General features: G+C 39.0%; 2 protein-coding genes and 2 non-coding genes across 4 annotated transcripts; 2 read left to right on the top strand and 2 right to left on the bottom strand.

Annotated features, from left to right (window-relative positions):
* The first annotated feature begins 31,923 nt into the window (after positions 1-31,923).
* Positions 31,924-44,035, top strand: EPCAM (epithelial cell adhesion molecule). Its single transcript, XM_043918078.1, has 9 exons — positions 31,924-32,263; positions 34,702-34,809; positions 35,087-35,327; positions 36,186-36,251; positions 37,310-37,373; positions 38,537-38,638; positions 39,484-39,684; positions 41,316-41,360; positions 42,069-44,035. Exons 1-9 carry the CDS (start codon positions 32,188-32,190, stop codon positions 42,108-42,110), a joined length of 945 nt encoding a protein of 314 aa, XP_043774013.1. The 5' UTR covers positions 31,924-32,187; the 3' UTR covers positions 42,111-44,035.
* A 2,840-nt stretch (positions 44,036-46,875) lies between these two features.
* On the bottom strand, positions 46,876-46,982 carry LOC122704225. Its single transcript, XR_006343826.1, has one exon. It is a non-coding gene; the product is annotated as a U6 spliceosomal RNA (small nuclear RNA).
* Positions 46,983-52,879: 5,897 nt separating this feature from the next.
* MSH2 (mutS homolog 2) lies at positions 52,880-129,659 on the top strand. The gene is made up of 16 exons (XM_043918077.1): positions 52,880-53,171; positions 59,508-59,662; positions 62,316-62,594; positions 63,437-63,583; positions 66,003-66,152; positions 66,769-66,902; positions 76,659-76,858; positions 97,223-97,332; positions 114,077-114,200; positions 115,886-116,036; positions 118,666-118,763; positions 122,389-122,634; positions 123,914-124,118; positions 125,373-125,620; positions 127,225-127,400; positions 129,206-129,659. The coding sequence occupies exons 1-16, from the start codon at positions 52,961-52,963 to the stop codon at positions 129,374-129,376; spliced, it is 2,805 nt and encodes a 934-aa protein (XP_043774012.1). The 5' UTR covers positions 52,880-52,960; the 3' UTR covers positions 129,377-129,659.
* On the bottom strand, positions 81,263-81,369 carry LOC122704101. The gene has a single exon (XR_006343732.1). It is a non-coding gene; the product is annotated as a U6 spliceosomal RNA (small nuclear RNA).
* Positions 129,660-144,179: the final 14,520 nt, after the last annotated feature.

Raw genomic sequence — 144,179 nt, 5'->3', positions numbered from 1 at the left:
AGAAAAAAAGATTACTGAACTTGAGATGCAGCCAGAGAAACCAGCCAAAGTGGGGCAGAGGGGGGAAAAAAGACTTTAAAAACTGAACAAACCTTCAGTGATCTGTGGGACAATATCAAGTGATCGAACATAATGGAAGCCACTCCAAAATAAGGGAAGGCAGAAAATATTAAAGGAAGAATCACCGCTGTAAATCAACTATACTCTAATACAAAATAAAGTGTAAAAATAACAAACTATGATATATAAAACAAATAATCAACAAAGACCTACTGTATAGCATGCGGAACTCCACTCAATAGTCTATGATACCTATTTGGGAAAAGAACCTGAAGAAGAATGGAAATATGTGTAACTGAACTACTTTGTTGTACACCTGAAGCTAACACAACATTGTAAGTCAACTATATTCCAGTATAAAACAAAATTTAAAATAAAGATTTACCAAAATTTTCCCAAGTTTTATATTATTTGAAGTAAAAAATAATAACGATGTCTTATGAAGTTTATAACATATATCATCAAAGTACAATAAAATGTGTGATTGCAATATCTTAAAGGCTTCCCAGTACTGTTCTCAGACAGTAAAGAATCCACCTGCAATGTGGAAGAATTGGGTTCTATCGCTGGGTTAGGAAGATCCCCTGGAGAAGGGAAAGTATTCCAGTATTCTGGCCTGGAGAATTCCATGGACTGTATAGTCCATGGGATCTCAGAGTCAGACAGGACTGAGCAACTTTCACTTTCACTTTTCCTATTCCCCTAATTAGGGTTTGGGTTCAAGTCCTAATCCTCTGTACCTGTTAATGTGACCTTACTTGAAAGTTAAAACGAGGTCAGACTGGATTAGGTGGGCCATAAATCCAATGACTAGTGTCCTTATAAAAAGAGGGAAATTTGAATACATATAAAGAAGACACACTGGGAAAACACCATGTGATAATGGAGGCAGAGAATGGAGAAATCACATCTGTAAGCCAAGGAACAGTAAGGTTTGCCATAACAACCAGAAGCTGGAAGACGGAAGGAAGGACCATCCACTGTAATCCTCACAGGGAGCGTGGCCCTGCCCACACCTTGATTTTGGACTTCTAACCTCCAGAACCATGAGAGAATACATTTCTATTTTTTTTCTTTTTTTTAATTGATGTACAGCTGATTTGTAATGTTTCAGTTGTAGAACAAAGTGATTCAGTTATAATACTGTATATGTATTATTTTTCAGATTCTTTTTCATTACAGGTTATTATAAGATATGGAATATAGTTCCCTCTGCTGTACAGAAGGTCCTTGTTGATTATTTTATATATAGTAGTATGTATCTGCTAATCCCAAATTCCCAATTTTCCCTCCCCCCTGTTTTTCCTTGGGAACCATGAGTTTCTATGTCTGAGTTTTCTATGAGACGAGTTTTCTATGCCTGAGTCTACTTCTGTTTTGTAAATAAGTTCATTTGTATCATTTTTTTTAGATTCCACCTATCAGTGATATGATATATTTGTCTTTCTCTGCATTTCTATTATTTTAAGCCTCCAAGTTTGTGGTACTTTGTATAGCAGTCCTAGGAAACTAATATAACCCCTAAAACTTTCTTTTCCCTGATATCTCCAGTCTTTACAAGGTTAAAAAGCTCTGGGGGCCCAGTTGTGAAGTGAATGTTGAAAGAAGGGATCTAAGTTGGCAAAATAAACCAGGCTCAGGATCTAAGAGCCATGAAGGAGGAAACTGGTTGGACTGGTTTTCTCATAAAACTCAGTGACTTTAAAAAAAAAACAAAAAAAACTCAGTGACTTTAATCCCAACCAGGTCGACTTTTAAAGTTAATTGATTCAGTGAGTGGGCCTGAGCAGCTGAGAGGTGCATGTACCAGGCCCACTGGGGAAAAGCTGGAGGAGTCAGCTGTCCTCTGTCTTTGAGGAGTGCTTTCTACTAGGACTCACCTGAGTGCAAGGTGTAATGGAATACATGAGTGCTTAGTCAGGGTGTGACTAACAGGCCGTAGGGACTCAAAATCAAGAGAGTGATTCATTCCACCTGGAGGAGGATCAGCCAGACTGCTTCTCAGAGGAAGGGGCCGGGGGTGGAGGAGAGACCGGCAAGCAAATAATGCCTGACTGTGGAGTCCACAGCCCAGAGGAGAAACCCGTTTTATGAGTTGATGAGAGACAAACAGAGGAAAGCAACTCTGCCAAGAATGCTGGTGTTTTTCTGGGGAGTGTGTCACCAACAATTCGGTAGTGCTCTCCGCCCAGGGGAGAGTATAAAGCTTGAGCAGGCGGGCCGTTCTCTGGGCTCTTGGAATCTCCTCTTCTTTTTCCTCTTGATTTTCCACTTAAAGCCAGTGTTCCTCACCACTTTGCGCAGACAGTGTGGAGAAAGTGCGGGGTGGGGTGGCAGGATGTGGAACTGCTCATGATTTTCGATCAACTACAATCTGTTTCTGGGCTGGTGGTGTAAGGAGGGGGCAGGCCCTCATCTGACATTTGAAGTTTCCAGGTGAAGAATACAGCCTGCTTGTCCAAGTTCCATCCACACAGTCAATAAGTGGTGACATTCCTTGGCCCCACTTGGGCCTCTTCAGTGGCATGGCCCACAGGTCTGGAAAAGGGACCCAGAGAAGTGACTACGTCAGCTTTGAAAGCAGACGTGACCCTTTAGAGAAAGGAATTTTGATGTGATATAGTGTGGTCCAGAAGGGAAGCAATGGGTCCAGTGGGCACCTTCTCTTGGCCCTTTTGATCCCTGCCACCATGGGAAGGGACATGACTAGAGTAGAACCCTCTAAAGCCTGGGACCCCCAAGCTGACTGACCCTTAGATTTATTCAAGTCTAAGGCAGAAGTGACAGTGAGTAAACTCCACATGAACTGACATTAAGTTTCTCAGTTTTGTTCTGGCAACTGAATGAATTAATACGAGTCATCACAATAGCCTATATGAAGAATTTCACTGAAGGTAACTTGTCTGAGGCAGTGGCTCTCAGCTGGGGACGATTTCGCCATTGAGGGACATTTGGTGATGTCTGGAGACATTTGGATTGTCACAGTTGGACAAGGCCAGGATGCTGCAAAGTATCCTAGTACCCTACAATCCTGGGCTTCCTGGTGGCTCAGGCCGTAAAGAATCTGCCTACAACATGGGAGACCAGGATTCCATCTCTGGGTTGGGAAGATCCTCTGGAGAAGGTAATGGCAACCTACTCCAGTATTCTTGCAAGGAGAATTACATGGACAGGGGAGCCTGGTGCGTTGCAGTCCATGGGGTGGCAAAGAGTTGGACATGACTAACCAACTAGTGACTGACTGATGAACTCAAAGAACAGCCTTCCCAGAACAATGATCCAGCCCCAAATATCAGTACTGCTGAGTATTTGATACGTGAATTTTAACATCTCGAACATGTGCCCTTAGACCTGCCTGATGCAGGATGCTGAACCAGGAAAGTATAAAGTCCCAGGCAGTCAGGGCTTCTAAACAAGGACCCAGAGTGACTGCTTCCAGAAAAACATGCATCAGTACCAGCAGAAAAACAAATTGATGGCGAACTTGGGACTGTAGTATCAGCCTCAACAAGTGGACTTGAGGCCCAGCCATTAGCCATGGCAAGCTCCCCTAAGACCAACCAGTTCTGAACCACAGGTCCCACTTTCCTGTGCAATTTTGCCACCACCCCCACATTCTCCCTGTCTTTCATCTTCACAGGAGGAGCTATCATTCAACTGCATCTCCAAGACTGAAACTAACTGGCCGAGTTTTCTTTAGAGCTCAACGCCGTGCCTCACAGTATCTACATTTCTTTTATCAGACTACGTACCTCAGGACACAGACAGAATTTGAACTTAGGTCTGTGAGATCAACAGAGCAACAGTACTATTTCCCCAAAGCAGCCAGGAGTCTAGGAGAGATGCTTTGGGCAACATTTTACCAAATGTTTCTGTCTTCCCTCTTGCTCAGAGCAGAAACTTGCAGTCAGGACTGATTGGATTCTAAACACTCCTCTACCCCTTTCCCAGGTTGATGACAACATTTTAAACTGAGAATACTGCAGCCACTTAATTAATTCTTCTGGACATAAAATGGTCACCGTGTCCATTCTGAGCCTGTGAGATGGATGGACCAAGTTCAACATCACATCCTTGTCTGCACTGTCTGCATTGTAAGGCCTGGGATCCCAGAAGTTCTGGAGTCTAAAGGTTTTTCAGGTTCCTAAAACTTCCTCTACTTCCAGTAACAATTTTCTCTGAAAACTCCCCCAGTAATTAATTAAGCAAAAAGGAAAGGTGTACCTTTTCTTTGACACAGTTAATTCTTGATTATTCTAGGAGGAATCCTCCCATTTTAGGTATCACCAGCTTCCTCTTTTGTCCCACTGTTCTTTATTCATTCATAAATATTTATCTGACATCTACCAGGCCGCTTAGCACAGGAAAGTACAGTGGTAAAGGGCAATTTTCCTATATAATATTACCCAGGCTGACTCCAAGATTTGACACCTCAGTCATGAAAAAGAGAAAAAGTGTTAATGAATTACGTGCTGTGCAATTTCACCCTTGTAAAAACAACATCCCAGGGAAACAATTCTTTATACTTCAGTTATTTGGGTGATATTTGATGCGTGTATAGTTGCTTAGTCATGTCCAACTGTCTATGACACCATGGACTGCAGCCTGCCAGGCTCCTCTGCCCATTGGATTTTATAGGCGAGAATACTGGAATGAGTTGCCGTCCAGGTGATCTTCCCAACCCGGGAATCAAACCTGTGTCTCTTAAGTCTCATGCATTGGCAGGTGGGTTCTTTACCACTAGCGCCTCCTAAAAATAATGCTATCATCCTAGAAAGGGAAGGATCCTGAGTGACTGGTTGTTTTGAAAATACCTGACCTGGTGCATTTTCTACAGGTAAATAGTGTGTCTATCTTTCAAGATCTGAAAACTCCTACTGAGTGTCAGGTTTATGGAAAAATAAAACAAAGCTTCCTTTCTGCAGTAAGAATACATTAGCTTGATGTTTCTTTTTTAAAAATTTCCACTGACCTTAAAAACATTGAAATCTTAGAAATTGGATACTGGAGTTTGAGAATGAGGGAATCCCAAGGTTGTGGACACACTGCCACATTGACAACAGAAACAAAAAATGAGAAAACGAGGCTGTCGCCTGAAAGACTGGGAAGCCTGGTCTCTGCAGGGAGCCCAGGGGACTGCCAGGCACAGGGCCCCATTTGTGCCCACGTGACCCTTCTCTCAGCCTCCCCGGTGCCTGGAGACAAAGGAGACGGAAGGAGACTTGAGGACAAAGAGCTGTAGAACCAGCCCTGGAGTGAGGGCGTCTGCCTTTGTTTTTGATCTCACCCCAAGGAAGTTAAAAATTAACCCAAGCCTGTTAGAGGACTTAAGTCTGTAAAGGCTGTGAGGACCTTTCAGGCCCCTGCTCCTCCAGTCTCCACAGTGCTGTGACCGGAGAACACAGAAGAAAGGCTTTCCCGATAAGCTCAAGCCCCCAGCCCCTCCTTTCAGGTCTCTCCTCCCCTCAGGGTCTCCCTCCCAGCTGCCCGGCATCTCTGGGCAAAGCTCTCTCTGCCTCCAGCTGAGCGTTCATGCCTAAAGTTGCCTGTGCACAGGCTGACTGCGTTACCAAAGAGAAACTGCGTAAAATGTGTCACCAAACCGCCAAGTGCTGGAAAAGGAGACCTTTTTTTGTTATTTGATGCTGTTTAGAAAAACGAAAACATCATGATAATGAGGCAGACTAGAACCCCTGTGGAAAGTCGGACAGAGAGGCAGGTTCCCCGCATGGCTATGGAATGTTTCCTCTGGATACAGTGAAATTGTGTCATCTAGTTTCAAATTTGTGATGATTCTCAGTATTTGGAGGGTTTGTGTGTTTCTCCTTCTCACTCTTTTCTTCCCCAGCCCCTTCCCCAACACACTGAGAAATCAGATCTCTACTGAACAGTCGACGAATTTATACTTTGGAGAAAAGAAATAAAAATCCCAGTTCTTCAGCTTGATGTTGAATTTATCTGCCTAGTATTTTTATTAGTTGTTCTGTCTTGGGCTCCCACCTGCTCTCTTACCCTCTGATTTCTCTTCTGACTGAAGGAGAGGAATCTTGGAGTTTCAGGCTCTTCTGATTCTTTTCCAACCTTAGAGTGAGGGTGTCCCTTGCTGAGACATAAGCTGCCCAGTAAGCAGACATAAGAAAACAACATGTCATATATTTTCTTTCTCATAAGCTGCCCAGTAAGCAGACATAAGAAAACAACATATCATATATTTTCTTTGGTGGCTTAGTGGTGGCCAACTCTTTGTGACCTGGACTGTATGTAGCCTCCCAGTTTCCACTGTCCATGGAATTTTCAAGGCAAGAATACTGGAGTAGGTTACCATTTCCTACTCCAGGGTAACCTTGCAACCTAGGGATCGAACCTCCATCTCCTACATCTCCTGCATTGGCGGCAGATTCTTTACCACTACGTACCTTAGTGGCCTATTAGTCTGTGATTAGCTCTAAGGATACCATTTTTGTTTACTTTCCATTTTTTTGAAACTGAGATAAAATTTACAAACAATAAAATACACACATCTAAGGGGTAAGGTTCAAAGAATTTTGAAAAATGCATATACTAGTATAACTCATACTCTTATCAAAATAAAGATATTTTTTTATTATCTCCCCCACCCCACCCCCCAAATTTCCTCTCCCAGTCACTCCCCTCCCAACTCCACCCCTGTCCAAGGCAACTTTCTTCTGATTTCTGTCATTTTAGATAGATTGTGCCTGTTCTAGAATTCCACATAAAGGGAATCATATAGCATGTCCTCTTTTTATCTGACTTTTGTTGCTTAGCATAATATTCTTGAGGGATTCTTTACCATATGGGTCACCAGGGAAGCCCCAAAATACTCGAGTGGGTAGCCTATCCCTTCTCCAGCAGATCTTCCTGACCCAGGAATCAAACCAGGGTCTCCTGCATTGCAGACAGATTCTTTACCAACCGAACTACCAGGGAAGCCCAGGCTGGTGACCCATAAAGACTGAAGGGAAAACACTAGGTGTACTGGCAACAGCTTTGCTGTCTTCCACCAATTTCCACAATTGTGTACGTCTATATAATCCTTACGATACATCCTCTATTCTGTATCATTCATAAAATTTCAACTTCTCTGCTCAAATCCTAACTGATTCAGGAAGAACTAGAAGTCAATATCCATGTAGGCAGTGCATCCAACATAAAACCTATCCCTCTGCATTGAGAGCATGGAGTCTTAGTCTCTGGACCATCAGAGAAGTCCCTCTTCACAGTAACTTTTGAAGAACTCTGGTTCTTTCATCTGTCCCTCAAATTGGCGTTCCCAGAGATCCAGTCTCAGTTTTCTTTTCTTCTCTTCCTGACTGGTAAATTCATCAGTTCAGTTCAGTCTCTCAGTCATGACTGACTCTTTGCGACACCATGAACTGCAACATGCCAGGCCCCCCTGTCCATCACCAAATCCCAGAGTTTACCCAAACTCATGTCCATTGAGTCGGTGATGCCATCCAACCATCTCATCCTCTGTCGTCCCCTTCTCCTCCTGCCCTCAATCTTTCCCAGCATCAGGGTCTTTTCAAATGAGTCAGCTTTTCGTATCAGGTGGCCAAAGTATTAGAGTTTCAGCTTCAACATCAGTCCTTCCAATGAATACCCAGGACTGATCTCCTTTAGGATGGACTGGTTGGATCTCCCTGCAGTCCAAGGGACTCTCAAGAGTCTTCTCCAACACCACAGTTCAAAAGCATCAATTCTTTGGCGCTCAGCTTTCTCTATAGTCCAACTCTCACAATTCATACACATGTACAATTTCAATTCTGACCTTAGATATTGATGACTCTAATATCCATCCACATATACATTCAAAAACTTTCTTCTTAGTTCCATACATGTGTTGTCAACGGTGCTCTAAATAGGTGTACCTAGATGTACAACAAGCACCTCAGATTCAAATATGAACTCAGCCTCTCCTAGAACCCACCTCCAAACCTATTTCCAACCATTCACTCTTTGTCTCTGCAAATGACAACCTTGCAACCTTGTCAACAAGTCTAGGAAACTAGACTCATCCTAAATTGCTTTCTTTTTCTTATCTCCTACATCCTGTTGACTTTAGCTCCCACGCACCTCATAGGTCTGTGCCATCTTCTTTGGGACTTTCTCCCCATCAGTGTCAGTTCAAGCCCTTGTTTGCACTCTCCTTTTTATGGTCTCCCTACCTTAGTCCTCTGTCCCTCCAATCAATCTTCTGTATCACCACCAAAGGAATTTACATGCATCTGACCTCATCACTCTCTGGATTAGTCATCACTTAGATAAAATCAAATTTCCTTAACACCTGGCCTTTATTTCATCCATCTCCCGTCATTTTCCTGTGTGCACCCTTTACTCACTTCAGTTCAGTTCAGTCGCTCAGTCATGTCCAACTCTTTGCGATCCCATGAACTGCAGCACACCAGGCCTCCCTGTCCATCACCAAATCCCAGAGTTTACCCAAACTCATGCGCATTGAGTTGGTGATGCCATCTAACCATCTCATCCTCTGTCATTCCCTTCTCCTCCCACCTTCAATCTTTCCCAGCATCAGGGTCTTTTCAAATGAGTCAGTTCTTTGCATCAGGTGGCCAAGGTATTGGAGTTTCAGCTTCAGCATCAGTCCTTCCAATGAACACCCAGGACTTATCTCTTTTAGGATGGACTGGTTGGATCTCCTTGCAGTCCAAGGGCCTCTCAAGAGTCTTCTCCAACACCACAGTTCAAAAGCATCAATTCTTTGGCACTCAGCTTTCTTCACAGTCCAACTCTCACATCCATTCATGACTACTGGAAAAACCATAGCCTTAACTAGACAGACCTTTGTTGACAAAGTAATGTCTCTGCTTTTTAATATGCTATCTAGGTTGGTCATAACTTTCCTTCCAAGGAGTAAGCATCTTCTAATTTCATGGCTGCACTCACCATCTGCAGTGATTTTGGAGCCCCCCAAAGTAAAGTCAGCCACTGTTTCCCCATCTATTTGTCATGAAGTGATGGGACCAGATGCCATGATCTCAGCTATGTTCAACTACTTTTAGCTTCCCAAACTTGTCACACAGTTTGCCCATCTTTAGATCTTTGTAAAGCTGTTTCTTCTATTCTGAAGGCACTTTCCCCACTTGTTGACCTGACAAATTCCTATTCATCCTCAGCACAGCTTGAGCGTCTTCTCCTCTGTGCTGTCATAGCACCTTGACACCCTGACGTTTGTAAATGACACTACTTACCCTCTACTGTAGTTATCTTGACCTGCCTGAGTTCTAGCTATGAATTCCCTGAGCAGGCTGACCCTGTCTGGTCCATCTTAAGATCCTCAGTTCCCAGCATTGTGGATTAACCGGTAAATGTTGATTGGAGAAACAGATGATTATGTGAAATGATAGCCTCTTTAGTGAAAGATTTTACTAACAGGTAAATAAAGATACTATATAAATGAAAATACAAAAGGAATGTAGAGTTATATTCAGTATTCAAGTGAATAGAAATTAGTAAAATGCGGCCTTCCCTGGTAGTCCAATGGTTAAGAATCCACCTAGCAATGCAGGGTACACAGGTTCGATTCCTGGTCTGGGAAGATCCCACATGCTACAGAGCAACTAAGCCCATGTTCCACCACTATAGAGTCCATGTGCTGTTTTCCCATGATGCAACTAAGACCTGATGAAGCTAAATAAAAAAGTAAAGAAATATTTAAAAATCAGAAACAACAACAACAAAAAAGAAATTAGTAAAACACCATTTGACTAGGACCAGAACTTACTCTAAGCAAGCAATCATGAGTCTACCAGAATGAAATGGGTAATCCATTGAAGAGATTGGGGAAATGTGTTAATTTTTAAATGTATTAAAGTCTTGACTTCTTGTCATGTCCCAAGATTAAGTCCATAGGAGTTAAAGAATTACTGCAGGGTTTCCCTGGTGGCTCAGTGGTGGAGAGTCTGCCTGCCAATACATGCCATGAGGCAAAGAAGCCAGTGCACCAAAATGATTGAGCCTCTGCTCTAGAGCCCAGGAACTGCAACTACTAAAGCCTGCATACCCTGTGCTCTCGAACAAGAGGAGCTACCACAGTGAGAAACCCGCACACAACTAGAGAGTAGGCCCTGCTCTCTTCAACTAGAGCCAAGCCTGAGCAGTAGTGAAGACCCAGCATGGCCAACAATAATAAAGAAAGAAAAATTATTTTTAAAAAATATTTATGGAAGAAAATAATTTTAAAAAGATTTACTGCAAATAACATAATCATTTTTTAAAACTAGGAAAAAAATCCATCAACTAGTTTTTTGTTTACTGAATGGGAAATCCCTTTCTAAGCACAACAGTAATAGAAGAAAAAGAATCTGAAAAGGTTGACAGATTTGACCACATGAAAATATAAATCTTCGGGGGGAGGAGCCAAGATGGCAGAGGATTAGGACAGGGAGACCACTTTCTCCCCTACAAATTCATTGAAAGAACATTTGAACGCTGAGCAAACTTCACAAAACAACTTCTGACCGCTAGCAGAAGAGATCAGGCGCCCAGAAAAGCAGCCCATCATCTTCGAAAGGAGGTAGGACAAAATATAAAAGATAAAAAGAGAGACAAAAGAGCTGGGGACGGAGACCCATCCTGGGAAGGGAGTCGAAGTGGAGGAAGTTTCCAAACACCAGGAAACACTCTCGCTGGCGGATCTGGGGGAAGTTTTCGAATCTCAGAGGGCAACCTAACTGGGAGGAAAAATAAATAAAACCCACAGATTACATGCCTAAAAGCAACTCCCAGCAGAAAAGTACCCCAGACACCCGCATCCGCCACCAGCAAGTAGGGGCGGAAAGGAGAGGAGCGGGCGGCATTGCTTAGGGTAAGGACTGGGGCCGAATGCCCTGAGGGCAATCGGAGGGAGCTAACGTGAGATAGCAACTTAAACTGTGGGATAGCGAGAGAGGGAGAGAAAATTAACCGGCCTGTTCACAGAACAAAGGCACTGAGCAATTCCAGAGAAGAGCTAGCCGGCGGCGGACCAGCCCATCCCCCACCGGAGGCAGGGGGCAGGGGGGAGGGGAAAGGGGCAAACTCGGCCCCAGAGATGGCATCCCCTACCACACTGAAAACAGGCCTCCAGTTTCTAACCTAAGACTTCCTGAGATTCTGGATGGTCAACATCCGCCGGGAGGGTCATGGCTAGAGGCCAGCTCCCGAGAACAGACACAAGCTGCATGCACCCGACTGGTGTGAGCGCTCGTAGAAACTGAGGCGGGGACCACAGAGGGGAGAAGGCACACTGCACCCAGGGAGAGTGCGCCCGTCAAGCTCCTGGCTGCCTGAGCTGCTCCGGCCTGGGAAGGCACAAAACGCAGGCCCAACCGAGTCCGTGCTTTTGTGGAATACCCGAAAATTGGAACCACACGCAACGCAGGGCCTGCTCCATATAGAGCAGCCGGGAGCGTGAGCAGTGTAGACGTGGAAAGCACACATCCGTGAGCGGGGAAAACCCAGTGTGGCCAGAACACTGTGAGTGCTCCCCACACACAGCGATATCTGTCTGCAGCGCCCCTCCCTCCCCGCAGTACGACTGAACCAGTGAACCTAGACAAGAGACCACCTCCGCCCGCCTGTGTCAGGGTGGAAATTAGACACTGAAGAGACCGGCAAACAGAAGCCAAATAAACAAAGGGAACTGCTTCAGAAGTGACTGGTGCAACAGATTAAAATCCCTGTAGGTAACACCGACTACACTGGAAGGGGCCTATAGATATCGAGAAGTGTAAGCTGGAACGAGGAGCTATCTGAAACTGAACCGAACCCACACTGACCGCAACATCTCCAGAGAAATTCCTAGATATATTTTTACTTTTTTTTTTTAATTAAAAAAAAAAACTTCTTTCTTTTCTTTTTTTATTTTTTCTCTTTTATTTTCTTTTAAAATTCCCTATTACTCCTCCATTACTCCTTAACTTTCATTTTCATATGTTTTTACTATTTTTTTTAATTAGGAAAAATTTTTTTTCTTGTTTTATTTTTTCTCTTATTTTCTTTTAAAGTCCTCTATTACTCCTTAATTTTCATTTTCATTTCACTATAACCTTGCAAAAAAAAAAAAAAAAGGAGAAGCCCTATTTTTAAACCGAACTTCATATATATTTCTAAAATTTTTTGTGTTTTTGATTTTGTCTTTACTATTATATTTTTAAGAGTCTAACATCTACTCTAAATTTTTAATCTTTGTTTTTCAGTATTTGGTATCCATTTTGGACATTTAAGAATCCAATATTTAGTACCCATTTTTACTCAGGAGTGTGTTGATTGCTCTCTCCCACTTTTGACTCTCCATTTTCTACCTCAGAACACCTCCATTTCCTCCCTCTGCCCTCTCTTCCCAATCCAATTCTGTGAATCTCTGTGGGTGTCTGGGCTACGGAGAACACTTTGGGAACAGAGAACTGCATAGATCTGTCTCTCTCCTCTTGAGTCCCCCTTTTTTCTCCTCCTGCTCAGCTCTATCTCCCTCCTCCCTCTCCTCTTCTTCATGTAACTCTATGAACTCTTTGGGTGTCCCTCACGGTGGAGAATCTTTTCACCATTAACCTAGAAGTTTTATTATCAGTGCTGTATTGTTGGAGAAGTCTTGAGACTACTGGAAGAATAAAATTGAAACTCAGAGGCAGGAGACTTAAGCCCAAAACCTGAGAACACCACAAAACTCCTGACTACAGGGAACATTAAGTAATAAGAGACCATCCAAAAGCCTCCATTCCTACACTGAAACCAACCACCACCCAAGAGCCAATAAGTTCCAGAGCAAGACATACCACACAAATTCTCCAGCAACGCAGGAACATAGCCCTGAGCGTCAACATACAGGCTGCCCAAAGTCACACCTAACACATAGACCCATCTCAAAACTCATTACTGGACACTCCATTGCACTCCAGAGAGAAGAAATCCAGTTCCACGCACCAGAACACTGACACAAGCTTCCCTAAACAGGAAACCTTGGCAAACCAATCGTCCAGCCCCACCCACTGGGTGAAACCTCCACAATAAAAAGGAACCACAGACCACCAGAATACAGAAAGCCCACTTCAGAAACAGCAATCTAAACAAGATGAAAAGTCAGAGAAATAACCAACAGGTAAAGGAACATGAAAAATGCCCACCAAGTCAAACAAAAGAGGAGGAGACAGGGAATCTACCTGAAAAAGAATTTAGAATAATGATAATAAAAATTATCCAAAATCTTGAAAACAAAATGGATTACAGATAAATAGCCTGGAGACAAAGACTGAGAAGATGCAAGAAATGTTTAATAAGGACCTAGAAGAAATAAAAAAGAGTCAATTAAAAATGAATAATGCAATAAATGAGATCAAAAACACTCTGGAGGGAACCAAGAGTAGAATAACGGAGACAGAAGATAGGATAAATGAGGTAGAAGATAAAATGGTGGAAATAAATGAAGCAGAGAGGAAAAAAGAAAAAAGAATCAAAAGAAATGAGGACAACCTCAGGGACCTCTGGGACAATGTGAAATGCCCCAACATTCGAATCATAGGAGTCCCAGAAGAAGAAGACAAAAAGAAAGGCCATGAGAAAATACTCAAGGAGATAGTAGCTGAAAACTTCCCTAAAATGGGGAAGGAAATAGTTACACAGGTCCAAGAAACCCAGAGAGTCCCAAACAGGATAAACCCAAGGCGAAACACCCCAAGACATATATTAATCAAAGTAACAAAGATCAAACACAAAGAACAAATATTAAAAGCAGCAAGCGAGAAACAACAAATAACACACAAAGGGATTCCCATAAGGATAACAGTTGATCTATCAATAGAAACCCTTCAGGCCAGAAGGGAATGGCAGGACATACTTAGAGTAATGAAAGAGAATAACCTACAACCTAGATTACTGTACCCAGCAAGGATCTCATTCAGATATGAAGGAGAATTCTAAAGCTTTACAGACAAGCAAAAGCTGAGAGAATTCAGCACCACCAAACCAGCTCTTTAACAAATGCCAAAGGATCTTCTCTAGACAGGAAATACAGAAAGGTTGTATGGACGCAAACCCAAAACAACAAAGTAAATGGCAACGGGACCATTCTTATCAATAATTACCTTAAATGTAAATGGGTTGAATGCCCCAACCAAAAGACGAAGACTGGCTGAATGGATACAAAAGCAAGACCCCTATATATGCTGTCTACAAGAGACCCACCTCAAAAAAAGGGACACATACAGACTGAAAGTGAAGGGCTGGAAAAAAACATTTCACACAAACGGAGACCAAAAGAAAGCAGGAGTCGCAATACTCATATCAGATAAAATAGACTTTCAAATAAAGGCTGTGAAAAGAGACAAATAAGGACACTACATAATGATCAAAGGATCAATCCAAGAAGAAGATATAACAATTATAAACATATATGCACCCAACATAGGAGCACCACAATATGTAAGGCAAATGCTAACAAGAATGAAAGGGGAAATTAACAATAACACAATAATAGTGGGAGGCTTTAATACCCCACTCACAACTATGGATAGATCAACTAAACAGAAAATTAACAAGGAAACACAAACTTTAAATGACACAATGGACCAGCTAGACCTAATTGATATCTATAAGACATTTTAGCCCAAAACAATCAACTTCACCTTTTTCTCAAGTGCACACAGAACCTTCTCCAGAATAGATCACATCCTGGGCCATAAACCTAGCCTTGGTAAATTTAAAAAAATTGAAATCATTCCAGTCATCTTTTCTGACCACAGTGCAGTAAGATTAGATCTCAATTACAGGAAAAAAATTATTAAAAATTCAAACATATGGAGGCTAAATAACACGCTTCTGAATAACCAACAAATCATAGAAGAAATCAAAAAAGAAATCAAAATATGCATAGAAATGAATGAAAATGAAAACACAAGAACCCAGAACCTATGGGACACTGTAAAAGCGGTGCTAAGGGGAAGGTTCATAGCATTACAGGCTTACCTCAAGAAACAAGAAAAAAGTCAAATAAATAACCTAACTCTGCACCTAAAGCAACTAGAGAAGGAAGAAATGAAGAACGCCAGGGTTAGTAGAAGGAAAGAAATCTTAAAAATTAGGGCAGAAATAAATGCAAAAGAAACTAAAGAGGCCATAGCAAAAATCAACAAAGCTAGAAGCTGGTTTTTTGAAAAAATAAACAAAATTGACAAACCGTTAGCAAGACTCATTAAGAAACAAAGGGAGAAGAACCAAATTAACAAAATTAGAAATGAAAATGGAGAGATCACAACAGACAACACTGAAATACAAAGGATCATAAGAGACTACTACCAGCAGCTCTATGCCAATAAAATGGACAACTTGGAAGAAATGGACAAATTCTTAGAAAAGTGTAACTTTCCAAAACTGAACCAGAAAGAAATAGAAGATCTTAACAGACCCATCACAAGCAAGGAAATTGAAACTGTAATCAGAAATCTTCCAGCAAACAAAAGCCCAGGACCAGATGGCTTCACAGCTGAATTCTACCAAAAATTTAGAGAAGAGCTAACACCTATCTTACTCAGACTCTTCCAGAAAACTGCAGAAGGTAAACTTCCAAACTCATTCTATGAGGCCACCATCACCCTAATTCCAAAACCAGACAAAGATGCCACAAAAAAAGAAAACTACAGGCCAATATCACTGATGAACATAGGTGCAAAAATCCTTAACAAAATTCTAGCAAACAGAATCCAACAACATATTAAAAAAATCATACATCATGACCAGGTGGGCTTTATCCCAGGAATGCAAGGATTCTTTAATATCCACAAATCAATCAATGTAATACACCACATTAACAAATTGAAAGATAAAAACCATATGATTATCTCAATAGATGCAGAAAAAGCCTTTGACAAAATTCAACATCCATTTATGATTAAAACTCTCCAGAAAGCAGGAATAGAAGGAACATACCTCAACATAATAAAAGCTATATATGACAAACCCACAGCAAGCATTACCCTCAATGGTGAAAAATTGAAAGCATTTCCCCTAAAATCAGGAACAAGACAAGGGTGCCCACTCTCACCACTACTATTCAACATAGTGTTGGAAGTTTTGGCCACAGCAATCAGAGCAGAAAAAGAAGTAAAAGGAATCCAGATAGGAAAAGAAGTGAAACTCTCGCTGTTTGCAGATGACATGATCCTCTACATAGAAAACCCTAAAGACTCTACCAGAAAATTACTAGAGCTAATCAATGAATATAGTAAAGTTGCAGGATATAAAATTAACACAGAGAAATCCCTTGCATTCCTATACACTAACAATGAGAAAACAGAAAGAGAAATTAAGGAAACAATACCATTCACCATTGCAACAAAAAGAATAAAATACTTAGGAGTATATCTACCTAAAGAAACAAAAGACCTATACATAGAAAACTATAAAACACTGATGAAAGAAATCAAAGAGGACACAAACAGATGGAGAAATATACTGTGCTCATGGATTGGAAGAATCAATATTGTGAAAATGAGTATACTATCCAAAGCAATCTATAGATTCAATGCAATCCCTATCAAGCTACCAACAGTATTTTTCACAGAACTAGACCAAAGAATTTCACAATTTGTATGGAAATACAAAAAACCTCGAATAGCCAAAGCAATCTTGAGAAAGAAGAATGGAACTGGAGGAATAAACCTGCCTGACTCCAGGCTCTACTACAAAGCCAAAGTCATCAAGACAGTATGGTACTGGCACAAAGACAGAAATATAGGTCAATGGAACAAAATAGAAAGCCCAGAGATAAATCCACGTACCTACAGACACCTTATCTTCGACAAAGGAGGCAAGAATATGCAATGGAAAAAAGACAACCTCTTTAACAAGTGGTGCTGGGAAAACTGGTCAACCGCTTGTGAAAGAATGAAACTAGAACACTTTCTAACACCATACACAAAAATAAACTCAAAATGGATTAAAGATCTAAATGTAAGACCAGAAACTATAAAACTCCTAGTGGAGAACACAGGCAAAACACTCTCTGACATAAATCACAGCAAGATCCTCTATGACCCACCTCCCAGAATATTGGAAATAAAAGCAAAAATAAACAAATGGGACCTAACTGTACTTAAGAGCTTTTGCACAACAAAGGAAACTATAAGCAAGGTGAAAAGACAACCTTCAGATTGGGAGAAAATAATAGCAAATGAAGCAACAGACAAAGGACTAATCTCAAAAATATACAAGCAACTCCTGAAGCTCAATTCCAGAAAAATAAATGACCCAATCAAAAAATGGGCCAAAGAACTAAACAGACATTTCTCCAAAGAAGACATACAGATGGCTAACAAACACATGAAAAGATGCTCAACATCACTCATTATCAGAGAAATGCAAATCAAAACCTCAATGAGGTACCATTACACGCCAGTCAGGATGGCTGCTATCCAAAAGTCTACAAGCAATAAATGCTGGAGAGGGTGTGGAGAAAAGGGAACCCTCTTACACTGTTGGTGGGAATGCAAACTAGTACAGCCACTATGGAAAACAGTGTGGAGATTTCTTAAAAAACTGGAAATAGAACTGCCATATGACCCAGCAATCCCACTTCTGGGCATACACACCGAGGAAATCAGATCTGAAAGAGACACGTGCACCCCAATGTTCATCACAGCACTGTTTATAATAGCCAGGACATGGAAGCAACCTAGATGCCCATCAGCAGATGAATGGATAAGGAAGCTGTGGTACATATACACCATGGAATATTACTCAGCCATTAAAAAGAATTCATTTGAATCAGTTCTAATGAGATGGATGAAACTGGAGCCCATTATACAGAGTGAAGTAAGCCAGAAAGATAAAGACCAATACAGTATACTAACACATATATGTGGAATTTAGAAAGATGGTAATGATAACCCTATATGCAAAACAGAAAAAGAGACACAGATGTACAGAACAGACTTTTGGACTCTGTGGGAGAAGGCAAGGGTGGGATGTTTCAAGAGAACAGCATCGAAACATGTATATTATCTAGGGTGAAACAGATCACCAGCCCAGGTGGGATGCATGAGACAAGTGCTTGGGCCTGGTGCACTGGGAAGACCCAGAGGGATCAGGTGGAGAGGGAGGTGGGAGAGGGGAACAGGATGGGGAACACATGTAAATCCATGGCTGATTCATGTCAATGTATGACAAAAACCACTGCAATATTGTAAAGTAATTGGCCTCCAACTAATAAAAATAAATGGAAATAAAAAGAAAAAGAAAAAATAAATAAATAAAGCCTTTGGTGGGAGTGCAAAAAAAAAAGAAAGAAAATATAAATCTTCTGTAAATAAAAAAATCATAAAATTACAAGTCAAACAACAAACTAGGAAAAACACTTGTGTATAAGTATGACAAAAAGTTTTCACCTAAGTGCTTATACATTTTTTCTTCCAGTTTTATTGAAATATAACTGACCTACAGCATTATACATGTGTACAGCATGATTTGACTTACATATATCATGAAATGATTACCACAATAAGTTTAATGAACATCCATCATCTTATTTAATACAAAATAAAAGAAAAAGAAAAAATATTTTCCTTGTGATGATAAATCTTAGAATTAACTCTCTTAGCCTTCATATACAACATACAGCAGTGTTAATTATATTAATCATGTAGTTCATTGTATCCCTCAGTTTGGTTCAGTTCAGTTGCTCAGTCATGTCTGACTCTTTGCAACCCCATGGACTGCAGTACACCAGGCCTCCCTGTCCATCACCAACTCCCGGAGCTTACTCAAACTCATGTCCATTGAGTCAGTGATGCCATCCGACCATCTCATCCTCTGTCGTCCCCTTCTCCTCCCACCTTCAATCTTTCTCAGCATCAGGGTCTTTTCTAATGAGTCAGTTCTTCACATCAGGTGGCCAAATTATTGGAGTTTCAGCTTCAGTCCTTCCAATGAATATTCAGGACTGATTTCCTTTAGATAGGATTGGTTGGATCTCTTTGCTATCCAAGGGACTCTCAAGAGTCTTCTCCAACACCACAGTTCAAAATTATCAATTCTTTGGCGCTCAGCTTTCTTTATAGTCCAACTCTCACATTCATACATGACTACTGGAAAAACCATAGCCTTGACTAGACGGACCTTTGTTGGCAAAGTGATGTCTCTGCTTTTTAGTATGTTGTCTAGGTTGGTCATAACTTTTCTTCCAAGCAGCAAGCATTTTTTAATATCATGGATGCAGTCACCATCTGCAGTGATCTTGGAGCCCCCCAAAATAAAGTCAGCCACTGTTTCCCCTGTTTCCCCATCTATTTGCCATGAGGTGATGGGGCCAGATGGAACTGGTCCTTGATGAGGAACTAAAGGCCCTCGACTTTGTTTTACAGCCAAACTGTTATTTTGTCTTGCTTGCCTGTTTTCCTTTCTTTCTTCATTTTTCTCACTTCTCCGATTATATTTGCTCCTTAGAATTTGGGGAAAGACTAGGACACTAAAGCTTTTCTACAAATGAGAAGTAGGGACACAGAGTAGGGTGTCTTTCCCCAGGAAGACCCCTCAGGATCCTGCTGTTTCATAACTGGAAGTCTGTACCTTTTGATCACCTTTGTCAAATTCCCCCTCTTCCCGTCCAGTGCTGATAAAATTTATTTTTAAAACCACTGAGATTTCAATAGAAAATATTCAAAAGACACCTACATATAATATAAAGAAAAGAAAGTGCAATGGTTAATAAATTAACATCATTAGTTATCAAAGAAATACAAATTAAAAGTGGTTAGATAATATTTTTTTTTTGTCTAGCAGATTGACAAAGATTTAAAATACGGTAACAGTAAGTGAAAATGAGGATCCAATGAATCACACACTCATGCCTAACAGAGAGAAGCTTAAATAGAGTAATTTTCTGGAAAGCAATTTATAAATAAGTATAAAGGAGCTAAAAATCCTCTCATCATCTTACTCACTAATTCCATTTCAAAAACTCATCCAATGAAGAAAACACGTCGTCTTTTCCATCTCATGTAACACTGAAAAAATAGAAACAACCTAAATGTTGGAAAGATTAAGGAAATTATTGTTTAATTATAGCATATTCATACAATGAAATTTATGCAGTAAATTGTAAATCATGTAAATTTAAATCATGTCTTTCAGGGATAACTAATGGCATGGAAAATATGATATAGTGTTAAATATTCAGCATATAAAACTATATACCATGTAATTCAAATTTCTTTTTTGGCTGTACCTCACTGCATGTTGGATCTTACTTTCCCGACCAGGGATCAAAACCACATTCCCTACAGTGGAAGGTAGATTCTTAACCACTGGACCACCAGGGAAGTCCCAGTGATCCAATATTTTAAAATCAAATGTTCTGTAGCATTCTAAATATGACTACAAACAAATATTCTAGAAAAATAAATAAGTTATATGTGGATTTATGGGTGATTGTGGTTTTCTTTCTTTTTATATGATTTGTTTCTTTATACTTTTCTATATTTCTCCAAGCTTGTGTTAATTTTTTACAGTTATAAATCAGTTTCAGATTTTTTAAGGACATCTGATTATCAATTTATTGAAAATGTTGCTTTTCAGTCTTGATTCCTGGCTGAATACAATGGAAGTGATCTGCTTAATAATCTCAGAAGAACTGTGCACGTCAAGGAGTTGCTTGTGGATCCTCATCTGAAAAGACCCAAAGTCTTAGAATCTTCCCCACAAAGAGGCCGTAATGAATGTGTTCAAATAATGATCATTCTCTGCTGTTAAGGAGATGATCAGTATCCAGGCTGAACTTTGGAGTCCTGAAAGAAAAGCACTTAACTTCCCCTGAGAGATTCTTCTGGGAATTAGTTTACAAACTCCCAGAACTCAGTCTCATGATCCATTTAAAGTTTAATGTTGTATCCTAGTATTATTGCCTGGTGTTAATATGCAGATCTTCATTTTTTAATTTCATTTGTGTCAAATCTCTCCCAACAGGTCTGGAGGTTCTTGAGAACAGGCTTTATGTCCTTTAGTTCCTGGATGCCATTAATTACTCCCTGGATGCCAGTAATGCTTAGGACAATGTTGTATAACTTAAATAATTTAAGAACTTAGTATATGTGTATTAAGTAAACAAGTTACAACAAATTAATCAGTGATTTGATACGTACTGAAAAGCCATGCTACCTCAAACACCTCCCTCAAAGACATGCTTTTGTGGCTAAGATTCCTACCGTCACTTGCCTCTTCTGGATACAAATTATCCCCAGAAGGCCTGAATTAAAATGTAAATATCTAGGGATTTCCCTGGTGGTCCAATGGTTAAGCCTCCATACTTCTGCAGGGGGCACAGGTTTGATTTCTGGTTAAGGAACTAAGATCCCACTTGCCATGTAGCATGGCAAAAAAGTTGAAGAGTGATTTTAAAAAAAAAAGTTGTTTTAATGTAACGTAAATTTCTAACCTGGGAGCTGTCACTCACTAGCACATTGTTGTTAATAGTTTCGTAGCAGGGAGCTGGGTTTAAGACTGTGTCCAGGGAAACAATCACAGAACCTAGCATCCTACTTTGGGGTACAGATTACATGGAACACCCCAACTGTGGCTGTGACAAATGAGGGGTGGAGCATAGAGCAGGAGTCCACTGGGCTGGGCACCTATGGGGTGGGGCTAGGAATGCCTAATTGAGCCAGAGGGCTTATCTTGAAATAAGCTATAGCCTAGAGCCTTCGAAAACTAACCCAGCACTGCTGGGTATGAACCAAGTATTAGAGTGAATTCTCATCTGACCAGGGGGGCAAATTACTGGCCCAAGTTTACACTCAGAGCATTGTCTGAGTGGTAACTAACTGTTAGGTCAGTATTCTTTGCCACCTGTTCTACTTTCAGAAATGAGTGCTGATTTCATTGCAATTGCAATGAAAATCAAACCAGGGGAGGAGAGGAGAAACAATTTGGGAGGGAATCAGAGGGCTTTATTACCTCAAGCCTCAAAAATCATGGAGAGACGGGCTGATGTGGTAAGGCCCTTGACCCACAACCAATATAGCTTCTGAATTCTATGTCGTGTGTACATAACATACCTATGCTTACGTGCCTCTGCATATATAATTCCAAAGTTTTTTTCTATAAATTGCCTGCTAGGGTGATGCTGCTAGGGTTAGCGGCATCCCAGACTGAGTGGCCACCAGACAGGGTCCTCTCTCTTCTACCAATCCCCAACAGGAAGAAGACAGGGAGGGTTCCTTATGGTTGTAAGGGCTTGGCTGCTTTATTACTCTCATTCTCATGGGCGTTTTTACAGGAAGTAAGCAAAGTACAAAATATTGTGTAGTCTCTGTGTTAGAAAGTATGACATTTCACTTTGAAGAATGAAGGGCCCCTGTAAAGATAAGCATCTAACTACAAGCTCCTTTAGGAATCAGGCCGAAGTTATTAACTGCCAGAGCTCATCTAATTTCTCTAAGTTTTGACAACTAAGACAATAAGCTTTAGGGCTGATAGCACTGAAGCTACACTGGAGCTCCACGGGGAAAGAGTATAGGTTTTGGTGTCACATATTCCTAGGGCCAAACCTTAGCACCACCATTCACTAATGGGATTGTGGGTGTTAACTCAACTTTGCTTAAACAGTTCTCTGATTGTAAAATGGAAATAAATGATCCAGTCTCTGTGAAGATTACACAAGACAATGTGAAGAATGCACCTTGTGAGTTCTTACTAAATGTTCATTTTCTCTTCTCTTCCTTTCTAAATGGTCAGCTGAATTAACAAACCACTAAGGAAGATTTCTGATCAGTAGCCAAATAAAGCTCTGAAAACCTTTGAGGGTAAGAAGAATCAAAAAGGAAAAAAAAAAAAAAAGCTGAAAAAGAGAAAGCAGCCTGTTTCATTAACATTTACAATGATGTAGAATTGCATAGAGGCCAGTCCAACCCTGATCCTATTAATTCTACACGTTAGAGTTTCTGTGTCAGTATCTGTCTTGCTGCTGAACCTGGAAGCTCATCAGCTGAGAAGCTTAAGAATTCTGACTTATTGAAACTGAGTCTCCACAGAACCAGAATGGAGCCCCACGGTTTGACTATTGATTAAAACAGAATCATTTTATCTCCTCTACCCTCCAATTGATTCTGAAATATCATAATTTTGGATCCTCTTAAGGCTTACTCATAGGCCAACTTTCACCTTCTTTGCCCCTATTTTAAGCCCCCAAATGAATTTACCTCTGCTTTCAGATGGACTGTTTCTATTGGGGTGAACTAGCTGGGGTGACATACAAACTGAGCTACTTGTGAAATAGAGCTACTTATCTATACTTGTGAAATTCCACTGGTTAGCAATCTCCATCCCACGCACCTGCAACTTTCTCCTACAAAGACTTCTCTTCCTAAGGATAGAAGCAAAGTGTGATGTCCTTCATGTCCAGATGGCTTACTAAACCTTCATGAGTCTGAAATATTCTTTGAACTTGCAGCATTTAGACCCACAAGATGTTTTTTTCTGGGCTGTCTTTTTGACCAAAGAGGAGATAGAAATTGGTCCCTAACAGTGCTCCAACTGTGTTAAGTGACTCAACTTACCACACATTAGCTCCTAGCTATATTCTGGCAGGTTCTGTCAGTTGCTAACCATGGGGGAAAATGCTAACTGTAGATTTGCTCTCTATAGGACTTTGTATCATCATCATCATCATAACCACCACTCTTATAACAACCTGCTGCTAGATCACCTAATAAATCCTGTGTGGAAACAGAAATGTGGTCATTACTTTATCACAAAATTTCCCTGCAAACTCCTGGAAGTTCCTCTTCTTCTTTTTTTTTTTTTTTAAAAACAGGGAACCAACGAAGATGCATCATGTCCTCCCTCCCTCCTCCTCTATCCACATTTGTTATTTCCTTCTTTCACTTCCTTCCACCAATTCACGACAATCATTCTCCCCCCTTCCTCACTCAGTCCTCAGTGACTACTAATCCTTAGCACTAGGATACATGACAGCCCAGACTTCCTGGAACATTATCAAACCGAGTACATTCTGAGTCAGTATTCACTGTATTGATGTGTATCGTGTATAGTTCATCTAGACTATGACACTTGATAACTCATTCATCCTGAGTAGGAGTACCAATGAAATTAAGTTTGTGACATTTAGTTCATTCTTATCACACATCTTGATTTTCTAGGGACATCTCAAGAGTCCCTATTGGGACATAAAGATAATTCCAGAAAGGACAGAAAATCTAAGTGTGAATTTTTCTTTTCCTTTGTTGTTTCTTTATCATGCCTTGCAAGCTGCCAGTGCATTTGTTCACAACCAGCCACATGAGAACCCAAGGCCACAGTCCTGTTGGACCTTGTCCAGTTACCAGGATAAAGAAGTTCCTCGTAATTCTGTATGTATACTTGGTTGCTTCAGAGATGCCACTAAACATGAATACTGTTTGAAAAAAAAAGCTCTCAGGTTGCATCAGGGCTGTTGCCAACACTGTAAATGAGCCATCATAAAGACCTCACCCCTCTCTGATACTGAGAAGGCTAAGGTTAAGGTCCATCTGTGTTTGCTACACTCTTATTTCCTTCTGTCTAGGCCAGAATACAATTTCTGGAACCACCTAATTCCTCTCTCAGTTGTCTTTAAAAAGAACACTATTCTTTTTACACTGTTGAATTAACTCATGTTCAGTCATGTCCGATTCTTTGCAACCCCATGGACTGTAGCCTACCAGGCTTCTCTGTCCATGGGATTTTCCAGGCAAGAATACTGGAGTGGGTTACCATTTCCTTCTCCAGGAGATCTTCCCGACCCAGGGATTGAACCCGGGTCTCCCGCACTGTAGGCAGACGCTTTACTGTCTGAGCCACCAGGGAAGTCATACACAAAATAGATGCCCAATATTTATTAATGGTCATGACTTAATCATTCAGGTGGCTTTTTGCTAAGATGGCCACCCCATAGCCCCTACATTATCATACCTCTCAGAGAGACCAAGGCCACCCCACCCCACAAGACTGCCACCACCATTACACTCTGCGGGTGTGGGCAGTCATCCTGAAGCTCCTGGACCTTCCACTAACTATTCAAAATCCACAAGCTCAGGCTGATTTCCCATCTCCCTCCAAGCGCTTGTCAGGCTAATCCTGTCATACTTTATATCTCATTTGCCTCAGTCACTGCCAGAAAAACAAGCTCTCTAGTGACCCAGCACAGGACACTTGGGACTTCCCTGGTAGTTCAGTGGCTAAGATTCCTCATTCAATGCAAGGGGTCCCAGTTCGATCCCTAGTTGGGGGGCTAGACCCCACATGCTGTTCTGAGCTTAGTTGCTCAGTCGTGTCTGACTCTTTGTGACCCCAGGGACTGTAGCTCACTAGGCTCTTCTGTTTGTAGTGATTCTCCAGGCAAGAATACTGGTGTGGGTTGCCATGCCCTTCTCCAAGGGATCCTCCCAACCAAGGGATCGAACCCAGGTCTCCTGGCAGATTCTTTACCAGCTGAGCCACCAGGGAAACTCAGATACCATATACTACAACTAAATACACCGAGTGCTACAACTAAGACCCGGGGAAGCCAAATAAATAAATAATAATAAAAAAAAAAACCCAAATCACTGGACACTCATCCCAGAATTCCTGAGTTCATGACCTAATCTGATCCAACCACTCTCTGCTCTCCCCAAACTCTTCCACTGTGCCCTCTGCAACTCCAGGCCATCACCATCAAACATGCGGCTAGCCACCTCTCCTTTGAACGTTCCCTCAATCTAATGGCACTAAGTGAACCTGACGGTCCTTGATTATCCCATCTCCCAAGCAGCCCACTCAGGTAGAAGGCACTCACATCCTGAGCACCTGAGGGCCCGGCAGGATAGTCTATGTGCCGCTTGCCATTTCCAACCACTTTCTTTTTCTCCTTCTAAACATTCAGCTCCTTGGAAGCCCCTCCTATCACCTTCTGTCCTTCCAGCTCCCTTACTCAAGAACTCACACTGTCACAGTTCTTCAACCTTGCTCAGCAGCTGCTTCTCCTCTCCTGTCTTCACTTCCAAACCCTGCTTAGGTCTCTTGGCCCAGCGTTTTCATCCCACTTTTGCAAATATCTTCCCTAACAATCTTGTCCTTCTCTCTTCTGTCATATTGGCCTAAAATAAACCATTCTGGTTGAACCCAACTTCCTACCGTCTCACAGCCTGCACCCAAACAGCTGGTTGTTGTTGGAGTAAATCACACAATGCAGATGATGGATTTCACTTTGAGTTGGTGATCCTGAACCTCAAAGGAACACTGCATATTGCCGAGCAAATACTATCAAGTTTTCTGCCCATTCTAAAATGACTTCCTCCATTTTTCTTTTTTTTTCCTCCTCAAAATCTGCAAAGATTTAAGGAGAAATAGAATGTTTACATAGCCTCAAAGTATCTCCCCCAGAATATTTATTAAAACTCTGATGGGCTTAACATATATCCACAATTTCATTTATTTATTTTAAAAATTTTACTTATTTTTTGGCTGTGTTCAGTCTTTGTTGCTCTGTACGTTCCTCTAGTTGCCAAGAGCAGGGGTTACTCTCTAGTGGTTTGAGGGCTTCTTACTGCAGTGGCTTAACTTGTTGTAGAGCACAGGCTCTAGGGCCCTCGGGCTTCAGTAGCTGTGGCTCATGGGCTCTAAAGTCGTTGTGCATGGGCTTAGTTGCTTTGAGGCATGTGGGATCTTCCCTGGCCAGGGATCAAATCATGTCTCCTGCATTGGCAGGCAGATTGTAAACCACTGGACCACAAGGGAAATCCCAGTTTCTTTTTATATTTCATTATTCAAGAGGTGATACTTAACTTCCCTCCCCTTGAGTGTTGGCTGAATATAGTGACAGACTCAAATGAAGATTATGAAAATGGAAATAAAACAACTTCACAGTGGGAAAACCTGGCAACACCACCATATACAAGTGATACAACGAATTCAAGTAATAAGGTATCCAAGTGATAAATCATATTGATATCATATACCCTCTGACATGATTCAATGAGAAGGGTGTGACACTTCTGTGACATTTTACCTCCCCAAATGCATAATTCTGTCCACTCACAAGAAAACATCCGACAAACCCCAACTGAGGGACATTCCACCAAAACTATACTGTTCAAAATACTTTTCAAAAGTGTCAAGGTCATGAGTGAATAGGGAAGACTGAGAAATTATCATAGATTGGTGGACACTAAGGAGATACGATGCCTAAATGCAATACGGAATCTTGGATTGAATCCTGGAACAGTGAAAGATCACTAGTGGGAAAATTGGGAAATTCCCGGTAAAGTCAACAGCTTAGTCAATATGTTGTATCACCATTAAGTTCGTATGGTTATGTCAGATGCTAACACTAGAGGATATTGGGTAAAGGACATATGAGAACTTTATACCATATTTTCAACCCTTCTGTAAAATCTAAAGTTTCAGAATAAAATTTAAAATAATAACTCTTGGGGGAGCTTCCTGGTGGCCCAGTGGCTGAGACTCCACACTCCCAATGCAGAGGGCTTGAGTTGGATCCCTGGTCAGGGAACTAGATCCCACATGCTGATTCTGCATGCCACAAGGAAGATCAAAGATCTGCTGTGCTGCAACTAAGGCCTGACCCAGCTAAATAAATAAATATTTAAAAAAATAATTCATATTTCCTCACCCTCACACTCTTCTTGCAGATGGTGACCTCACTTCATACATCTTGGATAACATAAAAGTGTCAGAACTGTTTCATTCTCCACTACCTCATTAGCATCTGCTTCTATCCTTCTGTTGGGCCTCCCTGGTGGCGCAGATGGTAAAGCGTCTGCCTGAAATGCGGGAGACTCAAGTTCAATCCCTGGATCGGGAAGATCCCCTGGAGAATGAAATGGTAACCCACTCCAGTACTCTTGCCTGGAAAATCCCATGGACGGAGGAGGCTGGTAGGCTACAGTCCATGGGGTCGCAAAGAGTTGGTCACGACTGAGCGACTGCACTTTCTACTCTCTATTCTTCTGTTACAGTAGGAAGCCTGTCCCTGCTGGTCTCAAGGGCTCACCCTCCACTTGGGGTGCCATCCTCCCTCTTCTCTCCCTTTCTCAACGTTGTCCCTCCTCCAGTTAATTTCTCATCTCCTCTGCTTCATCAATCTTCCCTTCTTCTGGATCATTTCCATCACAACATAAACATGTTGTATTATCCTTCACATTTATAAGATCTTTCCTTGAACCCTCATGTGTCTCATTTTACTACCCTATTTCTCACATTGTGTTGACTATATAACTTCCAGAGCCCAGTACAAAATGAAAATATGGATACTTTATGAAAATATTAAGAATTTCAAGACTGTTATGGTAGGGCACTATACCAAGTGTAGGGCCCTTCTAAGTAAGCATGGGGTCCTATGTGACTGTGCAGGTTGCATGTCCATGAAACTGGCCTTGAGTGCTAGACTAGGCAAACTAACTTATCCTAGAAAAAGTCAGAGTTGGGATTTCATTTGGAGGGAGCAGGGACTGTATTTTATTGTATTGTATTTTATATTTTTTGGCTGTGCCATGCAGTTTGTGGAATCTTAGTTCTCTGACCAGGGATTGAACTCGTGCCCTCTGCAGTGGAAGCATGGAGTCATAAACACTGGACAGCCAGTGAATTCCTGGCTGAAGTCACATACTACTTAATAAACATCTACATATTAATGTACTCAATAGCAGGCATGTATACTCAGTCACATCCAACTCTTTGCGATCCCCTGGACTATAGCCAGCCAGGCTCCTCTGTCCACAGGATTTCCCAGACAAGAATACTGGAGAGGGTCGCTATTTCCTTTTCCAGGGTATCTTTCCGACCCAAGGATCAAACCCTCATCTCCTGCAGTGGCAGGCAGATTCTTTACCACTGCTCCACCTGGGTAGCCCACTAAATAGTGTACTAAGTACTTATCATATAGTGTTTTATATTTTATAAAAGGATTTCAAGGGTAGAAAGACATGGAAAGAGCTTTATGACTAGGGGTCAAGTGTTCTGCTTTGGTGACAAAGTCAATTTTTTAAATGACAAATATAATGACGCTTGATCAAAATTATACACAAATAATTATATGTATTAAGGTGGACTCTGAATTATACAGGCTATTTTTATAAACCTAAACCAAACTAAGTAATATCCTCTATTCTGCAGAGTACATTCTATGAAACCAGGTTCTTTAGTATATGTGAGAAGTAATGTATAAAGAATACAGTTGTATGAATTGCTGTGTTCAGTTATATGACTACCAGACTGTTAATGATTATTATCTAGGAGGGATTTGCTGATGAGTGGTCAGAAAAAGCTTTCATTCTTCATTCTTTTTTTTTTTTTCATTTTTTTCATTCTTCATTCTATGTCATGTATTTTTGCTTTCTACTAATGTATTGCTCATGAAATAACTAAAATTTTTAGAATTAATAGCCCTTTATAGCAAATATCTACACATTACACTTTCCCCTAGCTCAGCAGTCCCTAACCTCTTTGGCACCAGACACTGGTTTCATGAAAGACAATTTTTCCACCGACAGGGGTGGGGGTGTAGTTTTGCGATGATTCAAGTGCGTTACATTTATTGTGCACTTTATTTCTATTATTATTACATCAGCTGCACCTTAGATCACCAGGCATGAGATCCTGGAGGTTGGGGACCCCTGCACTAGCCATCTACAAGGAAAATTCGTCCCACTTTAGGTTTCATTAAATTTTACTCACACACACTTTAAAATCTCTGTGAAGAAACTGTACTATAGAATATTAAGTATAAAATGAGTAATTTTCTTATAAAATGAGTAATTTTCTTAATTTTCTTTCCCTTGTTTTTAAAGAACAGGATACTAATTTTTCTCCAAAACTATATTTAACATTATCTTTTTGATTTTAGGGGAAAGTCACAACCCAAATCCCTATCATAGCAATATTTTGCACTACCCATTATATCTTCCTTAATCAGTTTATTTTTCTATCCATTCTTTGTCTTTGACCTTGGTCTTTTAATTGGATTCTTAACTGATGGGCTGTGAGTTTTGTCAGAAAAGTTTAGATACAAATTTTAATAGTCATATTTTTCTTAGTCAAATATTAGGTATCAAACTGACTACTGTGAAAATTAAAAAGCAACACCTGTAAAACTTAAGAACAATTTAGAGTATACTTGTGTATGAAACTATTAAGAAATGTTCTTAAATACAGCACTGAAGCTACCAAAGATTCAAAAAGTATAAAATGAGAGCAATTTTGAGCAGTGACAAATTGAGAATGTGTTAAAGAGTCATAAAAAGAAACAATATCTTGGATGTATACTCAAATACTACAAGTTAGATTACTGTGGTATTTTGTCATTTATTTAATAGTCATGTTTACTCAATTCACATTAATGAAATGAACATTTAATAAAGAGCTGTCAAGTTATTAAAAGATTTTATTTTTCTGGATTAGGTAGAGTAACAGATTCAGACTTGGCAATGGATTATTTTGCAAATAAAGCCACAATAACCAGTTATTCTTGGGAAAAGTGTGTGTCTAGTTTGGGGGCTGGCAGTGTGTAACTTCCTGAAACATCCCAAATGCAGAAGATAACAAAAATCTGGTTGACAGTTGTTCCTGATTTGATACTAATAGTCTTCATTTGAAGAAATTTTTGAAAGATCACAAAATTCCAGAACTCAGGTCTAGTTCAGATTTTCAGATTTAAAACACTGATAGGATTTCCTTAAGATGTCAATAATCAAATAATTAAATAACAATATCCCAGTAAAATTCACATTATATTGGTATTTACTTCAACAATGTAATTATTTACATTGGGAGAGTTAGGATTATTGTTTAGTCCCTAAGCCTTGTCCAACTCTTTTGTGACCTTAAGTACTGTAGCCCACCAGCCTCACAACACAGTTAAATTATTGCTCAATAAAAGCATAATCCATGATTTTATGTATATTTGTAAAAATTAATCAAAATTTTAAAAATTAATCAAAATTAGCTGAATCTTTAAATTGCCTTTTCACTTCTCCTCTTTTGAACTCTTCGATAATTTAAGCTGGAAAAAACTTAAAAATAGGTCATAATGATATTGCAGCTAACAAAAATAACATTAAATACACTTAATACTTTAATAGTTATTAAAAGTTTCACGTCACAACAATTATTTTGAGTGTATTTTGCCTGTTGTAATTTGAGTTCATTTGCGCTGAAATAATCGTTGTTTCTACTTTATATTTTCGCAATACTTATCAGCATTGTTCTCTAATATTAATCAACCCAGATAATTTCAGTTTCCAGCATTCCCCTCTATGGGAACACCTTCTCTTAAACCTTCAAATGCTAAAAAAGGCTTATAAGAAATGGAAAAGACATTGAGAATAATGATAAGGAACACGAGTTTGTCATGCTAGGGAACTAGGGAGATTTGTTTTTCTTTTTTTCGTTTCACAGGCCTACAATTAAACCGCCAGGTAAAGTCAGAGGTCTATTTTTACGGAGGTTGGGACAGTTGGCCCGCTTCTCTTTGTATTCCATTTCACCGTCCACCTTCCTCCTCCCTGCCCCCGACTCTTTCCTCCAGACCCCATTTCTTCGAGGTTTCAGAGTGGTGCTCTCACTGGTGAAAAAGAAGGGTCAGTATTTTCCAACTTCCTCCAGGGTCCCACCCGTCCCACCTCACCGGCCGCGGCGGGAGGAGGCACCTGGAGGCGGCGGGGACCGGGCGGACCGGGCGCGTATCGGGGAGGGGGGTGGTATCCCAACGGCCGCGTCCCGGGTGGGGGAGGGGATCCTGTTCCCTGCCCCCGCCCCGCCGCGGGAACAACGCGGAGAACCGGCCTGCGGAGGTGAGCGGCCGCCGGCAGGGACCGGGGCGGGGCCGGGGGCGGGGCCGCCAGGTCGAGCAGGTCTGCTCCGCTCTACCGCGCGCCCAAATCGCGCAGTCCGTCGGCCAGCTAGCACCGTCGTCGCATCTCCGAACACCTCGCTGTAGTCCTCTCGAGGCGAAGCCGCGCGTCCCACGCCTCACGCCGTCCGGCCGGTCAGTGGGCTAGGACGACCTACTCTGTCAGCTCGTCCTCGCGCCAGCCCTCGACCCGCCTGGCGCCCTCGCGCTCTAGCGCCCTAGTCCTCGGCGCGCGCAGCATGGCGCTCCGCCAGGCCCTCGCTTTCTGGCTCCTGGTCGCCGCGGCGACGGCGGCGGTGGCCGCAGCCCAGCAAGGTGAGGAGCGGAGTCGTGGGGTGAGGAGGACCGGGGGGCGGGGCGGGGGCGGTGGTGGTGGCGGTCCTCGGTGCCCTAAATGTAGACTGCGGGGAAGGAGCCGCGCTTTCCCGCCTGGAGATGGACGGCGCGGGGCTGCCCAGGCCCCCTGAGGCTGGGAGGTGGCGGGAAGGCGCCCACTCGCTCGGCGGGAAGGAGCGGCCTAGCTTGGCGCTCTACTCGCCTCTGTGGGAAAATGGCCCAGGGCAGGGGCGGAGGGACGGGTAGGGAACTGAGTAGCCGCTTTAGCCGCCGCCTCGGCGCGCCCACCTCCTCCGGCCCCTGCGCCCTGGAGGTTTTGCCGAGGCGGAAACCTGCCCGGGCCGGGAGGGGACTCTGCGACAGCGACCTTCGGCCCCGCCCCGCCTTGGGCACCTGCGGCGGGCCCCGGATGTGTCTCTGGCGGGGACCGGTGACTGTGGCGAGGTCTCTGGGGCCGCTATGCACCTGTGCGGGGGGGCGCAGGAGGAGGGGGACGGGACGTCCTCCTGGGCCTTGACTACCCGGTGTATGGATATTTTCTCTTTAAGGATTATATAGGCAATGCCAAGTTTATTGTAGGAAACCCAGTTATATCGATAACCGTAAAGAGTTTTTAAAAAACAACAATAATGCCACCATTTTAAAAGAATCCTGTAATTAATAATTAGATATATTTTTCTTTCAGACTTTGCTCTAAACATTACCCTAAACCTAAACACGTTGTTTTAGGTCTTGATCCCCGCCATCCTCACCCCCCACATTGTATTCAGTTTTCCGTTTCCTTTAGTCTTGAAAAACACGATTTAATTGATATAAAACAATCTGCAGCCTGGAAGGTCGCATCATTATTCTAATCTTGGACGTGTAATTTGATTCCAGGTTTTCTTACTCTGGAATAAACATCTTGGCCGCCATCTCTTGATCTTATTTGTGAGGTGGTGGCTAGCAGTGAGGTGTCGTTTAACCAGCTTTCTGGAAAGGCTTTTATTTTTATAGTCTCACCAACAGGGTTCGGCCTAATTCATTACAGTTTCAAAATAATGCAGTTTAATCAGCTCATGTTATTTCAACTTCAGTCTGAGGCTAAATATTTAATTTTAAATTGCTTTAAAGTGGGAATTCCCTGGCGGTCCAGCGATTTAAGACTCAGTGCTTCCACTGCAGAAGGCACTGGGTAGGACCTCTGGTTGGGGAACTAGGATTCCGCATGCCCTGCGGCAGGACCAAAACAGATTGCTTTAAAGTGATTAATAGCTGCTGTAGGAGTATGTTCAGAAAGTGTGTACCTGATTGTCAGTTTTAAATTTCACGATGTTTAGGCATAACTTTTCTCTGAGCAGGTATATAGCATAGTGCAGCGTAAGATTTTTAACTCCTTGAGGACAATCACTAGATTTTTTCTTTTTCTGATGGACAGATTATATAGGTGGTTCATATTGATTATAATTTAAACAGGGAAAAATTAAGGCCAACTTGAGATATGAAGTTTCAATGTATCAGTTTTTCAGCCTGTTAAAGTTAGTGTTTATAATGCTTGCACTCTTATCTAGACTAATAAAAGAAATTAAATGGACTTGTCAATTTGAAGTTAAAATGAACTTTTGAGATAGTCAAAGATATAACTATTAAACTGACATCAATATCCAGGATGGGCTGCTTAATAGCACTTTCAAAATCAGGTACTAGGATTTAATTTAGTTAGGAAAGAGGTACCTCCCAATTCAATTGAAAGTATAATTTTTCCAAGACACAAAATTGTCCAAGGATTGAGTACGTTTCCATTAAGTCTCAAAAGAAGTATCTCTTATTAATTAAGGGGTGGGAAGAGGGAAGAAATGTGAGTTATTCACAGATCCTAGAATTGGCATTTTTAACTTAATTTTTATTTTATATTGGGATCTAGTTGATTTATAATATATAAGTTTCAGGTATATAGCAAAGTGGTTCAGTTATACAGGTACATATATCCATTTTTTCAGATTCTTTTCCCATATAGGTTATTAAAAAATTCTGAGTAGAGTTCCTGTGCTATACAGTAGGTCCTTATTGATTATTTTATATATAATAGCGTGTTGTTGATTTTGAGGCAGAGAGTCATGACCGGCAGGTGAGTGTTCAGCAGGACAGGAGGGAAGAAGCTGAGTCCGGGAGTATCATGAAGGCAAAGCTGAATCTGGTGTTTGAAGGGTTTATTCTTGGTTTAAAAAAGAAACATAGGAAAGCATGCAAATTAGACTGCCTATTTAGCATTGTGTCAGCCACTTCAGTTGTAGCTGAAAAGTTGATCATTCAAGACCACTGTTTAAGGCTGTGTGTCCTGTAACTTGGGGATGATTGTCAGAACATAATTTAGTTGATTCAGCATCAGAGTTGATAGTTGCATCCTCATTTTTAAAGTGGATTTTTCCCCCCACCAGGATGTGTGTGTGAAAACTACAAACTGACCACAAACTGCTCTATGAATGCGTACGGTCAGTGCCAGTGTATTTCAGTCGGTACACAACATTCCGTCATTTGCACAAAATGTGAGTAGAATATCCTCATTGCCTTTAAGTTTTATTTGATTTATACTTCTTTAATTGATAAATCTTGAGTTGGAAGTGTTTAATTGGCTCAAATCTGAATCATGCTATTTTGTCAACATTATCTCATCTTTGAAGTTTCTTATGATTTAGAAAGTGAACGTGAAAACTTATAAAATCTGTAATAATCTTTGGCCCTGGGAATTTGGAGTAAATTAAATTTTTTCCTTAAACACAAAACTGCAGTAATTTTTCAGTTTGCATGACACTTTCCTTTCAGTGGCTGCTAAATGCTTGGTGATGAAGGCAGAAATGAGTCACTCAAAGTCCGGGAGAAGACGGAAACCAGAGGGCGCCATCCAGAATAATGATGGGCTCTATGATCCTGAGTGTGACGACAAGGGGCTCTTTAAAGCCAAGCAGTGCAACGGCACCTCCACATGCTGGTGTGTGAACACTGCTGGGGTCCGAAGAACCGATAAGGACAGTGAAATCTCCTGCTCCGAGCCAGTGAGGACCTAGTGAGTTGGGCTGCCTCTATATTACTTGTTTTCATGCTTTTTGAATTCATTTAATTAAATGTACTTTTGAATATGTAACATGATTTTGTGATTTAGAATTCAAAAGATAGAAAAGAGTGGACAGTGACAATCCCATCTCAATCCTATTCCGTCTCAGCCCCCTAGTTGCTCGGTTTACTTCTGTAGAATTGATGTCACATGCCATAACCTTCCAGAGATCTTCTGTGAATTTACTAGCAGTGTATTATATCTTATTTTTAAATGTTTTTCCTTTTGCTTGTATATTTTTACTTAACACTGTTCAGTATTTTAAAGTTGGATTGCTGTTCAGTGTCCATGAACAATTTAAGCTACTCACATATTTGCTTATTTATTGTATTTTAAAGTGAGATACTGTTTTAGGGGTTATGTAATGAAGAGGAATGGAAACACACTCCAGCTAGTTTAAGCCAAAAAGATTGTATTGGAAGAGACTGGGACTAAAAAGTTATCACAGCCATGGCGGGCACTCTCTCCACTTCTGTCTCCTGGAGGCCCGTGGCCACTTGTCTTTTCCTCTCAGTGCCTTTTTGTCTTTTCACTTGAAGGTGGCCCAGCGTGACCAGCTAAGCCTTGGCTTTATGTGATCTGGACTGTGGCGGCCAGAAGGTCCCTGTTAGAATGGCTGAGTTCTTTATAAACAATATCTGAGGGCCAAGGAAGAAATGGAAGGCATATCTATAGTATAGATCCTTTTTCTGTTAATTTCCTTGTAATTCCCTTGGGAATTTTGATATTAGTTTATTAAGAAAATAATAATAGGTAATAATAAAAGGTAGACTTGTTATGTTTAATCAATACTGTCTCTTTACTTTATAGCTGGATCATCATTGAACTAAAACACAAAACAAGGGAAAAACCTTATGATCTTCAAAGTTTGCAGTCGTAAGTGCTATTAAATGCATTATTTAAAAAAATAAATAAAAAATAAAAAAATAAATGCATTATATTTGTACAGTTGGCACTCAAATCTTCCATCTTACACCATTAGATAAATTAAAGTCTCATCACTTTTTCATATTTCTGAAAAATAAGATAAATAATATTTTTTAACTTTAAAAGATAGAGGTACAAGAATTGTACAGATTCCTATACAGTAACCTTTGCTCAGATTCACCAGTGAAGATTTTGCCATATTTTATATGAGTATGCATGTGTGTGTGTACTTTCTGTATCTATCTGAGCATGTATCAATATTATTTCTGCAGAACCATTTGAGAGCAAGTTCTAGATAACATGCATCCTGATCCCTAAATACTATAGTGTATCTTTTCCTAGAAAAAAAAGGCATTCTCTTACATAATCACTGTACAGTTATCAAATTCAACATTAAACCACATTGTTCCAGTTTTCCCAATATTTTTTGTGGCAAATTTTTCCCCTCTAACCTAGAACCCAGACTATGATCATGCATTTAGTTGTTATGACTGTTCAGTCTCTTTAAATATGAAACACTGCTTTGGCCTTTCTTTGTCTTTCCAATAAAATTGAAAAAGTTAATTAATATTTAAATTATAAACCATGACATTGATATTTTTGAAGAGTATGGGCAAATTATTTTATAGACTGTCCTTCAATTTTGGATTGGTCTCATGTTTCCTCATAATTAAATACAAGTAATGCATTTTTGACAAAAAAACTACTTACAATGACCTGTGTGCCTCTTAGTACCTCACACTGGGAGGCACACAAGGTCAGCTTGTGCCTTCACTAGTGATGTTAACTGTGGTCAGGGTGGTGTCCACCAGGTTTCTCCACTGTGGAGTTACCATTTCTCTCTTTGTAATTAATATAATCTGTGGGCAGGTACTTGGATACTGTGTAAATGTCCTGTTTCTAGTAAAACTAGAACTCAACAGTTGTGCATTAATATTAATTATTATTTTTGGAATATGAATTATTTTGATGATAGTTGCAAAATGGCGTAATTTTTTTATTTACAGTGCACTCAAGGAAGTAATCACAAGTCGTTATCAACTGGATCCAAAATATATCACAAATATTCTGGTAAGATTTTTTGTTTTTTTTTTTTGAAGCAGATGGGCTTTAACAGAGAATTGGTTGGACAGTTTGGTTTGGGTGTGATTTTTGATAGTGGTTGAACTGTATTTGAGTAACACTTTAAGCCCTGGGCTCTTAATCTAAAGAATCCCCTGTTGCTGCTTTCCCTCCATACTCTTGAAAAGCCTCAGTTTACCCTTACAGAAAAGGTAGTGTCTCTTAGTTTCCCAGGCACATGCCAGTCTTCTTACCTTGGAAAATCTCTCTCTCTCTGGTTGCTTTTGACAATATTTACTTTTGTTGTTATTCAGTTGCTCAGTTGTGTCTGACTCTCTGCGACCCCTTAGACTGCAGCAGGCCAGGCTTTCCTGTCCTTCATTATCGACTGGAGTCTGCTCACACTCATGTCTGTTGAGTCGGTGATGCCATCCAACCATCTCATCCTCTGTCACCCCCTTCTCCTGCCCTCAATCTTTCCCAGTATCAGGGTCTTTTCCAGTGAGTCAGTTCTTCACATCAGGTGGCCAAAGTATTAGAGCTTCAGCTTTAGCATCAGTCCTTCCAATGAATATTCAGGGTTGATTTCCTTTAGGAGTGACTGGTTGCTTTAGGATTGACCACTTACTTTAGGATGCTACTTGGTCCTGTTGTCTTTGGTTTCAGGAGCTAATCTTTAACCAGTTAGCCCTTCCTTAACTCTTTCAACTCTGCTTGAAAAATGCTTGAATAGTGTGATGGAATTCTTGCAAGGCAAAAAATTGACATCATTTTTTAAAAGACTTTGGTAGGGATATGCTTTTTTCCTTTCTAAAAGCAGAACATGGTAAATGCTTTTGGATTGCATTTCTTTAGCATCTTAGTAAATGAGGTACTTTAATATCTTGTTCAGAATCTTTTCAGGAAAAGAAAATTCTCTTTTGGAAAAAAAAATTATAATTATCTTTATTTGCATTGCTATTTTATTCTATCCCTTGGATTGATTTAAAACCTTCCAAAGATTTTGATGTTAGTGATTAACCAAATTATCCACTAATGACAAGAAACACCAGCACATGCAGGTTACAGACAATCAAACACTGAATATTCTGATTGTTGAACAATGATATTTTCATGTTTTCATACAGTTTTTGTTATAGTAATATTAATTTGTATTTTTTACTCCCCCCCAGTATGAGAACGATGTTATCACTATTGATCTGGTACAAAATTCTACTCAGAAAACTCAGAATGATGTGGATATTGCTGATGTGGCTTATTATTTTGAAAAAGATGTGAGTATAATCTTTCTTATTTTATTACTGTTTTAGAAATGTCTTTCTTCTGTTTCTCTACTTTTAGACAACCATTATGAATAAATATTCTCCAAGTGGGTCTCATGTGGCAATTAACTTTGTCCTCCTTTTCATTCACATGCACCTTTCTTATACACTTTTTTACTTGTTCATATATTTATGCCTCTTTATCAAATTGTTATGCCTAGAATATCTTCTCTTTTATGATTCTTGTTACCTCCTTGGCAGTTATTTAGCTTGTGAGTCTAGTCTTCTGTACTATAATTTCCATGAATAAGAGACTGTAAAAATTGCTGTTTAACTGGGGGGATTAAAATGTGTGTTTAAGCTTTAATATACTAAAGTGAGCTATTTTCTGATGAAATTTGGGATTCACTTCAAAATAACCAGGCTAGGGAATTACCCGGCCATCCAGTGGTTAGGACTCTGTGCTTTCACTGCCAAGGGCCCAAGTTAAATCTATGGTCATGGAACTAAGATCTCACAAACTGTTCAGTGTAGCCAAAAAAACCAAAAAAGTACCCAGGCCAAGGGGAGGCTAGGGGGTTGGAGAAAAGGAAGAATAGATAAGATTGGCCATGTGTTTATATAATTAAACCTGAGTAATAGGGACATGGACCTCATTATACTATAATTTTTACTTTTATGTATGTTTGAAAATTTCCTGTCATAAAGTTTTTTTTTTAATTTCAATGGATGAGACTGGTATCACCAAAACCGTAAAGATTCTTGGCAGCAGTTCTTTTGGTACATAATTGGCACATAATTCATGGCCGTGGTAGGTTTTTCTTAACTATGTTAAATTGCTTTTTTCCTCAATATAGGTTAAAGATGAATCCTTGTTCCAGTCCAAAAGGATGGACCTGAAAGTAAATGGCGAACTACTGGATCTGGATCCCAGTCGAACTTCAATTTACTATGTTGATGAAAAACCACCTGAATTTTCAATGCAGGGTCTACAAGCTGGTATAATTGCTGTCATCGTGGTTGTGGTCGTAGCAATTATTGCTGGAATCATTGTCTTGGTGAGTTTGGAACAAGTAAAATTTCATTTAAGGATCTTTTCTTTCAAGAAATGGTGATAATACGAAAGAGCCCCTACCATGATCCAAAATAAGTTAATGAAACAAAATCTTCATTTTTTGTACTCCTTTATGCTGAATGAATCTATTGCATTTCTGGCCCCTTTTTGTAAAATAGTCAACCTTATGAAGCAAGAAAGGATGCTGATCCGAGAAAAGCTTGTAGCTGAGCACTTCACAGGTCGGTTATGTTGCCATTGAATAGCCACTGTCCTTTAGTTGTCCTCACTGCACACAAGAGTACAATTCAGCACTCTTGCCAGGATAAGTGCAAAGTAATTTGAATTTCCAAACCACTCAGTGAGATGAAACTACATTTCATTGAACACATTGTGAACACATGTTAACATTGAAACACAATGTTAGCACAAAAAAGAGTTAAAAGGGATAAACATGAAAGCACAGTTTAAATAAAAGTAGTAAATTGAACTTAGCAGTGCTTCAGAAGAAGACCATATCACCTGAAGAAGCAGGGTTTGTTATAGATACATAAGGATGCTTCAGCATCAGGAAATCTTACCAACATGACAGAATAAAGACAGATTTGAGGGTATACGACAGCTTACATTTTTTTGCTATCCATCTGGAGGAGAACAAAAGATGGATTTCTATTTCACCCCACCAGAGCTGGCCACATTGCTCAGCTATGTGTGAATAGCACCTTCTAAAGCACAGCAGCACAAAAGGAGTGGACCAGTTGACCCATGTTCAAACACAAATTCTGGATGGGTTATAGTTCAAAATGTTAAAGAGTAAAATAAGTCTCAAAATTATGAAATGTTTGTACAACCTTGTAGTAAAAGAAACCAATTAAAGTGGGAAATCTGGAGTCCATGAAGGAAGTCATACAGTTGACTTCATTGAAATTAAATATTTTGTGTGGCAGAGATGCTGTAAAGTGAAAAAATATATATATGTATATCAATGATAGGCTTGGGGGAAATATTCACTATGAATAAAACAAAAAAAGGTTATTATGCATAATATATAAAGAGTTCTTATAAACTGATGAGGAAACTAAAGAAAGAAATGGCAATAGGTGTGAGTAGACAATTTACAGAAAAGGAATTCCAGACGGCAAATAAATACACGAAAGGTTGATCATAGAAATCTAATTGTCCTTAAAAAAAAAAAAAAGAAAGAAATCTAATTGTCCTACAGAAATAAAAGCACAAGTAATAAGGAAGCATGGTCAAGGTCATGTATTGTGTTGCTAGGAGGGATGAATCTGCAAGCAGCCTGAGTGTACATCCAGGGGAGAATGGATAAGTAAACTCTGGGGCATCCATGCTGTGGAATAAAATGGCTACTAAAGAGAAAGAGTTCTATCCATAGCTTTCTATCTGGAAGAATTCCTTGATGTGGATATAGGCTATGTAAAGAGGGAAATTATATTGCATGATCCCATTTTTAGACCCCCAAAACTTATATGCATACATGTTATATATCTATGGATTTTAAAAGTAAATTTGTTCAGATCAGAATTGTGTTCATTAAAAGTATGTATGTCAGTTTAGACTAACTTTTTGTTTGGGTAGCAGTCCTCAAATAGTAATCATTTTTCTTCTACTTAGGTTGTTTCCAGAAAGAAAAGAATGGCAAAGTATGAAAAAGCTGAGGTAGGTGGGTTATTTAGTTAAAAGGCCCTTGTTTAATCTCTTATTCCTCATAATCACTATACCTTCCAGACACTAATGGATCTCAACTACACTTGAGTCCCTTTACAGTGTAGACCTTAGGATCTTAGGGAGAGTCTCACAGTACAGACCAGATCAATATAATCAGAATTCAATGTAAATTCTGACCACCTAATAGCTGGGTGAGTTGTTTAACCTCCTTTAAGCCTCCATGTTTCCTTTATCTGTAAGATGAGGATGATAGTAGACCTTTTGTAAGGATTAAACAGAGTAATCTGTGTAAAGTGTCAGTCCCACGCTTGCCACACAGCAGGATGTTTGCTATCTGGAGTAGTTGTCATTACCTTGTCTTGGTTCTGTCTACAATTAATTTTGCAACCTGAGACAAAAATCATTTAATTTTAAACTTCAATTCCCTCACTCATAAAAAAGACTGATAATAGAAAATGGTTCTTCCTTAAATATTTAGCTTACCTTCTATTTCTCTCTGTCACTGGCCATCTTATCACTAAAAAGCAATTTGGATCATGTATTCAATGTATGTTTCCTTGTAGTACACTTTTTTAAAAAATTAAATGTCATAAATGTGGAAGAGAATTTTCTTGCTTTTTGTTTTTTAAGCTATTTCCAGAATGTACAAGAAATTGAAAAACTATTTTAAATTTTTTTCTCTTTTCCCCTCTATTTCAGATAAAGGAGATGGGTGAGATGCATAGGGAACTCAATGCATAACACTAATTTGAAGAATAACTACAAGAAGGGAAATTAGTAAACAGACTCAGATTATAAACACGCACATGGGGCAAAGAGAAGATCTTTGAAGATCATTGTTGTGTTGTTAGTTAACATCATATGTTTGTACTAGTTAAACCTGTACTCAAAATATAAACAGTTTGAAATTGACTTTACCAATCTTAAAATTTGACTACAAGTGTCCTATAGATACAGATCTAAAATCCAGAATTTGGACTGATAGTTTGAATTATTTGTGCCTAACATTGAAGGGCATGCATTAAATATGCTTCTGCAGTAGTCTGAATGACTACTGTCTTGTCCATTTGTGATTAAATAGCTGCTTTGCTATTTGAGTCTTGTACATATAAACTTTTTTTATGAACTATGAAATAAACATTTAAAAAATGAGTTTCCTAACTTTTGAATCACATTGAATCAAATTTCATAGTATACACGTAAGATAATAGGTTAAGAAATGCTCTGAATGTTAGCTACAAATAGAATTTGCATGAGTCCTTATAATCATGTATGTGTGTGTGTATGCATGCTAAGTGGGTTGTCATTTCCTCCTCCAGATAATCATGTATACTCAATATAAAATTAATAATGTAATGTATAACTTCTACAGAGAAAAAACAAGCAATTTTATTCTGAATCCATCTAAGATTCTATTTCAGACAAGGTGTCCTGTATTGGCAGACTAATACCTTAAGGCTGAATTGATGGACAGTGTTCTGGAATGTGAATTCCATGGTTGGCTGTATTAGAAGCATCAGTTTTTCAACTGAATAATTATGGTACAAACACATTTTATATGAAGTTAAAATATCCTGAAATATTTTGCTTTTGATAAGAAACTTTAAAAAATACTATGAAAAGAATGTTAAAGAAAATTTAAAAAGCTGTATTTAAGCATTTACCTACGATTTTTATCCCTTCCATAGTAGGCAGAATTCTAGGATGGCCCCTAAGATTTCTTACCCGTGATATATATGCTCTATATAATTCCTTCCCTTAGAGTGTGGGCAGGATCTGTGAATATGATAAGGTGATAACCCCTGAGATTCAGTTACATGGCAAAGGCGAAGGGATTTTCCAGATGCAGTTATGATCCCTCTTCACTTGACTCAAACGGGAGATTACAAGAGTGCCTAAAAGTAGGAGACAAAAAGCAGAAATAGATGTATTCTCGTTAACTATAAAGCAGACTGCCATGTTTTGGAGAGAGTCATCTATCAGGAAATGTCTGGGCAACCCTGGTTGCTGAGGGCCTCAGTCGCTCAACTGTGGAAGTGAATTCTCAAAAAATGAGCTCAGAAGAGGACTTCAGCTCTTGATGAGATTGCACCCCAGTGACATTTTCACTGCAGTCTTGAGACCCTGATGAAAAGACCCTATGCTTGGACTCCTTTCTCAGAAAGTGAAATGATAAATGTTTATTAAGATGCTAAATTTGTCATAATTTGTTATGCAGCAACAAAAATCAGTCCTTGAAAGTAATGAGAACCTTTTAAAGACAAATAGCAGACAAATATGAAAATAGCAGATAAAAGGAACAGCCATTACCCCAGGCCTGAGACAGCACCCAGAGAAGAATCCCTATACACCCTGGGCTGGAGTTCAGACCTGGGAGAGGGCTGATGAAGAGACCTGTGCCTCGATGAAGAGCAGAGAAGTTTCTGTGGTACTGCACTAGCAGAACTTGTCGAAAATCTCTTCTGGAATTTACTGGAAAAATTTGCCCTCAAGAACAGGAGTCATCAAACCACAGCCTGCAGCCTGGTCTACCACCTGTTTTCAAAACTGGGAACTAGAAATGGTTTTTGCATTTTTAACCAGTTGAAAAAAAATGGAAAGGATATTTCAGTATATGTAAAATAGTGTAAAATATCACATGGAATAAAAGTTTCAGTGTCCATAAAGTTTTACTGGAGCACTGCTACACTCATTTGTTCATGTGTTGAGTGTGGCTGTTTTTCACTACCAGGGCAGCTAATTGTGACAGAAATGGGAAGTAAAGCCTCACTACTCTGGTCCTTTACAGAAAAAGTTTGCTGACCCCTGTTCTAGGGTGCTAAGGGAAAGATCTGATACCTAAGGCACTGTACAAAGCTGCCTTACAGTTGGGGTGTGGGGGCGGTGCTCAGGGAAGCTGCCATCAGCTGCCCAGGGCTGCAGAACCCCTGGGTGCTGCCACAGCTGGGCACTGGGGGGAAGTGCCGGTGCCACAAGGGAAACAATACCGTTTGCTCTTGCAGTGTCGCTCCAGTGCCCTCTTCTGACAAAGCTTCAGAGCAGGCACAAAGGGCGAATTGAGCTTGTTTAGTTGCTCAGTTGTGTCCAACTCTTTTGCAACCCCATGGACTGTAGCCCACCAGGCTCCTCTGTCCATGGGATTTCCCAGGCAAGAATGCTGGAATGGGTTGCCATTTCCTTCTCCAGGGGATCTTCCCGACTCAGGGATGGATCCCAGGTCTCTTCTATCTCCTGCATTGGCAGGCAGATTCTTTTCCACTAGTGCCACTTGGGGCGCCCAATGACCTCATCACCTTCCTCCAAAAACAGCCCATCAATTATATCCTCAGAATCAGTTAGTGACATTGTCACCATGTAACAAGTCCTAAATTCTTTTTTCTCTCTTACCTTCTCCATCGTTTTGGTCATCAGTCCCTGAGATTCTCCCTCAGGAATAAGTCTACCTCCAATCTGCCTTCCCTTAACACATTTACACTGATCTCTTTGCCACTAGTCTATTCCCTCTCTAGCCCAGATCAGTGACTCAAATGGTAAAGAGTCTGCCTGCAATGTGGGAGACCCGGGTTCGATCCCTGGGTCAGGAATATCCCCCTGGAGAATAGAATGGCAACCCACTCCAATACTCTTGTCTGGAAAATCCCAAAGATGGAGGAGCCTGACAGGCCCCAATCCATGGGGTCACAAAGAGTCAGACATGACTGAGTGACTAACACACACGCACTTTACCACCAGTCTATTCCCTGTCTAGCCCAAATGCTACATTGCTCCCAGAACGATTTGCCTAAAGTTGATCACAGCATTTTTCTACCCCTTCCTCCTCCAGTCTGGCCCTGCACTGGGCGCTCCTTCCCCTTTTGGCTGCCCAGCATCCCATCCCCTCTTCCATTTGGGGAGAAGTCTCCTGTGTATGGTATTGGTGGGAGCCACTTCTTCACCTCCCTCTGCAGAAGTTTAAGAGCAGTGATGTTCCCTCTGCCCTGAGCATCCAAGGCACAGGCATCCCTACCTGGCACTTGAAATCTTGTGACAAAAAGGGAGAACAGTTGAGAAAACTCATGGGCAGTGGTGGGGTGAGACCAATGGCATACAGAGGAGTGATCCCTGGATGGCATCCAGTCCTCTAGCTACTCTGCCTGGCCTCCCTTGGTTCCTCCTTTGTCTCCTTTCCACAACTTGACCACTTGCCTAGATGTAATTTTACTTAATACCAAGCTGTCTTCACTCTGTCTTTCTGTGTATTATCCCCAGAACAACACAGTCAAAATCTATTTTATTTCCCATTATACTGCAATATATCCAACTTTGCTATATGCAAAATTTTTCTTTCCATTCCTCAAATGTTCCTGTTCCCAGGTCCTTTTATACTTTGCTTGGGCTTGACCATATCTTTCTTTCTTTTTTTTTTAAATTGAGGTATAGCTGATGTACAATGTTACCTAAGTTTCAGGTGTACCACAGTGATTCACAATTTTTATTTTATTTTTTTTATTTATTTTTGATTCACAATTGTTAAAGGTTATATTCTTACGTCGTTTCTTCCATCTGCAGTATCCTCTACTTAGCCAAGGCCCGGCTTAAGATCCCCTTTCAGGACGGCTTACTTAACACTTTAGCCTCAGCTCTTTCTACTTCTTTCAACACAAAGGGGGTTAGGATATGCTACCCCCAAATATGCCACTTTGGCATAAGGTTTCCTTTTGCCAAAGGCAAATGACAATCAACAGATGCAGAAAGAATTCTTCACCCACCTCTTATCTGCCTGAAATCAGGGCATAAATTTCCCTCTGTGAAGGTGCTTCCCCTTGAATCATCCTTTGAACCAGAGATGGAGAGTTGACGCTGAGATGAGTTTGCATAACCAGACCCTACTACAGTAGCACTATCCTCCATTAGTTCTCCCATGTATTTCGTGGTTACTGCCTGAAAATGTATCATCTCTGGAAGGGCAAATCCTCTCACCTTTGTTAAAAGACTATGTAAGACCTTGAGGATATATATATACAACCGATTCTTTGATATTTGCTTTTCTGTGAACTGCTGTGCATGTATATATTAATAAAAATTGTGCCTTTCCCCCTGTTAATCTGTCTATTGTTAGTTTAACTCAAACTCACATACTCCCAGTCACTGAACTGAAGAGAGTAAAGAGAAAGTTTTCCCTCCTCAATAAACAACACATTCTATAGATACAACATAATTTCAGTTATTTCCAATCATCCTAAAACATGCCCCCACCTGCTAACAATTCCCACTGACCCTGAAGTTGCCATTCCTCTTTTCCTTTTTTTAATCAAGCTTTTTATTTATTTATTTTTTTTTTCCTCTTGGTTTTTTATTTTTTTCTTTTTTTTTTTTTTATTAGTTGGAGGCTACTTACTTCACATTTCAGTGGGTTTTGTCATACATTGATATGAATCAGCCATAGATGTACACGTATTCCCCATCCCGATCCCCCCTCCCACCTCCCTCTCCACCCAATTCCTCTGGGTCTTCCCAGTGCACCAGGAAAAATATGGAACGCTTCACGAATTTGCGTGTCATCCTTGCGCAGGGGCCATGCTAATCTTCTCTGTATTGTTCCAATTTTAGTATATGTGCTGCCGAAGCGAGCACTAATCAAGCTTTTTAAATAGAACTAGTACATTGTGTTTTCAAACCACAGAGTCTCTGTTGCCTACATCAACCAACCAAAGAGCTTTCTGAAAAATAGACTTCTTCAAATTCTTTGCCTACTTTTACATTGGGTTATTTATTTTTCTATTATTGAGATGTAAGATTTTGCTATATGTTCTGGATACAAATCCTTTGTCATACATATAACTTCCAAATGTTTTCTCAGAAGAAGATACAGAGCACATGAAAAGATGCTCAATATCATTAGTCATTAAGGAAATGAAAATCAAATCCACAGTAAGATACCATTCATACCCACTAAGATGGCTAGCATCAAAAAGACAGATGGGAACAAGTGTGGGTGAGGATGTGGTAAAATTAGAACCCTTACACATTGCTGAAGAGAATGTAAAATGTTTCAGGCATTTTGGAAAATAGTTTTGCAATTCCTCAAAATGTTAAACATAGCAGGTTAAACATACGGGTTATAGTTTACCATGAGGACTACAATTAAACATACATTAAAAAGTGTGATCCAGTAATCCCACTTCTTGGTATATATCCAAGAGAAATAAAAACAGACATACACCCACATAAGAACTTGTAAATGAACATTCATAGCATAGCAGCATTATTCATGATGACCAAAATGTGGAAACAATCCAAATGTCCACCAACTGATGAATAAATAGAAAAAATGTGGTATAGTCATACAATGATATATTATTTGGTAATAAAAAGGAGTGACACATAGGATGTGAATGAACTTCAAACATTATGCTTAGTGAAGCCAGTCACTAAACATCCTGTCTTGTATGATTCCATTTACATGCAATGCCCAGAAAAGGCAAAATTATGGAGACAGAAAGTTGATCTGTGGTTGCCAGGAGCTAGAAGGGCAATATGGAGTGACTGCTAATTGGTATGGAGTTCCTTTTTGGAGGGACAAAATATTCTAAAATTAGATTGTAATTATGGTTATGCCTGCCTGTGTGCTAAATTGCTACAGGTGTGTCCGACTCTTTGTGACCCTATGGATTATGATTATAGCCCATCAGGCTCCTCTGTCTCCAGACAAGAATCCTGGAGTAGGTTGCCACACCCTCCTCCAGGGGATCTTCCCTACCCAGGGATTGAACCCGCGTCTCCTGTGTCTCCTGCACTGGCAGGCGGGTTCTTTACCATTAGCACCACCTGGGAAGTCCAGTTCCGGTTATACAACCCTGTTAGTAACCCCAAATCATTGAGCCACCAGGGCAGGGCTTTCCTGGTGGCTCGGATGGTAAAGAATCTGCCTGCAATGCAGGAGACCCCAGTTCGATCCATGGGTCAGGATGATCCCCTGGAGACGGGAATGACCATCCACTCTAGTATTCTTGCCTCGAGAATTCCATGGACAGAGACACCTCAAGGGCTACAGTCCATGGAGTTGCAAACACAACTGAGTGACTAATACTTTCATTGAGTTATTTACTTTAAATGGATGAATTGTGCAGTATGTAAATTATGTTTTCATAAAGCTGTTTAAAAAAGAAAAAGATGTCTTAATACTCAGCTCCAAGCGCCCTTTTTAATACTCCTTTCTCTGAAACTGCAGCGACATGGTTGACAGCACTTCACTTACTGTCTCTTTTTAATAATGGAATAATACAACCAAATTACAAAAATTTTAGAAACTAGAGCGGTGGAAAAATTGGTGTTGAATTTCTCATGGGCATATTATCATAGAAAACTGAACTGACAATAATTTACTTTTAAGATTAAGTTAAACACGTCAAAATTTACTAAACATTTCTCTATTTTTGGTTGTTTAAAAATGTTACTACTTCTTTGAAGAGCCTCTTTGTTAGGTGTATGTACTTTTTTGCCCAACACTTATTCTGATTATAAATAAGTAATAGTCATTATGAATTTGATAAATATGAGAAAAGTAAAAACCATTTGGGGGTAATGGTTTTATTGTGTATGTTAGTTGCTTAGTCGTGTCCGACACTTGTGACCCCATGGACTGTAGCTTGCTAGCTCCTCTATCCATGGGATTCTCCAGGCAAAAATATTGGAGTGGGTTGCCATTTCCTTCTCCAGGGGATCTTCCCGACCCAGGGATCAAATCCAGGTCTCCTGCATTACAGGCAGATTCTTTACCCTCCGAGCCACCAGTACTGCACCCTATCAAGCATATGATGTCTTCCAGTTATACTTCTGCAAAATCCCTCATCTGTTATTTTCAGAAACTCATAGTTTCCTAAGTGGGGCTAGAAAATATATAAAATTTCTGTAAGATACACTATTTCACATAACTTTCAAAATTATCAGCTTCCCTCATAGCTCAGTTGGTAAAGAATCGGCCTGCAATGCAGGAGACCCGGTTTAATTCCTGGGTCAGGAAGATTCCCTGGAGAAGGGATAGGCTATGCCCTCCAGTATTCTTGGGCTTTCCTGTGGCTCAGCTGGTAAAGAATCTGCCTGCAATGCCGGAGACCTGGGTTCGATCCCTGGTATATTGGAAAGATACCCTGGAGAAGGGAAAGTCTTACCCACTCTAGTATTCTAGCCTGGAGAATTCCATGGGCTGTATAATCCATGCAAAGAGTCAGATGTGACTTTCACTTTCACTTTTCAAAATTATCATAAATATTTAATCTGTGCACATAGCTTTAAAGAAAAGATACTGTTAAAACAACCTCTTAGAGAGTTTGCTACTGCTACTGCTAAGTCACTTCAGTCGGGTCCGACTCTGTGCGACCCCATCCCTGGGATTCTCCAGGCAAGAACACTGGAGTGGGTTGCCATTTCCTTCTCCAATGCATAAAAGTGAAAAGTGAAAGTGAAGTTGTTCAGTCATGTCCGACTCTTCGAAACCCCATGGACTGCAGCCTACCAGGCTCCTCCGTCCATGGGATTTTCCAGGCAAGAGTTCTGGAGTGGGGTGTCATTGCCTTCTCCCTTCGAGAGTTTACCGGTGGCCTAATGGTTAGAATTCTGGGCTTTCACTGCCATGGCCTGGGGTTTAGTCCCTGCTCAGGGAACTGAGATCCTGCAAGCCACATGGCATGGCCATAAAAAACAAACCAAAAAACCCGAACATACCAAAACAAAAAAAACAACCTATTAGGCAAATTGGTTACAAACACATTTCAAAGTTTTACTTCAAACTGGTCTCTAGGCAGGGTAATTTAAAGGTCCCTCTTCTTGCAGACAATTTGGAGGGAAAAAACTCCTCTGGGTCATTGTTATTAGTCTGGATACAAAGAGTCTCTGAAATCATTAGCTATCTTTAAAGTCTGGTGAAAGATTATCATCCTCTGCCAAGGCTGATAGCCTTGTAGATTAATTTCTAGACTTTATGCCCATTAAAGTCAACCAGTAGGTAAGTAAGTAAGTGTTAGTCTCTCAGTTGTGCCCGACTCTTTGTGACCCCGTGGACTGCAGCCCACCAGGCTCCTCTGTTCATGAGATTTTCCAGGCAAGGATACTGGAATGGGTTGCCATTTCTTTCTCCAGGAGATCTTCCCAACCCACGGATCAAACCCCGGTCTCCTGCACTGCAGGCAGATTCTTTACTGACTGAGCTACAAGGGAAGCCCTCAACTGATAAACAAATACATAATTCAATGAATAAGTGAAAGACATAGTCTGGGTGGGGGGAAATGTGACGATAAACAGTATAAAGGCTTAAAAAAAAATATTTTCAAAGCTATTATCTCATTTAATCCTGATTTAATCACCCTTGGAGGTTGTTATTATTATCGTGTTGCCTTCCTCTGCACTCACTATTTATAATGTGTATGGGGAAAGGGGAGAGATGGATGGCACTTAGGCTAAGGTTATCAAAAAGGAGTGGTTATTGTGATACACAGCTCATTCATTTACAGACATTTCCTGTGTTCCTCATATGTGCCAGGCTCTCTGGCACACATATAGTTAAACTTACAGAATCTGGAGACTGGATTCTAGCTCAATCACTTACTATTAGTTCTGGATTTTGGGGTAAGCTACTTCACATTTCCTAGTTTCAGTTTCCTTATTCTAAAATAAGAATAACAATAGTTCTTAATGCTTAGAGTTGCAAAAATTAAAACGTAAAAATAAAGAAAAGTTAATAAATGCTGACAACATTGGCAATTATCATTAACTATAAATACATATAATACTCATCTGTGTTCTTTCCAGGTGTTTGGTAAGAGAGACAGGTAATCAGATATTTCTAAAACAATGCAGCAAATATAATATGGGTATGAATATGAATAAGGGAAAGATTGAAGGCAGGAAGAGAAGGGGACGGCAGATGAGATGGTTGGATGGCATCACCAACTGAATGGACATGAGTCTGAGCAAGCTCCGGGAGTTGGTGATGGACAGGGAAGCCTGGCGTGCTGCAGTCCCTTGGGTCACAAATAGTCGGACAAGACTGAGGGGCTGAACTGAACTGATGAAAAAGATGATACTTCAGAAGGTAACTAATTACACCTGGAGAGAATGGGCTTCTTTCAAGACTGGGCACTGAAGAATGACCAATAGTTTGCTACACAAAGGGCAGGGAAGGACCATTCCAGAGCAGAGGAACAAGTTTGTGTTAGGTATTGAAAGGTAAGGGGACATTTATTACTGCAGCTGGAAGAGCTGGTGTGAAAGGAGGGAACACTGCACCCAGTAGGAGATGTAGTCAGCAGTCTGATAGCTCAAACTTTCTCTACTTCTGAAACTATTTGAATTTTAACACGTAGGTCAGTGGTTTCTAAACCGAGCTGATTGTCAGGAATTTCCAAGGAGCTTTCTTAAAAGATCCCAATAACCCACCTTCAGAAATTCCAATCCATTAGGTGGGGGTGGGGCCCAGGAACACCTTCGAAAAGCCTCCGAGGGTAATTCTGCAGCTTTGAAACAGGGTTTGGGGCAGTTTTCACGGGGGAAGGGTGATCAAACAGGAGAGTGCAATACCTTTTGTTAGGCAGGTAACTGTGCAGGATGTATCCAGACCTCCTTCCTTCAAGTCTCTGCTTAATGTTAAAAAAAAAAAAAAATCCAACCCTCCCCACCCTGTCCTTTATACCTAAACACTTAACTTCTAACAGCTTACTTACTGTAAGTTTGCTGCTGTTTTAGTTGCTAAGTCGTGTGCAACTCTTTTACGACCCCATGGATCCTCTGTCACTGGATTTCCCAAGCAAGAACACCGGAGTGGGTTGCCATTTCCTTCCCCACCCACGGATCGAACCAACGTCTCCTACATCACCAGGCGGATTCTTTTACCACTGGGCCGCCAGGTAAGCCCTACTACGTGTTTACTTAGTATATTATCTGAATCCATTTATTAGAATGTAAACTCAACAAAGACTGTGATTTTTCTCTTATCTTTACTAATCCTCAGATCCTATGTCTGGAGCATAGCAAGTTTTCTGTTTTTGAATGAATCAATCAATCAAGGAGTGAAGTCTTGGCTAGGATGGAGTTTGCGTAAAAAAGAAAACGGAGGCAGCTGGAGGGAGAGGGGCGTAGGTTAAAAAAAAGTACTGTGATAGGAAGGCTAGTTTTTCCTTGCTTTCAAGGTTTTTTTTTTTTTTTTTTTTTTTTCACTATCTTGCTTACGGGTACATAATAAACTCAAAACCAACCGGAACCTCCCAGCTGACCTCTTAATCTAGCTATTTCTCCACCTGGTGCCCACGCCTGTGCAGCTCAGAAAACCCGGAAAGCTAACTCTTTCAAGGATGGGCGTCTGCCAGGGTCGGCGCGCGACCTAGGCTCACGCATGCGCATTAGACAGAGTCACCAGCGTGCGCGGGAAGCTGGGCCGCGTCCGATTATGATTGGCTGTCGGGGCGCACTCCCACCCACTGAGTCGCAGTGCTGGATGATGATTGGGTGTCTCCGCAGAGGCCGGACGCGCTTGGGGGGCGAGGGAGGGGAGGCGGGAAACATCTTAGTGGGTGCGGGGTCGTGCAGTTCTCTCGGGCGGCTGGCGGAGAGGTTTCGAAATGGCGGTGCAGCCGAAGGACACGCTGCAGCTGGAGAGCGCGGCCGAGGTCGGCTTTGTGCGCTTCTTCCAAGGCATGCCGGAGAAGCCGACCACCACAGTGCGCCTTTTTGACCGGGGTGACTTCTACACCGCGCACCGGGAGGACGCGCTGCTGGCCGCCCGCGAAGTGTTCAAGACCCAGGGGGTGGTCAAGTATATGGGGCCGGCAGGTGAGGGCAGGGACGGCGCGGGCTCGGGGCTGGGGGGACCCCGCAGAGTGGCTCCTCTCAGGAAGTGGTAGGGTGTCAGGCCGGGAGGCCCGGGGGCGGGGACGCTGGTGTCTCGCGGGGGCGCTGCGCGTGCTCCGGTCCCTGCCTGGCCGAGAGGGGCGCCACCCACCCCCTGCCCTGCCTCCGCCCTAAGTCTGTCCCTCGGCAGTTGCCCAGGATCAGAACTAATAGCGATCGCTATGTGCCTGGCTTCATGCCAGGCGTTTGAACACATTGTTCTGTTGTGTGGTGTTTTTTTTTTTTTGCAGTCCGCGTGGGTATCTGCTTCTCAGCCCCCGCCTTGGCGCTGTGGATCTCATCACAAACGCTGCCAGTCCTCGTTATCACAAATGCCAGTCCAGGATTGAAATTTAGAATAGAAGGGATTTAGGGAGACCGTTTTATGTCACCAACGTGTTTTTACCTGTTGGCCGAACGTGATTTATATCGCTGTTCAGCGCAGGGACTTACAGTGTCTACAGTTGCTAGGCAGTATTGGTGGTGGTCGGAACCTTGAACTCTGGAGCCAGATTGCGTGGATTCAAGTCTTAGCCCCTCCTCTTACCAGCTGTGTGTCCTTGAGTTAGTCACGGATGTCTGTGACTCCGCTCGGCTTTCAGCGCCCTCGGTAACTCATCCCCATTTCTCTAGCATTATCTCTCCTTGGAAAACTACTACAAACTTCTCACCCTCTTGTGAGTTAGATGTTCTAAACATCTTGTTTTATTTTAATCTCTTATCCCTGGCTCTTTTGTGAATGAACATTCTAGGAGGAGTAAGGAGTTGCAGGTTTTAGACCTGCCTTTGCCATGTGCAGATGAGATGTTACTGACGACAGATGTTTAATTCAGCAGATAGACATTTATTGGATGCTACCTTGTCAGGAAGGGTTCTGGACACTGGGAGTACACAGATCAAAAGTCAGTATCCCCACCTTCACAGAGCTCCCTCTAGTGGATGTGTTTGTGCTTAGCCTCTGGATGTGCTAGGCTTTGTCGCTCAATCGTGTTGGGGACTCTCTGCGACCCCGTGGACTGAAGCCCGCCAATCTCCTCTGTCCATGGGGTTTGTCCAGGCAAGAAAACTGGAGTGGGTTGCCATGCCCTCCCAGGGGATCTTCCCAATCCAGGGATCGAACCCAGGTCTCCCTCATTGCAGGCGGATTCCTCTGAGCTACCAGGGAAGCCCCCCTCTAGAGGAGAGCAAGGCAGAAATCTAATTCCATTTGAAGACCTGTGGAGGATGCTGCAGAACAAGTTGCAGAAGAGGCGGAGACAGGACTGCCAAAGACTGTAGCCGGCAGAAGAGGCATTACAAGAGAGGCTAAATTTCGCTTGAGTCTTGAGAAACCCTGTACCAGTCAGCAGGAACTTTCCCTTTCCCCTCAGTCCTCCCAAACACAGGCAGCCACAAATCTGCTCTCTCTCTCTGGAAATATTGGTGTTGAGTGACTCTTTCACTTAACATTTTCAAATTTCATCTGTGTTATCAGTCCTTCATTACTTTTTATTGCCAAATATTCCAGTTGTATGGATGTACCATACTTCATTTAATCCATTTGTTAGTTGATCCATATTTGGATTATTTTCTGAACCTATACTTTTAATGCCATCTGGATCCATTCTCTCCTTCCCTATTGTGCCAGTGAAGAGATGAACCTTTTGTTGTGGTCTGGATCCCATCTCTTCTCATAGATGGCTTTCTGTTGATCATTTCTTCTCTTTGTCTGGTTCATTCTATTGGCATTTTGTCTTCATATCCTTTTGGCTGCTTTTCTCTGACTCTAAAACAACTAGTGATACATTATTATAATAAAGCCCTGCTAGTTGGGTTAGTACCTAGCTTCAATTTATTGATGAGAAATCTGATTCCTTAGAAAATGAAGTTCCTTATCCTTTGTCTCTTTTGCTGTCAGGACTCAGCTTAGAAGGCATCTCCTCTTGGAAACCTTTCTTGACTCCCATCTTAAGGCTGCCTGGTTAGCTGCCCCTCTTAGGTGTTCCCTGCCCTAGGACCTTCTCCTTACCAGTCTCTGCCTCTGAATCCCAGCCCCTGGTACAGTGCCCACATGTGAGTGAAAGTCGCTCAGTCATGTCTGACTCTTTGCAACCCCATGGACTATACAGTCCATGGAATTCTCCAAGCCAGAATACTGGAGTGGGTAGCCTTTCCCTTCTCCAGGGGATCTTCCCAACCCAGGGATTGAACCCAAGTCTCCCGCCTTGCAGGCGGTAGCAGACACATCATCAGCTGAATGAAGATGGGGGTTCCAAGTTATTCTTGAGGCAGAGAATCTTATACCAACCTGAGGTTTTTTCTTCTGTGCCAGATGGAGGCTGGGTAGCTTACTCTTCCAGCTTCCCTTCAGTTTTTCTTCCTGGCTTTCAGACTTAAAGCATATAGCCAAACTCTTCACCAGAAGCATAGAGTAACTGTACATCTGGTGCTTATCTGTAAACAAGACAAAATGCATTGCCACATCAGCGTGTCACTTGTTTGAGAGAAATAGTATCTTTGGAGGATAACAGTATCTTTGGAGATGGTTTGCCAACCTATCTGGAGATTAGTAATGGAGGAAGTGCGAGAGGCCTTGGGGGGAGGGGAATCACCTCATTTGCCTCTTCACCCCCCACTTTTAAGAAATCTGCACTGGGGACTTTCCTGATGGTCCAGTGGTTAGAACTCTGTGCTTCCACTGCAGAGGACACAGGTTTGATCCCTGGTCAGGGAGCTAAGATCCCTCATGCTGCTTGGTACAGCCAAAATAAGAGTGCTGTTGTGAATGTGTTTTCCTGTTGAGTGTGTCTATAGAAAGACAGGATTGCTCCAGATCCCTCCGCCCTTGGCCAGGCAGATACCTTTGATGTGCAAATAGATGTAAATAATAGTGTTGGAGCTTGTGGATCTGAGAGTGCTTGTTCTTGTGTGCTAAGCATTCAGATTCCAAATCAGTGCTGGATAGGCAGGTATGCTGGTACATCCTGCTAGGCTGATTTAAGAATTGTTTCTGAATTATGTGCCAGACCAGTGTTTTTTTCCCTCTCTCCCCAGAATTGTTTTTGCTGAGTTGGACTTTATGTTTTGCCTTCTAAATTAAAGGATGATATAACAGTGTTTTGAAGCTCATTGCTCTATTTATTGGAAGTTGTTGACCGATAATTGCAGTGGCATTTATAAACATCTCTGGGAGAAATTCTTCTCTAATTTTGTATTGACTGTGATTTAGTGCTTTCCACAAGCAAATTTTTTTATGATAATATTTCATCATATGAATAATATTCAGTGTAGTGTTAGTTGCTCAGTCATGTCCCACTCTTTGCCACCCCATGGACTGTAACCCACCAGGCTCCTCTGTCCATGGAATTCTTCAGGCAGGAATACTGGAGTGATAACCCATTCCCTTCTCCAGGGGAATCTTCCTGACCCAGGCATCAAACCCAGGTCTCCCACTTTGCAGGCAGATTCTTTACCGTCTGAGCCACCAGGGAAGTCCATAAATAATGTTTCTCATGTATTCAACTGGATGAGCTAATAGGTTGTCCAATAGTTCTGGTTTGCATGGGGATTAAGAGGGCTCCTGGGGTGCTGGACTTTCATTGCTAAAATTTGGAGAGTCTTAGGCAAAGTGGGATTAGGTAGTTACCCTATGTGCTAGGCAAAAACAGGAAATAGTTTAAATGGGACCTACCATTCCACTGAGGTTCTGGTCCTGAGTGAGTCTTAATTGGGAGAAGTGAGACTGTTGCACCTGGATAGACCTTAGATCTCTCATATGCCTGTTGAGAATGTGAGTACAGGCTTTGCTGAAGGAGTAACATTCAGAGTGGACATAATTTTCATGCAGCTTGCTTTCTAAATGCAAGGTAAAGAAAGGTAGTTTATTCAAGTCTGTAACAATGTGGCTGTCTTTTACTTGCTGAGTTGAAAACTGGAAACCTAAATAATGTTTTCTTAAAAGTTTGAATTAATTGCCTATATTTTAAAGATTGGGTGGTTTCATGAAAACATTCAGATTTTGAAAATTCTGCATAGTTGGAAACTGGGCAGATTAGCAGTGGCTTGAGTCCAGTGGCTGCTCCCTCTGACCTAGTGAGTCTAGCTTTTTCTTTTACCTTGTACTTCCCTCATTTTCTCATGGTTCCCACAATTGAAGTCTTTTGTCATCTGTCAGTTGTGTTCTTCCTTTGACTTTCTCTGTTCATTTGATACCCGCCTGGTCCCTGTACCTGGTCCTGGATTAGATCATAAGAAATGTTCTAGGGAATAACTTGAGAGAGGCAAGATTTGAGCGCGTTTTCAGGGTGTCTGTGACAGCGGGGGTGCTTGTCCACTGCTTATGTAACTAGTGAAATGATACTGAAAGTATCAGCTGTGTCTTGCTGTACAAAATAATTGTATTATGTCATTTAATTAATTTGTATTTGTATTTGATATTTGTGCTTGATACAATCTATTGTTAAATTTAGGTTAAGTCTCTCATAAGATCCAGACTTGTCAGAATAATCTGCACGTGTATTCTGTAGTTTTATTTTTGAAATTTACTTGACTGCACTGGGTCTTAATGGTGATTTTTATTGCAGCATGTGCGATTTTTTTAGTTGCAGCATGTGGGATCTAATTACCTGACCAGGGAATGAACTTGGGCCCCCTGCATTGGGAATGTGGAGTCTTAGCCACTGGACCACCAGGGAAGTCCCTATAAGTATATTCTGAATTACCTTTAAGTGAATAATTGATATTATCTGTATTATTTGAAAATTGAGTTATAATTCCATTTGATGGTGTGGGTGATTTTATTTATTTTGTAAAGAAATTGTTATTTATGAATCAAAACTAAGATGAGACCCTGTAGTCGATCTAAGACTGTACATTTAACACTATTAGGTAATATGTGGCTTAGCTGGTAAAGAATCCGCCTGCAGTGCAGGAGACCTGGGTTTGATCCCTGGGTTGGGAGGATCCCCTGGAGAAGGGAACAGCTACCCACTCCAGTATTCTGGCCTGGAGAATTCCATGGGCATGCAGCCCATGGGGTCCCAAAGAGTCGGACACAACTGAGTGGCTTTCACTTTCACTTCACTTTGGCACTATTGATATTTTTGACCAAAGAGTTAATCTGTTGGTGTGAGGGGCTAGGCTGTGCATGGTTAACTGCATCCCCTCCTCTACCTACTAGATTCATTATTACTCCCTTGTCCCAGTTGTGACAACTTAGATGCCCCCAGACAGTGATCGTGTCCACTAGGGGAGCAAGATCTTCCCTAATTGAGAACCGGTGATTTGAGATGAAGACCTCTGTTGACTGGATAGTGAAAATAAATGACATTAATACTTTACAGATGGTGGTGTTAATTGGTACAGCCAACCAAGGGGGATAGTCTGGCAGTATTTATAAAAATCACACATATCATCCTTTGAAAAAGTCCAGTTTTAGAACTTTATCTCGGAGTTACACTCTAATGTTTACAGAATGAAACACATGCAAGATTATTCATGTAACCTGTTGTAATAACAAAAATTGGAAAAACCTATATGCTTATCACTAAGAGATTAATTATAGAACTTCCTGAGGGTCATTGAAACATTGCAGCTGTAACAGAAAGAATCTGATTACGTACTGGTGGAACAACCTTTCAGAATACTATATCAAAGTTAAAAAAAAATATATAGTACAGTATGTATAGTGTGGAGTTATAGAAAAGAAAAAAAAACAATGCTTTATATTTGCCTGTGTGTGCGTGCGTAGACTGTGTTTGGAAGTATATTCTATGAAACTGGTAACACTTGGGTGGTAAACTGAATGTGTAGGGGACAGTGGTGAAAAGGAAGGTCTCCTTTTTGATGTACCTTTTGAACCTTCAATTTTTGAACTATGTTACCTAGAACAGTTTATCATAATTAGTAATTAATTTTATGGACCTTCTGAAAAAATTCTATAAATACTATTGTATTATTATTATATAAATATAACTATTATAATAGTTATTATATAAGACTTTTATCCAAACTTGTTAAAAACAGATGATGAAAAAGGATAAGTAGCATCAGCTGTATATATATTCATTTTTTTAATCTTAATTTCTTATTTTGATATGTAGGTGGCTATATTTATCCAGCATAATATACCCTTCATCTACTAGAATCCCTGGGACATGAAATAGGTGCTTGATAATTTATTGAGTGAATGAATTACTGGGAAAACAACATAGCTTGGGGGGAGGCCTTGTGTTAGGTCTTGAACACTTATGACTTTAAATCCTGAAATCTGTAACCTGTATTTTTAATGTTTTTCTTTAGGAGCAAAGACTCTGGAGAGTGTTGTGCTTAGTAAAATGAATTTTGAGTCTTTTGTAAAAGATCTTCTTCTAGTTCGTCAGTACAGAGTTGAAGTTTATAAGAACAGAGCTGGAAATAAGGCCTCCAAGGAGAATGATTGGTATTTGGCATTTAAGGTAATTATCTTCCTTTTAAATTTAGTTGTGTTTTTAAGAATAGAAAAAATAAAAATGCAAGAGAATTCTGTGTTGCTTTAATATTTTAGCCAGGTTGTGATAGTAAAATCCTTTGAGAGACTTTAATATTCTTTAGCATGTGGTTTTTAAAATCACAGTTTAATAGCAATTCAGAAATTCAATAAATCCTTATGAGTATGAGTACTCTGAGCTTTGTCACTATCACTGAAACCCAAGTAATTAATAGCTTTTACGTAAAGTTGAATGCCAGCATTAAAGAAAATTTGATTTTTACTGTTTTTGAAGTACTGTCACACAAATTAACATGTTCTGGGAAACTCTATACACATTTGTAATGTATTTGGCTTTTTGTTTATTCCTTTCTCTTTCATTAGACTGTAATTTTTTAAAAGTCTGGAACTTTGTTTAATGCTGATCATATTCCTAGGTGTGTCTGGAAGCACTTGTTGATGTGCTTCTAATGCCTTCATGGAGATGATTGTGCTAGCTTGTTTTATTTAAGGACTGTATTTTTAGTCTGTAAAGTCATGTTTTTGTTCACACACAGTACATTCTCTCGTAGCTCAGTCAGTAAAGAATCTGCCTGCAATGCAGGAGACCCTGGTTCAATTTCTGGATCAGGAAGATCCCCTGGAGAAGGAAATGGCAACCCACTCCAGTATTCTTGCCTGGAAAATCCCATGGATGAGGAGCCTGGTGGGCTACAGTCCATAGTGTCAGCAAGAGTTGAACATGACTGAGCATGAGTGCGCACGCACACACACACACACACACACACACATCATGATGGCGTTTCCTCAGGATTTTCATTGCTACTTTCCTGAGAAAAGTGGAACTTACAGTATTATCCTACATCTTGAAAGATTTTAATAGAAAATTGAGGATACCAAAACATGATGTTTTTCTATCTCACTCTTCACAGAGCTCAGTAACACCCCAAAATGTGGAATCATGAATTTAGGTGATTAATTGTTTTATCAGCTCATCACACCGCACCCCTTTGTGTCATCAGAATCCTTTTAGATGAATTGTTTTTAACTCCTAGTTTTTAGATCAGGGCGGGGAAAACATTAAGTACGTATCTTGATGAGGTTAAAACGTAGTATCTTCATTCTGACATTTTACGAAGTTCAGATATACAAGCTGCTAAAGTTGATACATCTTAATTTTTAGCTTACTGATTCTGTTGTAAAGTATTAGTGACATTTAGGGTAGTTGACTTCTATGACTTCTTTTTTTTATCTTTTGGCCACACCAAGTGGCATGTGTGATCTTATTTCCCTGATTAGGGATCAGACCGGTGTCACCTGCAGTGGAAGCTTGGAGTCTTAACCACCGGACCATCAGGGAAGTCCCTGTGAATGACTTTTTTCTCCCGTGTTCTCAGTAGTGTGTTCAGAGCAGGAAGGCACCTTAGTACCATCTAGTTCAGGGATTACCAGTCTTACAATTTTCAAGGACCGTCAAAAACTGAATTTTATTAGCTACTAGTTTACTTTGGAAGGTTTTTTAAAGATATGCTTCATACCTGTGTGTGTAAAGCTGAAGCGTGTATGTGAAAATATGATGTTTACGTTTGTGAGTGAATCAGTGCTTTTTAAATTTGAGTATCAGATAACAGTTAGTTTTCCATAACATTTTCTTTTTTTGGGCTGAGCTATGAGGCATTCAGGATCCCTGGCTAGGGGTTGAACTCAAGCCACCTGTGGTGGAAGCTCAGTCTTAACCACTTGACTACTGGGGAAGTCCCTCCATTTCATTTTTGATGCAGATTTTAATCAGTTCATACAGAGTTACAGTATATTCAGAACCATATTGTGAAAAGATACTGTTATGATGCTAAAGACATCCAAGAACTATTGATGGCTGCTGGTTGCCTCGGTTTGGCTGTCACTGCTCATTTGTACTATTTCTGACTATGTCAATTTTCATACCGTGGTCCATCAGTTGCCCCAGAAATGCCTCATGTTAACAGGCAGCTGTCAGCTTCTGATTGTGTTGAACTGCTGTGGCCCACTGACTTTACACAAGTAGAGCCAAAAGCAAAGAAACTTAACCCTTTAGCTACCTTGTATATGCTTAAAGAGATTTCTAATCTTTTTGAAATATTGAAAAATAGGTCAAGGACCCTTTATTTGGAAGTCATTGATCTAGAACAATCTGTGTTTTACAAATATTGATATAGAGAGATGACTATCCAAGGTTAATATTTAAGCTAATAATGTGATATGTTATATAACTCCTCAGTGAAAATTCTAATACGTGCAACCAATAGGTAGTTTGGCAGAGTGTGGAAATGTAAGCATACCACTGAGACGGATATCCCTTTGGGTTCCTTGATGAATGAGTGAGTATAAACCTAGCTGCCACATTTCAAACTGAAAATCACTTTTTTGAAAATCACCTTTGATACTGCTGTTTTTAGATGTGCCCAAGTGTTTTTATGGAAAATTAGGGAGGATACTTTATAGAAAATATGGTAATATTAATTGGAATACATGTTTATAAGTAATTGTTTGGTAAGAAAATGTTTTGTTAATAAAATTCATCTAGGTTGGGTAATTTTTGTTTGCTAGTGAAATATTGAAGTACAGTGAACAGTTTCTTAAAATTTCTCTTTATTTTTGCTTAGGCCTCTCCAGGTAATCTCTCTCAGTTTGAAGATATTCTCTTTGGTAACAACGATATGTCCGCTTCCATTGGTGTTGTGGGTGTTAAAATGTCTACAGTCGATGGTCAAAGACAGGTCGGAGTTGGGTATGTTGACTCCGCACAGAGGAAGCTAGGACTGTGTGAGTTCCCCGATAATGATCAGTTCTCCAACCTGGAGGCTCTCCTGATTCAGATTGGACCAAAGGAGTGTGTTATGCCAGGAGGGGAGACTGCTGGAGACGTGGGAAAACTGAGGCAGGTAAGGGATGGAGCCCATGATGGAGAATGCAAGGCTAGGATGCCTCTGAAAGGGACATGATACTGTTCTGAGAAAAATTTTAAGTCAGAACCATCTCAGTCTATTTTGACAGAAACTTTTTATCTTTATTAGGACTTTCCGGCTCTTCCTTGTTTAAGACTTGTTCTCCCTCAGATCATTTCCCCCTCCCCGCTTCCTCTCTCCTGAACTGAATGTCATCTTAAAGGGATCACAGTTGAGGGATGCAGGGTGGGGAAGAAGTGATGTAGGGCCTTTAAAAATAAAAAAACTATGCCTGTATTTAGCATGGATGTAACAAATAAGATCCAGTTCTTCAGGATTATTTTTTTTTTTTAATAGACTGAGTAGAACTTTAGCCTCTTTTGTTTTTCTGATTCTTTTATTTTAACAAAGTTCTGATTTTGTTGTTTGTATAGGTATCTGGCTTATTATTTTAGATTTTTAAGGATTCTTTTCTTCCTATGAGCCGCAAACACAATAAGAACTGGTTGAGAGTTAGCAAATCTGTGATGGGCATTTTTAGCGTAAATAGTATCTAGGCAACTTTCCCCAAGTATTATTCTCTTAGTTTTTACCTCTGAGACTATTTTTTGAAAGCTTCATGTAAGCCTAATTTTAAATTTCCACGAAAATTTTATTTATCAATTTTTAAAATACATGTTAATACCTATTACCAATGTTTTATTGCATGTATTGCTGTGTAACAATATAATGTGGGTTAATAAGCTGTTTGTTAAAGTGTTGTTATTTTATATTTGTCAGTGGCACAACTTTCTATATTGCTTTTCTCCTAGTAATTTAAAATATTTCCTGTAAAATAGGTTATTCAGAGAGGAGGAATTTTGATCACAGAAAGAAAAAGAGCTGACTTTTCCACAAAAGATATTTATCAGGACCTCAACCGGTTGTTGAAAGGCAAAAAGGGAGAACAGATGAATAGTGCTGTGTTGCCAGAAATGGAGAACCAGGTATGTGGATTACAAATGTGAATTTACCCCTAAATAGTGACATTTTAGAAGGCTGCTTCTGTCATCTATATCTCAAAGCCTAAAATGGATCACTGATTTTTAAGCTTCTTTTAATCTGTGATGAAATTTGTGAAAATGACTAGAAAAATTCAAACATAATCTTAAATTTAACTTCATTATATTTATACAACATATATCCTTGGGGTGAGGAAGAGATTATTGTTTTACTGGTTTCATCAGAAAGAGCCTGATTACTGTCAGCTTAGTAGGTGAGGTAGCATAGTTGGTACTATTAAAGTTTTATAATATAGGAGCTGTGAGGTTTTTAATAAATTAACTTCAGCTTCATTATGTCTTAAAGGATTGTTGTGGAGATTAGAAAGTAATAAGGATGGAAATATACACAGTGCATAATAATTGCAAAATAAACGTTACATTTAAACAGTTTGGCTCAAAAATTGGCACTGATTGTGTTCAGTGTTAGACATGAATATGCAAACAATGGTTGAAATTTATTTTCAGTTTTTCAAATCTTTGAAGAAAGTATGGTTTTGGAGTTATATTTTTATGTAAAATATTAGAAACCTCTTTGAATGGTTATTTGTGGATCACTGACAAGTAAAATAAAAATTTGTATATTTAAATAAGAGTAAGTTATAGCTACTTATAATTTGCAAAATTGACTTCAAACTAGAATAAACTGAGACTGTTATTACCCTCATGATTTTACAGAGATTACTTAGCACATAATTGTTTGATCCTTATCAACTAAGTTTATCTGTTTTACTTTCTTTGTGTGACAGAATGAAAAGCCATTGTGTATGAGTAATAATCCCAGTACAGACATTCCCTGACTTACGGTTCAACTAATGATTTTTTTTTTAACTTTACAATGGTGCAAACCTGATATTTATTCAGTAGAAACTATACTTTGAATTTTGACCTTTTCCTGGACTAGCAATATTTGGTGCAGCTTTCTGGTGATGTTGGGCAGCAGCAGCAGCTCTCGGTCAGCCGTGGGACCACAAGGGTTTAATAGCCAGTACAGTAACCATGCTGTACCTCTAGAACCATTCTTTTTTTTGCTTTCAGTACAGTGTTCAATAAATTTTGAGTTATTAAACTATATTATAAAGTTGGCTTTGTGTTAGATGATTTTGCCCAACTATAGGCTAATGTGTTCTGAGCACATTTAAGGCAGATGAAGCTAAGCTATGATGTTCAGTAGGTTAACTGTATTAAATGCATTTTCCGTTTATGATAGGCTAATTGGCATGTAACCTCGTAAGTCAAGGAAAAGCTGTATTAGAGAAAATTACTTTAGTGTTGAAAATTGGAAGACGCTTCCAGGGCTACTGAGGGCTTCCCAGGTGGCTCAGTGGTAAAGAATCCATTTGCCAATGCAGGAGACTCAGGTTTGATCCCTGGGTTGGGAAGAGCCCCTGGAGGAGGAAAGGGCAACCCACTCCAGTGTTCTTGCCAGGGTAATCCCATGGCCAGAGGAGCCTCGTGGGCTACAGTCTGTGGGGTTGCAGAGTCAGACATGACTAAGTGACTGAGCAAGCACGCAAGCCTCTTAGGGCTACTAAAAATTGTTACCATCTGTCCCTCATGGTAACATAACAGGAGATTCATATATATTTGGCAGAGGCAGATAGATGACTATGTTATCAATTAGGAAACATGCACATTCACAATGAATTTGGTACCAAGTAAAAGTAGAATTTTCATCGGGCTATCAGTTTAATGTCCTTAGCTTTTTTATGTTATAGTAGTAAAATAGGCAGTTATTTCTTATTTAAATATGCATACAAGGAAGTATATATATCATAAGTGTATAGCTAAATTTTTATGAATTGTAAGTACCCACATAACCAGCACCCATGAAACAGAATAGTACCGGGATCATAAGACCCTTTTTATGTTTTCTTCCAGTTGTTAACCTCCATTAGTCCTCTGACAGTATGAATTAGTTTGATCTATTTTTGTAGTTTATATAAATGGACTCATAAAGATCATGCTCTTGTGATTTCCTTTATTCAGTATTATGTTTGTGAGATAATCTGTATTGTCATGTGTTTTGGTGGATTGTTTGTGCTTATATCTAATTGTTTTATGTAGTATTCTGCAGTGTGAACGTGCCAGGCTTTACCCTTTTTACTCTTGGTGGACAATAGCATAATTTCTCCTTTTGACTATTTTAGTGTTGCTATTACAGTAAATTTTCACTTCCTAAAAATCATTTTCTAGTCTTAAAAAGGTTTATTTAAACTTTGTCTGATTTTCTTGGTTTGAATTGGGAAAAAATACCAGGAAAAATGAGTGTTTGAAATTTATTTTCATATTACCATTTGTTTTTTTAAAAAAATCTCTAGAATTCTAGTGATAGCCATCTTTTGTTTTATATTCTTAATCTTAGGTTGCAGTTTCTTCCTTGTCTGCAGTAATCAAATTTTTAGAACTCTTATCAGATGACTCAAACTTTGGACAGTTTGAACTGACTACTTTTGACTTCAGCCAGTACATGAAATTGGATATTGCAGCAGTGAGAGCCCTTAACCTTTTCCAGGTAAAAAAAACGTACATCAGTTTAAAATATTTCCTTTTATATATAGAATCTAAGACTTAATAAGGAGCTTAAATATTTTGAAATATTATACTTAAATAGTTTTGAATTACTATATTTTTCTAATTGCAAACTGTATAAATATAATTTGTCCTGACTTTATGAATAAATTGTGTATTAACAACAGTTTTTAAAAATTATATTTTAAGAAGTTTTATGTCTAAAACTGCAATAATTACAAAGTAGTGTTGTTTTGGGGAACAGTATACAGCAGAAAATCAGATTAATATATTAAAAGTCTGATTTTCAGATAAGGAGCTTTTGTGTACATTTCAATTTAATATTTGAAGAAAGTTAAGTTTTGTGTTGTTGTCACAAGTTTGGAGATTGAACGGGTTGGTTATTTATTTTTTTTCCCATGAGTCTTGTGGGATTTTAATTCCCCAAGCAAGGATCAAACCCAGGCCTTTGGCAGTGAAAGCTTAGACTCCTAACCACTGGATACCAAGGAGTACTCAATGTTAAGTGTTCTTGTTCCCAAAATTAAGTAATCCTTTTTCATGGCATAGTAAGGTCGCTAACGAGCCTGCCACCTCCCTATTTTGTTTCTGTTTACTAGGGTTCTGTTGAAGATACTTCTGGCTCTCAGTCTCTGGCTGCATTGCTGAACAAATGCAAAACCCCTCAAGGACAGAGACTGGTTAACCAGTGGATTAAGCAGCCTCTTATGGACAAGAACAGAATAGAAGAGAGGTATATTAAAAAAAAAGTGTGCACTTTTGTAAACTCTTAAGTAACTTCCAGTCACTCCATATGCTTATACCACTTATTACAGCATGCAATTTCGCACCTGTATTTTAGCATCTAGCTGCACAGAAAGTTAATAAAGTAGTAGAGTAGTGGTGATTTAGATTGATTAACTTATTTTCTTAATTATGTTTTTTTACCCTTCACTATAAAAAGGTGAACTTTTATTAGAGAGGTGGTGTAGGTATAAGGTCTCAGAGCATTTGAGCTTTGGAGCTAGTTTACCTTGGTTCATATTGAGCCCTTCCGCTTAGGTGCTGTGTTGTATTGGGTATTATTGAACCTCTGGGTGGCAGTTTCTTCCCTTTCAAAATGACAGTAATAACACACCTCCTTAGGGTTGCTATGAGGATTAGATGATTTAATGTATTTAAAGTACTTTGAATAAGGTCTGGCACAAAGGAAGTACTTACTCTCTTATTCTAGAAAAAAATTTAAAGCACCCTAAACATATTTCAGAAAATCTTTAAAACTGTGGACATAAAAGAAAAAGCTGTATAATGCTGCTGCATATAATGTGAGTAGCATTGAAGTATGTTTTATTTTTATCTTTTGTTTTAGATGTAAGTTTTATAACTTAAATGAAGTATAATACACATAAAAGCGCAAATCCTAAAGGTGCAGTTTGATGGATTTTCACAAAGTGGATACCTTGGTAACAACACATAAGTCAGGAAACAACATAACTAGCATCCTCAGAACTCATCTCAGTTATAGTTACTGCCTCTCCTCACTTCAAGGGTAATAACCGTCCTTCTAGCCTCATAGATTAATTAGTTTTACCAGTTTTTGAACTGCATATAAGTAAAATACTTTTCTATAGTTCACTCTTAATGTTTGATAGTTTTTTAAAAATATAGTTGTAATCCTAATATAGTTTTGTGTCCTGGTTTTTTCCCACTTGTGCTTATATTATCATAAGCATTTTTTAGGGTTGCTGTTTTATGTTCATATTCAGCATTTTTAATAAATTCATCATATTTTATTGACTGGATATACTTTACCCTTTTCAATAAGTAGGTTATTTCAGTGACCTTATTGTATACCTAACATTTTCAGTTTGATAAATTAGATATATTGCCAGAATAGGTAAAAGACAATATTTTTATGGATTTGATGTCAAATTGTTCAAGAATTATTGAATACCTACTGAATTCTGATGGTATACAAAAAGTATGAAGATCCCTTGACTATTTGGGACTATACATATGCCAGGCAAACATAAAATAGCTGATCTGTATCATAAGACACCCTGCAGATAATTACCAAGCTAAGCATTGATCCTGTGGATTCTAAAGGGTCTTGCAATAAAAATAACTCAAGAAGTCAGCAAACTGTGGGTATGTTGATATATCATTAAAAATATGGAAGTTGAAATGCTAAGGTAACTTCCTGAAGCCAGGTTTGTTGGAGAAGACAAGTGGGATTTAGTAACAAAATAAGAAATAGGAAGGATTGGTATTTGCAAGTAATTAAGGCAGTTTACAGGTTTTTATTTTAATTATTTGTGACTAACTACGTTTACATAAGTCAAATGTCAAACAGAACAGAAGGATGTACAGTGCTGAGTTTCTTGCTCTCATCTCCCGGTTTCCCGGGACTCCCTTCCTCAGGGCCTCTGCACAGCAGCAGGGCACATTTCTTATTGTACTCTGTGTGAATCGCCAGCACTTGCCCTGGGAGCAACTGGTCTTAATCAGATCCTTGAGTTGCCTTCCATGGAAAGTCTGCCTGCACAAGTAGAAGTTTATATCCATTCTCCCTCATCTTTTTGTTGTTTCTTGAAAGAAATGATAGGTAATTTAATTCTCATGCTCTAGGTCATTGGTTGGGCTTGTAGGAACAGAGCACATGTCAGTGGTCCTCTTCTGGTTTAACAGTGAGAGCGTGCATATATTTGGACCCTTCAAAAACCTGAGACATCACTTACTGTTATCAGAATAGCAAGTTATTTAGAAGGCAAGATACCAAAATTAATTTTTTGGCTATAATTAAAGGTTATTTTCATAGGACATAGCAATAATTTCCCAAATCTGATACCCTTACAAGACTGACTAATTGGGAATACGATTTGCGAGAATTGCTTTCTGAGTCAGACTGTAGGATGAGGAAATATTTTCTCCTTTCTATCTTGGGGAGAATTTTTTTTTAACCAGCAATTAGGAAGGTCTGTGGTTTTCAAGGCCCAGTGCTGAAATTCCACAGAGCAGGAAGACAAAGTTACACTCCTTAAGGCAGACTTCTCTTGGGCTGTTCAGACAGTCTCCTTTTTTTAAATACCCTTTCTCAGTTCCACCTGCTGTGATACATCATGCTTCTAGTTTATGCCTTGCTGGGGTTCTCATTGTCTTCCTCTGTAAGCATTTAAGATTAAGATGGATTATTTTTCAGAGCTGCGTATTGAATCAAGCTTTTGTTCTTCCTGTCACTGTTTTGTGGTGGTTTTTTAGCAGAGAGGTGATGGAAATCTCTACTCCACCCTTTTAAAACTAAGTGAGGAGTTCAAGTGTGTGGCTGTGCAGGGAATTCTGTTAAAGGAAAGCAAAGATTTCTCTGTTTTCTATTTTTACTAGAGTGGACAGAGGAACAGTTGTGACTAGATCTTTGAGTTTGATGGATACATCTATTCTGGAGCTATAGCCCAGTGATAGGTTCAGGAATAATAATGAAGATAGGATTGCTTTTAAGTCATTGTCAGGCTCTTAGGAGGACGAGAAGACTGGTTGCCTGGCACTCTGCTAAGTATCTCACATTCATTAGCTGAGAGGTGGTAGAGACTGGCTGCTGTCTGGCCTGACTCCAGAGCCCATTCCTTTCATCTTTGTACTGTATTTCTTGCTTCTATCAGTTGTGTTTAATTTGATCCAAGTTGAATTTTAACATCAGAAATGAAATGTACTATTTTGGCTTTTAAGTTACACCTGTGAAATCGCTTTATGTGTGGTAACGCTTATTTTTCCATTCATTAAAACCTGTTTGCACTGGCAATACTTTATAGCTAGCTAATGGCTTAAGTACTTTAATCTCCAGTGAGAACTGATAGTTACTACCTTTGAGAAGTGAGTTTCTGGGTATTTCTTCCTTTTGTGCTTTACCTAGCAGTCAAATTAGGAATTATAACAAGAATGCCGTCCATATTACTATTAAGAATCCTCAGATTTGCACATGGCACTAGGACTGTTACCATTAGTTTTAATTTTTTAGAACTTTTTTGGCTTTTTGTCTTTCCACAGATTTATGTGAAGCCTTAATGAATTATCCTTTTTTTTTGTTGTTGTTGTTAGACTTCTTTAAAGAACATTGACTATATGTTAGCATATGACATAGTTCACTCATAAAGTTGCTGATAATACCATTTGCACATGTTGCATTTGGTATTCTTATTGCTTTCTAGTTTAAAATTATTTTTATATGACATTTAATAGTAGTTTTATTTGAAATATGTCTCCAAGTAAGAGTAGTTCCTATAAATGTAGAAATAGTAGTGGTGCTTATGTGATAGTATATCATGCTGCTTGAGGCAGTGTACTTCCGGGGTTATATTCAGACTTAGACCTACATTTCTTTCCAGGTTATGTTAAGTATCCTTTTGTGCAAGGATGTCTTTAGTTAGTAGTGAGTGTTCTGCGGAAACAGAGGTCTGGAGGTCATACAGTGAGTGCAGTTTCTTTAAAACAGCAAAGCTTTGCTCTGGCCTCAGAGGACAAACAGGAGGATTGTCACTCCATTGCTTTCCTACCATTGTTTTCTCTGCTTCCAAATCAAGTTTAGTGAAACCCCTTATTCTGGTTTCTGGACTGATCTGCTAGTCCCTTTGAATTTTGTTTGCCTTCCTATCCAGTCTGTACCACAAAGGCAACCCTTTTTCCAGTGCTTTCATGGGGGACATAGAATTTCTTGCCCCATTAGCACTTTGTCAAACTGCCCTCTCTTTCTCTATTAAAACTTGCTGGAGAGGTCACACAATGCAGATTGGATCCGCTGTACTTTTCAAGCCATCTAGCTTTCACTGCTACCTGGTGTTACTTTTGTTACATGACTTATTACAGTGACCAGTGCAGCATTTTGCTTTTCCATTCAGCTTCTCCTACACTTAAACAGATGATCTCCTCCTTGATTCTTACCGTCTCAAAATGTATCTATACAGTGTTCTATTCCCTGGTTCTGTCTCACAAGAGGAGATAGTACTCTTTCCTTTCCAAAGGTGACATTTCCATTTTGCTTCTGGTTACAGTTTTTTTTTTTCCTATTCTCTCCTTCAGTTTTCTTCTATTGTGTCCTATATTCTTCTCCTGTCAAGTCTCTGCTGTTGCTGCTCCACTATTCTTTCCCAAGTATTTTCCTCAAAATCCTATCTCTTTAAATCCCAACTGTTCAGAATATTGGAAAAGACCTTGATGCTGGGAAAGATTTAAGGCAAAAGGAGAAGGAGGCAGCAGAGGATGAGATAAGATAGCTTCAATCTCTCAATGGACATGAGTTTGGGCAAACTCTGGGAGATAGTGGAGGTCAAAATGTGGTTCCCCAGCTCCCATGGGAGTTCTCTGCTTTCTTGTATCACATTTTGTTGCATTTTATATCTCATTTGTTATTCAGCACTAATTGTAAGAATAGACATGTCCTTCTTCACTAGATTGAATGTTCTTTGAAAGCATGTTCCTCTCTTATACGTTTGGCCTTTTTTTTCTTTTTTAATTTTCTCAACCCTACCTCGCAGATTATCTATTTAATGTATCAGATGAGTGGTGCTGTCTGCATTAAACCATGTGAAGAACAGATAAAGAAGAGACTCAAAATCTTGTAGTTCTTTAGGTACCAAATTTATTCTCAGCCATATAAATATACTGTTGTGAAATTCCAGCCAATTATTCTTACAGTGAGATCAGAAATGCTGGTTTTAAAGAATGGAAAGAATGGTGAATTTAAAATACCAAAAATTTCACAACTAATTTTATAATTTATTCTTTTGAAATTTTAGAGATGAACTGACCCCACAAATGATCTTATATTCTAGTTAGTTTGAAAATTAATGTATCAAATTGAGACAGCTGAGTAATTTTGAGTAGGATTGACAGGTATACTTTGTTTTGCCAACAGTAACTTTGGTACTTCTGAAATTGTGATTTGAAAATGGCATTGTCATGGAAACAGTAGAGCAATCTTTCTTAAAAAAAACCTCTGTTAGCCAGAACATAAACTAATACTATAATTATTTCTGAAATGGCTTATTGAATAGACTTGTGAAACTAGCAATTTATTAGACTTTTAATGATACCCAGACCAAAGACTGAGGGGACTGTATATCTTGCCTTGTGCTATGTGTTTTAGAAGCTTTTTCATTCTCGCTGTTTTACTTCTTAATACTCTTACTGGAACTTTATGCTCCTTTTTTTTTTTTTTTTTTATTGCAGTACACTTGATTTATGATGTGTTCATTTCTGTTGTACAGCAAGGTGATTCAGTTTTATATTTCTTTATATTCTTTTCCATTATGGTTTATTATCAGATAGTGAATACAGCTCCTTTTGCTATACAATAGGACCTTGTTTTATTTGTAATAACTTACATCTGCCAACACCTCTTCCCCAGGCCACCACAAGTCAGTTCTCTGTGTCCATGAGGCTGTGTTTGGTAGATAGGTTCATTTGTGTCGTATTTTAGACTCTACATATAAGTGATTATCATATGGTATTTGTCTTTCTCTTTCTGACTGACTTAGTATGTTAATTTCTAGTTGCATCCATGTTGCTTTATTTTGTTCTTTTTTAATGCCTGAGTGTGTGTGTACACACACTTTAATTCCATTGTGTGTGTGTGTGTGTGTGTGTACACAAGTACGCACACACCACATCATCTTTACCCATTCATCTGTTGATGGACCTTTAGGTTGCTTCCATGTCTTGGCTATTGAGAATAGTGCTGCTGTGAAAACAAGGGCGCGTGGGTCTTTTTGAATTATTTAGTTCTGTCTGGTTATGTGCTCAGGAATGGGATTGCTAAAGCATGTGGTAATTCTATTTTTTATTTTCTGGGGAACCTACAGACTGTTTTCCAAGTGGCTGCACCAACTTGTATCCCCACCAACGGTGTAGAAGGGTTCCCTTTTCTCTCCAGCATTTGTTTGTAGACTTTTTAGTGACGGACATTCTGACTGGTGTGTGAGGTAGTACCTCACTGTAGTTTTGATTTGCATTTCTCTAATAATTAGTGATATTGAGCATCTTTTCATGTCCCTGTTGGCCATCTGTCTATATGTCTTCTTTGGAGAAACGTATACTTCGGTCTTCTGCTCATTTTTCGATTGGGTTGTTTGGTTTTTTTGTTATTTAGTTGTATATGGGCTGTTTGTAAATTTTGAAAATTAAGCACTTGTTGGTCACATTGTTGGCAAAGTTTTCACCCAGTCTGTGGTTGTCTTTTCATTTTGTTTATGGTTTCCTTTGCCACGCAAAAGTCTGTAAGATTGATTAAGTCCCATTCGTTTGTTTTTGTTTTTGTTGCCTTGGGAGACTGACCTAAGAAAACATTGGAGGATTTATGTCAGAGAATGTTATTACTTACAGTCTCCTGTAGGAGTTTAATGGTTCATGTCATGTATTTGAGTCTTTAAGCTATTTTGAGTTTATTTTTGTGTATGGTGTGACAGTGTGTTCTAATTTTATTGATTTACATGCAGCTGTCCAACTTTCCCAGCACCATTTGCTTAGGAGACTTTCTTTTTCCCATTGTATATTCTTGCTTCCTTTGTCGAAGATTAATTTACCGAAGGCGTGTGGGTTTATTTCTGGGCTCTCTTCTCTGTGGGGTTTTATGCTCTTGAGCAGAGTTGATTACTGAAGATTCTGTGATCAGGTTTAGAGGAAACAGTGATAAGATATTTCATGGAACAGGAAAGAATCATAGGGAGAGTCTTGATCAGAAATATCTTCTCTATATAGGACTTCCCTGGTAATCTAGGGGTTAAAACTCCATGCTTCCACTTCAGGGGATGCGGATTGGGGATCCCTAGTTGGGGAAGTAAGATCCCACATGCTGTTTGGTGTGGCAAAAAAAATTAAAAAAAAGGAAATATCTTCTCCAAGAGTATTCTTATTATTTACGGAGAGTAGCCTAAGGATACACAAGTTTTAGAGAGAGAAGAGAAAAAGAAACATGAGGTAGGTCATCCAGCATCAGGTTACTTTCATCCTTTTTCTGACCCCCTTAAACTTCTCTTCCTGCTTTATCATGAGAATTCAGAAATTTCTTGTGACTTTTATGACTCAGACTTTTTTTCAAACAGTTTGCCTGCAGAAGAATCACCTGAGAAACTCATTCATTGCAGTGTCACAGGTGGGCCCCACCTTGGGCCCACCTCCAAGTGATTTTGATGTGTGTGATCTTGGACCAGACTTGGAGAAGCCCAGCCAGAGCCAGAGAACTAGCTGGGATAGTCTCAAGTTTGCCTTATTGGACTGTGTGATCTGGTTGCATCCCTTACTCAGTTTAGTTTGTTTTATTTGTTAAAATCTAGAGTACAAACAAGCCAGAGAAATCTTTTCTGGAGCAGTAAGTGCCCGAATTATTCTGTTTGTACATATAGGCTGTGACTGGTTCACAATACAAGTTTGGTAGCAATCATGTTCCCACTAATTTGGCATTTGCTCCAGCGAATATATCTACTACCAACTCCCTCGCCACTATCTTGACATTCTGTAGAGTTTGTTGTTTTTTCTCTTTATTTTCATCTTTTAAAAGCTGATTTTTTTTTTTTTTCCACTTCAAAATCTTTTAATCCTGTGACTCCTGATAGCTAGGGGCTATCCCTCTCCCCCGCCCTGCCTCCTCTGGGAAGTTTAGCAGTGTCTGGAGACGTTTCTGAATTGCTAGTCTGGGAAAAGGGTAGTGGGTAAAATTCAGGGATGCTGTTAAACTGCACAGAATAACAACACCTCACAACAGAGGGGTTATCCAGCTTAAATGTCAACATCACAAGGTTGTGAAGTCTTGCTTTAATATCTGTAGTCATTATATGGCTACTCCAGGAGCAGTGTATTTTTTCCTTTATATGACATGCTCGGTGAACATGATGATGATGCAGGAATTGTAAATGCTGATGGAGAGATCAGAAAAAAGAAATTTAGAAAACTCATTTGGTTCCTTTTGCTGTTTCTGTGTAATTTGAGGATTAAAGGAAAATGGTTGTTCCTCTGATAGTGATCTAAACCTAGGATCATTGGCTGTGCCCACGGCCTACCTTTTGAAGTTTACCTTTCAGCTGTTATTAATACTTCAATACTATCTACAATATAGTTTTTCAAACTGCATATTGTGACCCACTGGTAGGTTGCGAAATTAGTATAGCAGGTGATAACCAGCATTTTTGAAAGGTTAAATACAAAATAAAAGAGTGCACCATATCTAGCAAGAGTAGGTTTTGTCTTGTGAAACCTATTTTAATTATATGTTGTCAGGGAGGAAAATTCCTTTTTCCTAATTCTTCCTAATTAATTATTCTCTTTCCTAGTTTCCTGCTCTCCTAATTTGGCTGTGACCCTATGAATTAGACTGACAAAAGACCAATTAATAAGAAAACAAACAGAAGTTTATGCTTACATGTGGGAGCACTCAGGGATGAATAACTCTAGGGTTAGCTAGGCTCAAGTTTATATAGCATCTTAGCAAAGGAACAATTAATTTTCAAAGAAGTGACAAGACAAAGGAAAAGGACTTTGAGTTTCTAGGGCTACAAACTGGGAAGGTAAATGTGTGGGAAGCTAATGATCAATAAAAGATAGTTGGTAGGGTTACATAGGTTCCTCTGGTGCCATCTCCAGGGTGGTAAGGGTCTAAACTTGAGTTTAATTGTTGTCCTTCCTGGTAAAGAAGTGTAGGGGAGGGGCACCTATGTAAATTCATGTCCTGCTTTTGGGCATATAAGGACAGGCAAAGAGCGTTCTTTCTTTTTGCTTCTTCTCAGTTGTTCTTAACTTAAAATAGTCCTTAAAGACCAAAGTAGTCCTTACAGACACTAGCATGGCATGTTTTGAGGTAGCGTATTTTGCCCACTATAGCATCTGTACATGGGTGTTCTGGGTCATGATGTAAAAGTATATTTCTTGCTGGGAAAAAAGTGGAAAGCCACTAACTCCAATTAATTATAGAAGCAATATTAGCTGCATGTTTTATAGTTCTGGAAACTAAGATTTAATTTATTGATTTTGGGAAGCAGTAAACTTGGTTCAGTTTTTAATTAGAAAATTTTGGCTTTGTACTGTCATGGTAATTTTAGAGTGCATTTTGAATTTATAAGATTTTCTGATAAAATAAATACTGGTTTTGGCAGCATTCTTGAATTGTAATTTTGTTTCATTAAAGATCATTGTTTACATATGCAGTAATGTGTCAATATCAATGGAGTCCCAATAATGAGATTTGGATATTAACTGATTAGAAGCTGCTTACATCACAGTGTTATGGAACTTTTCCATCATCTACAAAAAGCTAACATTTCAGAATAAATTCAAACTTCTTACATAGAGTTTTTGAGTTGAGATATGCACCTAGTTGACAAATTTTAATTTCATATTAAATATTAATTCTGAAGATTAAAATATTAAAGATTAATGCAAATGTAATTTATTAGAATTAAATAAAAAAGTATATTAAGTAATAGAAAACTAAACCAAAATATTAAAAGATTAATTCTAATATTTATTTTAGATTAAATTTGGTAGAAGCTTTTGTAGAAGATGCAGAATTGAGGCAGAGTTTACAAGAAGATTTACTTCGTCGATTTCCAGATCTTAACCGACTTGCCAAGAAATTTCAAAGACAAGCAGCAAATTTACAAGATTGTTACCGACTCTATCAGGGTGTAAATCAACTCCCTAATGTTATTCAGGCTTTGGAAAAATATGAAGGTAAAAAATTATTTTGTTTCTGTTTTCCTTCACTCCAGATGTGCTGTCCTTTCTAAAGTTGGTTCTGGTAACTCATCTTTAAGTTTTTCTAGTAACAGGTTTGTATTGCCCTATGGCTACATTGCAGAAGCCAGAAGTTGTGAGACAGTTTATAATTTTTTTTTTTTTAGTTTAGAATTTTTGTTTTTTAGAAATGAATATTAGGATTACAAGGTTTATTAATAGGTCTCTTGCACTAACAGGGGTGGCTCAACAGGATTTGATTGATGAAGATGATTAACAAGACCCAAAATGACAGTGCTTATGAATGTTTGGTTTGTTACAGGGAAAGGATGCAGTCTGGCAGCCACACTAGAGTAATGATAATGTGTCAGAGCCAAAAGCTGTCAGAGCAGTGGGGCCAGGGAGCTTAGGTTCTGGTATTTATGGAAAGGTCCTTGATGAGGTAGGTGCACCTTCTCAGATCAGGGACCGCTAATATAAAGGAGAACACCCTGAAACCAGGGAGCTTTAAACAGTTTTGTTGGGCTTTTTAATATTTTGCTGGTTGTGTGGACGGTTTCTTGTTTTGTAACTAGCTTCCACAGCAGAGCCCTCTTGGGGCCTCACTGAGACAGGTACAAATCATCAATCACAATGCTACTAAGCTGAATGAACCACCTTGAATCTCCTTGGACTAGTGATTACAAAATAACACAATTAGTATGTTTCATGCCTCGACCAGGAGGCTGCCACGTAGAACTTTAAGAAAACACCTTTAAGAAAACACCGCAGGCTAATTCCAGGCCTGCTGGAATGAACCTTTTCAGTACACCTATGAAAGAAAGTTAAGACAGAAGGTCTTGGTGGTAACAGTTGAAGTCAGAGGGAAGTTACTAGAATAAAGTAAGCAGACTCATATAACAGTTAATATATTAGTGGATAAAATCAGATTGCTCTTATGAGCATAGTTTTTAATTTTAAGTGAACATAAGTTTCTACAGTGAATAGTAAGTACAAAGGTATATGTCTAATATAAAAAGCATTTTAAGTTTCAGAGTTAAAAATCAATATCTTTTAGAACTATTAAAAACAAAACTTGCAATATTATGTAAAAACCTTGTTGAACTTTTTTGGAGGTAGACTTAGAACAATGATGACTGGTACAAAATAAGTATAGATTTAACTTAAATTTTGTGATAACCTTTCCTCTTATTTATCTAGCAGAATGTTAAAGAAGAGCTAACTGCTTGTCTTTTCAGAGTACCGCTGTATATGAAGTAATCCTGTTCTAGTCAGGGCTTCTCATTAGACCAGTGAGGCTTAAATGCTCTTGTATTTAGTGCCACCAAAGTGGAATTAGAGGAGATGGGTCTTTTCTGTTTCACATTTCTTATTGTGGCTTAATTTCCCTTCTTGTACCTCTATTTCTTCACCCTATAAATGAATATCTTCTACTGTTTTGATTTCCTGATTGCGTCTCCTCTGGCTTTATTTCTGCAGGATCAGCTGGAAGTGCCAGGGAATTGACCAGTGTTAGGAATGTAATCGGGGTATGATCATGGAGATAGGCTGTCTAAACAATTCACTCTTATCACTTAATATCAGATGTTTTAAACATTCCTCTCATCTCTTCCTTCATAAGGTAAAAAAGGCGTCCTGTCCCTGCGTCCTCTTCTTATGCCTGTATTCAGTGAAGTTTCTGAAAGCCTACATTTTCTTCTTGCATTGACTCCACTGGCTTCAGCCCTTCCCATAGTATTGAAATGGCATTTGCTGAAACTTCCTTGTTGCTAAATTCAGTGAACATGGTCTAGTCTTACCTAACCAGGTTTCACTGGTGTGTGTGATGGTCTTTTTTTCCTCCTAGTTTTATTTAGATATAATTGACACATACCATTGTATAAGTTTAGGATTACAACACGATGATTTGATATGTATATATACTGTGTAAATCACCACAATAAGTTTAGTTAACATGTCACCTCACCTCATGTAGTTATTTTTTTTCTTGCGATGAGAACTTTTAAGATGTAATCTCTTAGCAACTTTCATATATACAGTACAGTTTTGCTTTGTTTTTTTTTTTAACTACAATCACCATGCTATACATTACATTGCCAGGACTTTTAAATCTTACAACTTGAAATTTGTACCTTTTGACTACCTTCACCCATTTCCTCCCCCAGCTGCCTCTGGCAGCCATGACGTCTGTTCTGTTTTTGAGTTTGGTCTTATTAGATTTCACGTATAAGTGACATCATACAGCATTTAACTTTCCTGTCTCTTCTTACTTGACATATGCTCTCAAGTTCCGTCCACGTTGCTGCAGATGGCAGGATATCTTTCTTTATGGTTGAATGTTACTCCCTTGTATGTATGTATCAAATTTTCTTTATCCATTCCTTCATTGGTGGACACTTAGGTTGTTACCACGTCTTGGCTATTGTAAATAATGCTTCAGTGAACAGGAGGGCAGATGTTTCTTAAAGATAATGATTTTGTTTTCTTTAAATATATACCTAGAACTGGAATTGCTGAAGCCTTCTATTTTTTTTGCCTTCCCCTTAAGTTTATCCACCCCCCAACCCAGTTCTATTTTTGACTCTCTTTTCACTCAGTACCTGAAACTTTAAAGCTGGGATTCTTGAATGCATTCTTGAAAGTATCTTGATATTTCATGCAAAATTTTGTGTATATGTATTTTGAGGGGGAGGGAGGATCTGTAATTTTCATCAGATATTTGAAAGCATATGTAACCTCCTCCCCCCCAAAAAAGTGCAAATAATGTGATTTGCACATTATTTGGGGACTCTTTCTCATTCCTTGGTATATGCACAGAAGTTTTAAATTGGACTTAAAAGTGGCTCTCTTTATCAATGTTCCTGCATATGTGTGGCTTAATGTCCTTGAGCAACTGAACAACAACAATAAAATGTACTTGAGGGTTTTCAACAAGGCAGTTATGAGATCATAACATTATGAAAATTTAATGCTTCATATTGTCAGTTTGTTAATTGATGTCCAGTTAAAATATTTGTAATCACCCAGCGTAGAAAGTATTAGAGGAGGAAGATGGTTCCAAGTTTTGTGATGCTAAGAGCTATGCTTTTCTTTTTCTGTAATATGGAATGTTGGAGAACTGAGGCGTATCCTAGTCACTGAGAGACTAACTGACCTGTCTTGAGTTTATTTTAATTGAAGTATAGTTGATTTACAATATTGTGTTAGTTTCAGATGTACAACATAGTGATTCAATATTTTTATAGATTATACTCCATTTAAATTTATTGTAAAATATTGGCTATATGCTTATGCTGTATAAATTATCCTTATAGCTCACTTATTTTACCCATTGTAGTTTGTGCCTCTTAATTTCCTATCATTCAATTGCCTCTCCTTCTTTCTCCTGGTGGTTGAGCGACTGAACAACAGCATATAGAGAACAATGTTCTCTCTATCTGTGAGTCTGTTTCTGTTTTGTTATATTCGTTCTATTTTTTAGATGCTACATGTGAGTAATAACATGCAGTAGTTGGCTTTCTCTAACTTCTTTTTGTTGTTGTTGTTAAATATTTGTTTATTTGGCTGCATCAAGTCTTGGTTGCAGTATATGGGATCTTTGCTATGTCACGAGGGGTCTTTTGATGCGGTGCATGGACTCTCCAGTTGTGGCATGGGGGCTCCAAAGTGCGTGGGCTCAGTAGTTGCATCATGCGGGCTAGGTTGCTCTGTGGCATGTGGGTCCTTAGTTCTCTGATCATACTGTTTTTCACAGTGGCTACACCAGTTTGCATTCCCACAGTACAAGGGTTCCCTTTTCTCTACAGCCTCGCCAACAATTTCTTACTTGTGGTCTTTTTTTTTTTTTTTTTTTAATTTGTGGTCTTTTTGATAATAGCTATTCTGACAGGTGTGAGGTGATGTCTCATTGTGGTTTTGATCTGCATTTTTCTGATGATTAGCAGTGTTGAGCATCTTTTCATGTGTCTCTCTTGAGTTTTTAAAAAAACACAGTAGAATGCCTTTTCACAGAGTTCAGTATAGCTTGTTAGCGTACTGATTTCACGGAGAAAGCCAAAACAGGCTAATTTATGAGGAAAACTCAAATGCGCTCTTTAAAAGTAAAGTCATTAAAAGTTTTAAAAAGATATATTTGTATATTACTAGAAATTGAGTATGTTCTGCCATCATGTGATGTCTTAATTTTGACTAACTCTAGGTTTAATGTTATTTTAATGTTATTCCTGGAAAAAATGAAAATAAACTCAGAGACAGCAGAGGGCAGCAACAGTTTAGAAAGTAGATTTGCATTGAGTGATGAAAGCTCTACTCTAAATTATCTTTCTCCTCTTTAAAAAAGAAGAGGCTATTTTAAAAGTATACTTGGCCTCCGTTATTCCTCGTGTCTTTTTTTTTTTTTTTTTAAATATGGAACGCTTCACGAATTTGCGTGTCATCCTTGCGCAGGGGCCATGCTAATCTACTCTGTATCGTTCCAATTTTAGTATATGTGCTGCTGAAGCGAGCACTTCCTCCTGTCTTTTAAAATTAAAAAGTTGAGGCACACATTTACAACATGGATGGATCCAGAGATTATCATACTAAATAAAGTCAGAAGAGAAAGACAAATACCTTATGATATCATTTATGTATGGAATCTAAAGTACGACACAAATGATCATGGGTATGAAACAGAAATAGACTCGTAGACAACAGACTTGTGGTTGCCAGGAGGGAAGAGAAGGGAGGGTGAGGGAAGGATCGGGCACTTGGGGTTAGCAGATGCAAAGTATTATATATTGAGTAGATAAAAAACAAGATCCTACTGTACAGTACAGATCCTACTGTACAGTACACGGAAGTATATTCAGTGTCTTGTGGTAAACCATAATGCAAAGGAATGTGAAAAAATATGTATAATTGAGTCATTTGGTTGTACAACAGAAATTAGCACAACACTGTAAATCAATTATACTTGAATAAAATTTTTTAAAAAGCTGAGGCACAACCTAAAACAATGGTATTCTGCATTTGGAACAAATTGCTGACAGTGCTTAAGACAACTGTAAGTATCAAGATTACTTTGTTGATGAATTTTATTTTAACAGCTATCATACTGAGGTGTGTAACCCTTCCCCTGTCCACGTCCAAATTACAAACCTTACATGTGCTATTTTCCTTTCCCTGGTCTGTATATCCTCCTCAGTGAACCCGTAGTAATCTTTTTTTAGCATGTCTGATCGTGTCATTTCTTTCCTTTTGGTTCTGAACACGTTAATTTGCTTCCTGTAGCCTTCCAGAAGTAGCCCCATTCCTATGCCTGGCCGGCTGCTGTTGCTCAGTCAGGCTCCCTCATTCTCCCTCACATCACCGCTCTGCTCACTAGATTGTTTCTTCACACTGCTCTGCTTACATATGCTTTTTACTGCACGTAAGTTTTTACTTTGTCTTGAACGCACTTTACTGCCTTATCTACGTGATGGACCCCACTAATATTTAAGATTGAGCTCAAACCTCACTCTTTCTATGAAGCTTCTTCTGCCCTCCTCATTTTTCTGGTTTCCATAGCACCTTCTGCTTATCTCCATTGCTTTTTAACCCTAAATGACCGTAGTTCAGTTCAGTTGCTCAGTCGTGTCCAACTCATTGAGACCCCATGCACTGCAGCATGCCAGGCCTCCCTGTCCATCACCAACTCCCAGAGTTTACTCAAACTCATGTCTGTCGAGTCGGTGATGCCATCAAACCATCTCATCCTCTCTTGTCTGTTTCTCCTCCAGCCTTCAATCTTTCCCAGCATCAGGGTCTTTTCAAATGAATCAGCTCTTTGCATCAGGTGGCCAAAGTATTGTAGTTTCAGCTTCAGCATCAGTCCTTCCAATGAATATTCAGGACTGATTTCCTTTAGGATGGACTGCTTGGATCTTGTTGTTCACGGGACTCTTCAAGAGTCTTCTCCAACACCACAGTTCAAAAGCATCAATTCTTTGGCGCTCAGCTTTCTTTGTAGTCCAATTTTCACATCCATACATGACTACTGGAAAAACCATAGCGTTGACTAGATGGACCTTTGTTGGAAAAGTAATGTCTTTGCTTTTTAATATGCTGTCTAGGTTGGTCATAACTTTTCTTCCAAGGAACAAGCGTCTTTTAATTTCATGGCTGCAGTCACCATCTGCAGTGATTTTGGAGCCCAAGAAAATAAAGTCTCACTGTTTCCGTTTTTTCCCCATCTATTTGTGATGAAGTGATGGGACTGGATTCCATGATCTTAGTTCTCTGAATGTTGAGTTTTAAGCCAACTTTTTCACTCTCCTCTTTCACCTTCATCAAGAGGCTCTTTAGTTCCTCTTCGCTTTCTGCCACAAGGGTGGTGTCATCTGCGTATCTGAATTTATTGATATTTCTCCCAGCAATCTTAATTCCAGCTTGTGTTTCATTCAGCCCAGCATTTCTCATGATGTACTCTGCATATAAGTTAAATAAGCAGGGTGATGATATGTAGCCTTGACATAATCCTTTCCCAATTTGGAACCAGTCTTTTGTTCCATGTCCAGTTCTAACTGTTGCTTCTTGACCTGCATACAGATTTCTCACGAGGCATAGTAAGTTAGTTTAATAATAATCCCTCCTTTTAATCTGATTGCTTAGCTTCCTTCTAAATGGGAGATAAAAATATGAAAGCAATTTATTTGGCATTTCTGAAAAGGAACCTGGTTTACTAATGTAGCACTTTTTTTAAACCTTAGCTTTAAATAAAGCTGTAGTTTAAGATCTGATTGGTTTTTGTGTTTTGGAGATATTTTCTTTAAATTTGGTTTTTGTCAGTTTATAAAAGCCAGGTAAACTCTTTGTAGTAATTATTCTACCATCCAGAGGTAATCATTATTAATATTTTGGTATATGTTTTTTCATTCTTTAAACAAAATTATAGAAGGTTAGTTCTGTTTAACACTTGCTTTGACAGTGAAGACTTACTGCTGCTGCTAAGTCCCTTCAGTCGTGTCCGACTCTGTGCGACCCCATAGACGGCAGCCCACCAGGCTCCGCCGTCCCTGGGATTCTCCAGGCAAGAACACTGGAGTGGGCTGCCATTTCTTTCTCCAGTGCATGAAAGTGAAGAGTGAAAGTGAAGTTGGTCAGTCGTGTCTGACTCCTAGCGACCCCATGGACTGTAGCCTACCAGGCTCCTCTGTCCATGGGATTTTCCAGGCAAGAATACTGGAATGGGGTGCCATTGCCTTCTCTGATGGGAAACACTAGGTGAATGCAAAAAATTGCACCCAGCTGAACTGAGCAATGTAGGAATACACAAAATGTACACACACACACTCCCACCCCTCACACATCTGCTGTGATCTCAGTTTACTGTGTATGTTGTGAGCCACACTTATTTGTGTCTGGTGTTACAACTGCACTCCCTTTAGATGACTCACCATTTCACTCATGAGCTGCTGCCTTTTGGAAGTCCATCTGAACAAGCAAACTTTGTCTTTTGTGAGGTAAAATGCATTATTTATTGTAGTATTTATATAGTTCCTATCTACTTAATTTAACATTGTGTAAAATTATACAATTGTTCCTATTATTAAGAAAAAAAATCTTTAATGAATTTTTTCTTTATTTTTTTCTGGAAGTATAGTTGACTTATCCAGTTAGTGTCACAGAAAATCGCTTGGTGTGGGGGGACCCTCCACACAGTTGGTGACCAGAAATGAACTATTGTGTGTAAAGGAGACAGAGGAGGAAGACTCACAGATGGGAAGGAAAGCAGGGGGGATACTGAGTTTTCCTTTACAGTCGTAACCTCTTAAGATTATTTTTTCTTTCCTCTCACACATCAATTCCTATAGCAATTTTCTCATCTTTTATTAGAGTATAATTTAAATGTCTTCTTTCCTGTCTTCCCATTGCTACTTAGATCATGACCTTGAGTATCTTCAGTCTTATCTTCAATAATAAAAGCTTTCACATTCCTGAGTTCATGTTCATATTACCTCTGCATTTCTATTCTTTCATTCAAATGACCTTGCCCCCAAATCTCACTAAACATTTCTGAACCAAATACACTAACCAATCACCAAAATACACTAACTAATCACCATAATAAAAAGCAAACAACTTTGGTGAGGATGCAGAGAAATTTTCTTGTAGACCTTGTGACCAAAACCATAAATCAGTAAAGCCTTCCTGGAAAAATAACCTGTCAATGTATAATTATTTGCCATCCAAATGCAGACAAGAGGGCAAAAGTCTAGAAGGATAAAAAAAATTGAACAGGTTGTTCTTCTAGAGTTAAGTTGGAAGTTGACATTTTCACATTATTACTTTTATTATTAAAAGAAATAAACACAGAGCCTAGAGCAGTAGTAGTTTCAGGAATTTACTTAATGGAAAAACAAAACCCCAGGGAGGCAGAAACACCAGAGAGGTACTCAGACCTTTAAGTCTATGCATAGTAATTTCCTAGAACTTTAAAATAGATGTTAGCTAAATATAATTTATACATTATAAAGATTTTAAAATAATAAAAATTATCATATCAAACAGTAAAGGTTAACTTATAGCAACTCACAGTTGGTACTATTTTTACTATTGTAAAATTGGTACTATTTTTTTAATTAAGTGTACAATTAGTACATTTTTATCCCACCAGTATATTGTTGCACTTCTTCATACAGCCAGTTTTGTTATAATTTGACATATGCATCCCTACACAAAACTTTAATAAAAACCAGTTTACAAGATAAAAGAGGTCGAGATACAACACTCTGAAACTTCATTAGTGACACTCTGGTCACCAAATGTGTGGAGGTTTCCCCCCTCCCACACCAAGCAACTTTCTGTGACACTGACTGACTACAATTAATTACAATTTAACTCAATACTGACACACTATCCCCTAGAGGTAGCATCAGATCCCACAGGTTAAGGGCTCAATCCCACAAGACGGGTGCCTCCAACCTCTCCACCCAGCCTAAAACCCAGGTATCACCTGTGCTTCTGACCAACTGGTCCCGATGACCACCCCTCCCTTGGGCGTTAATTTGCTTGAGCAGCTCACAGAACTCAGGGGAACACTTGGTTATACTTACTGATAAAGGATGTGGATGAACAGCCAAATGAAGAGATATGACAAGTCTGGGAGGGTCCTAAACATAGGGACTTGTCCTTTGAGGTGGGAGCATGTCATTCTGGTATAGATGTGTTTGCCCACCTGAAAGTTCTCTGACCCCTTCCCCCCACTACGGGGATCTGGAGGCCTCCTCATGCAGCCATGATCAATTATTAACTCCATTTCCAGCCACTCTCCCCTCCTTGGATGACAGGAGTGGGGGTAGAGCTAAACATTCCAAACTCCTAATCATGGCTTGGTCTTTCTGGTGAGCAGCCCACCTCAGGTCACCTTAATAGAATATGAGATGCTCCTGTTGGTCTTCTCACTAGGAAATTACAAGGGTTTAGGAACTCTACCAGGAACCAGGGGCAGAGACCAGCATATATTTTCTGTTACCTCACAGAGACTAGCACAATGTAAAATGATACTCAACTAGTCAGTGAAATCAAAAGAGAAAGTTGGCTTAGAAAAGAAAATTACTATTTTGTCAAAATGACAGTAGTGATAAAGGGAAACAAGGTATGTTGTCAGAGAAAGTGTTACTTGCAAATAAAGGAATGGGGACAGGTGGCTGTGATTAGCAAAGGGGATGACATGACCAGAGAATCTGAAAAGAGAGGGCAAGGGTGATGAGGGAGGATAAGAGGTCAAAAATGTCTTGTGATAAACCACAGTGGGAAAGAATATGAGGAAAAGTATATGTATGTATGACTGAATCACTTTGCTGTTTGGCAGAAATTAACACAGCTTTGTATATCAACTATTCTTCATAAAATAAATTTTAAAAAAACTAATAGGGTGACTGCTGGCAGTGAAGGAATAACAGAGATGCCCTTGTGTTGAAGGCTGTTACTCAGAGTGATTGAATTATTTTGTTTACTATGATTCACTGCACTTCAACTCTTGGTTTCTTTACTAATTTGGTAATATTTTGACTCCAACCTCATATTTGTGTGAATACTGTAAACTTTAATTAGCAGCATCTTGCCAACCTTTTTTCCACTTGCATGAATTTTTAAATCCATTTCATAAATATATTTAAAGGGTGAGATAAAGTTTAATTGTACTTAATAAAACTTCTAGACTGGAATTAAAAACACAAGAAAGTTATGTTAAATTAGTCATGGGAAGGTGGACATAGAATAAATTTTTAAATCTTTGTTAGTTGAAACTCATGTCTCTTTACTACCACATACCAAAATATTTACTGAAACAAGAATGCTAATACTTACTTTATTATTATTTTTTTAATTTATTAAATTTTTTTTTTTGGCTGATCTTTGTTTCTGTTACACGGGCTCTCTCAAGCTGCTGCAAGTGGGGGCTACTCTGCATTGCCGTGCAATGGGCTTCTCATGCAGTGGCTTCTCTTGTTGCTGAGCACAGGCTCTAGGTGTGGAGGCTTCAGTAGTTGTAGCATGTGGGCTCAGTAGTTACGGCACACGGACCCAGTTGCTCCATAGCATGTGGATCTTCCAGGAACAGGGATTGAACCCACGTTCCCTGTGTTGGCAGGTAGATTCGTATCCACTGGGCCACCAGGGAAGTCCCTAATACTAACTTTATAATTAATTTAGACTTTAGGTTGGTTTTTCTGGTCTTAAACTATTTTGGAAAGACTGAGCAGATATATGACCAGTGGCAGGCCTTGGATCTGAGTTAGTGTCAGGACACGTGTAAAGAAGCACCTCATGTTATCCAGAACTTTCCTATAGTTCATTTTGATTTTAGTGGTACTCATTTAACTTGATTAGAGCATCTTAGTGTCTTTTTCTTAATTATTTTGCCAGCCATTTCCAGTTATTTCTTGGTTACATTAAATAAAATGTAAATGATTTGAGAAAGATGTTTACCAATAATTTTGGTGCAACTGCAGCCAATTTACCCAGCAGCCTCAACTTTGCCACACACTGATCTAGGAACGTCTTCTTGTGGTGGGAAGTTGGGGGCCTGTGGTGTGGTTGGCATCTGCCTGTGGTGGACGAGACCAGGCAATGCAAGCATAGGTGCTTAAAGGGGCCTGGCAGGTTACGGGTAAATGGTGCAGAATGGTGGGCTGATGAGCTGATAAGCTGGGGGAGTCGTGGTCTGACTGACGTGACCACTGATGGTCACTGAATGGGAACTCTGACAGGATTTCCCATAAGGGCCTGTGTTGCAGTGTCTACTGTGACTTCTCTCTAAATGCGTCTTTGGTGTTCTCTCTGTAAAATGGCCCCAGTCATCTGCCCAGTAGCCTCAGCCTTGGGACTCAGCCTTGACTCTTGCCCCTCTCTTGTTGCATTCACTCAGTTACCAAGCCCTGTTGGTATCGCATCGTATGTGTTCTTCACCTCAGACACTTTTCCATCCCACTGAGGCCAGCTGCCTAGTCCAGGCTATAATCCTTTCTCATCTGAACTACTGTCAGCCTCCTAATGCTTTTGCTGTCTTTTGTCTTAGCGCTCTCTAATCCATTATCTGCTTCAGCCAGCTGTCTTGCTTAATATGTAAATATATTTTTATGTAAAAATATAAATGTCGTTAGCCCTTCAGGGGTTTTTCACTGCCTTTAGGATTAGAGTATGAGCTGGTTTGAAAGGCTCCTCATAGGTGGTTGCCTCTGCCTATCTCTGTCTTTCCTTTCTCTGCTAGTACTCATTGCCAGTGTTTCTTACACTTTTTGACTATGACTCAAAGTAAGATTGGAGAAGGAAATGGCAACCCACTCCAGTATTCTTGCTTGGGAAACCCCATGGAGGAGCCTGGTGGGCTACAGTTCATGGGGTTGCAGAGTTGGACACGACTAAGCCCCTAACACTTCCACTTTTCACAGTAAGATATACATTTTCATTTGACTCAGTGCACTCCTGTGGGTGTGTCTATGCACTGTTAAGAAACAAAATTCAACTGAGTAAATTTTAAAGATCTTACTGGCCTTATTCAACAATTCAGAAACTGGGCAGGAGATAGAAAAGACCTCTATCTGTACAAAATGAAAGACTTTCATAGGCAGAAGGGAGTAGAAACAAGGAAGTTAGTCTTGGCAACACAGCTAACTGGTTATGGTAAGGTTTCTTTCCTTTAGGGGGATTGTAGGGGCCTATCAAGCACATTATCTAACTGGTGCTGATCAGGTGATTCCCGATTGACTGGCTTAAGATTCCATTTCTGGGAGAGACGAAACTATAATTAAGATAAGCCTTAAAAAAAAAAAAAAAGATAAGCCTTGATTTGATGACCTGGGACTTAGTATAAGCAACTCCATTTGGGGCCCGTTGTCTTGTTTGTAACAACACATAGACACTGTATGCAGTGTCTATAAAAACTGAAATTATTATGTAATAAATAGTACTAACTGAAATAATATATAAAACTTGAAACAAATGCAATGTACTTTGACTTTTTTTTTCCTTTGAAAAATGCTAAGATTTTAAAATTTTATGTTGGAGAAAGGTCTGCAGTTTGAAAACACAAATTGTATTTGTTTTTTGTCCATTCAAGTGAACTTGAACATCCTCTGGACCTCACATATACTGCACAATCATCAGCCTTTGTATGTGCTATTCCTTTAGATTCAGACATTTTCCCCTTCCTGTCTCACTTGGCTTTGTTCTCTTCATCTTTTTTTTTAAAATGTACTTTAAACCTTTTTTTAAAAAATAATTTTTTGCTTTTGGCTGTGCTAGGTCTTCATTGCTGTGGTGCCTTCTTTTCTCTAGTTGTGACAATGGGGGCTACTCTTCATTTTGGTGCATGGTTTCTCTTGTGGAGAACGGACTCTAGAACGAGGGGGCCTCGGTGGTTTCGGCTCCCCGGGCTCTAGAGCACAGGCTCAGTAGTTGCGACACACGGGCATCTCCTGCGTTGGCAGGTGGATTCTTTTATCACTGAGCCGCCAGGGAAGCCCTGTTCTCTTCCTCTTAGATTTTCACCTTTACAGTCATTTCTTTGGGGAAGCCGACCTTGTTCCTACCTTTGGGTACACTCCTGTCCTGGTTTTGTTTCCAGAACCTTCCTGTATTTCCCTGTTGTTATCATGCTTGTCATCCTTTGTGATGAGTTTATCAGAAAAGTACCAACATTTTATTTTGGGGCAATGCACATGTCAAAGTAGTTTTCATTAGTGTTTTTGCCAGTGGAAAATTAACTTTTTTTTGTCTTGGCCATGCCGTCTGCCTTATGAGATCCTTGTTCCTGGACCAGGGATTGACACAGGCCCTGGGTTCAATGAAAGCCCTGAGTCCTAACCACTGAAGCGCCAGCGAAGTCCCCTGAAAATTAACTTCTCTAAATTCACTAAGGATTGTCTCCTTAGTACTTCTCTTAATCAGTGACATGAACATAGGCGAGATGGAGAGACGTCCCAGAACTGGTGTTAATACAGCAGTTAAGGTTTAGATTTAGAAGCTGGCTTGGGTGTTATTCCAGAGTACATCTTAATGAACCACTTTCTCTTGATAGACTTAGGAGCTTTCAGTCTATCCTGAAATTTGTTGTAATTTTTATCATAGTAAATGGTGATGAAATGTTTGATAGAGATTAAATTATGCTTTGTTTGGGTTGTTACAGAAATGTAAGTACTTAGGCTTACTGACCTAAACATTGTAGCAGTTTCTGAGGCACACAACCACACTCTTCTAAAATTTTTCCTTGTGATGAGAACTCTTAAGATTTACCTACTCCTTAATAGTTTTCATATATATCCTATAGCAGTGTTAACTATGGTCATCATGCTTTACATTATATTCATACTGTTTAATTATCTTGTATCTACAAGTTTGTGCCTTTGGACCTCCTTTCTCCAGTTCTCCCCTCCTCCGAGCCACAAATCTGATCCCTTTATCTATGCATTATTTTTGTTGTTGTTCTTGTTGTTTTAAGATTTCACAGATAAGTGAGATCACAGAGTATTTGTCTTTTTTGACTCATTTCACTTAGCATAATGCCCTCAAGTTCCATTCATGTCACAAATGGCAGTATTTCCTTGTTTTGTCTTTTTAATGGTAAAGTAATAGTTCTGTGTGTGTATCTGTATGTGTGTGTATATAATCACATTTTCTTTAACCCTTTACCCATTGGCAGATACGTAGGTTGTTTCCACATTTTGGCTATTGTGAATAATGCTGCTACAAACATGGAGGTGCACATATCTTTTCGAATCAGTGTTTTTGTTTGCTTTGGTTATATTCCCAGGAGTGAAATTGCTAGATCATATGGTAGTTCTTTTTTTTTTTTCAATTTTATTTTTTTTTATTTGGCTGCACTGTGTCTTATTTGAGACATGTGGGATCTCGTTCCCTGACCAAGGATCGAACCCGGGCCCCACTGCATTAGGAGCTCAGAGTCTTAGCCACTGTACCATGAGGGAAGTCCCATGGTAGTTCTGTTTTTAATTTTTGAGGCCTCCTCATTATTGTTTTATATAGTGGCTGCACCAATTTACAATCTCACCAAGAGTGCTCAAAGTGTTTCCTTTTCTCTCATCCTTACCTTTGTTATTTGTTATCTCTTGTCTTTTTGAAGATGACCATTCTAATGAGCCTAAAGTGTTATCTCATTGTGGTTTTAATTTTCATTTCCCTGATTTTGAGCTTCTCTTCATGTACCTGTTGGCCATTCATATATCTACTTTAGTCAAATGTCTATTCATGACTTTTGCCCATTTTTAAATTGGATTAATTGGGTTTTCTTTTTGCTTGAGTTGTGTTCTTTATCTGTTTTGGATATTAACACCTTATCACATAAATGGTTTGCAGATATTTTCTCTCCTTCCATAGGTTGCCTTTTCATATGTTGATTCTTTTATTACGCAGAAGCTTTTCGGTTTGATGTAGTCCCTCTTATTTATTTTTAATTTTATTACTTGTGCTTTGGGTGTTCTATCCAAAAAAATCATTGCCAAGACCCACGTCAAGGAGGTTCCCCTCTGTTTTCTTTTAGAAGTTTTCTGTTTTCAGGTCTTATCCTATTTAAGTATTTAATCCATTTTGAGTTAACTTTTGTGAGTGGTGCACTTAAGGGTCTAATTTCATTCTTTTATGTGTGACTATCCAGTCTCCCCAGGACTGTTTATTGAAGGCTGTCTTTTCTCCATTGAATATGTAGCTGCATTCTTTTTTTTTTTTTCAATTATTTTTATTAGTTGGAGGCTAATTACTTTGCAACATTGCAGTGGGTTGTGTCATACATTGACATGAATCAGCCATGGAGTTACATGTATTCCCCATCCCGATCCCCCCCTCCCACCTCCCCCCCCACCCGATTCCCCTGGGTCCTCCCAGTGCACCTGGCCCGAGCACCTGTCTCATGCATCCCACCTGGGCTGGTGATCTGTTTCACCCTAGATAATATACATGCTGTTCTCTCGAAACATCCCACCCTTGCCTTCTCCCAGAGTCCAAAAGTCTGTTCTGTACATCTGTGTCTCTTTTTCTGTTTTGCATATAGGGTTATCATTACCATCTTTTCTAAATTCCATATATATGTGTTAGTATGCTGTAATGATCTTTATCTTTCTGGCTTACTTCACTCTGTATAATGGGCTCCAGTTTCATCCATCTCATTAGAACTGATTCAAATGAATTCTTTTTTTTTTTTCAAATGAATTCTTTTTAACAGCTGAGTAATATTCCATGGTGTATATGTACCACAGCTTCCTTATCCATTCGTCTGCTGATGGGCATCTAGGTTGCTTCCATGTCCTGGCTATTATAAATAGTGATGTAGCTGCATTCTTGAAAATGAAATCTTTGAGTCATGAATGAATCTTTAGGGGCTGACAATGAATCTGGAGTTCTTAGAGACATTATTGAATTTGATTACTTAAAGACATTCTACATTTTGATACATTTAAAAAGCTAACCATTATTTCCCTGTGCAATCTTTGTTATCCTTGCTAGATGAGTATTGTGTGTATCAGAACTGAGGACCAGTGACTGCTTCATCAGACCTTTGCTCCCTTCATAAAGTCATTCATTGAGCGGACGGTTGTCAGTTGCCTGCTTTGTACTGGGCATGTTCTGGGAAGTACAGCGGCATGACAGACATGACAGATAGTTTCTCTGTATGGAGGTTCTGTAATTGTGGAAGAGTGAGGACAGACAAATAAATGAGCAAGAACTTCAAACAGTAATAAGTGCAACAAAGAAAGCATAATATTTTCATGTGATAGAATAACTTGGCTAGACCAGGAAGACGCTAGATATGGTGGTTGAAGATGGCCTCTCCATGGAATTGCTGTCTCAGGTAAATCTCAAATGATGACAGAGAGCCAACTGTTAAGATATAGGGGGTACTGGAGGGGGTAGCCAGTATAAATGCCTACAGCTTGACTTGTTAAAGGAGTGAAGAGAAGCTAGAGTTGTCAGCCATAGAGATGGAGAATAAGGGCACTGTTAGGAGGTAAGGCCTTTCTGAGGTTCTTAACATTTTTTATGCTTGGACCCTTTTGACTTCCAATAAAGCCTGTGAACCACTTCTCCGAATAATGTTTTTAAATGCATAAAATAAAACACATAGAGTTAAATAGGAAGCCAATTGTACTGAAACACACTTATCAAAATATAAAATATTCTTGAGAAATATGTGCTTTTTATTAATGTATTAAAAAACGTGATTTGGGTGAAGTTCTATTTTAACTTAGAACTAATGAGTTTAAATGTTACTTAAAGCTATCTAGTTATTTCCAAAAACTGTGATATGAAAATGTTTGGAATTTTAGTTGATTACAAAGACAATAATACTATGTGATTTATTACTTATATTAACATTGGAAGGTACTGATAATACTACTGTGATTCATTACTTACACTAACATTGGAAGAAAATGCTCGGTTCCAGTTAGAGGTTATAGAAAATAAAGATGAGATTAATTTCTCTTTGTTTATGTACTATCTTGAATTCAAGGATCTGTGGACCTTTGTTTAAGACCCTAGGATAGATCATGTAGAGCTTTTCAGATTGTGGTAGCTAGTTGAAAATGGAGTATATCGAAAAACTCAATGGTGCCCATCAGTTGATGAATAAATAAGATGTGGCATATCCATACAATGGAATATTGTTCCTCAGTCAAAAGGAATGAAGTACTGATGCATGATACAACATGGATGAACCTTGAAAGCATTATGCTAAGTGAAAAAAGGCAGTCGCAGTGTAATATCCATTTATATGAAAAGACCAGAAGAAGCAAATCCATAGAGTGGAGTAGTGGTTGCCTAGGCATGAAGGCGTGGCAGGGGGTTGTAGGAAAATTTTAAGTTATTGCTGATGGGTACAGGGTTCCTTGTTTCTTTTGAGAGCAGTGACAGTTTAAAAATTGATTGTGGTGGTGATTGCATAGATCTCTGAATATACTGAAAACCATTGAATTGTATACTTTAAAATGAAGAATTGTTTGGTATATGAATCATATCTCAATAGAGCTGTTACTTTTTAATTGAAACCATAACCAGTTGATGGGGGAGAACCAGCTGAAATTGGCAACTAGGGCTCAGTACAAATTACAAGTAGGGAAAGGAATTCAAGATGCTAGGGAATTCCTTGGCAGTCCAGTGGTTAGGACTTTGAGCTTTTTGCTGCCCAGGGCCCAGGTTTGATCCCTGGTCAGGGAACTAACATCTCCCTAGCCACGTGGTGCAGCCAATAGATAGAAAAACTGATAGAGAAGAAGATGTGGTACTTAGACATGGTGGAGTATTACTCAGCCATGAAAAGGAATAAAATAACTCCACTTGCAGTGATACAGATGGACCTAGAGACTGTCATATAGAGGTGAAGTAAGTCAGAAAGAGAAAGAAAAATATTGTATAATATCACTTACATGTGAAATCTGGAAGAGTGGCACTGGTGAACTTATGGCAGAGCAGAAGTAGAGTCACAAACGTAGAAAACCAACTTAGCAAGGAGGAGCAGGGCAGGGCGGGAGGAGCTGGTAGGTTGGGATTGACGTATATACACAACTGTATTTAAAGCAGGTGACTAACGAGAATCTATTATACAGCACCGGGAACTCTCCTCAGTGCTCTGGGATGAGCTAAATGGGGAGGAAATCCAAAAAAGAGAGGATACTATATACGTGTGTCTAACTGATTTGTTTTGCTGTACAACAGAAACCAACTTAACATTGTGAAGCAATTAGACTCTGCTATCAATTAATTTGTTTAAAAAAGAGATGCTAGTTAAGGCTTGCAGGATAGGGAGCAACCACGCAGAGAAGGGACATTAACTCTGAGAAGAGCTGCGGCAAGTGGGCCTGTGTGTGAGGGACTCGAGGACGTATTCTGAAGTTTGTACAGGTGTTGCTACAGTGATACTACTTGTGTTTTTTCTCGGGAAACCTTAACCTTCTTCAAAGTCATATGGTAGAAAAGAACTTAACAGAAAAAATAATGATAAGGTAGACCTCAGTATATATGAAAAATTTTAAATGATTGCTAACAAAAGTGTTAACAAACTTTAATAAAAACAGAAGCTATATTGTAAAGTAATTAGCCTCCAACTAATTAAAAAAATGGGAAAAAAAAAGGAGCCTATTGTAAAACAACTATACTCCAATAAAAACTAAAACAAAAATTGTAGCCTACAAAAATCTCTGTTGCATTTGTACCCAATATCAGCATCAAGTGACTTGAAGCTTTTAAGTCTGGGACTCTTGTTTTCCTCCTTTGAGATGCCCTTCAGAGGCATTTACTTCAAATAAAGGTCAGTTTCAACAAAGTTAAAAATCTGAACTAGGGAATATACAATTCAGTTAGGAAAAAAATTTTTTTAAACACCGGTGGATGTTTTTGTACTCTTCATCTATATTCAGCCTTTCTACATATCTTAACATAGTGGAAAGTATAATGGTTAAGCCAGCTACTCTGAGGTCGTTGTGTGTTGCCAAGCTTACTCTTTAATTGTGGGAAAGCTTGCCTTGATCACTTCAAAACACTAGTGGTCTGGAGGAGTCATCATTTGTGAAGCCGTGCCCCCGCCATGTTTTACTGCCATCATGCCCCTTTAACCGATCGCATGTGAGCTAATTCAGAATAAAGAACCAGACATTGTAGCACAACAGACATTATGTGGGCAAAGTGTTGTTTATAGACTGTCTAAATAATGTTTCACACATATGTACTATTTTCTAAATATGTCTAGAGACTGTTGTGATTAATAATAATAAATGAATTCTCATAATTGTTTGACTGCCATCATAGCTTTTTCATCATCTTCCCAAGAGCTTCCCTTACTTCTGTAAAGGCTGATAACTACTGCTTTGGAGTAAAATGCAGTATGCTAGAGATCCCTTGCAGAGTTCTTCTAAGAGAATTTATTGGATATTAGAAAAAAAAATTCTGTGTTACAACCAATAATAATACATGATAACCATTGCTGAGCTTCTATTAAGTCTCAAGTACTATATATACTAAGTGTTGTGTATAGTTGTCTTACTCTTTCATCTTCTGGGTAGCTGTTGTTACTACTTCCTTTGCAATAGACAAGGATAAGGCTGCTTCAGATCACAGACCCAGTAAGTATGAGAGCAGGGATTGGCTCCCAGGTCTCTACTCAGGCCTTTCAGGCTGTAGATTCTGTTGCTTCACTTACTCCTCCTCACATGATCCCCCAACATGTGCTCTTAAACAACATCAAGCAAAGTTCCAGTGTAAATGCGTGACTTGATTTAGCCTCTGTCAACTGGAACACTGTATTACTAATGGAAATTAAGGATTTATAAGGTAAGTTAGAGATATTTTAATAACTTTGACTTGGGATTACTAAATCTGCAAGGAAACACAGTTCATTTGGTTGTAATTAATGTCACATTTCTGTATATAGTACTGCTTATGGAGATTACAGACATGTGGGGGCTTCCCTTATGGCTCAGCTGGTAAAGAATCCGCCTCCAGTGCAGGAGACCTGGGTTCGATCCCTGGGTTGGGAAGATCCCCTGGAGAAGTGAAAGGCTACCCATTCTAGTATTCTGGCCTAGAGAATCCCATGGACTCTATAGTCCATGGGGTCACAAAGACTCGGACATGACTGAGTGACTTTCAGACTTGTGAGGGAGGCACTGTTTTATTTGTAGGGAGTTTTGAATGCCAGACCATCTCCCTTTCCATATATGTCCTAAACATGTTTGAATTAAGGTATCCTACTAAGTAGTAACTTGAGAGATCTGCTGTACAGTTTGTGCTTTTTGGGATCAAATGCTGCTCGTTATCATCAGGTTTTTATGATTTGTAGATTTGTATTTTTAAAAATAGGACCTACTAATTTACTTTTCTTTTTCTTTCTTTTAGGAAAACATCAGGCATTGTTGCTGGCAGTTTTTGTGACTCCTCTTATTGACCTTCGTTCTGACTTCTCCAAGTTTCAGGAAATGATAGAAACAACTTTAGATATGGATCAGGTATGCAGTATACTCTTTAAAACAGGCACCAAAATAATTTTGAAAAGCAAAGGCACGTCAGAAAACATCTCCAGATTTCTCTTATTAGTGTTGAATTGTAGCACTTGCAGGGCACTTTTGAGACAGTGGATGTATGAATGATTGATGAGAAAAGGTTTTTAAAATTTATTTTCTTAATAAAAATCATTTCAATGGATAAAAATTAAGAAAGGTTAACAAAGGAAGTGAATATTGGGCATGAGTGCCCTGTTTAAAGGAAATTTCATAAATAAAAGATTTCACATTTGCAAGCTGAGTTTTAATTCCAAGAAAGAAGAAAAGTTATAGTCATTGAAAAGGGACAGGGTATAGAGGTAAATATGGAAAATAAGAGATGTCAGCTTCTCTTATTTATTTCCATGTATGGAAGGTCTTTGGGGGAGGAGGTTAGAGTGAGTGTATCTCTAGTAGTCATTACATACTGAAAAGTTAACCATGACTCTGCATACTAATACTGTGAAATTTTTCTACACTGAATTTCCTGTTAAACATGATCATGCAAGGATTACATGCTTCAGTTCCAGTTCAGTCGCTCAGTTGTGTCCGACTTCTTGCGACCCCATGGACGGCAGCACGCCAGGCTTCCCTGTCCATCACCAACTCCCGGAGCTTACTCAAGCTCATATCTATCAAGTTGGTGATGCCATCCTACCATCTCATCCTCTGTCATCCCCTTCTCCTCCCGCCTTCAATCTATCCTGGCATCAGGGTCTTTTCAAATGAGTCAGTTTTTCGCATCAGGTGGCCAAAGTATCAGAGCTTCAGCATCAATTCTTCCAATGAATATTCAGGACTGATTTCCTTTAGGATTGACTGGTTCGATCTCCTTGCAGTCCAAGGAACTGCAAGGAGATTGAATAGCTCAGTTGGTAAAGAATATGTGCTTACATTATTCTTAGTAAATGATAGATTCTTTGTGTTCTTCTTAATAATTAGATTAACTGGAGTTAATATGTGACATATGTGGTGCTGATTTAATTTTTTATTGGATAATTAACTGAGATTTAAAATATTTAAACCACATTTACTCTATGCTTTTTAGAGTTTAGAAGCTAAGGAGAAGGAGTGTGTGTGTATATAGGTATAAATGCTTCTTTTCTGGTAATATTTTGTCAGTAATAGGGCAGTCTTTTCCATTTACTTGTAGGTTAAGCAGTTAGAAAACTTGCATCATTTTCATCCTTTGTTTAGAAGACTTGTGTTTTAGTTGTTTTCTCTGTAATATCGCTTTTAGTGGAATGATTTTAGGTTCACAATTTTTAGGTCATTGGGAGCCTAGCAGTCTGCTTTAACAAGCCCACCAGGTGATTCTGATACATGCTTAAGTTTGAGACCCACAATATTTTTAATGCATGGAGGTAGTGGCTTAGAAGTTTCTAATAAAGGTGGCCACAAAGGGCAGAATCAACTGTAGTATTTTAGCAGAGCTTTGCCTGACCTCAGGGTTTTTTCAAGTATGGAAACATCTATAATGACATGGAAAGGCTCAATTCTTGCTTCCCCATCTCTCTGTTTTAGTCAGAGTGGTGTTGATCATCAAGATCTACCCGTTTACTCTCTTTCATTTAAAGGAATGTTTACAAATATCCAACTCTCCCCAGTCACAGGTGAGGCCACATCCTTAGGTGTGGGGGAGAAGGAGGATTTTAGGAGCATGTGAGTGTGTGAGACTGTGTGTGTTTGTATATGTGTCTGTGTAGGCATAAATGCTTCTTTTCTGGAATAATTTCTTAGTGACAGGGCAATCTTTTCCATTTATTTGGGGGTTAGTGTTCTTGAGGATAGTTTTCCAGAAAGATATTTAAAGTACCAGGATACAAATTTGTAAAGTGCTTTTCTTTATTTGATGTTTTACTCCTTATAAATGGAACATATAATATTAGAACAAGTGAAACAAAACGATACAGAGAAATACAAAGGCAAAAATTACCATCTTTGATCTTTCTCCTTCCCTCTTTTTCAGATGAACAGTGTTAATAGCTGGTGTTCTTTCTTTGGCTCCATTATATTTTCCTTATTGTGGGTTAAGGATTTTTACTTTGATCTGAAATACTTGACACATACCTGTTAAACTTGAATTTGCTGTGACTGTAAAATAGTAGTCAGTGTCAGTTCTTGAATGATGCTGCCAGAAGAGCATTTAAAGATTTTATAAATGTCTGGAAGAGTGAGTCAGAAAGGAAAACAGTACAATAATTGGGTATAGACTGGAAAAAGAGAGGTCATTTGTCCTAATTTCATTGCTGATACTTCAGATGTGACAAGCCCAGTTTTTAAATCTGAAGATAGAATATTAAGTAGTTAACTTTGTAGGGGAAGAAAAACTTGTCTTCTTTTAAAGGGTTCACTGTTTGTTGTTGTCGTTCAGTCTCTCCGTCGTGTCCAACTCTTTGCAACCCCATGGACTACAGTACTCCGGGCTTCTCTGTCTTTCACCATTTCCCAGAGCTTGCTCAAACTCATGTTCATTGAGTCGGTGATACCATCCAACCATCTTGTCCTTTGTCGTCCCCTTCTCCTGCCTTCAATATTTCCCAGCATCAGGGCTTTTCCGATGAGTTGGCTCTTCACATCAGGTGGCCAAAGTATTGGAACTTCAGCCTCAGCATCAGTCCTTCCAATGAATATTCAGGATTGATTTCTTTTAGGATTAACTAGTTTGATTTCCTTGCAGTCCAAGGGACTAAGAGTCTTCTCCAACACCACAGTTCAGAAATTCAAAAGTATCAATTCTTTGGCGCTCAGCCTTCTTTATGGTCCAACTCTCACATCCATACATGACTACTGATAAAACCATAGCTTTGATTATATGGACCTTGGCAAACTATTGTCTTTGCTTTTTAATACATTGTCTAGGTTTGTCATAGCTTTTCTTCCAAGGAGCAAGTGTCTTTTAATTTCATGGCTGCAATCACCATCTGCAGTGATTTTGGAGCTCAAGAAAATAAAGTCTGTCATTGTTTCCATTGTCTCCCCATCTATTTGCCATGAAGTGATAGGACTGGATGCCATGATCTTAGTTTTTTGAATGTTGAGTATTAAACCAGCTTTTTCACTCTCCTCTTTCACTTTCATCAGGAGGCTCTTTAATTCTTCTTCGCTTTCTGCCATAAAGGTGGTGTCACTTGCATATCTGAAGTTACTGATTTTTCTCCTGGCAGTCTTGATTCCAGCTTGTGCTTCATTCAGCCTGGCATTTCGTATGATGTACTCTACATGTAAGTTAAATAAGCAAAGTGACAATATACAGCCTTAGGAAAGGAAAACATATTCCTTTCCCAATTTTGAACCAGTCTGTTGTTCCATTTCTCGTTCTATCTGATGCTTCTTGACCTGCACACAGGTTTCGCAGGAGGCAAATAAGGTGCTCTGGTATTCCCACCTCTTTCAGAATTTTCCACAGTTTGTTGTGATCCACACCATCAAAGGCTTTAGTGTAGTCAGTGAAGCAGAAGTAGATATTTATCTGAAATTGTTTTTTCTATGATCCAACGGATATTGGCAATTTCATCTCTGGTTCCTCTGCCTTTTCTAAATCCAGCTTAAACATCTGGAAGTTCTTGGTTCAGTTCAGTTCAGTCGCTCAGTTGTGTCCTACTCTTTGCGACCCCATGGATTGCAGCACGCCAGGCCTCCCTGTCCATCACCATCTCCTGGAATTTACTCAAACTCATGTCCATTGAGTCAGTGATGCCATCCAACCATCTCATCCTCTGTCGTCACCTTCTCCTCCCGCCTTCAATCTTTCCCAGCATCAGGGTCTTTTGTAATGAGTCAGTTTTTTGCATCAGGTGGCCAAAGTATTGGAGCTTCAGCATCAGGCCTTCCAATGAATGTTCAGGACTGATTTCCTTTAGGATGGACTGTTTGGATCTCTTTGCAGTCCAAGTCTTCTCCAACACCACAGTTCAAAACCATCAATGTTTCGGTGGTCCGCTTTCTTTATAGTCCAACTGTCACATCCATACATGACTACTGGAAAAACCATAGCTTTGACTAGATGGACCTTTGTCTGCAAGGTAATGGCTCTGCTTTTTAATATGCTGTCTAGGTTGCTCATAACTTTTCTTCCAAGGCACAAGCGTCTTTTAATTTCATGGCTGCAGTCACCATCTGCAGTGATCTTGGAGCCCCCCCAAAATAAAGTCTGTCCTTTTCTAGTCCTGTGGCCACTGCTGAGTTTTCTAGATTTTTGTCATATTGAATGAAGCACTTTAACAGCATCATCTTTATCATTTGAAACAGCTGGAATCTCATCACCCTCACTAGCTTTGTTTGTAGTGATGCTTCTTTCTAAGGCCCACCTGACTTCGCATTCCAGGATGTCTGGCTGAAGTGAGTGAGCACACCACCGTGGTTATCTGGGTCATTCATATCTTTTTGTGTAGTCCTGTGTATCTTGCCGCCTCTTCTTCATATCTTCTGCTTCTAAGTCCATACTGTTTCTGTCCTTAATTGTGCCCATCTTTGCATGAAATTTTCCCTTGGTATCTCTAATTTTCTTGAAGCGATCTCTCTCTTGAAGTCTTTCTCATTCTATTGTTTTCCTCTATTTATTTGCATTGTTCACTTGGAAAGGCTTTCTTATCTTTATTTGCTCTTCTTTAGAACTCTGCATTCAGATGGATATCTTTCCTTTTCTCCTTTGCCTTTCACTTCTCTTCTTTTCTTGGCTATTTGTAAGCCCTCCTCAGACAACCATTTTGCCTTTTTGCATTTCTTTTTCTTTGGGATGGTTTTGATCATCATCTCCTGAACAGTGTTACGAACCTCTGTCCATAATTCTTCAGGCACTCTGTCTATCAGATCTAGTCCCTTGAATCTATTTGTCACTTCCACCGTATGATCAATTGTAAAGGATTAGATTTAGGTCATACCTGAATGGTCTGGTGGTTTTCCCTACTTTCTTCAATTTAAGTCTGAATTTGGCAATAAGGAGCTCATGATGTGAGCCACAGTCAGCTCCCGGTCTTGTTTTTCCTGATTGTATAGAGCATCTCCATCTTTAGCTGCAAAGAATCAATCTGATTTCGGTATTGACTATTTGGTGATGTCCATGTGTAGAGTCGACTCTTGTGCTGTTGGAAGAGGATGTTTGCTATGACCAGTGCGTTCTCTTGGCAAAACTCTGTTAGCCTATGCCCTACTTCATTTTGTACTCCAAGGCCAAACTTGCCTGTTACTCCAAGTATCTCTTGACTTCCTACTTTTGCAGTCCAGTCCCCTGTGATGAAAAGGATATCATTTTTTGGTATTACTTCTAGAAGTTCTTGTAGGTCTTCATAGAACCATTCAACTTCAGCTTCTTCAGCATTAGTGGTTGGGACATAGACTTGGATTATTGTGATATTGAATGGTGTGCCTTGGAAGCAAACCAAGATCATTCTGTCGGTTTTGAGATTGCATCCAAGTACTGCAATACCAGATGAGCAAGAGCACAGATTTTGAGTTCACAGAAAAATATTAATCAAGGAAACTGTTAGGATTTGGGACTTACATCCTATCTTAATAGGGAAGGAGGAGAGGGAGAAATGGCACTTACTGGAAAACAAATGGCTTTTAGGGAAGATGAGTGAGCTCTTTGGAGAACACATGGAAGATACAATAGTTTTGACTTCCCTGGCTGTGAAACTCTGTAAGAGAGGACTTAACAACAATTGAGTTCTTTGGGGGTGCTCTGCTGTTACGGAAATAACGGGGCTCAGCAACAAGGTCTGCTCTTGTACTTTTGTCTCAGTATAATTTTTATGCCACAGTGACATATTGTGAACCCTTTCAACATTAAGTTCTTTGCCAGTAAGATGTGAGTTGTGGATTTCCTTTTTTTTTTTTTCTGAGTAAATAATTTGAGGTTAAACTTAATATCAGTTAGGACTCCTATTTTTTTTGCAGGTAATGTAAACTCAGTACATCTTGGCTCATAGAGTTGCTTTTATTCAGAAGCTCTGTGAGCCCATCCAAAGAACCTCATTTCTTGATCTTTTCTATTTTTTTATGATTTAAATTTTAACCTAAGGCTGGTTTCTCTTTTGGCTCTAAGATGGCTACCTACCAGTAGAAGTTCATGCCATATTCCAAGAAAGAGTCCTGCAGTTTGCCTTGATGGGACTGTTTAAGCAGTGAGTGTGGCCAGAGAAACAGAATGTGATGATGGGCCTAAGGTCACCAAGGGTACGTTATTTCTCTAGCTGGAGGTTCACAAAGTAAGAGCTCTGCTGGGAGGAGGAAGAAGCGGAGTTACTGTTGTAAGACCACCAGGAGTGTCTCCTAAGATTCTGCCCTGTATCTGTAGACTTTACTGTTTTATAGTATGATACTGTCTTTCAAATAAATCAGATTCCTAGTTAAAGCCTGTCTAGAGTCTCTAGGGAGGTGACTTAGTATATCTTCTTTATTCTCAGTTACAAACTTTTAAACTTAGCTTGGGTTATAAGGTGATTTCAACCCTTCACTGTCATTGTGAATATTTGTGATGAGTTTAGGCATTTCAGTTACATGACTCAGAACCACTTTGAGAAAACCTCAAGAGAATATCAGTCGTTTTATGTATGATTTCACATTTTCTAGCTGTGCACTTAGAAATTCATGTGATGAGGGGAGCAGTCATTTATGTGAATGGTTGGGTTACTTTTTATCTTTCCCTAGGCTTAGCTTTTTATATAAATGCATCAGTTGTTTTTGTGGCTGCTTTCCATAAATTTTATGAAATGATTTCCTGTTTTTGAAGTAAATGTAGAGCAAAACCACTATAAAGCAGGGTTCAAAAATAACAATGATTTTTCACAAAAAGTAAACAATGTATGATTGAGTGGGATGTATGAAATTTTTAAACCTGTCTATATGTATTTGGACCATTTTATCTTTGAATCTTAGTTTTCACATATACTCCTTACTGATATTTCATCTACTGTTGGAAAAGTAATGACTTTAGATAAATTTTTATTGAAAATACTGGGACAAAAAATTGAAATCATTTTTAATAAGCCACAGTTGAATAGTCCTGATACAGCTATATCATTGCAGAGTATATAGAAGTTATAAAGATACTGCATTTATATGCAGTATACTTTAAAGTTTTTATACTTAGAAATGAGAAAGAAATACAAAAAAGGGAAGTATTATTCTCCCACCTAGAATTAACTGTCAGAACCTATTGGCATTTTTTCTTATAGTTGTACTTTAAAAAACACAGGACTAGGGTATGTCCCTCTTTGTCCAAAACATGGTTTTGATTTGCATTTCCCTAGTATCTGAAGGTAAACATTGGAGAAATGTCTATTCAGATTTTTTGCTCATTTTTATTTATTTTTTTTATTTATTTTTTTTGCTCATTTTTAAATTGGGATATTTGTCTTTCTGTTGTTGAATTATGGATGGGACATGTTCCCTCAGTTGTGTCCAACTCTTTGCGACCCTGTGGTCTGTAGCCAGCCAGGCTCCTCTGTCCGTGGGATTTTCCAGGCAAGAATACTGGAGTGGGTTGCCATTTCCTTCTCCAGGGGATATTCCCAACCCAGGGATTGAACCCGGGTCTCCTGCACTGCAGGCAGACTCTTTACCATCTGAGCCACCAGGGAAGCTCATTGAGTTATGAATTCTATTTATATTCTGAATACTAAAACCTTTTTCTAGGAGACATATGTTTCTGAGTTTTTCAATTGCCAAAAGTTGTTCATAGTGATTGCTTATTATTTTTATTTTTTTTATTATTATTTTTTTGCTTTATTTATTTATTTATTTTTTCCATTTATTTTTATTAGTTGGAGGCTAATTACTTTACAATATTGTAGTGGTTTTTGCCATACATTGACATGAATCAGCCATGGATTTACATGTGTTCCCCATCCCGATCCCCCTTCCCACCTCCCTCTCCATCCCATCCCTCTGGGTCTTCCCAGTGCACCAGCCCTGAGCACTTGTCTCATGCATCCATCCTGGGCTGGTGATCTGTTTCACCCTTGATAGTATACTTGTTTCAATGCTGTTCTCTCTGAACATCCCACCCTTGCCTTCTCCCACAGAGTCTAAAAGTCTGTTCTGTACATCTGTGTCTCTTTTTCTGTTTTGCATATAGGGTTATCATTACCATCTTTTTAAATTCCATATATATGCGTTAGTATACTGTATTGGTCTTTATCTTTCTGGCTTACTTCACTCTATATAATGGGCTCCAGGTTCATCCATCTCATTAGAACTGATTCAAATGAATTCTTTTTAATGGCTGAGTAATATTCCATAGTGTTTATGTACCACAGCTTCCGTATCCATTTGTCTGCTGATGGGCATCTAGGTTGCTTCCATGTCCTGGCTATTATAAACAGTGCTGCGATGAACATTGGGGTGCACGTGCCTCTTTCAGATCTGGTTTCCTTGGTGTGTATGCCCAGGAGTGGGATTTCTGGGTCATATGGCAGTTCGATTTCCAGTTTTTTAAGGAATCTCCACACTGTTCTCCATAGTGGCTGTACTAGTTTGCATTCCCACCAACAGTGTAAGAGGGTTCCCTTTTCTCCACACCCTCTCCAGCATTTATTGCTTGTAGACTTTTGGATAGCAGCCATCCTGACTGGTGTGTAATGGTACCTCATTGAGGTTTTGATTTGCATTTCTCTGATAATGAGTGATGTTGAGCATCTTTTCATGTGTTTGTTAGCCATCTGTATGTCTTCTTTGGAGAAATGTCTGTTTAGTTCTTTGGCCCATTTTTTGATTGGGTCATTTATTTTTCTGGAATTGAGCTGCAGGAGTTGCTTGTATATTTTTGAGATTAGTCCTTTGTCTGTTGCTTCGTTTGCTATTATTTTCTCTCAATCTGAAGGTTGTCTTTTCACCTTGCTTATAGTTTCCTTTGTTGTGCAAAAGCTCTTAAGTATAGTTAGGTCCCATTTGTTTATTTTTGCTTTTATTTCCAATATTCTGGGAGGTGGGTCATAGAGGATCCTGCTGTGATTTATGTCGGAGAGTGTTTTGCCTATGTTCTCCTCTAGGAGTTTTATAGTTTCTGGTCTTACATTTAGATCTTTAATCCATTTTGAGTTTATTTTTGTGTATGGTGTTAGAACTAGTTTCATTCTTTTACAAGTGGTTGACCAGTTTTCCCAGCACCACTTGTTAAAGAGGTAGTCCTTTTTCCATTGTATATTCTTGCCTCCTTTGTCAAAGATAAGGTGTCCGTAGGTACGTGGATTTATCTCTGGGCTTTCTATTTTGTTCCATTGATCTATATTTTGTCTTTGTGCCAGTACCATACTGTCTTGATGACTGTGGCTTTGTAGTAGAGCCTGAAGTCAGGCACGTTGATTCCTCCAGTTCCATTCTTCTTTCTCAAGATTGCTTTGGCTATTTGAGGTTTTTTGTATTTCCATACAAATTGTGAAATTATTTGTTCTAGTTCTGTGAAAAATACCGTTGGTAGCTTGATAGGGATTGCATTGAATCTATAGATTGCTTTGGATAGTATACTCATTTTCACAATATTGATTCTTCCAATCCATGAACACGGTATATTTCTCCATCTGTTTGTGTCCTCTTTGATTTCTTTCATCAGTGTTTTATAGTTTTCTATGTATAGGTCTTTTGTTTCTTTAGGTAGATATACTCCTAAGTATTTTATTCTTTTTGTTGCAATGGTGAATGATATTGTTTCCTTAATTTCTCTTTCTGTTTTCTCATTGGTAGTGTATAGGAATGCAAGGGATTTCTGTGTGTTAATTTTATATCCTGCAACTTTACTATATTCATTGATTAGCTCTAGTAATTTTCTGGTAGAGTCTTTAGGGTTTTCTATGTAGAGGATCATGTCATCTGCAAACAGCGAGAGTTTCACTTCTTTTCCTGTCTGGATTCTTTTTACTTCTTTTTCTGCTCTGATTGCTGTGGCCAAAACTTCCAAAACTATTGCTTATTATTTTTAAAAGCACTGCTGTATTTGCAGGTAGAGTTCCTGTTTATTTCTAATATAATTTGTGCCTCTGATATTCCATCCTTTGCATAGCCTGTTTATTTTAGAGGACCAACTTTTGACATTTAAATCCTCCTTGTTCCTTTGGGTTGTTTTGTTTTTCATTAATTTCCAGTCTTACGTATATATTTCATCTATTTTTGATGTCTTTCAGCCTCTGTTTTTCCAGCCTTTTTTAGTAAGCAATTAAGATTATACTTTTCTATGTGTTGTTTTAGCTGAATGCATCCCATATGTTTTGAGAGGTATAATTTCTTACTCAGTTTTGAGTCTTTTATTCCCATCATCACTTGTTCTTTGATTTGTCGTTTGCTTAGAAATAGTTTTTAAATTTATAAGCTTGGTATGTGTCAATTTCATAAAATTCTCCATGTATTCGTGGATTATAAATGCTCCCTAATTTGGTTGCAGAGTTTTCTATATGTCCATTAAATAAAACTTTAGTTGTTTGGTTCACATTGTCTGGATACTTGCTCACTTTTAATCTGCTGAGTTACTAAGAGAAATGTGAAGAAATTTTGCTTCTTACGTTTTCAAGGCACAGAGCTGTTATTTTTTTTTTGCAGTGAATTGAATCTTTAGGGACACTTTGATAATAGTAATCCTATTATTATGTAATGTTTTTTGCCTTAGATATATTTTGTCTGATAATAAAGCAATACCCATCCTTATTTTTTGTTTTTTTACATAGTATATCTTTTTCAATCCTTTGTGAGTTCTTTTGGTTTAGGTAAAACTTATAGATGCATTTATTTCAAAGTTTAATTTGATGATCTCTTTTTTAAGGGGCAGTTTGGATTTATTTCTACCAAATTATTTTGTGATCCCTATTCTTCCTGGTTCCCCTTACCCACTCTTTCTTTTATATTGATTGGATTTTAAAAATTCCCATTTGTTTCCTCTCATGCTCCTCCTCCATTCTATCAAACATGCACTGGTTTGAAATTATTCACAAACTTTTTTTTTTGTGTGTGTGTGTATACATAGCTCATCAAAGTGAAAAACCTGTCAGCATCTTCTTAAATCTCCCCTCAAATATCAGGACCTTAGACTACCTTAGATCAGATTACATATCTTCATTATTGGCTGATATTTTATTTCTATCTTTATGCTCCTTAGATTTCCACTGTTTGTAGTCAGTGTTAGGTTTAGATTTACCTGTATGCTTATCATTTTCATTGCTGTTCATTCCTTCTTCCTGGATATTCTTTAGGCATTCCTTTATTGGCTGGGGGGCTGTTAGTCAGATTTTGTTTGTTGTAACCCAGTTTTAGACACAGTGTAGTTAAGGGAGTCAATATCTGGAAACAAATGGATAAACAACAAAATAGTGCAAGCCAAAGGACAGTGCAAGAGCAAGGGTGAAATACAGGGTTAAGTTGTTCTTGAAGTATATTTTAACTGAGTGTACAATTTCACACTGACAGCTGCTTTTCTTCAGTTTCTGTGAAATTGTGTTGCACTGTCCTTTGGCTTGCACCATTGTGTTGTTTACCCATCTTGTTTCCAGATGTTGGCTCCTTTTACTACTCTGTGTCCAAAAGTGGGTTTCTTTCTTTTTTCCTGTTTGGATTTGCTGCATTTTCTTAATCAGAAAATTCTTGTCTTTTATCAGTTCTGAAAAGTTATTAGTCATTATCTCCTCAAATACTATATTTCTTCATTCTCTTTTTCTAATGCTGTGATTAGACATGTGTTGGCCTCTTACATTCTTTTTCTGCGTTATTTGGATTTGCTGCATTTTCTTTTTTTTTTTTTTTTTTGCTTCATTTTCTTAATCAGAAAATTCTTGTCTTTTATCAGTTCTGAAAAGTTATTAGTCATTATCTCCTCGAATACTGTATTTCTTCATTCTCTTTTTCTAATGCTATGACTAGAAATGTGTTGGCCTCTTATATTCTTTTTCTGCATGTGTCTGTGCTGCTTGCTTTGTGATTACTTCAGATAGTCTAATTTGTCAACTCTGGTGTGTAGTTTAACAGTCCATTTTAAAAAAATAATCATTATATTTTTCATTTATAAAAGTTGTTTGGTTCACTTCTAAGTCTGTCTACTCTTTTTTTAAGTAATATCTTGTTCTTTGCTCACGTGTTCTATTCTCATTCTTTAAATGTTTTAAATATATTTAATATTCCATCTCTAAAATTTCTTGGGTTTAAATCTTCTCCTTGTCTTCTTTCTGCTGTCATTTGTTGTTATTGTTTTGAGTCTCTTACTCATGGTGTCTTGTTTCCTTGTCTGTTATGTATGTTTAGATAGTACTCATTTATCTGGGTTCCTCCTGTGCAAGTTATACAGGCAAATCATATATCCCCTCAGATAAAATTTGCCTTTGCTTTATACCCTACAAATGTAATTAGCCCAGGAACACTTTTAAGTTAATTTCTCAGTCTGGAGCTTTCTACATTTGTTTGGGCAAAGATTAGGCTGCTGGCAAAGACTTAGCTGCTGTACATTTGTTTGGGCAAAGATTAGGCTGCTGGCAAAGACTTAGCTGCTGAAAAAGAAACCTCAAATAAATAACAATGGCTTTAATAGGATAGGGGTTTAATTTTCTATCATGACTGTGTGGGCATAGCAACACAGGGTTGGCAGGGCAGGCTCACTATCTCTGTAGCCTGTCTTCTCCTTTACTTCTCCTTCAAGATCCAGGATTGCTTACTTCCTTATCTTTATTCCAGCCAATGGCAAAGGACAAAGAGGGAAGTGGAGGTCACGTTCTGGAAATGGTACACATCATTTCTGCTCAGTCTTTTGGTCAGAATTTAATTTTATGCTCACACCAGCTGCAAGGGAAACTGGAAAATGTAGTGTTTGTTCTTAGTAGTTAACATGTCTTATGAAAAATTGTCAGTTCTATCACTGTAGAAGGAGGGGATCATAGAAAAAATGGCCACAACCAGCAGCCTTTTGCATTGCTAAGATAAGTAGCAGACATTTGAGATCCCAATCCAAGTGGAGGCATTTATTTGTTTATTTAAATTAGTTTGAATTGGAGCATAGTTGATGTACAGTGTTGTGTTAATTTCTGCTCTGCAGCAAAGTGAATTAGTTCTACATATACATATATCTGGGCTTCCCTGATGGCTCAGTTGGTAAAGAATCTGCCTGCAATGCCGGAGACCCTGGTTGGATTCCTAGGTCAGGAAGATCCACTGGAGAAAGGGATAGGCTACCCACTCCAGTATTCCTGGGCTTCCCTTGTGGCTTAGCTGGTATAGGATCCTCCTGCAATTCGGGAGACCCAGTTCGATTCCTGGGTTGGGAAGATCCCCTGGAGAAGGGAAAGGCTACCCACTCCAGTATTCTGGCCTGGAGAATTCCATGAACTGTATAGTCCATGGGGTCGCAAAGAGTCAGATCCCACTGAGCAACTTTCACTTCACTTCATACATGTATCCACTCTTTGTCAGGTTCTTTTCCCATGTAGGTCATCACAGAGCATTGAGTAGAGTTCCCTGTGCTGTATACAGTAGGTCCAAACTATTAATAGTTACCTACTTCCTGGAAAATCCATGGATGGAGGAGCCTGGTAGGCTACAGTCCACGGGGTCGCAAAGAGTCAGACATGACTGAGCGACTTCACTTCACCTACTCTGTATATAGTAAAGGCAGGGTTTTGGTCACACATTGTCAGAGAGGAGATTCTGCCCCCACTTTCCCTTTCCCAGGGCCCAAGCTGCAGGTTTCTCTAATTGTTACCATTTCTCGTGAGGTAAGTTTTTAAAATGGCCCTGTGGCCTGCTTTATGCTGGGGAATGACTCTACTTTGTAGGAGCTCAGGTATCTAGTTTTCTCTTAACTATAAACGTAGTTGAAAAAAATGCTTGTAATATTTTATCTAGTATTTCTAGGATAGTGGAGTTTTTGCTTTTGTTTTTGAAGATTTCTAGTGTCTTCCTTATATTTTTTTCCTCCTCTCTAATTACTTTAATCTCTGTCTTGTGAATTGTCTCTGATTATATCAAGTCTTTTCCTCTATGTCAGTACAAGTAATTTGATTCAACAGTATCTCTTCGCTGTTGTGTTATATCTATTTGTTGTTAAGTCCTTAAGTCATGTCCAACTCTTTACAACTGCATGGACTGCAGCACGCCAGGCTACCCTGTCCATCACTATCTCCCAGAGTTTGTTCAGACTCAGGTCCATTGGGTCAGTGCTGCCATCCAACTATCTAATTCTCTCTTGTCCCCTTCTCCCCTTGCTCTCAATCTTTCCCAGTATCAGGGTCTTTCCACTGAGTCAGCTCCTCAAATCAGGTGGTCAGAGTACTGGAACTTCAGCTTCAGCATCAGTCCTTCCAATGAATATTCAGGGTTCATTTCCTTTAGGATTGGCTGGTTTGATCTTGCAATCCAAGGGACTGTCAAGAATCTTCTCCAGCACCACAATTCAAAAGCATCGATTCTTTGGCACTCAGCCTTCTTAATGGTCCGACTCTCACATCCATACATGACTACTGGAGAAACCATAGCTTTGACTCTATGGATCTTTGTCAGAAAAGTGTTGTCTCTGCTCTTTAATATGCTGTCTAGGTTTGTCATAGGTTTTCTTCCAAGGAGCAAGCGTCTTTTAATTTCATGGCTGCCGTCACCATCTATAGTGATTTTGGAACCCAAGAAAATAAAATCTGCCACTGTTTCCACTTTTTCCCTCTTCTACTTGCCATGAAGTGATGGGACCAGATGCTGTGATCTTCATTTTTTGAATGTTGAGTCTTAAGCCAGTTTTTTTTATTTGTATATTTATTTGTGTATTATTTGTATTTATTTTTACTTTAGTGATACTGCTAGGATCTGATTTTCCTTTCCTTTTTTTAAATTTTTTTTCTTGATATTTTATACCATTTTGGAGTTCTAAGCCTGGATTTATTTTGTTCTATTAATATTTCCTGTTGTGTAGTCTAGGGTAATAGCTGTGTGTGTTTCTGGTACTAAGTGGCTGATGATATGAAAACAACTCATAGAAGTCATTGTGTTATGTTCGTTGGAATACTTCAGTTCTAAGTTAGAACACTTAGTTCGGTGGTATATTTTCTTAACCATTGTTTGGGAGGAGTACAGCATTACCAAAGGGCACTCCATCTCGGGGTGTGGCCTAATACTGTTTAGTAAGTTAGAGCTCAGTCATTACTTTCCGTTGCTTCATTTGGGTCTTCTCTCCAGATTGGGATTATTAAGTGAGCTTTCTCAGGGTTTTGTTGACTCACCAATGGATTTCTGAAAGGTGGGAATGAGGATAGGAATTTAGCCTGGCTCAGCATCACTTCTCTTAAGTTTTGTTGGAAGAAGGCAGTTCTGTAACACTGTCAATCCACCATTGTAGCATTAATTTTTCCCTTGGAGTTATCATAAATCTTGGTCCTTGTTTGTAAATCATCTCCATTGTCTATTTAAATATCTGTATAATATTCTATTGATGTACCATTGTGCAAATATTGTGAGTTCTATTATTTCCAGGCCTTATAACATAAATCTGTAGAGATCTTATTCATCCATGTGTTGTTTGCTTCTGTTGTATTATTTCCTTAGATTGAATTTCTAGGAGTAGAATTGCTATGTCAGAGTATAACAAATATCTCTTGAGTCTTGTTGCATATTGCTTTTTTTGTTTTTTTAAGGTTATAGCAATTTAGATTCTCACCAGAAACGAATGAGTATACTAATTTCACTGTAGCCTCATTAGTATTTGGAAGTAGGTTTCTTTTTCCTAAAAAAAAAAAAAAAAAGCTGTAGAATAATATCTTAAGGGTGCTTAAGTATTCATGCCTTTTATTTTTATGGAGCTTTAGCATTTTCTATGGCTTTAGTTTACTACTTATTTTCTCATCTGTGAGTTGTATATTTTATACTTGCCCAGTTAATGACTTGATGTTTTTCTCATACATGCAAACAAGTGCCTTTTTATAAAAGAAAATGTCAACCTTTACATTTTTATGTTTTGCAAAGCTGTTTTTACAAATCTTTCGCTTTTAAAAAAGTTAGTTTTGTTTGAAATTTAAAATTTTAGTATATAATAAAATCTTTTGTTGGTTTAAATTGGAGAAAGTTATTTGATAAATGTTTTATTCTCTTTTTTGCTAGTTTTCTGTAATATTTTATTTCCTCATTCTTGTGTTCAATTTTGGTATGTGAAGAAGGTATGCTCTGATTAAATGGATAGTAATTAGGAATTTATATCAATCTCACATACTGAATTTTTAAAAATTTCCTCATTTTAGAAAACTGACTCATATTTTTATATGAAATTGGGTCTTTTTAATAGTTATTATATGTGTGGATAGACTTCATTCTTTTTTAAAAAAAAATAGTCTTTCATAATTTTGTCTGCTCAAGTTTTAGTCATTTTGTTTTGTTTCAAAAAAGGATTTCAAGAGGCTGACTTTCCGAAATTCCTAAGATAGATCCTTGGTTTGGGCAAAAATCATTCTGTTACAGTCTAAACATTGTTTAGGGAAAAATATAGATAAAAATAATGTATACTGTTAGTGGTAAAAGCATCATTAGCACTAGGCTGTTTCATATGAATAATTCTTTGTGTATCTAGAGGTCTCAGCTCCTAATAAATAGAACTCTTTACATCTGTTAATCAATAAAAACTCCTTTACAGTTGTGACTGAATAACTTATAGATAGTGAATCATTTAACTCAAAACATTAGTGAATTTTAAATAAGCAAAGAATTTCATCACTTCCATCTTTATCCATCACTGATAAAATTTGGCTACTCTTTGCTCTGTTTTTAGGTGGAAAACCATGAATTCCTTGTAAAACCTTCATTTGATCCTAACTTGAGTGAATTAAGAGAAATAATGGATGACTTAGAAAAGAAGATGCAGTCAACATTAATAAGTGCAGCTAGAGATCTAGGTAAGAATGGGTCGTTGAAAGTTTGAATAATTCTTTTGTCTACATAGTATCCACACGAGCTAGAAGACACAGTTGATCATGCCACTTTCTTGTTTAAAGTGCAAGCCCTGTTTTCTACTGACTAAAATTACAGTCAGGTAAAGTTTACATACAGGATTCTTTACATCTGGGGCCTGGCCTCCCCTTCAGATTCATCTCTTAACCACTGTCTCTAATCCCAGGATGACCCCACATCCCTGCCAAATGATTGACCCCATATTGCCCTTGCAGCATCTTTTAAGTAAGACCTGTTTTAAGTGACACTCCCTCTGTAAGCCTAATTCTATTAGGAATAGTTCATTGATTGGGCTTTGGGGTTCCCAAGCACTTCATTAATATCAACTTTAAAAATTAATTGTTTTAAATTCCCTAGCTTATTCCCTAATTAGTCTCACACTGTTTTGTTCTGTCTTCCTCTGAATGTATAAACCTCTTTGTAATGAGCATCTTTGACTTTTATGTTAAATGAATAAATCTTAGCATATTAGAAGACCCCTCCGAGCAGTATCACTCCAGTATATGCCCATGTGTGCTCAGTCATGTCTGACTCTTTGCAACCCCCTGGACTATAGTCCACCAGGCTCCTCAGTCCATGGAATTTTCCAGGCAGAAATAATGGAGAGGGTTGCCATTTCTTTCTCCAGAGAATCTTCCTGACCCAGGGATCAAACCTGCATCTCTTGCGTCTCCTGCATTGGCAGGCAGATTCTTTACCACTGCGCCACCTGGGAAGCCCCCTGTATATGCCCATACCAACACATAAAAAATTTTTAAAAAATGGTTTCCATGAAGAGTTCATATATGAACTTGATCCTAGATTTAATCTTTGGCTTGAAGGATATTGAAATTTACCATCCTCATTGTATAGATCTCTCCATGGCCTCTTTATGTCTGTCCTCCCTGGTCAGGTGAGATCTGGCTTTAGTTGTTTGCTGTTTCTAGTACTCCATAGTCGTGCTTCAGCAAATAAATTTATTTAAGTTTTAAGATACTATCTCTCTCTTCTGGTTTGGGGTCTAAAGATCACATTGATGATCGAATGAGGAGAGGACAAGCGTAAAAATTAAAAAATCTTAGGTGCATAGTCTAGCTGATTGATCATTGCCTTTTTTGTGATGCTCCCTACACTTAACAGAGTACGTGGCCTAGTGTTTTTCTAGAGCTTCGTTGTCAATCTCAGAGTCTCACATTTTTCTTTGGAAAGTGTATTTGTTTTCTTTAATTATACTCTACATTAGTTCCAGGGAAAGGCTTTGGTTAACTAAAGAACCTTCAGCAAAACTCCTCAACGGTAACCACCATACCTTACCTACCCTCAAGCCCACAGCATCTGAAACACTGAGCTACCCCACTGCTGGTGCCCTGCATCCTTGGATGGGTTTACCCAGAACGGGCTCCACATCACAGGCTAACATTAAAAGGGGGATTTAAATATTTTATAGATATCCTTAATTCATGTAGTTTTTTGAGTGAAGTAGGATTTGCATCTTTCCCAGTCAGATAGTATTAATAATTTCCAGTATGCTGTCATGTAAATGATAAAAGTATATTTTTTCACTATTTAGATTTAATTATTTTAAACACTTATATTTAAAATGGCTGTACATATCTATGACTTACTCTTTCTTTTTTTCCTGATCATGAAGGCTTAGATCCTGGCAAACAGATTAAACTGGATTCCAGCACACAGTTTGGCTATTATTTCCGAGTAACGTGTAAGGAAGAAAAAGTCCTTCGTAATAATAAAAATTTCAGTACCGTAGATATCCAGAAGAATGGTGTTAAATTTACAAACAGGTTTGTAAGCCTATGTTAAATGAAATCTTTACTAGTTCCATAAACTATTCTTTGATGAAATGTGAATGTTGCATGATAAGGAAGTTTTATTTTATTTATTGATACAAGGCATAAAATAAGATTGAAGCTTTTTTGTTTTTTTCCTAACGAGAGGTTGGTCAGGCATCCTAACACTACTTGTTGAATAATTCAGCTTTTCCTCATTCACTGAAATGGCACTTTGGGTTTGTTTTTAAGATTATTCTTTCAGGTATTTCTCTTATCCTTTTATCAATATGAAATAGATTATATTACATTTTTGTGTGTTTCCATATCTGTTAGAGTTAGTTCCCTTCGTATCTCTGTTAGTTATTTTCACATGTTTATTTTTTCTAAGAAAACTTTGTCATTCTGGTATATCAATTGATGTGTCATTTAGTTTAGGGAGATGCTACCAACTTTAATGAGGCCATTCATTAGACTCTAAGTTTTTTTTTTTTTTAAATCATGTTAATGTTGGAAAAAATCTTAGTAGTTTTTTATGCGTTTTCTCCTGCTGATGTTAGGAAGCTCCTGAGGCAAATTACAAGTGAAAAAGAATTATTTAAAAATAAAGTAACTGGGAGAGTAAGGTCATTATCCTTTCTCTTCTGTATTATTTTAGAACTTATGGCCAGCCTCACTCCTGCCCTTCTTGGGTATTCTTAGTATTTCCAGTTAGCTTTTGTATATATACCCCTCTTTTACCCATTTATTTAGTGTTTTTGGGTGTCTCTTATATGCAGACATTATTCTAGGTGTTCAAACAACCTAATAATGAAAAACAGTGTGTCTGTTTAGTTTGTTTCTCATAACAACTCTCTGAAATAAATAGGACAGGTTATAGTTCTCACCTTTAGATGGAGAAACTGAAACTCCAGTTCCCCAGGACCGGACAACTAGCAACCATAGATACTCAGACCTAGATCTTCTGTTGCTAGATTTATTAGTTGCTATTTGTTGATCACACTGTATCCCTGATTCAAGAAATGTATATATGTTATAACTGACCAGTGAGTGATTTGAAGAAATTCTGTCTTACCCAAACCAAAATATAAATATCAGAAGTTGAACTGAATGGCAGCGGTGGTTCCAAAAGCTGTGAGAAGTTCATTTGTTTATTCGTTCATTGATTTGTGTCCGCAGATTGAATGCTGCCGTGGGTCTGACTTTGTGATCATACAGTTGTTCTTCTTAGAAACCTCTGATGTCTGTCATCAGGAAAAATCTAAAATCTGTACCGTAGCCTATACAATTTGATCCCTGCCCACCCCTTTTCTCTCTGGCAGCTCTTCCCTTCACACAGCAATCTCACTTTTATAGTGTCTTTGCGTCTCTCTTTTTTCCTTTAATTCTTTCCACTTGCCTGTTTCACAGTAGTCTTTTAGTGCTCCTGTACTGTTCTTGAGCTGTATATGTGTGTTATGCCATTGGCTGATTGCATCATGCTCACAATTACTGCCTTGATTGACTAATTTCCTCCTCCTTATAAGAACTTCGCCTCTTTCTTGAATCTGCTGTGAGCCTCTCACCTTGTTTTTTTGTTTTTAACTTAATTCCCTTCCATTGATACCAGTGAATATTTTTTCTCTATTCTAATTTTTCTTCATTTTTTGTTTCAACCTGAAATTTTTATTTCCTCTTTAAACCACTCAGTAAGATTGTTTTCAAGACATTTTCCTTACTTTGACAACTTTCAGTATGAAAAGACAGTTTCCTACAGTAATGAGAGAAACTGTGTGGAGTGTGTGTGTGTTGTTTTTTAATTGGGGTATAGTTGATTTACAATATTATATTAGTTTCAGCAGTACAGGTGATTCAATATTTTTATAGTTCTGCACTCCATTACAAGTTATTATGAGGTAATAGCTCTAATTCCCTGTGCTGTACAATATAGCCTTGTTCCTTATCTATTAAAATAGTAATTTCTATTTCTTAGTCCTACACCCCTAATTTGTCCCTCCCCTCTTCCCTCTCACCACTGTAATCAATAGTTTGTCTTCTCTATCTGTGAGTCTGTTTCTGTTTTTCTGTATACATTCGTTTTATTTTTTAGGTTCCACATATAAGTGATATCATATAGTATTTGTCTTTCTCTGACTTATTTCTCTAAGCCTAATATTCTTGAGATCCATTCACATTTCTGCAAGTGGTTCATTATTTTTAATGGCTGAGTAATACACACACATACCACATCTTTATCCATTCATATGTTGATGAGCAGTTGATTTGCTTCCATATCTTGGGTGTTGTAAATAGTGCAGCTTGTGTGTGTATTTTAAAAGGGAAGATGGCCTCTATCCTAATAGGGATGAAGACTTACTCCATTTAAATATTTTAGAAAAGATTACAGATCAGAATTTTACTCAAGGGAATAATTTTTATAGCAAGAATTGTGCCAGTGGGCCATTCCAAACAACATAAATGTTAACACATTGAATTCCAGTCACATCCATGCCTAATGAGTTGCCCAATTTCTACTGATGTTTCCATTTTAATTATTGTTTTGATGCTTTATGGAATAATATTCTGGATATATTTCAGAGGTAGTGCACATTACCTCCAGTGGATGTTTTAATATTTCTAATAATGCCATTATCTTGATTTGCAGTAAACTGACTTCTCTCAATGAAGAGTATACCAAAAATAAAACCGAATATGAGGAAGCCCAGAATGCCATTGTTAAAGAAATTGTCAATATTTCTTCAGGTAAATTTAATAGAACTGATACATTAGATGTTCGGAAAATGACCTAGATTTTGGTAACAGAAATAATATTGGGCTGTTTGAAGAGTGGGTTTTTGTTGTTTTTTTTTGTTGTTGTTGTTTTTAAAGCTGCGGCACACTGTGACTATTGTGTTAAGCTTCCTCTGAAGGAATGCATGCTGTGTTGCATTAGGAAAATTAACTGGAAGTTGCTCTCATACTTAGAAAGATGAACTAGTGCAGGCTAAGGAATGGGAATATTCTGTAATATTCTGTAAAACAAAGACAGGCAGAAAAGCACAAAACTTGTAGTTATAACAAGGAAAAGAAGCACTAGGGACTGTAAGACACTAATACCTTACATCTAGGGGCTCATGCTGTAGGTTATGGAGATACATATCACTGAAAAGCAAATAGAAATTGCATAGACAGCAAGCTTTTTTGAGGTCTGTGTGCCATTTCATAGATTTTCAGAGTCTGTTCTTGAGGACACCTGTTAGAAATGATTGTCTTTTTTTTTTTTTTTTTTTTCCTGGCCATGTTTTGTGGCTTGCGGCATCTTAATTCTCTGAACAGGGATTGAACCAAGACCACAACAGTTAGAAGTGCTGAATCCCATCCACTGGACTGCCAGGGAGCTCCCAAGATGATTGTCATATAATTGAAAGGACAGCCTGACTTGGCTCTATGATATTGCCCTTAGCGTGGAATGAATGTATATAGCACAGGGTAGGTAGCGATGTGTTAAGCTGGAAGCCTTTGCCTATCAACGTGTGTGTATATTGAGCATAACCTTTATTGTGCCTTAAAAAAAACACACCGAAGAATTACCTTAGCCAACTGATCGAGGTTGGCATCACCAATGACAAATGACTTTTTTTTTGACAAATGACTTTATATGTATGTGCTTCCTGATGTGATGTCGAGGAAAAGATATGATATCACTTGTGTACAGGTATACCCCATTGTATTCACAGGTATTGTCTTATTTTGTCTTACAAATTGAAGGTGTGTGGCAACTCTGCCTTGTCAGATGATGGTTAGCATTCTTTAGCAATGTATAGTGTAAATATAACTTCTATATGCACTGTGAAACCAAAACAGTTGTGTGACTCGCTTTATTGTGATATTCCTTTTATTGCAGTGGTCCGGAACTGAACCTACAGTATCTCCAAGATAGGCCTGTAGTGTTCCTGACCAAAAAAAAAAAATTTAATCTGAATAGTAACAAGAAGAAAAATGTTGGATAAATTTAGATCGTGGAACAAACTTTTTAAGGCCTGCACTCTTTAAAAATGTCAGTGTCAGGACTTCCCCAGTGGTTAAGGCTCCATGCTTCCAGTGCAGGAGGCAAGGGTTCTATCCCTGGTCAGGGAACTAAGATCTCATGTGCCATGTAGCTTGGCCAAAACACAGCAAACAAAAAGCATGTCAGTTTCATGGAAGCAAAGAAGGGATTGGCAGATTGTGTTCCAGATTAAAGGAGACTTAGAGCAACAGGACAGTCAAAGACATGAAGATGATCCTTGATTGAATCTGGGACTAGGGGTTGGACCTGGGGCTAGCTTTATAAGGACACCATTGGGACAACTTGGCAAAGTTTAAGATAATAAGGTATTGGTGTCATACTTCTTGGGTATGTACTATGATTAAGTAGGAGGATGTCCTCCTACTTGTTCTCAGGATATGGGTACTGAGTTATTTAGGAGTAATAGGTCATTTTAAAAGTATAAGCATGTATAATTTTGTAAATTGTTTTACTATTATAAATCTTTATAGTGAATTAGAAAGAAGCATAATACTTTTAAAGGGTTTTATTATACCTTATATTTGTGTTGAGATGAATGAGATCTGTAAAGATTACATTTTTGTTTGGTGTTAATCAGATCACTGTAGCATGGTTATCTTCTTCTAGTTGAATTATGTTCCTTCCTAGATGACACTTGTAAGGACCCTAAAAATACACTGCATAAATTCAAACTGGAAGTCTTCCCCCAACATAATATTAACTAATATTCGTTAAGCACCTAGTAGGTTAAAGCTGTTAGATTGTAACATTTGAAAAGAGGGTTTTGTATTTGGAGTCACCTTGAATTGAAATGAATCTCTTCTTGGTCTAATATATACATTACAAAGTATCTTTATTAAAAATATAATAGGGACTTCCCTGGTGGTCCAGTAGCTGGGACTGTGCTCCCCATGCAGGGGGCCTGGGTTCGATCCCTGGTCAGGGAACTAGATGCTGCAACTAAGAGTTCACCAGGGACTTCCCTGGTGGTCCAGTAGCTGGGATTGTGCTCCCCATGCAGGGGGCCTGGGTTCGATCCCTGGTCAGGGAACTAGATGCTGCAACTAAGAGTTCACATGGCACAGCCAAATAAATAAATAAAAATAAATTTACAAAAATAAATAAAAATAATAGATCATTTTTCTAATTTTCTATTGTACTCTTAAACCAGAAAAGGTAATGCTGTAAGAACCAGTTGATGTGAGATACCAAATACTGACTCTTGATTGAGAGACTTGTTTTCTTTTATTATAAACCTATTCATGTTAGTATGCTAGAAATTTTGTGAAAATTATATAAGTACTCCACTAATATTTAAGGAATTCTCAAAAGCTCCTATTGCTGTATGGTAGGGTAATGAGAACTCTCCCCTTCCCCTGTTTTATATGTTAGGTAAAACAGGAATAAATTTTAAAGTGAAACATTAAGAATTATTTGTATTTGGCCATTTATACATGAATTTTTATTTTCTCACTTTTATGGGGGATAAGGGAATCAAAGATGAATCAGATTTCCTGCCATTTGATTAAGCTCATAATGTTGTATTTTTCTAAAATGAGACAGTGTTCTCTTGAATGTCTCTTAAGGCTCTGGACACGTTGATATCCGTGTGATAGTTCCACATGACCCAGGCGCCTGTTATACCAACCCCTCCAACCTATTAAAATTTTAGAATCTGTTCTAAAAATTTGGACCGTTTTTATTGGCTAATCATGCTTTGCCTAGCATGTGTGAGGGACTGTTTAATGTATGTAATAACTTTTAGTTTTACTGCTGTAGCAGAGTGGAATCTTGTTGAAAGTGTTTTAGGTGACAATTATTGATCTAAGTTGATGCTAAAATTTAATTGCAAGGCAGGAAAAAACCTCAAGTAACAATCTTGACAGTCACATTATATCTTATTACCTGGTGTTTGCAGGTTTCTTAGGCAATTGTGAAATGCCATCCTGGTTTCAGACTCTTAAAATTTAGAAGTGTGCCTCACCCTGCTTTTCTTACTTGCAATATATCATGAAAGTGCTTCCATGAAAACTTTTTCTTATTTTTTTTAAACCTCTGCCTCATTTCTTTATATAAGCAGCCATGTGCTTTTGTATTTTAATGGATTTTGGTAAGGGATTTTTGAAATCTGTTGATAGTAGGGAGAAAAAGGTGACAAGACGTTTTAACCTCTTGTTGAATTTTAGGTGTTCTTTCATGTTTAGTTATAGCAAAAACCTCTGTTAATTTTTTAGAAGCATATAAATTAGGAAATGGACTTTGAATTCACAAGTGGAGTCAGGTTGAGCTTATTCTTAAAGCTGCTTATCTGTATTTTTTCTTATTCCATCTTCCACATAGGCTATGTAGAACCGATGCAGACACTCAACGATGTGTTAGCTCAGCTGGATGCTGTTGTCAGCTTTGCTCATGTGTCCAATGCAGCACCTGTTCCCTATGTACGGCCAGTCATTTTGGAAAAAGGACGAGGGAGAATTACACTGAAAGCATCCAGACATGCTTGTGTTGAAGTTCAAGATGAAGTCGCATTTATTCCTAATGATGTTCACTTTGAAAAAGATAAACAGATGTTCCACATCATTACTGGTAAAAACCTTGTTTATGGGCTTTTGGGGAATAGTGTTTCCCCTTGTTTATGTTGGAGCAGATGTTTATTTTAGGTTGATGTAGAAAATCCTAGTCTTTGATGGTAGAAAAACAATGCTTTTTCTTACTAGTTAGTAATATATTAATAATATGTGAGTGAGTGAATATATGAATGAACAAGAATGAAACTGCTGTTCCAGGGGTTCAGTGCATTTAAAAATAAACATCTCTTCATCCTCAAAGTGCACCTTTGGGCCAGACCTTTCAGTAGTGAGGTCATTGAAGGTCAAGCAGAATTAGCTGCTGGAATGTCTTCAGCTTAAGATAGCAGTTCTTTTAAAGACACAATACTATATTCATGTGAAACTAAAAAAAAGTGGACTTGTGTGTAGACCAATGTAGCATGTCTCAGACTAAATCATTTTGAGAGATCTTAACCAGATTCTAGAAAACAGAAGTGTTAGGGTATGGGGGTGGTAGGAGTCTTTGGGTAAATATGTTTCGGAAACAGTCAATGATTATATTTTATTCCCCTAATTGGATTTTTGAGTTGTTCTTATAACTTAACCCATCATCTCCAGCCTTTTTGGCACCAGGGACCAGTTTCATGGAAGACGATTTTTCTACGGACCAGGGTGGGGGAAGGGATGGTTTGGGGGTGATTCAAGCCCAATACATTTATGGTGCCCTTTACTTCTGTTGTTACATCAGCTCCACCTCAGATCACCAGGCATTAGTTTCCGGAGGTTGGGGACCTATGGTCTAACCCATTGACTGGTAAATTTCACATTTTCCAAAAGTTGGTCATGTCCTTGGGTTTTAGTGTGGAGTTTACTCGATTTGAAGGATTTGATCACACTGATTCATTCTCTAATAGATCCATTATTAATGAATTAATAGTGTTTAGTTAATTAATCAGTTAGGCCAGTACTGCTTTCCTGAATGTCATAAAGTTATCCTGCAGGCAGCTTTGTGAGCTGTGGGGCAGTGTCTATATGGTCTTCCTAGACCATAGTCAGATTATAGATAAGATATATTTTTCATGGGTCCTTTCGAAGAAGGGCACAACATAGGTTTGTCTGAACAGAAAATGGCATAGTTTCAGAGACTAGTGTAAGGCAGGGACTTTGTTCATGCCTTTGGGCAGCCTGTCGTCTGCTTTTCATGTGTTATATCACAAGAGAGTCATCAATGTGCAACTTAGGACTAATAGTCAATTATTATTATTAGCAAAAATAAGTTAATAATCTTGCTTGTTGTGATATTATTTGTTTTATAGGTCCCAATATGGGAGGGAAATCAACATATATTCGCCAGACTGGGGTGGTAGTTCTCATGGCCCAGATTGGGTGTTTCGTGCCGTGTGAGTGGGCAGAAGTGTCCATTGTGGACTGCATCTTGGCCCGCGTAGGGGCTGGTGACAGTCAGTTGAAAGGAGTCTCCACGTTTATGGCTGAAATGTTAGAAACTGCTTCTATCCTCAGGTGAGTACAGTTCCCAGGCTCTTGAAAGTAGATATGGATGTCTCTGTCCTTTGAAACATCTGCAGTCTTTTATTTAGTTTAATAGTTTTCCTGTGAGCTTTATGCACTTTATATTGTCTTTTTTTTAAAACTCTTTATTTATTTATTTTTCTGTGTTGGGTCTTAGTTGCCCTGCGGTATGAGGAATCTTCCCACATGAGGGATCAAACCTGCAAACCCTGCATGCAAAGTGGATTCCTTAGCGCTGGGCAACCGGGGAAGTCCTACTTTATATTATCTTAAAAGGGAGATGGTTGTGGAAAGCTTCTTTTATTATTTTTTATTTTTTGGCTGTACCGTGTGGCATGCAGGATCTTTGTTCCCCAGCCCAGGACTGAACCCATGCCCCCTGCAGTGGAAGCACAGTCTTAACCACTGGACCGCCCGGGAAGGCCTGTCTTTGATTTTTAAAGTTGTCTTCTTTAGGTTTCTAGTAGTTGTTCACCTTACAAGTCTCCCCACTGCCATGCTTTTGCTTCCATTGGCCACACTGCCTGGACAGGTCCTTCCTTGCTGTTTCCTTTTCTAATCTTTACATGCCCTTAACAGAAATTCTACTTCTTTGATGACTTTCTTTGTCTCATGTGCCTAAGGTCACAAGTGTTTCTTCAGACTCTTTGACATGCCTATAATTTATTAGCTTTTTATTTGAGAGGTTATGAAGTCTCTTTTCTTTATTTTATTTTTAGGAGCTTCTTTGAAGACAGGGAGGCTATGCCTTCTGTTTTTTGGAGTCTTCTGAAGTACTCTGCATATAGTAGATCCTTAATAAATTATGTATTGATTATTCTTTGTGGGGAATTACAAAAGCAGTACAGACATTCAGTATAGTAATTGGTAAAGTTCCCCTTCTTATATTTGGTTAAAGAGAAAAGAAAATGCTAATACATGGTGTTGGCAGGGCTGTAGCAGGCACACAGATTTATGTGACCATCAGCTGTGTATGTGAGTATCACCATAGCCTTGTCCCATATTCTTTGGGCATTATTTTTTTAAATCTCGACTGATTTGATTGTTAAGAAGTGCTTTATCTGGAAATTCTTAGATTAGAACTAGTGGGATTGGTAATTTAAAAAACACTTATTCACTATTTGTTTCCTTTTATAATTTGTTAATGTTTGTGGCACACTTTTTTCATTGTATTGCCTTAATTTGTTTTTCTTGCATTACCACATGCTATGTCATGGGAAATTTTCATGTAATTTTATGTTTCAGGTCTGCAACCAAAGATTCCTTAATAATCATAGATGAATTGGGAAGAGGAACCTCTACCTATGATGGATTTGGATTAGCGTGGGCTATATCAGAGTACATTGCAACAAAGATCGGTGCTTTTTGCATGTTTGCAACCCATTTTCATGAACTTACAGCCTTGGCCAATCAGATACCAACTGTTAATAATCTACATGTCACAGCACTAACTACTGAAGAGACGTTAACTATGCTGTATCAGGTGAAGAAAGGTGAGCACGTTCCACTGGTATACTGTAAATCCAGTGTTCCTGCCCTTGGAATCATTAGCAATTGCTTTATTCTACAATAGGATGAATTATCAATGTTTTTACAGAACACGTTTACCTCTTTACAGTGTAGGGACAGGGACATGGGTACATTATTTACATTTCTATGTCTCATAATAGAACCATTCATTTTAAAGCAGTCACCAAAAGCATGGTCTATACTCTTGAACATCGTCAGGGATTTTGTACTACTTCTCGGGTCACCATGTTTTCTTGTCAAAATAGCTGTGGTAGTGGTTTAATCACTAAGTTGTGTCCAACTTTTGCAACCCCATGGCCTGTAGCCCACCAGACTCCTCTCTCCATGGGGTTTCCCAGGCAAGAATGCTGGAGTGGGTTGACATTTCCTACTCCTTTTTATATAAGCAGCTTAAAGTTGGGGTTTCCAGAGGTCTTGAAATTGTTGGTAGTTTCGACTTATTTGTTGGTATTTCAACCTTTCAGAAAAGTTCGTCGTTAGTGGGTGTGGCAGCTAATCAGATGACTGACATTGATGAGATGAACGTACTATACAAGTTTTTATTGCTTTAACATTTCATTAGATATCAGAATAGCTTTTTCAGATGGCTTTTTGATTTTCCATGAGCGTGTTTTTTCTGTTATCTGTTGGTTGCACATAAATGAGGTACTATTTTTAATTCTTTTTTGCTTATGTTTGTAGGAATCCTTTTGAGTTACTATTTGCATCATTATTGTTGATAGAGAATATAGATACTCTTGGTTAGACCTGGCATATAGCATGAAGTTGAGGTTTGGGTTTTAAAAAGTCTTTTTGTGTGATAAAGAAATGGGTTCAAAATATTGAAGAAGATCAGGTGAAGATAGGAATGGGTTTGTCCTTCACTGTGGATGTTTATCAAACATTTGCTTCTATTTTATTTTTGTTTCTCTAAGTTGTGTAAAATATCCAGCTCCAGAATGCTTGGGATGTCTGCTAGGCCAAAAGAAAATTTACAGTTGAGGCAAAAATGGGAGCTCCATGGTAACCCTGTGAGCATCATTGATATTAAACATTTGGAAGGAATCTCTTAAGTCAGTTATTTTCTGCCCACAGGGGTGAAGATAACATGCCTAGTCTGTAAACTTACTAGTCTACTTTTGGGTCAAAAATTTCATTGTCATATGAAGTATATTTTGAATTAAATGTTGCTCCTAATTAGAGACACTTTATATTTATCTCTTTTTTTTTTTTCATAGTACTTTAGTTCCTCCCTTTTGAAATAAGAAAACCTCAGAGATATTGTGTTGATTAATTTTTCTTCAGTTTCAGTTATTTGTCTAGACCTTTGAGGATTATCTATCAAGCCTTTTCTCTGTTTTTGTAATTTTTCCTATTCCCATTTGTCAAGGATAAAATATAGTGCTGTATGCCAAGTCATAATCATTTTTCATTGGAGGCTTAAATAAAATTCCTTTAAGTAACACTGAAACATTTGGCTAATGCATTTGAAATAATGCAAGATTAAGTTTCCTGATTGACAGAGTGAGAAAAATAAATTCCATTTACATAAATTGCCCTCTCTTCCTACTCCCCAAATTTCTTGTAGGTGTCTGTGATCAAAGTTTTGGGATTCATGTTGCTGAGCTTGCTAATTTCCCCAGGCATGTAATAGAGTGCGCTAAACAGAAAGCCCTGGAGTTGGAGGAGTTTCAGAATATTGGGAAACCACAGGAATGTGATGGACTGGAACCAGCAGCAAAGAGGTGCTATCTGGAAAGAGAGGTTTGTCAGATTGTTCTTGTAGTTATTTTTTCCCCTGTATGATTCTATTTAATTATTGATCATTCATTATTGGTTTCTACTTGCATTTCTTTGCATGTCAAAGAATCCATCTGTATCATTTTGGTTTCACCACTACACATATCAGCACAATCAAAAATATCATTTCTAGTTCCAGATTTCAAAAGTAGGAGGATAGGAATATTAGTGTAGGTTTAAAATATGTAATTCAGAGGAGTTACAGAAGCCCACACACATCTTTGACTTACCTATAAACAAATAGATCAAGTCCAGTTAAATTACATATTTACTCAAATGCTTACTAGTTAAGATAATAAATAAACACAGTTCCTGCCCTCCAGTTGTTTAGAAACTAGTTGGGGATGTAGTAATAGTGAACATGTCATAGAGAATGCGACAGGTGTTTACTCAGGAAAGCTCTCTGTGGGCAGGCTTTTCAGTTCTTGTGGGAGAAGTGGATCTTAGGTTGGACCTTCTGAGTGGTGGGTGAAATTGAGATGTCCACACAGAAAGGTATAAGCATTTATTTGCCCAGTGTATTTTTTAAAAATTAAAGGATTATTTTTAATAGTTTTCTATAATAACAAAAATAAAAGAATCTTAATTTATTTCAGGCAGCATTTGCTGTGATAATGCATTGTGACAACTTCTTGTCACATTGTTAGCTTTTACCCAGTGAAATTTTTGTTCTTATTTGGATAGATGTTACAATAACAGATGATGTGTACGGTTTTTGAACTTAAAAGATAAGGTTTATATCTGTTGTGTCTGTACAGCAGGAGAAATGTATTATAACTTGTTAATAGTTTTACCTAGGGAAGATTGCCATCCTGGATGTGAAATGGTCTTAGTATCAGCCCCACAGCTATCCACAATCCAGGATTAGGTAGACTCCTTTATGTAATTGGTTCCAATTAGAACAGAAATCATAGATTTGATAACGTTACTTACAATGAATTTTTTAAAAATTCTTAAGCTAATGGAGACATATAACACAGAATTATCAATGTTACTCAGTCTAGATTTTACTTTATTGGGGGGAAAGGCACTTTTTATTTAACAGAGATATAGTTCTTCTTTATCTTTTCATTTGGATTATCTACCTTTCACCTTTAAGGTATATATGGCCAACTGGCTGCCTGGTAAGAAGCAGACTTTAGTTCCGTTTCATACGTAGTGATAAACATTATACCTTTTGCCAGGCACCGTTCTTAGCATCGTGCACATACTAACTCTAATTCTCGCAGCAGCCCTGTGTTCATAATATTATTGTCCCTATTTTATGGATGAGGAGTATGTGTTAAGGCATTTGCCCATGGTTCACAGAGCAAGTAATAACTGTGTTCTTTAGAATGGCAATAACTAGGCAGTAAAATAAACAAAGAAGAAACATCCCATGTGTGTGTGTGTATGATTACTAAATTTTCAGTGACTGTTTATGCCTCACAGTATTTGTAAACCTTGAGTTCTTTTTTCCCCAGAAGGCTAAGTTATGTATCAATTACAAAACCTGAGGGATTTGGAAACTACTAAAATATTGAGTCCCTTTGTCATTAGCAGCTGAAAATATAGTTATAAATATCCTTTTAATGACTTGCCATGAAGAAATACAGTCAACTGAGGGCTTTGCTATAAATTCTAAATGGTGTGCATTTTAAAGAATGTTGTTTAAATATTGGGTGGTATGTTTAGATTGAAATTGTAATGAAACAAGTCATGACTATTTAATGTGACTTTTAGAAAAGTCATTTTTAAAAGACTAATGAAATGTTCACATGTTTTTTCAGCAAGGTGAAAAAATTATTCAAGAGTTTCTATCCAAGGTAAAGCAAGTGCCCTTTACTGAAATGTCAGAAGAAAGCATCACAAGAAAGTTAAAACAGCTAAAAGCTGAGGTGATCGCAAAGAATAATAGTTTTGTAAATGAAATCATTTCCCGAATAAAGGTAACTGCGTGAGTAAATTCCACTAATGGAATGAAGATAATATTGATAAGCTATTGTTTGTAATGCTTTTGTATTGTTTTATATTAACCCCTTTTCCATGCTGTTGGCAATTGATGCCCATGGGGTATCAAATTAGTAAAATATTTAGTATACTTTGCGCTCCCTGAGTATATTTTCAAAAATGTTTATTTTGAAAAACGAAAGCTGTAACTGAGGAATACGTAAATGGACATGAGCAATAGTAGGCAAATATGTTGAATATTATAAATAAAATCATGTATTAGTTTTTAGAATTTGATAATGTGTTGTATTTCTTTGTAATAAGACTTTTACACATTTTTCCATATTCCTGAATGGTAAGAAACAAGTAGGCTGGAGACTTGTAAAAAAGCAAGGGATCTTAAAGCTGGAAGGAACTCCTGGAACTCATTTCCAGTGTTTCTGCAGTGTCCATCTATTGGCAGGAGCCAGATTGGCTGCTCGCACCTCAGCTAAGGAACTTATAAATCCAGAGTCCTGGTGTGATCCTCCATCCCATCTGGCATTCTCCCACCCCCAGTCTGTGATGAGACTTAGAAACCTGGATTTTAACAAAATCTTTTGGATTGAACCCTGATTTAAGGGAGAGGTTAATGAGAGTTTAACTGCTGGTCCTGCTGAACACAGGAAGGACAGCCTTTTTAATAAATGGTGATAGGATGATCGGGTATTCATATAGGAACAAAATGAAATCAGATCTCTATTCCATATCTTATATAAGAATTAACTTCAGTGAATTTTCTACCTAAATGTATATAGAAACACAACCAAGTTTTTTATGTTGTAGTTCTATAGAAAATGATATGGGGAAATATTTTTATGACTATTTGGGAAATATGAAAATTGCTTTGGAAAGGATTTCTTAAGTCAAATACGTTCCATTAAGTTTGACACACTTAGCTATATTGAAATTGGGAAATGATCTTCATTAAAAGATGTCACAAAGTGAAAAGACTACAGGTGACCAGGTGACTATTGAACAACGTGGGGGTTAGGGACAGTGACTCCGCCCCCTCCCCCCGCCCCCGTGCAGTTAAAAATCCACATAAGACTTTACAGTCCCTCCATATCCACAGTTGTGCCTCCATAGATTGAGCCAGCTGTGTATCATATGGTATTGCAGTATGTATTGGAAAAAATCCAAGTATAAACAGACCCACAGTTCAAATCAGTGTTGTTCAAGGGCCAGCTATAGATCCATAATGGAGAACATATTAATACCACATAAAATATCAAAGAATTTGTATTCAGCATATACAAAGAACTATGAAAATCACTAAACAGACATGACTCAATACCGCCCATTAACAAAAAGGCAGCCCAGTTAAAAGGCAAAGGTCTGAATAGATAATTTTCCAAGGAAGATATGCAAATGGCCAATAAGCACATGAAAAGATGCAAAATGTTATCAGGGAAATACACACTAAAACCACAGTGAGCTACCACTAGGATAGCTAAAATCAACCAGATAAACAGTGATGAGGGTGTGGGGAGATTGAAACTCTCCTGCACTGCTATGAAACTGTAAAATGGTGTAGTCACTTTTGGAAAACAGTTTTTCCTCTAACGGTTAAACAAGAGTTACCAGATGACCCAGTATTTCCATTTCTAGGTATATATCTAAGAAAAACATGTCTGCACAAAAGCTTGTACACAAATGCTTATAGCAGAGTTATTTATAATAGCTAAAAGTAGAAACTATGCAAATGTCCATCAAGGGATTAATGAATGGATATACAAAATGTAGGATATCCGTACAATAGACTATTAATTGACTATAAAAGGAATGAAGGACTGATACATGCTAAAGCTAGGATAAGCCTTGGAAACATTAGTGAAGAAGCTAGTCTCAAGAGCCTACATAATAAGTGATTCAGTTCATGTGAAAGTCCAGAATAGGGAAAGCTATAGAAAGAAAAGTATTAATACAGATTAGCATAGAGCTGGGGGGCTGGGAATGGATGGCTAGGGAGGTGACAGCTTAAAGATTTGGGGTTTCTTTTTGAGATGAAAATGTTCTAAATGGTAATGGTTGCATATATCTGTGAATATGTCTAAAAACCATTGAATCATATACTTTAAATGGGTGCATTGTATGATGTCAATTATATCTCAATAAAACCTTTTTTAAGTTTAAAAATTTTGTATTGAAGTATAGTTGATTTACAATGTTGTGTTTGTTCCTAGTGTACAGTATAGTGATTCATTATACATATATATGGATTCTGTTTCATATTCTTTTCCACTATGACTTGTTATAGGGTATTTAATTTACTTCCCTGTTACATACAGTAGGATCTTATTTGTCAATTTTACATATAGTAGCTTGTAATTTCACTCCCTCATCCCCTTTCTCCTTTGATAACCATGTTTGTTTTATATGTTTGTGAGTCTGTTTCTGTTTTATAAATAAGTTTATTTGTACTATATCTTAGATTTTACATATAAATGATATCGAGGTATTTATCTTTGACTTCATTTAGTATGATAATCTCTAGGTCCATCCATGTTGCTGCAAATGGCATTATTTCATTCTTTTTATGGCTGAGTAATATTCCATTGTATATATATGTACCACATTTTCTTTATTCATTCATATGTTGGTGGATGCAGGTTGCTTCCATGTCTTGGTTATTGTAAATAGTGCTTCAGTGAATATTTGAGTGCATGTACGTTTTTGAATTATAGTTTTCTCTGGATATATGCCCAGGAGCGGGACTGCTGGATCACGTGGCAAATCTGTTTTTAGTTTTTTAAGGAACATCCATACTGTTTTCCATAATGGCTGCACCAGTTTACATTCCCACCAACCCTTTTCTCCAGTAACACTCATTTTAAAAGAAGTTCTGGCACTTTACCCAAGAGGAAATCTTATACATGAAAAGATCTTCAATCACTAGTCAGAAAAATGAAGATGAAAACTATTCCAGGTTACACCCTCCCAACTCCTCTCTCCTCACCAGACTGATAATCCTTTAAAATGTGACAGTACCAATTATTGATAAGGATGTGGCACAGCACTGCTAGTGAGAATAATTATCTAGTTAAGTAGAAAATTTGCATGTGACCCAGCAGTTCTGTTCCTCGGTGCATACTCTGTACAAGAGATGCTTGTACATATTGTGCAGTGATAGGTATAAAAGAATGTTTGTGATAGACCCAAACTGGAAATGACCCAGCTGTGAAAACAAACTGCTGCTACACAAAATAAACGGAATCTTTAAAACAGTAAGCAAAAGAAATGACAGATAACAAGTAATACAGTTTTTCTCCCAATCATACGAAGTTGAAAACTATTAATAGAATACCATTTAATGGTGCACTTAAGGGGATGAGACTGAAGAACAAGAATGTGACTGTGTAAGTCAGGAGAGTGGTTGGGGTGCTGATGGGAAGGGGCTTTTAGAGGACTTCTGAGGTGCTACAGTATTCTATTTTTTGACCTGAGTGGTGGTTATGCAGGTGCTTGATTTATGATTATTGTCAAGCAATGCAATTATGTTTTAAGCACTTTTTGTTTGATATGAGAGCACGTGAAAATTTAGTACCAATAAGCCCTTTAAAATGTTCATCTTAATTTACCATGCTCTTGCTCATCATCATTGATAATTTGGAGTGAATTACATTAGTTTTTCTTTTATGGCTATCAGATGCTTGGAGAGAAGGCAGACTTACAGAGAAAAACTTCAGATGTGTACATTTCTATTGGTCTACAAAATCTTGTGGCTACTTATAAGTAGAGGACTTTTTGATACAATTCAAAAGGCAGTTTTTAAATTCCAGTGAAACATTTCATCCCTTGGTAAGCTGTGATCAGGTGTTTTTAGATTGCTGTACAAAAAAGCATGTATAAAATGGAAATCAGTCTGTGGTTTTAGTTAGGGCTACAGGAAATGGGGCGAGGGGTGAGGTGTTGATTCTAAGAAAACATGTAGTCTCTCAAGCTCTGATAAATCAGGGTGCTTTCATTTTTCTAAAAGAGACTTAATGTTTTAGTTCTAAGATGTTTTTGAAAAATGAGAAAGCTCATAATAGACCTGTAGTTTTAAGATGTTTCAGACTTAAGCTGTGCTTATTACATGAATATGCTAATGAAGCAGCCAGTCTCCTTCCTTTTGGAATAGGAGATGTAAAGCAAAAGATAAACTAATTTCTGACCTGAGAAAAGACAGTTGCATTTTAAAATTCTAATTGCAGTGTGGTTTGGTTTTCTTTCTCCACTCAAGCGCGAACTTGGATAATGCCAGAATAAAGCTGAATCTATAAATATTATCCAAGATTTAGAACTCAGCCATACTGTTACCATGAAATCTGTTGGCCACATAACCACATTTCTGAGAAAATACATAGCTTTTTTACATTTTAAAAAAGTTAGCACTAAGAATCCATCCAAGATGCAATTGTTTTTGTAATTAGACTTTTTCCCTTAAAATACTCTTTTGAGGGCAAAAACTGTAACAGAACAGAAGAAAGATGTTTTAGGATATATTTAAAGACTAACTTTTTCCCTGTAAAATCTCAGTGTTCCACATACTAAGCACATCCTGTTAGACTTCATGAGTATTAAATATATATTCTATCCTTGGTCTTTCTGCATTTAGCTTTTTTGGGAAGTATGTTTTTACCCACGACATATGGTATGAGCTGCTGATTCAGTACTGAGTGGCTCTTTAAGCTTGGTATATTCTGTTGATTAAGATGGTGTGCAAAATAGTCAGAAGGAAAACCAGTGCCTGGTCTGAAATAAATTAATGTTAATCAGCTTATGGAGAAGAACAAATGAGTAAAGAGAATTTTCATATACAAAGAAAATTTCTATTATTACCTTCCTAGAGTCAGTGTGTTTGGAATAAGGGAATAGGGTGTGGCCAGGGAAGGTGGGTGAAAGCACCCAGAATACTGCACATATTTCTTTGGCTGCACCTGGTCTTAGTTGCAGCACGTGGGATCTTTAATTGCAACGTGTAAGATCTAGTTCCCTAACCAGGGATGGAATCCCAGTCTTCTGCATTGTGTGCAGAGTCTTAGCCACTGGACCACCAGGGATGTCCCTAAAACAGTAGTTTTCTGCCTGATGTGTTCATTCCCCACTCCCCTCCCCTTGATAGAGCTGCTGGTTTCTCCTGTATTCTGCTCTAGAGTTTACCTATTTGGCCAGCATTAAGGTATCTGTGAACATTGTGGTAGAGAGCCAGGGTATCCACAGGAAATAGTCCCTAGCAGAGCACCTCACTGTAGGTAACAATGCCTCCTGTTCTTTGAGGAGGAAAATGGGGAGCCCTCGTCTTGCCTTTGACACAGCAGTTTCCCCGCTGTCCTAGAAGCAACAGCGTGTCATGTGACAGACAACATTCAGAACATGATCCAAATTCAATGTATGTTAGCATATTTTTGTTTCAGCGTGTGGTTTGCCCAAATAGAAGTGCCCACGCACAGCTTTGATCCAGCTTTGTGGGCAACTCAGCAGGCATGAACACTACAAGGTGTTAGGCGGCTTTCACTGGACCATCACAATCCTATTTCTAGACTTGGTAAATAGAGGGCCAGGCTGCTGCTGCCTTGCTTTACTTCAAAGAGGTAAAGAGAAATTATAAACTCCCTAGAAGTGTTAAATTTAGAAAGAAGGATAATTCTGTCTGGATAATTTTTTATTCTAACAAAAGAACAATGGCAGTGAATTTTTCAGTGTTTAAAATCAACCAGTAAATGAAACCGACTATAAGGATTAACATCTGTGTTATCACACTATTACTATTGCATTTATTTCCTAGAATTTTGTTGACACTTATCTGTTATAATTAGCAGTCAGCTTAATTTTATGAATAATCTTGAATGGAGATAGTTTAAAACCAAACAAAGTTTAGTTAAATCTAAGACAATGAACTAATTTCAGTTCAGCCACTGATCTGAAATTTTATGGTGCACTGCCTATCTAGCAAGACGTGGTTTATCAATTTTTTTTTCACATAATGATCAGGACTTTATTATCAATTCTAATGTAACATTTTATTGCTAAACATGGTCTGACTCAGCTAAATCCACCATGAAAGTGAGTTTCACATTGAATCCTTAATATTACAAAATAGGTAAGTGATTGATGTTGTCTAGTCGCTAAGTCGTGTCCGACTCTTTGTGACTCCATGAACTGTGACCTGCCAGGCTCCTCTGTCCTTGGGATTTCCCAGGCAAGAATACTGGAGTGGGTTGCCATTTCCTGCTACAGGGATCTTCCCAACGCAGGGATCGAACCTTAGTTTTCTGCATTGCAGGCAGATTCTTTACCACTCAGCCACCAGGGCTTTCCATCAGTGAGTGATTGGGCAGTATTAAATACTTTATGGACATCTGAAGAAGGCAAAGTGTGGTGCTGGGTACCTCAAAAGATTTATCCTTTTCAGCAGTACTGAAAGGTGGGTACTGCTTTTCACAGGTGAGAACACTGAGGCTCAGGTTCAGTGACTTGCCCCAGCCACACAGTCAGTGGCAGAACTGGGATCTGAACTCTAAGCAGCTTGTCTCCAAAATCTGTACTGTTTTTCTTTCCCTTTAAAGCCTTAAAATAGTGTTAGGAATCTGAGATGTGCACATGTGATAAATTTAACAACAGACTGCTTCCAAATAGGAAACGGAATATGTCAAGGCTGTATATTGTCACCTTGCTTATTTAACTTATATGCAGAATACATCTTGCGAAATACCAGGCTGGATGAAGCACAAGCTGGAATCAAGATTTCCAGGAGGAATATCAGTAACCTCAGATATGCAGATGACACCACCCTTATGGCAGAAAGTGAAGAGGAACTAAAGAGCCTCTTGATGAAAGTGAAAGAAGAGAGTGAAAAAGCTGGCTTAAAACTCAACATTCAAAATTCAAAAAATGAAGATCATGGCATCTGATCTCATCACTTCATGGGGAAAAAATGGAAATAGTGACAGACTTTATTTTCTTGGGCTCCAGAATCACTGCAGATGGTGACTGCAGCCATGAAATTAAAAGACGCTTACTCCTTGGAAGGAAAGCTATGATCAACCTAGACAGCATATTAAAAAGCAGAGACATCACAGACAAAGATCTGTCTAGTCAAAGCTATGGTTTTTCCACTAGTCATGTATGGATGTGAGAGTTGGATCATAAAGAAAATTGAGCACCAAAGAAGTGATGCTTTTGAACTGTAGTGTTGGAGAAGACTCTTGAGAGTCTCTTGGGCTGCAAGGAGATGAAGCCAGTCAATCATAAAAGAAATCAGTCCTAAATATTCATTGGAAGGACTGATGCTGAAGCTGAAGCTCCAATACTTTGGCCACCTAATGTGAAGAATTGACTCATTGGAAAAGATCCTGATGCTGGGAAAGATTGAAGGCAGGAGGAGAAGGGGACGACAGAGGATGAGATGGTTGGATGGCATCACTGACTCGATGGACATGAGTTTGATCAAGTTGGTGCTCCATGAGTCGGTGATGGACAGGGAAGCCTGGTGTGCTGCAGTCCATGGGGTTGCAAAGAGTTGGACACGACTGAGCAATTGAACTGAAAATATTATTTAGTGTCAGAATGAGTGATGTAGGCAGCATAGCAGGAGTTAAGGAAAATAGGAGATGCACTATAGATGTTAGGAAGTACTATTTCTAGTTCTCTAGTGGAAGCTGGTTCTCCTACAGGAGGCTTCTCTCGGTGCTGTGGACACAGCAAGAGGCATCCACGAGCACACTGCTGTCTATCTGACTCATGGCAACTTACTGGGCTGCTCTCTGGGGCTTGATCACCCAAAAGAAACAGCAGTTCAGCAACTGCATCCTTTCACAAGTTCACCAGTCACCAAATGCTGACATCCAGCCCAAAGGATTGCATTGAACCCTGTTTGGACACAGGATTAGGTTTAAATGAGAAGAGAGACAGTCAGCCAGAGGCTTGCAAAATGAGGAGGTGGAATTAAATGTCAGCAGGTTTGGAGCAGGACACCAAATCTGGTACACTTAGATATTTTGATCACTTGACTTGGAGATTGTATATGTTGTGTTGAGCCAGGAGTGTTTTATCCAGCTTCTGGGGAATAACCCTGAAAGTTTGCTCCGTTGCTGAGCTCTGAATTCGTGCTTAGTGGGTGAAGGGCTGGTAAGTGGGTAAAGGGCTGACCTTCACAGGTCAGGATCTGGGTGTGTTAAACTGAGCAGCAGGGGATCATCAGAAAGCTTGCTTGCGCTGGATTAGCCCCTGATTTGCCACCGAGCTGTGGGACTAGAAACAGCCCCTCTGGATTTCACCTCTTCAGTAATTTAGTGGGGTTGGGTTGTTACAGATCTCAAAGGCCACACCTTGAGGGCCAGGCAGGTGCAGAATACAGAGACTGGAGGGTTAAGGTGAATGCCCCAACCTAAAAACATTGAGAAGTTTAAAACCCTATAGGCCGTGAAAATGTCTGCAGGTCTGATTTGGTCCTAGGACTGCCAGTTGGTACACTCTGGGTGGCCACTAATGTTTCCTGATTACATGAATAGTTTGTTTCATAGGTGCTGTGAAAGGGTATAAGCCTTGGTTGCACTTGATCTAAGCCAGCATGCTTATTCTGGCTTAGCCACCCCGAGGTGGTACCCACCCTCCTTTCTCCTCAGAGGGCCATGTCAGTAATCTAGCTCATTCTCTAATCAGCAACAGAGCACTTTTCTGCTTTATTTTGTATTACTAGCTATGATCTTAGCACCCAAGTTTGTTGGGGCTTGGGAATATTCATTGATAACGCTCCTCCCTGAAACCTTCTGGTGGTCCTTTAACTTGAATCAGACATGGAGAGAAAAGGCCCAATGAATTCCAAGCAGAGAGAGTGGGGTGAGGATGTCAGGTTATCTGAGAAGGGAAAGGCAAGGTAGTCAGGCCAAAGTGGCACTTCCAAGCCTCTTTCAGCTCCATGAGCTTAAGTCTAGGTTTTACGGAGAGTGGGGTTAAGGAGATAAAGCAGGCTGTTTCCTTCAGAATTCACTATGACTGAAGTAACTTTCAGGATTGAAGCAAACCCAGACAGCAACCAGATCAAGGACAGGAATCCCCAGAAGGATGGATGCAAGGAAGAAATGGACCTGTTGTGTTTGAGTTCAATGAAGGGAGTGTGGGGGTGAATTAATAATAGCTAATATTAATGATAGGAAAACAATTGAGAAGAAAGGGTAACCCCAGAAATACCAAAACTATCATGACAGTACACTGCCTACCTTAACTGAATTTACATCATTTAGTTATAATAAGTTAAACACCAATAAGTGATTTAAGGAAAAATGGTTTTAAAAAACCTATGTTTGGAACAAAGGGTGTTAAGAGAATAAATCTACCACTCTATCTGTAAGATAATGTCTAAAATTGGAAAATAAAGAAATAGCAGAATAAGCATGTTCAAAAACATAGAGATAAATGCTGGAGGATTCTAAGAGAGCTGAAAATGACCAGGGTAGCTTTGAGGGGGAGGGATTCTCATTTTTTATTACAAACCTCATGATGTTACAGTTTGATTTTTTTAAAACTGTATTTATTGCTTCAATAGGAAAATGAACACAGAAAAAGAAAACTGCCTAAAAGTGTATTTAAATTACGATACCATTCAATTCGTATGTTGACTTCTTAAGAAAAACCCAATAAACACAATCTCATACTTTTGCCTTAGGTAAATTGCTTTATAATGTAAGGTTGACAGGGAAATCTGTCTTATCTTACATCAAGAACTATCTAATATTATAAAATACCTTCAAGCACTCTTAAAATTGTGACTAAAGAGAGTTTACTATTAAAAAAAAACACCTAGGCCTGGGGAGGCAGAGGGGAAAATGGGCAGTGACTGATTATGGGCACAGGGTTTCTCTGGGGGATGATAAAAATGTTCTAAGATGAGATCATGGTGATAATAAAAACACTATAAATACACTGAATTGTATACTTTAGGCAAGCTATATAGTATGTATGTTTTTTTCTCAAAGCTGTTAAGAAATAATAGCTTAAGTCAGACGTAATAATAGCTATGTGTCTGGCTTACTCAGTTTACTCTGTTTACTCAACAAAGTGTTAGGTAAATACTATTATTCCATTTTAGAGACACGGAAGCTGGGGTGTAGGGAAGACAAGTGACTTGCCAAAGATCATCAAACGTGAGTAGATTAGGATACAAATTTTTCTTTCATGTAAAGAAAGTCTGGAGGGAGAAAGACTAGGGAAGTTGGCTCCACAAGCATCAGGGACCCTGATTCTTCAAGTTTGTCTCTCCACTGTGCTCAAATTCTCTTCCCAAGACCCCCTCATGGCCCAAAGGGACTGCTGGGGCTCCAGTCAGTGCACCCACATTTGTCAGCAGGGAGGAGAGCTGTGTGAGGATGCTCCTCCTTGCTTTAAGGAGTCCTGGATTGTTATACAGATTGCTTCCACTTACATCTTCTTGGCTAGATTGAGTCATGTGTCCACACTTCTCTGAGAAAGCCAGGAAATGGAGTCTTTTGGCTGTCCTCCCTACTTCATAAGGGCACTTGGACCAAACTCATTTTGAAAAGTGTGTTTTGGGAATGGCAAGGGATTTTTAATTTAGTGCTTTGGGATGATGATATTTCCTCTGCCCACCATCTTCAAAGCCCCACCTTGTCTAAATGTTAATGTAATACTACTACTGGGCTTCCCAGGGGGTGTTAGTGGTAAAGAACCCACCTGCCAATGCAAGAGATGCAAGAGACACAAGTTTGATCCCTGGGTCAGGAAGATCCTCTGGAGGAGGGCATGGCAACCCACTCTTATTATTATTTGATTTATTTCTTCTCAAAGCATATCTTGGCTTCTGTTCTTTCTCTTTCCTGAGTAATAGCTTCTTTGGACTCCACTCTGTTCTGTAATCCTGTTTCCACTTGAATCCAACTAAGCTAAAAACTCAGGACCTCGTCTGTCTTGCCCACAGTTCTCAGCACAGCAGGCATAGTGTCTTAGGAAAGACTTGTGCACAGAATGTGATCTCCCTGGAGACATGGGTCATGACCCATGGAGCAGGGACTGTAATGGGGCCCAGTGTGGTTGCTTCTCTCTGCGTCATTGTGAAGGCCACTTGAACACTGGCACGGATGGAACAAGACGATCCTCCACAGGAGGCGGGGGGCACTGACCTCATGGCTGGTTGGTGGCAGAGCTGGCCTGGAGGGTGAGCCTCCTGACTGTCCGGCACCTCTGACATAGAGCTTCTCAATCAGACATTTTCAGATAGCCACTTTGCACAGGGTCAGTAAGTACAATGGAAATGGATGATAAATTTTTATGTATTCAGAAATTTTTTCTCTCCTCCCCTCCTCTTGGGATTGACTAACTCATTGGAAATAATGAACCTGAACTGATTTTTGAGCACCAGATCTAAGTGGTGATTACTGTACTTGGACCTTGTTTGCAGACTTTTCAGAGACTGTAATACTTACTAAGACAATCCTTTTCTCTCCTCTCTCCCAGTTTTTCCCTTGGTGTAAGAACTGACAAGCCAGAAAAGTGAGCTGGAGAAAAAGATAGTTTCAATTTTCTAGGAGTTGTGTCCTCTTTCTGAAGGACAGTGCTGGAAATGCCACCTTCTTCCCTTTGGGGAAGTGATCGTGCTTCAAGAACAGTCACTGGCGGACAGGTTCCAGGGGCAACAAGGCCAGTTCAGGACCTGCAGTCATGGGCCGGGTCACCTCTGAAGGTGTCTTGAGGCCATTTCTGCTTTCTTCAGACTTCCCACAGTAGATTTTGTGGCTCTCTTAATGACATTGTCTTTCAGATCACTTGGAATCAATCCACAGGTATCTCTTGTTTCCTCCAAATGAATCGTCCACTCATTTGTTCTTAGCTGGCTTCACAGGGTTTAATGGAGACCTTTTTCCAAGTCTCAGGGGTTGGCGAGCAATTCTATCTACCTAGTGAGGGACACGGAGGCCTCATAATCTCCCCTAGAGCTAGTCCCAGGGTGACTCCGGCCTAGATTCTGTGGTCACCAGAGGTCACAGGTGACAGCTCAGAGGGTACCATCCCCTAGGAGACCCAGGGACTCTTACTAGGTTGAAGATGTTCTCTTGTATTGATGCACCCACCTGGGCCCTGGCAGCACAACAGCCAAGTAAGAAAAGGCCCAACCTCCTTGGCCTGCAGCTGAGTTGCTTCTTCTACACATGGAGCTCTGTTACCCTCTCTGGTTCCTTCCTGGAGCTTCCAGATCCCTGCCATCCTGGCCCCATGTTCTCCCCCATAGTCCAGGAAGACTAAGGGCCAAGTTCCTGGAGCACCTTCACCACTTTGAACAGTCTGATGTCAATTTGTCCTTACCCACAAGCATCTTGATCATTTAATATTGTGAAGCCCCGTTGTTTTCCTGATCTTGGCTTCCCAAGGGCTGGCCTCCTCCTGCCCTTGACCCTTCCCCTGCCTTTGGCCAGCCCCCACTTCAGCTACTCACCAACTCCTGCACAGGTGGAGGCTTAGGCTCTGGGAAGGGTTGCTTTGCCAAGAGAAATTCATTTCATGTAGCTGGGACTGTCCTTGGATAATCAGGACTGCGAGGATCTTTAGACAACTCTGTCAAGTTCAAGCACCTGAGAAAATTAAGGCCACACGGGTGGTATGGAGTGGAATTGCCAGGAATGGACATGTTAAGAAACTACCTGTGTGTCCCCATCCCCGGGTGCTGGAGGAGGCTGGACTAGATGTCCTCCAGTGAGCCTTCTGCAGACTAATCCACTTCAGTGGTGAGATGATACCTGATACGTGTTCACCATCCTCTCCACATCTTTCTTGGCAAAGCCCCTCCATGCACTTCTGAAGGGGCTGCAGGTCACAGGGCCCATTGTCCTCGTCAGAGCGGTGGGCAAATGAGCCAAGTTTCTCACTGGAGTTTACGCACATGAGCAGCTCTCCCTCCTTCAAGATTTTACACTGGGGTGTTGCTCACCTGGAACTGTTTACAGGCATGCCCCTCCCCTCCCTTCATCTTCCCTTGCCCACCCAGCCATCATCACGTGGAGCCCAGCAGTAGCAGGAAAATTTGAGTCAACAGGAGAGCTCCTAGAGAGTGGTGGGGGAAAGGTGCAAAACCAGGCTGACCATGTTGTTACCAGAGTCCCTGGCCTCCCTCCTCCCTGGAGGCCAGCTCCACCCTTGGGCTCTGCGTCACCAAGCCGACCAATTCCCTTTGGCTAAGTTACTTTGAGTGCAGTTTCTGTTGCTTGTGACCAAAGGGTCCCTGGGTGATTCATGCACAGATTTCGTTCTGAGCCAGAATGAAAACCCATGACAATCAACTCCTAATGGGCCTCAAAAGAGACTTAGGAGACTTGTGCTTCTCTGAATTATTCAGGCATCCACTATTTAAGGCAGCTCTGACGTGAGATGTTTTGCAGCATCCTGAAGAACATAAATACGGCATTGCATGTGTGGATTTGAATAAAGTGGGGTTAGACCAGTAACACATGACTGCACCTCTTTCCCAGGCTGTAACTTCTGAGGAACAGTCGTTTCCCCACTCTTGTATTTGTACAGTATCCAGTGCACAGCCGCACGGGGTGCTCATTTAGAATGAACTGTATCATGCAAACATCTCTGCTCTGCCTCTGGACCTCAGAATCTTAACCTCACCTTCCACATCTGTAAATTGAGGATAATAATAAGAGAGTTTAGCTAATGTACCTGTCTATCTACTAATAATCAGAACGTTTTTGCTTTCAGATAAGAGAAAGTCAACCTATACCAGCTTATACAAAAAGAGTCACCTGAGGTTGGAGCTGCTGGAAGCTGGAGCGGTGCCGGCTGGCCACCCTCCCTCCCTCCCTCCTCCCTGCCTGTTTGGGTGTTGATTTCGTCCTCAGGTTCCTTCATGTGACAGGAGGACCCTGCCACCAACAAATAGTAACAGGGCCTTCTCCTTGCATCTCTCAGTCCAGAGTAACAAGGGCCTCTGTCTTTCGGGTCCCCATGTAAAGTCCCAGGAAGGATTCCACTCACTTTGATTGAGGCAAAGTCTACCAGGGCAGACCCCCAGAACCATGCGACACGGAGGAGGGGTTTTCTAGAGGAAATGGGGGGCAGTACCCTGATGCAAGGAAGTGAGGGAGGGATGCTGGGCTGAGGAAAATGGCATGTGTCCACATCTTTACGGAGACTTGTGTGATCAAAAGAGGCATGGCTCGGAAGACCATCACACGGAGTGAAGTAAGTCAGAAAGAGAAAAATATATTAACTCATGTACATGGAATCTGAAAAAATTGGTATAGACAATCTTATTAACAAAGCAGAAATAGACACACAGAGCCAGTGTAGGGATACCAAGGGGGCAAGGGCAGGGGGAGTGAACTGGGAGATTGGTATTGACATATATGCATTATTGATCCTAAGTATATAGTAGATAACTAGAGAGAACGGACTGTATAGCTCAGGGAACTGGACTCAATGCTCTGTGGTGACCTAAATAGGAAAGAAATCCAAAAAAGGGGGAGGAATATATGTGCACACTACTGATTCACTTTGCTAGACAGGAGAAACTAACACAACCTTGTAACACAGCTATATTCCAGTTTAAAAAAAGAGACACGGCACAGCCTCTGGCTCCTAGCAAGCCCTCAGTAAGAGTCAGCTGCTGCTAGAGTGTCCGCGGAGTGGGGAGGGAGGGAGAGCAGGAGAAAGCGGGAGGAACAGCGAGGTGGCGATTGGGCACTGCACGGGGGCGGCCAGCCTGTGGCTGAAGGGGCAACATTGCAGCCTTCACCAGTCACCCCGGTCTGGCCTTTTATCCGCTCAGAGAGGTGCCTG

Source organism: Cervus elaphus, chromosome 11 (genome assembly GCF_910594005.1).
Source record: "Cervus elaphus chromosome 11, mCerEla1.1, whole genome shotgun sequence".
Lineage (NCBI taxonomy): Eukaryota > Metazoa > Chordata > Mammalia > Artiodactyla > Cervidae > Cervus > Cervus elaphus.
This window is presented reverse-complemented; position numbering and strand designations above follow the sequence as displayed.

What these genes read in the sequence shown, in the direction of transcription:
- EPCAM (XM_043918078.1), top strand. Translation starts at nt 32,188, where the DNA reads ATGGCGCTCCGCCAGGCCCTCGCTTTCTGGCTCCTGGTCGCCGCGGCG. An exon ending in TCCGAGCCAGTGAGGACCTA is followed by an intron (nt 35,328 to 36,185) that starts GTGAGTTGGGCT and finishes TTTACTTTATAG; the next exon opens with CTGGATCATCATTGAACTAA. An exon ending in TTGCTGGAATCATTGTCTTG is followed by an intron (nt 39,685 to 41,315) that starts GTGAGTTTGGAA and finishes TCTTCTACTTAG; the next exon opens with GTTGTTTCCAGAAAGAAAAG.
- MSH2 (XM_043918077.1), top strand. Translation starts at nt 52,961, where the DNA reads ATGGCGGTGCAGCCGAAGGACACGCTGCAGCTGGAGAGCGCGGCCGAG. An exon ending in AAGAACAGAATAGAAGAGAG is followed by an intron (nt 66,903 to 76,658) that starts GTATATTAAAAA and finishes TATTTATTTTAG; the next exon opens with ATTAAATTTGGTAGAAGCTT. An exon ending in GATGTTCCACATCATTACTG is followed by an intron (nt 122,635 to 123,913) that starts GTAAAAACCTTG and finishes TTTGTTTTATAG; the next exon opens with GTCCCAATATGGGAGGGAAA.